General features: G+C 40.0%; 5 protein-coding genes across 6 annotated transcripts in view; 4 read left to right on the top strand and 1 right to left on the bottom strand.

The window, feature by feature from the left end:
* The window catches only part of LOC139455206 (uncharacterized), a 7,044-nt gene extending 2,182 nt beyond the window's left edge, over nt 1-4,862 (bottom strand). The window contains exons 1-3 of the mRNA XM_071236755.1: nt 4,826-4,862; nt 2,000-2,093; nt 575-699 (exon numbers count right to left, since the gene is read on the bottom strand). Of these exons, the coding sequence (XP_071092856.1) occupies nt 575-699; nt 2,000-2,093; nt 4,826-4,862 (256 nt within the window). The remainder of the gene's footprint in view (nt 1-574; nt 700-1,999; nt 2,094-4,825) is intronic.
* Nucleotides 4,863-15,403: 10,541 nt separating this feature from the next.
* On the top strand, nt 15,404-44,934 carry LOC139475747 (sphingomyelin phosphodiesterase-like). The gene is made up of 14 exons (XM_071258948.1): nt 15,404-15,469; nt 21,400-21,809; nt 22,516-22,680; nt 26,068-26,191; nt 29,790-29,896; nt 30,184-30,353; nt 30,840-30,950; nt 34,637-34,717; nt 35,745-35,832; nt 38,939-39,021; nt 39,827-40,019; nt 42,427-42,519; nt 42,961-43,055; nt 43,944-44,934. Exons 2-14 carry the CDS (start codon nt 21,447-21,449, stop codon nt 44,056-44,058), a joined length of 1,788 nt encoding a protein of 595 aa, XP_071115049.1. The 5' UTR covers nt 15,404-15,469; nt 21,400-21,446; the 3' UTR covers nt 44,059-44,934.
* Nucleotides 44,935-58,063: 13,129 nt separating this feature from the next.
* LOC139455196 (uncharacterized) lies at nt 58,064-69,362 on the top strand. The gene is made up of 8 exons (XM_071236747.1): nt 58,064-58,102; nt 63,828-63,888; nt 64,480-64,815; nt 66,514-66,852; nt 67,800-67,910; nt 68,260-68,287; nt 68,398-68,423; nt 69,221-69,362. The coding sequence occupies exons 1-8, from the start codon at nt 58,064-58,066 to the stop codon at nt 69,328-69,330; spliced, it is 1,050 nt and encodes a 349-aa protein (XP_071092848.1). The 3' UTR covers nt 69,331-69,362.
* Nucleotides 69,363-77,268: 7,906 nt separating this feature from the next.
* Nucleotides 77,269-99,243, top strand: LOC139475740 (cubilin-like). The gene is made up of 20 exons (XM_071258936.1): nt 77,269-77,403; nt 79,433-79,517; nt 80,302-80,432; nt 81,074-81,229; nt 81,385-81,466; nt 82,137-82,264; nt 83,485-83,625; nt 84,456-84,540; nt 86,511-86,638; nt 87,510-87,665; nt 88,192-88,273; nt 89,234-89,355; nt 90,179-90,325; nt 92,533-92,611; nt 93,651-93,760; nt 93,944-94,096; nt 94,936-95,020; nt 95,795-95,919; nt 97,132-97,278; nt 98,328-99,243. The coding sequence occupies exons 1-20, from the start codon at nt 77,340-77,342 to the stop codon at nt 98,567-98,569; spliced, it is 2,448 nt and encodes an 815-aa protein (XP_071115037.1). The 5' UTR covers nt 77,269-77,339; the 3' UTR covers nt 98,570-99,243.
* A 12,610-nt stretch (nt 99,244-111,853) lies between these two features.
* On the top strand, nt 111,854-118,708 carry LOC139463272 (IgGFc-binding protein-like). Of its 2 annotated transcripts, none has more exons than XM_071244571.1 (6): nt 111,854-111,940; nt 112,303-112,363; nt 113,476-114,708; nt 115,109-115,426; nt 116,747-116,884; nt 117,421-118,708. In XM_071244571.1, exons 2-6 carry the CDS (start codon nt 112,306-112,308, stop codon nt 117,525-117,527), a joined length of 1,854 nt encoding a protein of 617 aa, XP_071100672.1. In that variant the 5' UTR covers nt 111,854-111,940; nt 112,303-112,305; the 3' UTR covers nt 117,528-118,708. The 2 variants fall into 2 exon arrangements, with proteins under 2 accessions (XP_071100672.1, XP_071100673.1); XM_071244572.1 differs by having other exon boundaries at nt 116,747-116,949; nt 117,421-117,503.
* Nucleotides 118,709-119,993: the final 1,285 nt, after the last annotated feature.

Here is a 119,993-nt window from a genome sequence, read left to right as displayed (position 1 = left end):
CCTTTACGACAAGCATAGTCGCCTTTTACGGTAAGCATGGGTTGCTGAAGATCTATTTTACCGCAGTTCTTCACGGGTAACACAATTGAGAAGTGAACGTTGAATGTGACCTTACGACAGATATGTTACAGTTATATCACTAGACCCGTAAATAACCCTTTCCATAACAAGAAGAAATCTCTGCTAAAAGCAAATTCTATTGTATTATCTTGACTAGAACATAAGCATCTGAAGGCAAGACAAAATAGGATATTGCTGATGCGTCAAATTTGGAAATTTCTCAACTACAAAACTGGTTGAATGTTTTTTATGCGAGACAAATCAATAGTTGACAACGAGGTACTGTACACGACTTTGCGTCCGTGCGTGCGTACGTGCGTACGTACGTCGATACACAACCAGCAGGTCAAACATAAAACCATCCGATCCACATTGTAACCGACTCTTATGGCAGACCACCATCATATATTGCGTCGTCAAACAACATTCACTCACTAACGGCAGGCGTGGTACACTGGGGCCCCAGTCAGCCCAATGACCGCACATGGGTCATTACAGAGATGACGTCACCTACCGTCGAATACGATGACGTAGTCGTACGCACATGTACTGGAGTACTCTAAGTCGGCGTCCTCGACCTCAAGTGTGATGACGTCACTTGAATTGTTCGCCGTCAAATACCAGCTTTCGTCTTCATATCTAAATAAAAGCGACAAAATCCTTTGAACGACTATATTATCAGCATGTGTTTATAAACAACTATCTAATAGTGATGATACCAGGTGTTCGCGTTAAGGTAAGCGTATCCTGTCCCAGCAGTGTTGCCTGTCACAAACACACGCAGAGGCAAGTCAAGTGTTTAACTGAAGAAAATAATACACGTCAATTTACATGAATGTGGTCACCAATGGATCTCATTTTGAGCAGTGAAAACTGTAACCCAGCAGCTGCTGATCATCACCTTATGAGCAAGAGTCGTATGACGCTCTTTGCTATCTTCTCCCACATCAATCTGCCACACCGTGATTATAACAGAAATACTGTTCAAAACGACGTTAAACGTAACTCACTCACTCACTGACTGGAACGCCGTAAAACGAATTCGGGAAGTGTTTACCTTCATGGAAATATTTACAGTTTAACACCGCTTTAATGAGTATTTCACTCAAATCACGATGTGTCTGAATAACGTGATGGGAAAGCTCAAATGAAAGTATATTCCACGTTTATATTGAACGTGACGTTATTATCGGTTTCTGGAGAGAACTGGAACAATAATTGAACCAGTACCTTCAAGATTATGTTTCATGTTACAGCATTTTCAATTCTGTTTTTTTTTTTTCAAGAAAATATGAAATTACACAATCATGTACGTACGTATTACTTTAGCCAAGAAACATATTCATATATCAAGTATTAAAAGCGCACAACCATCTATTGAAAGCAATCTCATTAAAATCAGATCTAAGTTCGAGAACTTAGATTTCATTTTAATGAGATTGCTATTGAAAGCTTCAAGGGGTAAATATCATCTTTATGCAAAGTCGAAACATCTGTTGCCATTATAAGAAACATATATCTTTAGTACTTACAGAAATATAACATTTAATAATATATCATAAGTATTATAATGCATGTCTTTTTTCATATGGCCTAATCTAATAGCTATTGCCCCCTTTCAAACTTATTTGTAAAAAAAACGTACATTTATCATCTCTTGTGTCATCTCGTATATCAGTCTTGGGAAATTGAAAGAAATGTGAGGAGCAAGCCGATCGTGTGCAGATGCTGGACGTTTACCCTTTCACAGAACACAGATATAGTTACCAAGGATCATAATCAATAGGAATCTAGGATTCGAAACAACGGTCTTAGGATCCTGACACACATAAGGGACGCAACTCTGTGGTGCCCTAAGACAACTGCGTCACGCAGGCACACTGAGTAGTATGGGAACTATGCTTAGAGTTTTGTAAAAATCACTGTTGAATGTTTTTACCTTCCATAGTTGCTGGGGTACGCAGGTGAGGTGAAGTACTGAGGCGTTCTGCTCACTGTCAGAGACGTACTGCCCCCCTTGCATACCTGGAATACTGATGTGCAATTGACATTAATAACACGTCATGCTGTACATATGAAGGTATATGATATGTGCAGTTGACATTAATAACACGTCATGCTGTACATATGAAGGTATATGATATGTGCAGTTGACATTAATAACACGTCATGCTGTACATATGAAGGTATATGATATGTGCAGTTGACATTAATAACACGTCATGCTGTACATATGAAGGTATATGATATGTGCAGTTGACATCAATAACACGTCATGCTGTACATATGAAGGTATATGAAATGTGCAGTTGACATCAATAACACGTCATGCTGTACATATGAAGGTATATGATATGTGCAGCTGACATCAATAACACGTCATGCTGTACATATGAAGGTATATGATATGTGCAGTTGACATTAATAACACGTCATGCTGTACATATGAAGGTATATGATATGTGCAGTTGACATCAATAACACGTCATGCTGTACATATGAAGGTATGTGATATGTGTAGCTGACATCAATAACACGTCATGCTGTACATATGAAGGTATATGATATGTGCAGTTGACATTAATAACACGTCATGCTGTACATATGAAGGTATATGATATGTGCAGTTGACATCAATAACACGTCATGCTGTACATATGAAGGTATATGATATGTGCAGTTGACATCAATAACAGGTCATGCTGTACATATGAACATATATGATACATGCAATTCATTTAAGAATTGACCTTCACTTTGTGTGAGTTCATTGGAGTATGAACCTTCATAGAGTGAGGGCCAAACTGTATGAACGTGAAGGTCAATTCTTGTAATTTTTTATCACAATTTCTTACCTCAACGGATGTAGGCCAAGATCTAAACACAATTTTATTATTTAGTACGCGTGACTTCATGTTTACACTGACATCCAAACAACAACCAGCTCTGTAGCGGAATAAAATAGTTCCCCTAAAAGAGAGGTGGCATGAGCGTATGGATGCAGAACTTGCTCTTCAGAAACATCTTACGCAACACATGTGTTCATATAATATCCCCATTAGATGAGAAAGGTCTGTAATGAACTACCTCAGTAAGTCAGTCACAATGACAGCGCGTCGTAATACATTTACATCAAGTACAAGACGTCAAAATGGCCGACACGATAAACGCAACGGGGGGATTTCCGAAGTTGTTAATGAACCTGTGGCGGTTACATGTGTTAGTCATCATTGATCAACTGACCAATTATTGAAAGGTGATTAAAGATGCGTCAAACAGACACCAAGGTAAATTCGTAGATTGCTGGAGACAATCACTGTCAGCCTAGACACAGATCGAGTCGATACTGACGATAGTTTGGATGTGCATTTTTTCGTTTGTTCATTAGGATGGTCCGTAGCGATGAAAGTCGTGAACAATCATGCAGTCAAGCTCTCTTACGTTTCTCAATGTATACTAAGATTCTGAGACCAAGATTAAAGGTTCTAAATGATCAGAAATAATGTTTATGTATGTTTTCGTGCTTGGGAATTCCCAGGGGTTTCCCCAGGAATGTGGAAGTAGTCCGTCAGTGTTTACGTCATTTCAAGAACAGGGTCTCGTGAAAAACGTATGAACGTCAAATTGTGTCGTTCATACACTTATGAACGTCAGTTTCGCGGTCATGTGACCAATCTCTCGTCCAATGGAAAAGTCGCAATCGTGTAAACGTCAAATTAAAAAATTATATGAATAACATGTCATGCTGTATATATGAAGATATATGATACACATAATTGACATCAATAACATGTCATGCTATAAAGATGAGGGTATATGATATGTCATTCTGTATACATGATGATATATGATATATGCAATCAATATCAATAACATGTCATGCTGTATATATAAGGATACATTATGATTCGTTTGACGCAGAAACAATAAGAAAAGTACCAAACTACAAAATGACATTTTTGTAAGAAATGCGCTTATCATAACATTACATAAATATTATCTAGCATACTCATATAGACGACGTGTGACATGAACAATTAGAGGTGTTTAAGCTTGTGTGTGTGATTTGTTTAAGATACTAGTAGCTAGGTTAGAGTGATATAAACGAGTGAGTGAATGAGTTGGGTATAACGCCGCTTTGAACAGTATTCCAGTTACATCACGGCGTATGTCAGCTTAATGGGAGTGGAAAGCCCAAAGTGATGCAGGTCTCAGACGTCCACCACTTCGGTGAAACCCATGAGCACGGGTATGGTGCTGACAAACCTAGGAACATAATCGGGGCGAACCGGGATTCGAACCCATTACCATAGGTTTCTGGTGTCCCCAAGGAACGCAACTCTGCACAGCCAATTGCGGCGCCTTACACGACCGTGCTCCCTCATATAAACCAAAGTGAACACTAAATGTATAACATGTATGAACATGTATGAACAGAATGACTTCATTTTCATTTGATATATCATACGACATTACAAAAGAACATATAATATGTATTCATTGATGAAATACAACATTAAATATTAAATGATGATTTCACTCGAGTGAAATAGCACATTACGTTGGAACTACATTCAGTCTTCCTCAAAGACATAATGGTTTTCAGAATAGGAATACATAAAACGCTTATATGTTTGTCGTCTTGTCACATGGCAGAAATCGCCAACTTTTTGGGGGGCTCCAGGTGACATAAGCCTGTTTTTCACATAGAATTAGTCTTACAGTATGATTTAAGAACTTGTTCTGGCTATCTATGAAGTCTTACCTGTTGAAAGGAAAATAGTCACCCGCAGACAATCCATGTCAAGATCTACTCCTAGTACAATTGTCTAGGTTCCAGTTATCTATTCCTTCACATAACGGTTTTCATTAACACTGCTAGCTGTACAATTTTCCATTTCACGACAGGTTACCATCTAATGGAGTTCCTGAGCCTTTTTCTGAGCAATACCCTGCGTAGTGAGTTAATCACTAATACCCTGCCAATAATCCTGTGCGGATTATCTGGACTTTCATTTAGTCTCAAGTTGGTTGCGAAACTAAAGGCTAATACCCCAACATTCTGCCATATGCATGTATGGCATTCTTCTATGAGCTTGTGCGTATACTTTGAAGCATAAATGGCCAGATAATAGGATTTGACAACATCAGTTGGTTGTTATTAACGTGGATTTTGTTCTATCGATTTGCTTCACGTATCAACGTTCACCTTGCCTAATGACGTAAGTATGTATTACTATTTATTTTCTTACAGATCTTCAGTATTTCACTATTACAACCACAGTGATATTGACACAGACTGAAAGTAGTTCCAGAATAATGTTTTTTTCACTTGAGTAAAATATGGATTTCATATTTCATTAATATATATAGTATTTCATCACTTATTACTTAATAAATATATGTCTTTATAAGACGATATATATATATATATATATATATATATATATATATATATATATATATATATATATATATATATATATATATATATATATTCCCATCTATTTGGCTACATGTAAATACGCAAAACATAATATACTGTACATCCATATGTTTATACAGTAAACTACGTTTATAACGAACACGCGTATAACGAACTGACGGATATAACGAACTGTTTTTGGTCCCGTCTATGTGCTATATATATGCTGTAAATGTGCTTATAACGAACTACGGTTATAACGAACTAAATTTAGTGGTCCTTTTGAGTTCGTTATAACCATAGTTTGCTGTATATCTATCCGAATACTAGTATTCGATTACTCTTTTCGTTCATATATAAGGCCTTAGCTATAGCTAGGTAGCTAATGAATGTAAGGTACCCTTCAACTAGAATATTAATCTTCTCATGTTCACTCACATTGGTATATGTTTACATTTACAGTAAACTACGGTTATAACGAACACTCTTATAACGAACTGACGGATATAACGAACTTACTTTTTTGTCCCGACTATTTGCTGTAGTTATGCTGTATATATGTATATAACGAACCACGGCTACAACGAACTAAAATTAGTGGTCCCTTTGAGTTCGTTATAACACTGTCTGTAGTTTACTGTATCTGTATGTCCTTTGGTGCAAAGCTCACACGTCACAAATCAGGTCAAGTTATGATCGCGGAGAGTAGTTGAATGGGTGCCCCTTCAGCAGCTCCTGAGAGTTCCTAGGGTCCTGTCGCACACTGAAGCACATGCAACATATGCGGTGTCTCTTTGGGCAGGGGGAGGTGGGATAGCCTAGTGGTTAAGACGTTCGCTCGTCACATTCGATTCCCCACATAAGTACAATATGTGAAGCCCATTTCTGGTGTGACCCCGCCGTGATATTGCCGGTATATTGCTAAAAGCTCTGTAAAACAAAACTCACACACCAGTTTGGGCAGGTGACTTTGTTCGAGTGAGTGAGTGAGTGAGTTGGGTTTAACACCGCTTTTAACAGTGTTCCAGTTATATCAAGGCGTGTCAGCTTAATGTGGGAGGAAAGCCCGAAGTGATGCAGGTCTCAGACGTTTACCACTTCGGTGAAACCCACGAGCACGGGTATGGTGCTGACAAATCTCGAAACATAATCGGGGGACTTTGTTCGAAATGTGCCTCCTTTTGCCCATTAGTGAATGGGTACCCGGTAGGATGAGATGACAATGTGGTTGTTAACCTTTAGACGCATCAGAGGCAGCTTGGGTTGTATACTGCCCAGGGAGCTGAGAATGTTTATTGAGTGGACGTTGATACATTGACCGACGTAATAATGGTGTAGCGCTTTGAGCATGGACCTGTGTTTAGATATAATTATGTCTTTCAGTTTATAGTCAACACATCTAACAACATCTTTGGAACCATTACCAATCCATCTACCATTGCGTTTACCTATACTACTCACATTTTGATAGGGATAATCAGATATGTCATTTATAAGGTCAGAAATAACCTAGATCATAAAAATCGCATGTGCACTCCTGCAAATAACACTTCACGCGCACCAGTGTATTGTTTACGTCTTGTGGACGGCATTGTTGGCGTCCTTCGAATCTTATTGTGACGTAAGGTCGGAATGACGTCATAGCTGAAGATTGTTGATGTTTTTCGACAATTGTGTTTTTTCTAAGATGGCAGTCGTGATCGGGGCTAAAGGGGGCTAAAAGATAATGAAGAATTAATGGCAAATAAAGAAATTATTATACTCGCATGTGTGTTACACTGGTTTTGTGAAGGAATGCTTGTATTAACCGCGCTCTCGCTCGGGAAATACAAAAATTCTAACACTCGTTTCGTAAAATCAGTGTAACACATATGCTTGTATAATAATCTCTATATATTTTAATATACACTTGACATATGAGAATCAGTTTTGTGTAGCATGGAAAAAAACATATCCCTATCAAAAGTAGATTCCCAGCCACACATGCCAGTCGAAAGAGATGACCGAATCACAGGCCCCGTTTACAAAGCGATCGTAGCGCTACGGCTAACACCTAACTTTAACATAGACTCACGACAGTCGTATCGCGACGGTCGCTTTGTGAAACGGGGCCAAAGCTCCGCCGGGTAGTCAGGCTTCGACATGGATCCTAATATCACTTAGTGGTTTGTTTTGTCCAGACACCATTATTTACAGTTGCCGTCATATTACGTGCAATTGAATATTGCCGATTGCGGGGTTCAACAAAAAAAACCCAACAAAATACATACATTAATTTGCTCATTCATAGAGAACCTAGCTATGTACAAATTGATTCAGTTGTGTTTTCTGTGTACAGTAAACTACGGTTATAACGAACTCAAAGGGACCACTAATTTTAGTTCGTTATAACCGTAGTTCGTTATAAGCATATATACAGCATAACTACAGCAAATACTCGGGACAAAAAAGTAAGTTCGTTATATCCGTCAGTTCGTTATAAGCGTTTTCGTTATAAACGTAGTTTACTGTATGTATTCCTTCGTGTGTAAAATATATGTCTAGACGTCGCTTTAGAACATATATATCTAAATAACGTCACCAACACTAAACCCATTGGTAAAACGCTCGCTGGTCATGCAAAGGTAGGGGGTTCGACTCCCCACATTGGTGTGAAGCCAATATTCGGTGTACCCCGACGTATTACTTTTTGCTGCCGTACTATAACACGCATCGACAAAATTTATTATTCATGCTCTGATTAATGCTGATACCAAAGGACCACCTTGGAAACCACAAACATGTCTTTAACAGTCATAGTTGTAACAAACATGACTGTTTGGTCTATTCATCAAAGCCCCTTGGTCAGTTTCACCACGTGGGGTCACCGCAGGGTTTTTGCGCCGGGGGGTCAGCTTCCGTCAACACAGGTTTTTTTATAGTGGGCCTGACCATTGAACATACTTCCTGTAAAGTCACCACATACTCGCACAGAAAGGAAGACCTATAACACAGTCGGTGCGGAATTATCAAAGGGAGGTAACTGAACAGGGAAGGAATCGGCTGATCGTGAAAGACACCAATTTGGACCAAAGCGTTTGCGTTTATTTGTCACTTACAATTAGCATGTCACTACCAAATGTTAGCGCGACTGGATGTTGGGGTCTTGATACTGTCTATTCGGTGTCGCTTCCTCCGTGTTCTAATACTGACGCTATTCCTACCCCGAGGGTGCCTGCAGAATGTCAGCGTGTCGCCTCACCCCCGGGATCAGTGCTTCCAAGATAACGAGCTGTGTGATCTTCCCGCCCCTACAAAACTGGTCGTATCGTTCGGGGGTCGAAGACTACAATGTAATGACGTTGTTTCTCGTGATGACGCCATGGACGTCCCCGAAGTGTGCTATGTGGATGCAAAAGAGGTATTAAAGTATTATCGTGTTCGTGATAGATATATACTAGGCTTTACACTTTGCCCATTTTTCATTTTAATCTGTATTTAAAACTTGGACTCAATCCTAATGCACGTCGAAATTCACCAAGAATTCAATTTATTGAAGCTAAGAATTGTCATTTTAATGAAAAATATATACTGAGCAGAAGAAACTATACCCCTCAGTCCATTTTGTGTTTTAGTTTTATTGAAAATATTATAAATCACAAGTTATGAATACTATATCCAAAATTCCAGTGATTGACATCACGAGCACGATTAACACAATTAGGATACGATGACATGCATCAGTCAAGTAAGCGAGCCTCAAGCATAGTCACCTTTTTCGACAAGCATGAAGGCCTATTCTTACGCGGATCTTCACGAATTTCTTGCTAGCTTGTGGGGCGGTCGGGTAGCCTAGTGGTTAAAGCGTTCGCTCGTCACGCCGAAGATCCGGGTTCGATTCCCGACATGGGTACAATGTTTGAAGCCCATTTCTGGTGTCCCCCGCCGTGATATTGCTGGAATATTGCTAAAAGCGGCGTAAAACCATATTCACTCACTCACTTGCTAGCTTGTTGGCATCATACTTAATTACATGCATGTATCCAAATCTCATATATAATTTGTCCCTGCTTTCAGAAAAAAATGCTTTTGAAAACTATTCATTTTTTAAAGAAAAAACAACCAAACAACAATTAAGTTTATGGCCTATTGCTATCTGAAACAGAAAACAAGGTTTATAAGTTGCTGGTAAAAATGTTAAAACAGTGCCTAAAACAATGTTAGAATCAGCTGTAGATATAGAAGACGATCATTCATTTTTCTTTGTTGGTTTTCCCTTGTAGAACCAGCCTTACCTGTTGATCATGATTGACCCTGACGCACCTTTCCCCTGCGCACCGCCCGACGTAACCATGGAGCACATTCTACATTACGTTGCCATTGTGACTGGCGTAAGTTTCCTAAGACTTGTGCTAATGATGTGCAAATTGTAAACTGTAACCAGACCGCATTGCTTAGGATTAAGTTGACCAATTTTTTCCTCAGGTCATTGTGTCAGAAAATCACGATCCTCTAGTAATTATCTTTTTCTGATATTAATTTATCTGGAAATATATCAGCAACGAAACAAAGACCTGTGGTTTTTTCTGGAATGGAGCTTGACTACCCTGTACAAACCTAGGTTTCCACTAGGTGTGCAAATCATGCTATTCACATGGTTTCTACGCAACTGTCACACACTCACAAAATCTTGCTTTTAAACTATCATTATTTTTTTTATTTATTTATTTTTAAAAGTATTTCATCAATATCATTTAAATCTGATATTTAAGGAGATTTGGCCGAGAGAGGTATCGGGGCGAAGTTTAGCGATTGTTTATTCCATTAACAAAACTTACGTTCAGGTGGATAGTTTTTTAACTAATTACCACCTAGTTTATACACTATATCTTATATGTCTTACGCCTTCAGAAAACAACCGAATATTTGAATTTTCACACCCAAAAACCTGATGTCGGCTCATGAAGTGGGTATTTATCTCTCCCGCTCCGCGTGAAAATAGGATATTTTTATGGCGGCATTCATCATTAAAATCAGATCTCTGAAAAGACATGTTAAGGGCATTTAGGTCCGCTTCCTTTACTGGAAATTCAACTCGCGCTTTTTACATTTTTTGTTTGTGTGTTGTTTAACGCCGCACTCGGCAATATTCCAGCTTTATGTAAATAATAGAATCTGGACCAGACAATCCAGTGACTGACATCATGAGCATCGATCCACGCAATTGGTATACGATAACACACGCATCAACCAAGTCAGCGAGCCTGACCACCCGATCTCTTACGACAATCTGAATAGCCTTTTATGGCCAGCATGGGGTGTACATATGACGACTGTAATATCCGTCGATTCGTGTAGATATCTTCATAATTCATCACGTAAAACATCAATAATTTAAAATATTGTTTGCATATTTTGCAGATCAAAGGTGTATTGGTTCCGGAGAGAAATATGCTCAGTAAGTCGACTGCCTGGTTCGTGAAAAAACGGTTAATGTTTTCTTCTGGGGGTGATTTCATTCAAGTGAAACCTCGTACCAAACCTAAATGACTCGTCTGCCACATGAGTGAGTGAGTGAGTTGGGTTTAACGCCGCTTTTAACAATATTCCAGTTATATCGCGGCGTGTCAGCTTAATGTGGGATGAAAGCCCGAAGTGATGCTGCCACATGAAACCCAACTAAAAGTGTGACTTGTACACACTATTTTAATTTACTAACATGTGTTCATGTAAGTCCAGTTTTGCTTCCTTACTTACAGTGAAGACTTGTTAACTCGAACGCCATTGGGGGCGGTCGGGTAGCCTAGTGGTTGAAGCGTTCGTTCGTAACGCCGAAGACCCGGGTTCGATACCCGACATGGGTACAATGTGTGAAGCGGCGTAAAACCATACTCACTCGCTCACTCGAACGCCATTGTCTCGATATATCGTTTAAGACGATGCAACTGTATCGTCCCGGCAGATATCATATCGACACTATGGTCACGTATAGGCAATGTGCCTTTCTGAAACTTTAGGTTACTCGACATATGTACAAAACCGCTTCAGTCTATGAGTTGAGGTTTCCTTGTAATTATAAAGATATATGACACATACGCCTGTGATTATAATTCATAATACGACAATATATATATATATATAATGCTTACAATGTAATTTGTTCATGGGCATTTTTACCCCCCGCTTTTAGCAATATTCCAACAATAACAGTGGGGGAACGCCATAAATGGGCTTCACACATTGTACCCATGTGGGAAATCGAACCCGGATCTTCGGCATGAAAGCTTTAAGCACAAGGCTTGCCCACCGTCCCTCTCCTTAGATTAAGAAACGTTTGTCTGAAGTTTCCCATTATGTAAGGAAGGTGGTTCTAAATGTGTGTGAGTTTCTGTACACAACCATGGCTTCGAATCATGTACACTACATTGGATTTACAAAGTCTGAGTGACATTAAGGTTTGTTTGTTTGTTTGTTGTTTAACGCCGTACTCAGCAATATTCCAGCTGTATGACGGCGGTCTATAAATAATCGAGTCTGGACCAGACAATCCATGCAGTGATTGATATCATGAGCATCGATCTACGCAAATGGGATACGATGACATTCATCAACCAAGTCGGCGAGCCCAACCATCCGATCCCCTTAATCGCCTCTTACGACAAGCATAGTCGCCTTTTACGGCAAGCATGAAGACCTATTCTAGCCCGGATCTTCACGGGTTAGCTTCAACGTCGATTATTTAAGTCATAAAGAGATTACTACCCGTGTTTCCGCATCGTAAGTGTCGCATGTCATGAACAGAAAATATTGTTATACTTGCCAATTAAAATTTACATGATACCATATTTTCCTCATATAGGCCTTGTACGATACGGAAACACTCTCGGAGAATATAGGACTCTTGCTGAATGCCAGACGATGTTAGTGTACATACTCTAATTTATACACTGATCCGCTTCCAGATTATCATCCCCCAGCGCCACCTAGAGGCATACACCGGTACCAGTTCTACCTGTTCCCATGGGAAGGGTCACATATTCCGGATCTGGATTATAACTCCCCGTCTCAAAGATCTGGATTTAACCTGACGGTTTTTGAAAACGCAAACAAGTTACGACAACCGGTTGCAGTATTCCAGTTCCGGAGTCGACATCACGTCTCAATATACCTGTACAGTCTACTGTTACTCGTGTCCTTTCTTCTGTTTGAAGCCATTGTCGGACTCACGGGATACGTAGCTTCTTGCATTCAATAAAATCCTGATCTCGAAATGTCGAGTCTCGCATACTGAATGTATTGGGCAATGAGTGAGTGAGTTGGGTTTAACGCCGCTTTTAACGGTATTCCAGTTATATCGAGGCGCGTCAGCTTAAAGTGGGGGAAAAGCCCGAAGTGATGCAGGTCTTAGAAGTTTAAGATGCAGGTCTTAGACGTTTACCACTTCGGTGAAACCCACGGGTATGGTGCTGACAAACCTACAAACATAATTGGGGCGAACCGGGATTCGAACCCACAATCATAGGTTTCTGGCGGGTCCAAGGGACGCAACTCTGCACAGCGAATCGCGGCGCCTTAGACGACTGGGCCACACGCGCTCCTGGGCAAACAATGAGAAAAATGGTTACATAATGTTGATGAAAAGTACCGTTTGATTTACACGCTACTTTGTTGTATTTCTAACGGTGAACCATTGATACATGTGACATGGTGGCCGATTCTTAGTCATAGTTGTTAACGGTAAATGAGAGAAATGGATTTATTGGCTTAACCGTGGAACTGAAACGATATCGGGACATGACGAAGTTGTCTATAAAGGTCCTTCCAATTGATTCATTTAACTCAATGAGTGAGTGAGTGAGTTGGGTTTAACGCCGCCTCTACCAGTATTCAGGTTACATCACGCCGTGACCGTGAGCGTAATGTGGGAGGAAAGCCCGAAGTGATGCAGGTCTCAGACGTCCACCACTTCGGTGAAACCCACGAGCACGGGGATTGTGCTGACAAACCTAGAAACATAATCGGGGCGAACCGGGATTCAAACCCACAATCAGACTGAGGTTTCTGGCGTGTCCAAGGGACGCAACTCTGCACAGCGAATCGCGGCGCCTCAGACGACTGGGACCCGTGAAGATCCGGGGTAGAATAGGTTTTCAGCAACCCATGCTTGCCGTTAAAGACGACTAGGCTTTTCCTAAGGGGCGACTAACGGTTATTTACAGGCCGCCGTCATATAGCTTGAATATTGCTGAGTGCGGTGTTAAACAACACACCAACCAAACCAACCAGCAATGAGTAACGCATCCGAGAATTAATGGTGAAACCATATAAGGTATGGTGTTGAATACATTGTGAGGACGAATCTAGTATTCGAACCAGCGAGCATACGTTCCTGGCATGTTCTGTGATGATAAGTGTATATGTTTCCGTATCGTGGAGTTGGTTTTAACGCCCAATGGTTGATGGTTCGACCCCAAGACCCTGACGTTGATCCCGTAATTGAACCTTCCAACTTTAGCTATCGCCCCGTTAAAGAACACAAATGATGTTCAAAGCGGGGCATTGAACCCGAAACAATACAGGCCTACCAAAGAACACCAATAGAGAACTACCATACTATGGAATATGTACACACTTAAAATTGAAATAGCCACACTTCCAATGTCACCAAGCACAGCAAGTTAAGTTTAAAACAACTGTACATATCTCAGCTCTGGTGGTTTTCTTTGGTAGACCTGCAATCGCTCACTCAAAAAGAGATTAATGCGAAATGTTTTCAAACGTTGGTCGATCATTTATTTGTCAGATTGGACATACGAATTGAGAAGTCACGGAGGCAAAAAGTCCCTTAAGTAGACAGGAGATTTGATTTTGTTTGTTTGTTGTTTAACGCCGCACTCAGCAATATTCCAGCTTTATGACGGCGGTCTGTAAATAATTGAGTCTGGACCAGACAATCTAGTGACTGACACCTTGAGCATCGATCTATATAATAGGGGTACGATATGACATGCATCAACCAAGTCAACGAGTCTGGCCACCAGATCCCGTTAGTCGGCCCTTAGGAAAAGCATAGTCGTCTTTTACGGCAAGCATGGGTGCGGGAGATTTGAACGAAATGGTCGAGCAAATGTTGAGCCCTTTATTGCAACCGAGTACGGCATGTTTGGTATCAGAATTCAAGTGCAAGCAGGACATGCGTCGTAACAGATCGACTGTGACTCTGAAACGTAATTATGTTTTATTGATTTAGATATAGCGGTTCCTCGATTACCGATTGGCTAGATAACATAACTACCGGTAGTTTACAGAACGAGAAGCGTGTGGTCATTCTTTATATATTCCTTGTCTCTCTAATGCAAGGCGTCATCTTGGTTGATTATTAGTTTACTTTTATTTGTTTGTTGTTTAATGCGCATAGCAATATTCGCATATATATGGAGGTGGTTTATGAAAATTCGAGTCTGGACCAGACAATCCGTTGATTGAATACATAATGCCACTTAGAAAGGAAGTGTTATCCCAAACATAAAATTTGTTCCATTTGACCACTTTCTAAATGGCAGTTTGTATTCATAGCTTTCGGCCATGGGAGCCGTGTGAACACGTGCCAATTTACACCTCTCAGAGGGGTACACGAAGTACGTCATCTACATGTAATCTACAGTTGTCGAACGTTCATTTTTGTGGAAGCCTCGGCGGCTGAGTGGGTTAGATTGCTGACTGTGTGCTGGCGGATAAATAAATCCTCCCATATGAAATAGACAACAAGACACTGGAATGGTTTATTATTACGAAGTAAGAGGAAATAACTGACAAAGACAAAATAGATCATTAAATGATTGTCCCCAAGACAGCTGAGATTTGAACTCGTGCAACTGCGCTGAGCACGCTCAGTGTTCAAATCAACTGACATTTGATATCCTCGTGACAGTCATGTGACCAAAACAATATGGCGGCAGGCACGAAGTGTTAGCAGGGAGCGTTTACTTTGAGGAAAAGCTGTCTGTGAGTGGAAAGAAACTGCAATGTCGTTTGGATTAAGTTTATTAGGTTGTTTTTATATGACAATAATCATGTAGCGAAAGTCATTATGCTTGTTTTGCAACAAACAGCTACTCGCCTAGTAGTAGGGTCAGGTTTGTGTTGTGTGAGGTCAGGTTTAAAGATAGACGCACTATATCCTGTGACTGTCACTGTTGTGTCAAGAATTGATATTTGAACCGACGAATGTAGTAACAGCAGTTTGATAACTGTTATTTATTATCAGACCCGCGCCCATTCACCGTAAGTCGCAGTAATTCATCGGATGTTTCCGTTTTCGTTATATAATTTGTAAATGTGATTTCAGAGTTGTCTCTTCAAAATGCCCACAAATGACACCACAGTATGACTCACTAATCACAGTTTATATGTCGTCTAAATACGTCATGGCTTCATTGGACCTGTCAAGTTCTGGATTAGAAAAGGTCTTCAAGTTAGCAACCTATGCTTTGCGTAAACGGCAGCTATTCTTGTCGTAAGAGGTGAGGCTCTCTGACCTGTTTGATGCAATTGCCTATATCGATGTTCATGATATCAATCCCTGGATTTATTGTTGAGTGTGGCGTTAAACAACAAACAAACATGACTGCATATATATTTTCATGAATTTAGTTTTCATGAATTTAAATACACTTCATTTTACATTTTTATGTATTATTATTGATAACAATTTCTTTATTTTACATACTTGCATGGGCTGGGATGGGTAACTTTGGTACTCTGGATAGATAGCTCCTGGGCTGGCCAGACCTGGGTACCCACACGACTGGTTAGTCACATAGCCTATCTTTTTCATCATAATAACATTACTAAAATGAAACTCCATGGTTACAATATAAGTTACTAGTATTAACATTTCTTTCTGTTCACCCATTCCATCTGACTTTTACATGTTTGAGTAAAGATGATAAGCTTCGATCAACTTCATCTGTGCATCATCATTTTATTTTATCATGCGTTCATATACATGTAGCTGAATAGTTTTTGCCAGGGCTCTGGTAAAATAATTCCCGATCAGACATTTGGTATCCAACTCTTGAGACTTACAGCAGGTGCCAGGGTAGTAAATCTGAACTAGTCCCAGCCCTAGTATATATGCACATGTTCAATTCTGCTGTTAATGATTGTTTGGATTTAATTGCTGTTTCCATCAAGAAACTAAACATTTAATTTGTGATCCAGGTGATGTGTATGTGTAACAAGGAAACTGTTGTCCCATTTCTAAGTGGCTTTAGGACTCTAGTCAAGTTCCTATTTCCAGCTCCAATGGAAGGGTATGCCTCACTACCCAGTCTTAGCATAATGTGTACAGTCAAGTCCCGTAAATCCGACATTGTTGGTTGCATATGATTATGTCGGATTAACGAGTATGTCGGATTAACGAGTATGTCAGATAAACGAAATTAGGTATTATCAATGTTCGTGATCGAAAATTGGACAACCACACGATAGATAAAGATTCAAACATCTTGTAATAAAAAAAGGAAAAAGGAAATATTCATATTGTTGTGTTACATTGTTCGCGGAATATGTTTTCTAATCATGCAACCTCTAAAGTTTAACACAAAACACAAAGTTTATCTCTGCTGCCATTTAAATATGCAGCTACTCACCGACTGGTGTCGCATCAAAACTCAGGGCTATGTACCCGCGGGCAGATGACCATGGTGTACGCTGATCACCGTATCGGATTAACGAGACTGATTAATGAGTAATTTCAGCAAATCGTTGCAAATTAGGTGTTTCAGAGTGCGAGACTGTCTGATTAACGGGTCTAAACAGCACTGATTTAATCGCTTCACATCATTTGTGTCGGATAAAGCCAATTGTCGGATTAACGAGTGTCGGATAAACGAGACTTGACTGTATTATGCTTCTGTCTCAGAGTCCCTGAACCATACTATTTTCCCTTTCGCCCAGCCCTTCTTAAATGCAAAAGGCCGAAATGAAGCAAGTCAAGAATCTCCCATCTCACTGGGGCTCTATTTCAATTTCAATGGAGTTATTTGTTTCTATCAATATTATATTGTTTCAGAGACTAAGCGTTAGTCTAATTGGTTAGTTTTACTTGCAGTTTCCATCAAGAAACTTTTCACTGAATTTATGATCCCCAGATGGACATGGTAGTCACTCCCCTCCTGGCACAAGGCAGTCAACCTTTTCTTTGTTATGGATCCTTTGGGCTTGTACGGTAGAACTATCTATTTGTTGTTTATCGTCGCACTCAGCAATATAACAGCTATATGACGGCGGTCTGTAATCAATCAAGTCTATACCAGACAATCCAGTTATTGATATCACCATCTTTGATTTAATTTCTACACAATTTTGATACGATTTCATGCATCATCCAAGTCAAGAAGCTGGCCACCCGATCCCTTACGACGAGAATGGGTTGTTGAAGAATTCTTACCCTGATCTTCAAAGGTCCAATAATGGTAAAGGACCGTCCATTTATCAAAGAAACTTGACACTGACTTTCAAAATGTAATTCATATATTTTGTAACTCTACTATGAATAAGATTTTAGAAAATAGTACATGTTAGTTTCTGAAAAATATGTACATAGGAGAAAATCGATGTCAAAAACAGAACATTTTGCTCAATTTTTCCACATTTTTCTCTGAATTTGACCACTTATTATTTTTCTTATGACATTTTTTTCATGTCATACGAAAACTAGTATGATGATCAATTACTCTACGTAATTTTGTTTTATTATTTTCACAAATAACACTTGTAGAGACATTTGTGTGCAACATGCAGAAATCCATGGTCCACTGACAGACCGTCATGCATATGAGTGACCTCTTGCGTACACGTTACGTTCTCTACTGTTTATTATAAGGGCCATATATAAAAGAACAGAGGAGGGTCACCTAAATATATGACAGTCTGAACCACCCTGTGATAAATGACCGGTCCCTTACCTGTACCAAAAATACTGGACATAGCTGACTGTGGCTTTAAACACCAAACAAAGACATTACATGGCATAAAGTCCTGATATCCAATAGGTTATATATGGTACACGATGAAGATAATGTTTCCACAAATAGTGTGCATATAACTTCACCAGTTGCCAAGGTTACTGACATGTAACATGATGAGACACAAGTTATGTACATAAATTCTCTTTGTTATGCACTCATTATTTTGTTTATTGCCAGGTTTCATGACACACTTCCCTCTTGTATTGATATATACCATTGTAATTGAGGAATGTGTCACAGTGCTTAGTATCGAATGTTTTTGCACAAAATTCCCCTTGTTTATTATTGATAATGATAAAATTATTAATATCATTTATATGTCCATTTATTTTGTGCCAGATGCCATTTACCAAGTGAATGCTTATCATGCTTATGGTGTTGAAAACATTATTATCCAGGTCAATGGATAGGTGTGTACTTGATTTTCATTCTCAGCTCCCTGGGGAGTACACAACCCAAGCAGCTTTTAAGGTTGAAGCTTAAGAGTCACAGTACCATCTCTCCCCTGTGGGGTACCCAATCATTGAACAGAGGCATAGTTCTATAACTTCTAACAAAGTTTCTTGGATGAGGGGCAGGACCAAAGACCAAAAAACACTTGGGCACAAAGCTGCCGAACACGGTCACCCATCCACCATCTGCAACCAACGTTGCTATCTTTGCCGCGAGTTGTGACCTGTGCATTGTACTAGGGCTGAAACGATTCACTGATACCTACGATATCATCGATACTTAGGTTCAAACGATACTTGAATCATCAGTTTGTGAGATCATGATACGTTATAAATAGAACAGGAACTAATAGAGTTACCTCCCTCAATGGCATAGCGCCACCTGTAAGAATGGCAGAACATGAGGATGTGGTAACTCAGGACACACTGACAAACTGTTACATTTAATAACCATCCCTTCATTTAAAACTGTTTGTTCTTTTGTTTTTTTGGTAACAATAGCGAGTGAGTATGGTTTTACACCGCTTTTAGCAATATTCCATCAATATCACGGCGGGGAACACCAGTTTCTGAAAAATATGTACATAGGAGAAAATCGATGTCAAAAACAGAACATTTTGCTCAATCTTTGCACATTTTTCTCTGAATTTGTCCGTTTTTTATTTTTCTTATGACATTTTTTTCATGTCATACGAAAATTAGTATGATGATCAATTACTCTACGTAATTTTGGGCTTCACACATTGTACTCATGTCGGGAATCGAACCCTGGTCTTTGGCGTGACGAGCAAACGCTTTAACCAATAAGCTACCCGACCGCCCCTCAGATTACAATAAATAAAGTATGAAGAAAGAGGTTTTAGAGCTGTAGTTCAGTGATTTCATCATTTCTTACTATTTGATGTGGTGTATCGTGATACCAGTAGTATCGTCAGTCTGTATCGTGGTACGAAACATAGCGCAAGATACCAGGCGATACTCAGCTGTACACAGGACCGTGTACCACCACTTGCTCCATGTGGTCTGGCTGTCAATCATGGTCCATCAAACAGTTTCTGTTCAATGCGCATGACAGGTTTTTTCAGGTTTGTTCTAATGCTATTGGGCGATAGGCTAGCTTAGTGGATAAGCTAGTCAGACCGAAGACCCAGGCTCGATTTCCCACATGGGTTTAATGTGTGAAGCCTAATTCTGGTGTCCTGGAATTGCTGAAATATTGCTAAAAGCGACGTAAAACAGCACCATACCCATGCTCATGGATTTCACCGAAGTGGTAAACGTCTGAGACCTGCATCACTTCGGGCTTTCCACCCACATTAAGCTGACACGCCTCGATATAACTGGAATACTGTTAAAAGTGGTGTTAAACCCAACTCACTAAATCACTCATTCACTGTACAATAAGCATACGTGTGATTCGGTAGCTGTTCGGTTACTATAACTGTTTTCTTGATCTCTGCATAATGTATGGTAATAGGCCCATCGACAAGGGCATGTAATAATTAGCACATGATTAGCATTTATTCACTGATAAATTTGATCAAGTTGTTGCTTACATAATTCTTCAAAGAGCAAGGTGCATGTGCAATGTAATATTTTTACAAGTGTGTCTTTGTGTACAACTAATAGCTCATTAGGGACTGGCCATTTATCATAGGTAGAAAGGGTGGGTGAGATTGAGGGGGTCATGAAAAAACGCCACAGTAAAAGAAGGGTGTCACCAAAATTGTGATAAATTTTTATGTTGATGATGCTGATATTGATGATCACTTTGTGGAATGTTGTCTGATTCATTTCCCAGAATTACTGCCTTGTTGCTCCATGAAGATTCCGGAGTAGAATAGGTCTTCAGCAACCCATGCTTGCTGTAAAAGGTGACTATGCTTGTCGTAAAAGGCGACTAACGGGATCGGGTTGTCAGGCTCGCTGACTTGGTTGATGCATGTCATCGATCCCAATTGCGTGGATTGATGCTCATGATATCAATCACTGGATTGTCTGGTCCAGACACGATTATTTACAGACCCCGTCATACAGCTGGAATATTGCTTAATGCGGCGTTAAACAACAAACCAACCAACCAATCCTGCCTTATAATAATCTTATAACCCAGCAAGACAGTCGGGCAGGTGACGTGTAAGTGTTGCCTGCCCATCTTCAAAGTTTCCATGCCTGATTTAAGACATCCATTAGAAAATCACAAAACACAAGAGACAAATCATGTCTTGATTCAGTTGAAATAATGCAAACAATCACTAGCAAGGAGTTATAATTAATCATCATTGTAAGTAGTCTTAAAATTATCTGCCAGACAGTGGGGCAGGTGGAGACAAATTTCTTGCAGCCCGTCAGAAAAGTTACCAGCCACAGGCAGTTATTTCGAACACTGCTTGCTGCAGTAATTAGTAGATATGAAGCCTTGTAACATTGTATTCTTTATATTTTTCAGATCAGCTCCACATCTACACAACAAGGAACAGATTTTGATCTTCTAAAATGATAGTTTTAGGAAAATACATTCTGTTGCTATATAGTTCTGTGTTTCTGCTGTCCAGCTGTCAAGCCAGTCCGCTATGGTACCAAAGACATGATCCACATATACCACCAAAAAGACTCTTTAGAGAATTTCTTCCGAAGTTTAGCGAAACTTTCACACAAAAGTTGCCTATAGGTACTGAGCATAGCTCACTGCTACATTCGACTGAATGTGAAATATGCAAGTTGTCAGTCAGCTTGGTGCAAGTCTATTTTAACCAGGGACACACTAAGGCACAAATTGCAGATTTATTGACAAAAGTATGCATCGACCTTGGTCTGCAGGATGACAGAGTGTGTATTGCAATTGTACAGGAGTTTCAGGTGAGTCGGATAGTCTCATCCTTGATTATTCAGTGTATTATATCTTCATTCTGTCTTGATAAATATCCTTGACCCTTTTGATGAGAGTACCTCGGGGGGATGATGATGATGATGATGATGGTATCTATTTTGTAATTGTTTGCCTGAGTACTATTGTTGATAAGCGTTAGAAACTACTTTCAATTAACTTGCATACAGAAACACATGCATTGAATGAAAAACTCAAATGTGTTAAAAAAGCTTATGTAAATATCCAGTGAAGCTTTTTCAGTTTAAAGGAGTGAATTTCTGAAACACAATAACAAGCGAATTTACTTTTCGAGTCAATCCTATACATCTAAAACATTTTTTCATTGCTTTTTAATCTTAAAATGCTCACTAATTTGGGGAAAAATCCAATAGAGTGATGAATAGATCAGTGAAAAAATATTGGTTACCCAATGACAAATGTAATTACCCAATTGAAATAGAAACCCTAGCGTAAAAACTCAAAAACGTTGTCTGGAGCTCTGAACTAACATTTTTATTCCACTGGTCCTGATAATGATAACATACAGCAAAACCCTTAAGAATGGCATATATCCTCTAGTCCATATGATACTTTAACTATTGGTCAGTTTTGCAAGGACTATAGGACTTGTGCCAATTTCTATCACTGTTGGTGCATAAAATAGCATTAACATGCTCTCAAATGACTTGATTTCAGAATGAAGTCTTGACAGTCATAGATAAGTTGGTGTTAAAACCTGACGAAATTTGTGGAACACTCTTTGGTTCAACATGTGGAACCCCTTACAATCCCCTGGAGAACTGGAATGTGACACTACCAAGTACCCCAAAACCACCAGTAGTACCTCCCAAACCACCGTCTGTAAGTATGCAAGTATTTTGTGTTTCTCTGGTTTCTTTTCATGTATTTTGTCACTATGTAAGTGCAATTGTCTTAAACGCACTGTTATTAAGTGTTAAACCCCATTTCCCCTCACCATCTTGTCATGTATCATACTCCTAAAGAAAGCACACAATTAAATTTAAGCTTTGTATCGATGATGATGCAAGGTGAGTTTGTGTGAGAAAACCCAATTGCTAAGGAAACAGCATACTGCAGCTAAATCGAATTGGTCAAAAATGTGTATTTTGCATATAAACATAGCGATTCAGAAATCAATCACAAGTTTCTTTCCCAAACAAGACTGTGTGCTGGCGACTCCTAAACAGTCAAGTCATGAAATTGTTGCACAAAAATTGAACGAACTGCTTACTAGTGGCTCTTGTTAGTCACACAGGTGGTTCTAAACTACAAAGTTCAACTGAGTAAACTTTATTTATTGTTTATTGACCTGTTTACACAAGAGTAGCAATGCTGTGGTGCATATCCAAAATTAGTCCACTAAAATCCATGCAGTACTCTAAGGGTGCTCTTTAGTTTTGCCATGAAGATCCGGGTTAGAATAGGTCTTCAACAACCCATGCTTGCCGTGACAGGCGACTATGCTTGTCGTAAGAGGCAACTAACGGGATCTGGTGGTCAGACTCGCTGACTTGGTTTATGCATGTCATCATTCCCAATTGCGTGGATCGATGCTCATGATGTCAATCACTGGATTGTCTGGTCCAGACTCGATTATTTTAAAACCGCCATCATATAGCTGGAATATTACTGAGTGCAGTGTGAAACAACAAGCAAACAAACAAACGTTAGTTTTGCCAGTACTCCTATATTGAAATAAGGAGAATGTACTTGTGATGCTAAAATTATCTAAACCCTGATGTCTCTAAAATTTGCTCACAGAAATTGTCATGGCTACCAGTTTGACAGTCATTTTTTCTCTTTTCTCTGCCTTTTCAGAATGTTCTGCATGAATCGTACAAAATGATTAGAGGTTCGCAGGATTACCAGTGTACCAGTATACCACGATTTGAAATGCTAATCAATACGTATCACAATACGTTTGGAAAAATAAGGAACATGATGGTATCTTGTGATTTTCAAAATTATGCCTATTGTCATCTTGTTGGCAAAGTTTATACCAGTGACAAGTCGAAATGAAATTAGGATATTTAGAAAGTATTTAGAAAGTAGCAACTTTCCTGTGATTGAAGGGGCGGTGGGGTAGCCTAGTGGTTATAGTGTTCGCTCGTCATGCAGATGACCTGGGTTCGATTCCCGTCATGGGTACAATTTGTGAAGCCCATTTGTGGTGTCCCCCGCCATGATATTGATGGAATATTGCTAAAAGCGGCGTAAAACCATACTCACTCACTCACACACTCCTGTTTATAATGTGTCTATTGCTCCCACCCAACAATATGACATGTGAAGTTGTCAAAACTGTGCAGGGGAAGTCTGATATATGGGTCCATTTGTTTTATCAGGTTTACAACAAATTATAGATGAAAGAATGTAAGCATTATATGTTGGTCAGTGTCAGTCTGTACGAAGGCCAGCACTTTACCATGAGTACCCATCACAAAGATGGAATAAAGGAAGTGACATAGTGCAATCAGGAAACACTGACAGGATGTATTTAAGATTCCACTTCTGGGTAGACAAATACAATATGTGTGCTAATATGACTATGAATGTGCTTGCATAATGGAACTCTTGCAGGAAGGAGATTTTATTGGATTTTCCTTGTTGGCAATTCAGTTTATGGATAAGGAAAATATTTGAAGATGAAGCGGAAAATGTGCTATTTTTAAAGGACTTTGTCTTTCATGAAGTTGTAGGCAAGTGACAGTTTAAATAGCTAGGTTTATTTTTATTTATAATTGAATCTATTTGATTATGAGCTTGGTGTCTGGCTCATGGCTCAAACATTATGTAGTCTGCATTGGAATAGATCCCCAGCAATGTATGCTTTTTATCCCCCTCAACACGTTTTGCCGCGGCATATTAAAATGGACGCCATCTATCAGTGCAAAATGTTTGTTTTGGGAGCAGAACTTGAAAACCATATAGTGTTTCTTCACCAAATATTGCACATTGATCAGTCAAGTGGTGAACTGGTACTTTTTGATTGTTTGGGATTTTTTAAAAACATATTTTGTGAGTTAAAGTTATTTCCATATTTTTGACTAAGCCTGAACGTGCGGTAGCTATGGAATTAATATAACTACTGGTAGTTGATATATTTTACATATTTGCCTTTTTGGGGGATATCGATGGCTCTTTCCTTTTGTAAAATTAAATGTGACTAAATTTATTAGGTGGTCACTGATCAAACTTGGTGACTTGTTTGATTACATGTCATTACATCCCACATTGCATGGATCAGTGCTCATGATGTCAATCACTGGATTATCGGGTTCAGATTTGATTATTTACTCCCATGTATGCAGCTGGAATATAACGACTGTGGTGTTAAAGAGCAAACAGTCAAAACAAATAATCATGATAATAGGTCAAGCAAAAAAGTAAGAATTTTTTTTTTGAAAGAGACTTCAGATTTCATCCATTATAATGAAATGAAATAAATACTGCCTCAAGACGTACATACACCATGTACGTTTTCCCTAAAATCCACTAGACTTTCATGTTGACTTGATCCGTGAAGATCCGGGGTAGAATAAGTCTTCAGCAATCCATGCTTGCCAAGAAAGGCGACTATGCTTGTCATAAGAGGTGGTCAGGCTCGCTGACTTGGTTGATGCATGTCATCGTATCCCAATTGCGTGGATCGATGCCCATGAAGTCAATAACTGGATTGTCTGGTCCAGACTCGATTATTTGCAGGCCGCTGTCATATAGCTGGAATATTGCTGAGTGCGGCGTTAAACAACAAACAAACAAACAAATCATGTTGACTTATGTAGTTTTATCATTGAAGAGTACTTACATTATTGCAATTTATTGGGTTTTAAGGTCCCAGCTTCAATCAAATCATTTTTGATTGTTTGAATAAAACTATTGATAGTAAGTAGGAAAGTAGGAATAAATATAAAAGTTGCTGTCGGAAATACAAATTTGATATGTGTAGACATAGGCAAGACAAACTGAAAAAGTCTTTAACAACGTTCGCTGACGGTTGATGCATGTCATCGTATCCCAAATGCGTGGATTGATGCCCATGACCTCAATCACTGGATTGTCTGGTCCATACTTGATTATTTACAGACTGCCGTCATGTAGCTGGAATATTGCTGTGTGCTGCGTTAAACAACAAACAAACAAACAAATCATGTTGACTTATGTAGTTTTATCATTGAAAAGTACTTACATTATTAAAAATATTGTGTAAATATAAAATGTTGACAGCCGGGATCCCCCAAACTGCGAGTACTGCATATCTCCGACATCCACTTCGACTCCCTCTACCAGCCTGGAGCCAGGGCAGAGTGTAAGGAGCCACTCTGTTGCCGTGCCGACGATGGAAAACTGGGTTAGTGACATATAGTAAAACGATTGAATTAGTTTTAAAATATCCATAACATTTTTGTATTTCTATCAAACACATTATAAGTTGTACCAGGATCACGAGGGGTACATGTTTTTTTTTGCGAATTAAACTAACTGAGGGATGCATAAAACCCTATGTACCCCAAGTGATCCTGCTACAACGAATTTATTTTACTAACAATGTGACATTGTAGATGAATTAACACAAATTCAAAATTGATTGAGCTGAGGTTAACTTGTGCTATGTCACGTGACTTCCACTGACTCAGAAAAAGCGTGCAACTTTTTGCTTTGAAGCGGGGTAGAAGAGATTTGTTCTGTCTCTCAGAAATGCAAATGCAGCCTCTATTGCTCGTGGTGGGGTTTAAGAGATTTATTCCCCGCTGATAAATATATTACACTCCAAGGCGGGTTACACAGTATTTTGTCAAGATCACGTGGACCAATCAGATCTCATCATTCTGACATGGAGGTATGATAAATCACTATATTCCGAAGTTGGGGCTGTATGGTTTTCTGTAACAACATGAACAAGGAAGAAGGTCATTTCAAATAATAGTTTCCTGGTTTTACACTACAGTGGTCCCTCGCTACAACGCTACCTATGGGGTCCAAATAATTGGTGGGCATTATAGACGATGAGCCGTTTAACCGAGGCCGAGGCGGGGGAGCGCGCTCGGCCAATCTCACGAAGTTCGCCTTGTCTCGCACATTGCAATGATACAAGTTGTTTACCGTGTAAAAATATATATCCATTATTTTTTCGCCGTTTGTTATTATTCACAAGCCTTAACTGTCACATTCAATGTGAATGTAGTCTACTTACATGAAGAAATATCGATCTATATCTATATACACTAGAACAGTTCATAGGACAGTGAGATATTTGTTTTGTTTGTCTGTTGTGTAATGCCGCACTCAGCAATATTCCAGCTATGTGACAGCAGTCTGTAAATAATTGAGCCTGGACCAGACAATCCAGTGATTGACATCATGAGCATCGATCCATACAATTGGGATACAATGATATGCATCAAGTAAGTCTGCGAGCCTGACCACTCGATCCCGTTAGTCACCTCTTACGACAAACATGGGTTTCTGAAGACCTATTCTACCCTGTATCCTCAACGGGTTGACAATGAGATACTGTGATCAGTTGACCCATTTATACAAGACCCATTTATGACAATAATTGTTCAATACCCAGATCTATATTTCTTAAGCTATTAGACTTTACTGTTATATGTGTCTAGATCCAGGAGAGATGGGAGCAGGGCTGTGGGGAGACTGTAGTGTAATATCTGACTGCCTGTTATATGTGTCTAGATCCAGGAGACATGGGGCAAGGAAGTGGGGAGACAATACAATAATGCCTGACTGCCTGTTATATGTGTCTAGATCCAGGAGAGATGGGGGCGGGGCAGTGGGGAGACAATACAATAATGCCTGACTGCCTGTTATATGTGTCTAGATCCAGGAGAGATGGGGGCGGGGCAGTGGGGAGACAATACAATAATGCCTGACTGCCTGTTATATGTGTCTAGATCCAGGAGAGATGGGGGCGGGGCAGTGGGGAGACAATACAGTAATGCCTGACTGCCTGTTATATGTGTCTAGATCCAGGAGAGATGGGGGCGGGGCAGTGGGGAGACAATACAGTAATGCCTGACTGCCTGTTATATGTGTCTAGATCCAGGAGACATGGGGGCGAGGCCATGGGGAGACAATACAGTAATGCCTGACTGCCTGTTATATGTGTCTAGATCCAGGAGAGACGGGAGCGTGGCCGTGGGGAGACTGTAGTGTAATGCCTGACTGCCTGTTATATGTGTCTAGATCCAGGAGAGATGGGAGCAGGGCTGTGGGGAGACTGTAGTGTAATATCTGACTGCCTGTTATATGTGTCTAGATCCAGGAGACATGGGGCAAGGAAGTGGGGAGACAATACAATAATGCCTGACTGCCTGTTATATTTGTCTAGATCCAGGAGAGATGTGGCAAGGAAGTGGGGAGACAATACAGTAATGCCTGACTGCCTGTTATATGTGTCTAGATCCAGGAGAGATGGGGGCGGGGCAGTGGGGAGACAATACAGTAATGCCTGACTGCCTGTTATATGTGTCTAGATCCAGGAGAGATGGGAGCAGGGCTGTGGGGAGACTGTAGTGTAATATCTGACTGCCTGTTATATGTGTCTAGATCCAGGAGACATGGGGGCAAGGAAGTGGGGAGACAATACAGTAATGCCTGACTGCCTGTTATATGTGTCTAGATCCAGGAGAGATGGGGGCGTGGCCGTGGGGAGACTGTAGTGTAATGCCTGACTGCCTGTTATATGTGTCTAGATCCAGGAGAGATGGGAGCAGGGCTGTGGGGAGACTGTAGTGTAATATCTGACTGCCTGTTATATGTGTCTAGATCCAGGAGACATGGGGCAAGGAAGTGGGGAGACAATACAATAATGCCTGACTGCCTGTTATATGTGTCTAGATCCAGGAGAGACGGGAGCAGGGCTGTGGGGAGACTGTAGTGTAATATCTGACTGCCTGTTATATTTGTCTAGATCCAGGAGACATGGGGCAAGGAAGTGGGGAGACAATACAGTAATGCCTGACTGCCTGTTATATGTGTCTAGATCCAGGAGAGATGGGGGCGGGGCAGTGGGGAGACAATACAGTAATGCCTGACTGCCTGTTATATGTGTCTAGATCCAGGAGAGATGGGAGCAGGGCTGTGGGGAGACTGTAGTGTAATATCTGACTGCCTGTTATATGTGTCTAGATCCAGGAGACATGGGGCAAGGAAGTGGGGAGACAATACAATAATGCCTGACTGCCTGTTATATGTGTCTAGATCCAGGAGAGATGGGAGCAGGGCTGTGGGGAGACTGTAGTGTAATATCTGACTGCCTGTTATATGTGTCTAGATCCAGGAGAGATGGGGGCGGGGCAGTGGGGAGACAATACAGTAATGCCTGACTGCCTGTTATATGTGTCTAGATCCAGGAGACATGGGGGCGAGGCCATGGGGAGACAATACAGTATTGCCTGACTGCCTGTTATATTTGTCTAGATCCAGGAGAGATGGGGGCGGGGCCGTGGGAAGACAATACAGTAATGCCTGACTGCCTGTTATATTTGTCTAGATCCAGGAGAGATGGGGGCGGGGCCGTGGGGAGACAATACAATAATGCCTGACTGCCTGTTATATGTGTCTAGATCCATGAGAGACGGGAGCGGGGCAGTGGGGAGACTAGTGTAATATCTGACTGCCTGTTATATGTGTCTAGATCCAGGAGAGATGGAGGCGGGGCAGTGGGGAGACAATACAGTAATGCCTGACTGCCTGTTATATGTGTCTAGATCCAGGAGAGATGGGGGCGTGGCCGTGGGGAGACTGTAGTGTAATATCTGACTGCATGTTATATGTGTCTAGATCCAGGAGAGACGGGAGCGGGGCAGTGGGGAGACTGTAGTGTAATATCTGACTGCATGTTATATTTGTCTAGATCCAGAAGAGATGGGGACAGGGCCGTGGGGAGACTGTAGTGTAATATCTCTCTCCCTGTTATATATGTCTAGATCCAGGAGAGATGGGGGCGGGGCAGTGGGGAGACTACAGGAACTGTGACACACCCTTGTCGACCCTAGAGAACCTGTTTGAGCATCTGCAGAACAAGTCTACAGAGGTACAGTTATTTTTGTTATTTCTCCATGGTTGTGCAACGAAAGGTTTAGTGAAGAAAGGATGGCTACAATGTGTCACCTAGCTGTTAATGCGTCATCCGTTGGCATGGGTCTTTACTCATGCCGTAAAGTTGCCTCTTACAACAAGCATAATCGCCTTTTCAAGCAAACAGGAGTTGCTGAAGACCTGTTCTAACCCAGATCTTCATGGGCCTTGAGTTTATTGATTAAATATCAATTTAACATCTGTCTAATGTGATTGTAAATGACATGGTTGTCTGTGTTCTAGTACGACTATGTCATGTGGACAGGCGACCTCCCAGCTCATGACATCTGGAACCAATCTAGAGATGATCAGTTGTCTGCCATTGACAGACTCACCAAGCTCTTCAAGAAGTACTTCCCGAAGAAAACCATCTACTCAGCACTGGGGAACCATGAGAGTTCTCCAGTCAACAGGTAGGCCTGTATGCGGAATATACCTTCATTGCTGTTGTAGATAGAAAATATGTGCAATCTAAGCAACATGTATGCACAAAATAACAAGATCGATTTAACAGTGAATTTCAAAATAAATTTTCTTCTTTAACATGTGTCCTTGACAAATCAGACTTTGAGGCGCAGAGCTTCATGAGTGGACATTGTTAGTCTTGACTGAGTCTTGTTGAACGCCATATTTGATCAAAGGGACATTACCGGTACTCTAATTCATTTTCTAAACTAGGCTTTAATTTCAATGAGCATTACTATGTCCCATTACTCAACTATGACTGATTAAAAAAAATGGAAACCAAAATGTTCCTTTCTGAGCCTTATGATTATTTTAAACAACTTTAGACAAATATGATACTTTCGTGTCGGAAAAAGTCCTTCATATGAACTGATATTAAATACATAATCATGTGAACAAACACAATGAGGACATGCATGTTTTACATTCCACAGTTTTCCTCCTCCGTTCATTACCAACAACAACTCCATCTCCTGGTTGTACAACGCCATCGCCGACAGCTGGCTCAACTGGTTACCTCAGGATACCAAGGCAACCATCAAACTGTGAGAACATAGCTGATTATTTCATGTGTGCTAAGGACTCATTTTGTTGATTTTTCTCAGAAACTTGTTGCAGTTATGCCGTATTTGGCACAGTACAGTCATACGCATTGTTATGGTAGGTTGTTTTATATCATAACGTATGTTTTAGTCTGTTTTCAGTTGTACAAATGGGTATCTCATACCTCTAGTCGCACGTTAAAAGGAAGCCAGAAGCTGGAATGTAAAAACAATAAACTTGTTTCCGTCGAGTTGCGCACGCACCTCCCTATGACATGCCACAAAATCTCTCAGCGCGCCTCTGAGCTGGTCGCTCAAAAGGAGTTTCGCGATAGACTGCTAGTTTGTATTCTACTAGTACTTATCGTGTGTCTACAGTTGTTGTTCTAATACAGTAATAATAATATGTCTTACCTGTAGACTCCTGGAATGTAATCCTTGGTAATCCATTGTTTGTGTTCAACACGTGTTTCACTGTTTGACTTGATTATACACGTGGCAACATGTCGGGCTTTTCTGCCTCGTGTCAAAGTATCCTGTCTAAAGTAGATCCTCACAAGTATTGTCCTTCCTGCATAATTAAGGACGGATTTTCAACGTGCTCGTGGGATAAACGTTGTAAAGAATGTGATCACTTTAATAAACTTTAATTGGTATCTTTGTGCGTTGGCGAAGCGGGCTACTGACCAGCGCTACAAGCAGAGTAGGTCATCGGGTGGATCCCTGGACTCTGCAGCCTCTACATCTGGCCCTGGGGGTGGCGTGTCGGCCACACCCAAGGAATCAGTTGATAACGACCCGCCCCAGTCAACTTACGTTTTCGACAAGACACGTGACCGTTCGCCTGCTGATGATACTACCCGCCCGACTGATCTTCGTCAATTGGTTGATCGAGAGCGTCACTCAGCCACCCCCGTTACGACGGGACTGGCTCGTGACGAGGACCATGAGGGGACTACAGTCCCCAGTCGGTCCGTCTCTCGTCCTACCAATGACGATAGGTCGACAGTGAACACAGATCCCACTCTACAAGTCGTTCCCGCCCCGGGACGACAGGTCGAGTGCCTCATCGAGAGACAGTAAATGACACAAGGACGTTCGTCGCCTTCGAGGTCGTCGGGAGTTCGATTCGGACGATATCTACGATGGGGATCGTAGTACTTCTACAGTTAGAGATGTAGCCCTCGTTCCAACGGGGAGGTGCGACGCTCTCGAAGGGAGTTTTTGGGAGATCAGCGTCGTAGAGATAATGATCAATCGTCACCCTCGTCTCACTTTCATATCAACCCGGTTTTGATAGCCCAGATCACGACGGCGGTACTCGCCTCGACGGCGTCGACCAAGAAGGATTTGACTACGTCGGAGGTCCATGGACCATCGACCAGTACACCACTACACCAGTACCTTCATCTACATCTACACAAATGACGTCGACGATGGATTGTGACGACAGCCTGGCTATGGCTTGGCTATCTCACTTTTCTGCCTGAGTTATCAAAAGATGATGACAAACCGACGTGTGCTGGCTTTAAGGTTGCAGATACGCCGCAGTCTCTTCAGTCTTTTCCCCCTGATGTCTTCAGAGCCATGGCTCACGATATGGACCAGAACTTGCCTCTGCTCTGCCGGGGCAGAGTTTCAGCAAACCACCTGTTCGATCGCGTTACCCGATCTATGGCATGGGTTTTCGTCACCCATGAGTAGGGACTTGGATTGGGGGCTACTCTCCAAGAAACCAGCGTCCTCCAAGATTCTTGTAGTACACAGGCATTGGGGATCCATGGACACTGCTGTTCGTCACCAGCTATAACCGCTTGCTATGCTGTCGACAGCGAGCCAGCGAGGGAGGTAGTGAGGTCCCTTCACCCGCCGTCACCATCGTCAGAGTCTACTACCTTTAGACGAGCTACCGGTGGGGGGAAGACTTCATCACACGGATCATGAAGATTGTCGTAGAATGGCTCCATCGGCCATTAAACATACTATTTTAGTTACCTTGTATACGACGAGTCGTTCTGTAACTACATTATAAGCCGACCACGCTTCGATCGCAATTCAACTTATGTGTGCAGTTGTCCTGTCGCATCGATACTTACTTTGGGGTCGAAGAGCATTAAACATGCTATTTGAGTTACCTTTTATACTGCGAGTTGCTCTGTAACTAAACTATACGTCGACCACACTTCGATCACAATTCAACTGATGTGTGCAGTTGTCCTGTCGCATCGATACTTACTTGTGGGTCGAAGAGCATTAACATGCTATTTTAGTTACCCTGTATACTGCGAGTTGCACTGTAACTAAACTATACGTCGACCACTTCGATTGCAGTTCAACTGACGTGTGCAGTTGTCCTGTCGCATCGATCCTTACTTGTGGGAAGAAGAGCAATAAACATGCTGTTTTAGTTACCTTGTATACTGCGAGTTGCTCTGTAACTAAACTATACGTCGACCACTTCGATCGCAGTTCAACTGACGCGTGCAGTTGTCCTGTCGCATCGATAATTAATTGTGTGTCGATGAGCATTAACCATGCTGTGCGTTCATGATAAACAATTTGTCTCGTCCTGTGCATCTGGTCGAATGTTCTATTGTCACTACAGGGGTGAGGAACTTGGTACATTCGACGTGAAAGAGGTCACTTCCTGATTACTTTCCCGACCCTCCTTCCAGTGTTCCATCGAATTCTACCCATTTGTACGACTAAAAACAGACCAAAACATGGGTTTTTCACATTAAAAACGATGTTTTATTGGTCTGTTTTCAGTCGTACGTTCCCACCCAGTCCTGTTTGATGGCTTATTTTTCGAGATTTGTGGCATGTCATAGGGAGGTGCTTGCGCAACCGAATGGAAACAAGTTTATTGTTTACATTCCAGCTTCTGGCTTCCTTTTAACGTGCGACTAGAGGTATGAGATACCCATTTGTACGACTGAAAACAGACCAATAAAACATTGTTTTTAACCTGAAAAACCCATATTTGATTATTGTGATATTTATATATTATGATATTATTCATGATCTACTCTTCGGAAGGAAAAGAACATTCAATTTTGTTCATGACTAAGTAATCTGTCATGGCTTCTGGGTATTGCAACTCAGCCTTCCAATTGTCTGTTCCTAAACTTGTTTTGAGTAGTATGTATGATGTATATTATGTAAATGTTCATAGTTGCTGGGGTGGTCGGGTAGCCTAGTGGTTAAAGTGTTCGCTCCTCACACTGAAGATGTGGGTTCGATTCCCGACATGGGTACAATGTGTGAAGCCCATATCTGGTGGTCCCCCGCCATGGTATTGCTGGAATATTGCTAAAAGCGGCGTAAAACCATACTTACTTACTCACTCATATTTGCTTATCTTTAAACATCCTTTAAAAAAAGTTCTAACTTTCCCTATTTGATCTTAAATGTTGTAAATTTGAAATAGCCTTGTTCAGTGAGTGGTTAAAGCAATCGCCCTTCATGCCAAAGGCCTCGGGTTCATTTCAATAATATGAGTTGGGGCGGTCGGGTAGCCTTGCAGTTAGAGCATTCGCTCGTCATGCCGAAGACCCGGGTACATTGTGTGAAAGCCATTTCTGGTGTGATATTGCTGGAATATTGCTAAAAGTAATGTTAAACGTACTCACCTCATTACTATAAGCTGGCTGGTCTTCCTAAGATGGACATCTGTTTTGTTTTAACAGAGGCAGCTTCTATGAGGTGTCCCCCTATCCAGGCTTGCGCATCGTGTCCGTCAATACCAACTACTGCAACAACCAGAACTGGTAAGAATCACATGGCACACAAGGGAGCAATGTATACATTTTGGGATTCAGAATTCCTGGTGAATGCGTAATTAAACCTATGTCTTCTGTTTTCCTATCTTTGATTCTGGAACATTGTGATGAAAAATGTTGTGTAGCCAGCATGGCCAGCCAGTCGTACCCACAACATCTGCACATTAAAATAATGATTGTTGCAGAGCTACAGATAAGCTGCGTATTTGCGTAAAATACCCCCCAAAAATATTCAAAACATAATTACTTTCAATTAACTTGTGTACAGAAATGCATGCATTAAATGAAAAACTCAAATGTGTAAAAACAGCATGCCTAAATACCCAATGAAGCTTTTTTAGCATGCGTACAATGGAGCTAATTTACTTTCCGAGTCAAGCCTATAGATAGAACCCTCATATACATCTGAAAGATTATTATGGGTTTTTTTAAATCTCAAAATGTTTACTCTTTTTTGGAAAAAAACAATAGAATGATGAATAGATGAGAAAAACTATTGGTTACTCAATGAAAAATGTAATAACCCAATTAAAATAGAAACCTCCAAATAAAAACTCAATTGCTCAGAAAGTTATCTGGAGCTTTGTGTTGTCTTCTTGCATAGCATCATGGCAGAAATTCAGTGCAATAAATAATTCAATATTTACTATCATCAAGACCAACCTGAGTGACAGTTAATATGAATATGTTATTCTAGTCATTGAATATACGTTATTTGGTAGTTTATTATTAAAAGAAACACAGGGCTTTCTTTTCTCATATTAGGCCCTTCAACATCAGCAAGTTATGTGTAGCTGATTGATATATATGCGCTAGTTGGTCCTATTTGAATAGTATCCTTTCCCTGGTACGACCATTTATGTAGAGGTTAGAATACTCAGAATCCTTGTGTATAATCTTGGAGATGGTTCGTTAAACCATTCTGCACCTCTGTCTTTATCTAACGATTTCAGTGGTAAGACACTGGGTCCTCATGCTCTAATCTTTACACAAAGGCGTATCCCTAAATCTTCAGGTGGCTGCTACTAAACACGACTGACCCAGCCGGCCAGTTACAGTGGCTGGTAGATGTGCTGCAGGATGCTGAGAAGAAGAAGGAGAAGGTAAGTGCAGGGCATCACGCTCTTCAGAAAACAGACATTTCAGTGACTGGTCCTTGTGTTATGCCAGTTATTATTAGCTCACCTGGTCCGAAGGACCAAGGTGAGTTTATGCCATACCGTGGCGTCTGTCGTCAGTCCATCGTCCGGACGTCAACAATGTTTTCAAATGACTTCTTCTGAACAAATAATTGGAAATTAATGAAATTTGACTGGAAGCATCCCTAGGTGGTGGGGATTAAATTTGTACAAATGGTAGTGCTGACCCCCCAGGGGACTGAGGGCTGGGGCCAAATAGGGGTAATTTGGCCATATTGCTTTAAACAACTTCTTCTCTGGAACTAAGAGATAGAGATCAACCTTTTTTGGTTGGAAGCATTCTCTGGTGGTGAGGATTCAAAATTGTACAATTAGTGGGGCTGACCCCCCAAGGGGCTAAGGGACAGGGCCAAATAGGGGTTATTTGGCTATATTGCTTTAAACGACTTCTTCTCTGGAACTAAGGATAGATATAGACTATATATGGGTGGAAGCATTCTCCGGTGGTGAGGATTCAAAATTGTGCAAATGGAGGGGCTGACCCCCCAAGGGGCTTAGGGGCGGAGCCAGATAGGGCTATAAGCAACTATAAGCAACTTCTTCTCTGGAACTAAGAGATAGATATCAACCATATTTGGTTGGAAGCATTCTCCAATGGTGGGGATTCAAATTGTCAGTAAAACAATTTGTCATTTCAAAATGAAAGGCCTTACAATATACACTGATGGAATAAAATAAAGGATCGCATAGATGGTGCAGACATCAGATTTTAATACAACATTTGATCAAATGAAAGCTACATGGTAAATAATGACTTTATCTCAGTTCTTCAGTATGACGTGTGACCACAACAAGCTCTCACAACAGCCTGACAACATCTTGGCATACTCCGAATTAATGCCCCGATTGTAGCCCTTGGAAAATTATGCCACTCTTCTTGTCTTAAACAGTCAAACATCTCGTCCAGATTACGAGGTTGATTAATGCGATCTCGCACCCGACGACCAAGAACGTCCCATAAATGTTCCATCGTGTTAACGTCTGGACTTTTAGCCGGCCATGGAAGCACAGCAACCTGGTTCTGCCTTAAAAAATCTGCTGAAACACGAATCTACATTGTCCATATTGAAACGAGACTCATCGCTGAACATGGTGTATCACCAGCGACGCAGCTTAACCGTAGATGTGTGACAGCTCTGAACTCGGCATTCACTTTTGGGGCAGGTTTAAAGTGATCCCTCAAGGCCGAATCTGATGATCTTGACGAGCTGTAGTTTTCTATGGTCGCCCACGCCCACATCTCATGAAAACATTGCCGTCTGGCTGTAGAGGTTCCACAGTCCTGAGAGGACACTGATGGACTTCTGAAAGTGCCTTGCAACTTCTCGCAGTGACTGGCCTGATCTCACCATCCTGTTTGGCTGCCATTTCTCCTTCAAACACATGTACTGTCGTGGCATGTTTCACGCAGTTGATGTCAATGAGATCGGTCTTACAGTAGAAGACTTCATACCCCATTGCTCCACGAAAAACTACTGAAACACGTGCACTGCATGTCTTTCTATAGGTGATAGCCTGCGTTTTGGAGATGTTGACCATGTACATCCAAAAAACGGCAACCAAAAAATAACAACATTCCGACCAGGGGTCCGGAAAATTTAAAATCCCAATCGGACATTTGCATTTAGGCCACGCCCCCTTCAAATAGCGTATTTTAGTACGACTTTTGACACACATTACAAGTTTACGTATTCATAATATGATGAATTATGAATTGTTTCAATTTAAATTGTTTAATTCACCGGACAATTAATAACAAATAATATCAATTTAGATATACTTGGAAAACATACGTTTGTTTCTGTTATAATAACGATCTGTGAACGTAGTAAACGGTCTAATTAATATTCATGAGTTATATTCATGAGTCTGCTCAAGTGTACGCGTTGTAACATTTGGATCGAGACTATTATCCCATATTTGGTTATCACGTGACCGCACGGGAAAAGGTTTTTTTTAAACTAAAGATTTTTTTAAAACAAGACAGATAATTTAATCACAAATACTAAAATATCGTTGAGAGCAATAGTTATTTGAATAATTTTTTCATCTGTACTTAATTATTGACCTTAAAAAAATTGATATCGATCGTCCGAGAAAGCAAAATGGCGGTCAATCAAGATTCAATATACGACTAGCTACTGAAAACAATAAAATCTGCAAATCTTCATTGTATGTCAACCAAGTGAAAGTCGTTAGCCACGACTTACAAAATGATCGTCTTGACTTTGAGGGTTTGGCAGATCCGCTCGACTGATCTGCATCAGTCGACTGGCTGTCGTCACGCTTTCGCTTCTTGTCTGAGGTTACGTATCGTAACATTGTGAGGATAATGATGTACATCGATGATGCAAGGTATTTATGTACAGTTGTAAACACCTTTCACGCAAATTAACAAGATGTTCTCAGTAATTAATCCTTGATTAATTAGTGTCAACTCAGTTTATTGCCTATTACAGTGATTGACCGATTGGACTATCATGTAGGTACGATGTATTTACAGCAATCAAAACAAACAAAGCTTGTCAGTGTAGAAAATCTTAATTGTGTTGCAACTGCAGACAGAAACTGCTCAGTCCTAACTGTTGATCATGTCCGGTCAAAATTTAAGAATGTCCGGACAATACTTTTTAAAATGTCCGGTAAGCAATATTTTAAACCGGTCATTTGAGATTCCCAATCGGACATTTCCGGCGCATATGACGGTTTCCGGACCCCTGATTCCGACACATTGACCAAACACATTATGCGATTTTATTTATTTCCATCAGTGTAGTATCCTGATTAAAGAAGTCTGGATGTGGTAATGCCTTGTCATTGTGAGAAAGATGTGTTAACATGCATGTACCAGTAAATATTTCATGCTTGACTTGTGCTGAAATGTCTCAGGCAGTAATGGTATATTTACATTGAAGAGGAACGTGGTTTGTGGTGGTACTTAATAACTACATGATATATAAATAATGCAAATGCATTAGTATGGTTTGATTGTATGATTGTATGACTGTAGGTACATATTCTGGGTCACATGCCTCCTGGCATCAAGGAATGTTTGAAGGCTTGGAGCTGGAACTACTACAACATTGTAAACAGGTGATGATGAAGTATATTTACAGTGTTGTTAGATTTACTGCTATGACCTCTCAGTGGAGATTAAGAAGTACTTGTAGCATCATATCAAGAAGTACTTGTAGCATCAGATTAAGAAGTACTTGTAGCATCATATCAAGAAGTACTTGTAGCATCATATCAAGAAGTACTTGTAGCATCAAATTAAGAAGTACTTGTAGCATCACATTAAGGAGTACTTGTAGCATCATATCAAGAAGTACTTGTAGCATCTGATTAAGAAGTACTTGTAGCATCATATCAAGAAGTACTTGTAGCATCAGATTAAGAAGTACTTGTAGCATCAGATTAAGAAGTACTTGTAGCATCATATTAAGAAGTACTTGTAGCATCAGATTAAGAAGTACTTGTAGCATCATATTAAGAAGTACTTGTAGCATCAGATTAAGAAGTACTTGTAGCATCAGATTAAGAAATACTTGTAGCATCAAATTAAGAAGTACTTGTAGCATCACATTAAGAAGTACTTGTAGCATCAGATTAAGAAGTACTTTTACCATCAGGTTAAGCACATCATTTTAAGAAGCACATGTAGCATCAAAGTAAGAATCTCATGTAGCATGTATTATTTATAAGCAGATAAATGTCACTCAATGTAAAATACTTGAAACATGTTTTTAGGAAATAACCGTGATTAATTTTCACTTTGACACAACTTACAGAGAAGAGGTGTTCATTGTTTTAACTTTGATCAAGGCTATATATAAATTTTATTTGTTGATAAGAAATAAGTTTAGAGTTAATTTCATTGCCATTTTTCTTATTTCAGATTTGAAAGTACCATTGCTGCCCAGTTTTTTGGGCACACTCACCGAGATGAATTTGAAGTGTTTTATGACAATGTGAACTTCACTCGCCCAGTCAGCATGGCATACATCGTGCCAAGCATCACACCATACCCCGACTTGAACCTGGGCTACAGGATCTATGAGCTGGATGCAAACTACTCCGGATGTTCCTGGGTAGGAGTTACCTTTCCTTGATTCTAGTCTATGGTGATGTTCCTTGCATTCTTCTAAGTATATCACTCTTTGAATACTATGGGTCTTTACGCTGATAAAACAGTGTAAATAATCAGAAGTTCCCAGCAAGCATGACTGTTATCAATTGTGTTAAATTCTGACAAATTCTGGAACAGCGTCAAAGTTGATACATATTATTTTTGCACAAAATTGACATTATAAAAGCAAATTTGACCTCTTTCAAGACTTTTAGGATACATGTTTGAATTCATTTGCATATTAATGTAGAGGAATGTTGGTATTTTCTACAGTAGCTTTTCATTCGTCATTATTGGATACGTAAATGGCTTCATAGGAAATTGGTTTGGGTTCATACACCCCATACACATGCATTTAGAAATACAAGGTTTGAAATTACTAGTGCCGCTTGAATTTTCATTAAAACTACTTACGTGAATTTCTATTTCATGTCTTGACAAAATTATATTGTGAAATGAAGGATTTTTGCCCCATTAGTTGCATGTTTCACTCGTGCTTAATGACTTCCTGTTTAAAGATCAGTCGGCATTAGTCGGTGGTTTCCGTCGACTGTACCTGTAGCTTACAGATGTGTGACCAGAAGTTCAAGACTGCATGAAAATACACTTGAATGGTATCACATCTTTCCGTATTTTGACGGAACATCATGAACATTATGTATGTCTTGCGTATCAAATGGAAGTGGTTATTTGTGTTGATTGTTGTGAAAGACCCAGCAGATGATTGCTATTGGTTGTAATTATTGGGTAATAATGAAATGGCGCACCTCAAAAGAAGGTCCAGTGCCCATGAGCACACCTGATTTTTTTCTATATTTTAGCCCTGAATAGCTGATATTTGGGTCTGGCAAAGTAACCTTCTTCATGTTATAACCCATAACCTCAAAGTAAATCTATAATCTTGATAATACGTAAAAGTTTAAATACAGCAAGCAAAATTTCAGGTACCCAATTTCAACACATCAGCAAAGTGTATGAGCAGCAAATTGTCAAAAAAATGCGTAAGATACTAAATGACAGCAGTCATATACTTTATTCGGAATATCAGTTTCTACCTTATGTCCGAAGACTGCATGCCGATGCTGACAACAATCCGGGCATGGAAATCATTCATACCAGCCAGTATAAGTCTTTTAAATGTTTATCTGTTTGATGCTTTTTAACAGTTCACTGTACGCAAATCTTAGCCTGTTAGTATCTCTTTTTATTAAAGTGTACTCATACTGTGATATAAGTACATATATTTTAAAATACCATTTCTTGTCGTCCCTGTGATAGTGTTCAATTTTCTAGTGTTATTTTTCTACGTTTTTACTCATGGTCTATATTATAAGTGTCCTATTTTCTTATGTACATATTTAACTATCATATATTTTCTTTTCCATATTTTAGTGCTAATCAACTGTGCAGTATGAATTTCACTTGGGATAATAAAGTCTTATCTTTTCTTATCTTAACCTATGACAACACTCATATTTCTTTTGATAATCAAGCCTTTTATGTTGGCGTTGACATTACATGTCGTACAAAACATTTGATGCAGTTTATTTCTTATATTTAATTGTGTCACTTTATCAAATTGCAAATCATAATTTTTTTTGCTTATTTTCCAAAAGTATTCTTTAATAAGTTATTGTTTCATTAGATTTTGCAATATATGGAACGTGTAATTGTTATAATATTTTATCATAACTTGCTTTAAGATTTTGATAGATGTATGTATTCAAGCTTCATATACAACCTGAGAAATACCCAATTTCTTCCCCATGTGACTAATGATATTGGTTCATCGAACTGTAAACAGACACAAGGACATTTAGTGTAACTTACTTTTCTGACCCGTGAAGATACTGGGTAGAATAGGTCTTCAGCAACCCATGCTTGCTGTAAAAGGTGACTATGCTTGTCGTTAAGGCGACTAAAGGGATTGGATGGTCAGGCTCACTGACTTTGTTGATGCATGTCATTGTTTCCCAATTCTGTGGATCGTCTGGATTGTCTGGTCCAGATTCGATTATTTATAGACCATTGTCATATAGTTGGAATATTGCTGAGTGCGGCGTTAAACAACAAACAAACAAACAAAGAAACCTTCTTTTCTACTCATACCTTGTTTGGACACTGTTTGGATTCGGGCCCAGAAAGGTACATGTACCTCATGATTTTCGTAAGATATCATCAATGGTATGATAATTCATGCTGATGTTCTCGGTCACTAACTTACATGGTTCAAACTCGATTATTTACAGGCTACCAGGACATATCAGGAATTCTGAGTAAAACAACATTCAATCACTCTTTTGTTGGACACTGAAACTTGATGCTTTCTCTTTGATATTTTATCAATGCTTCTGTTGTGTTTATTCCAGAGTGTGTTGGATCATGAGACGTATATCCTGAACTTGACCCAGGCTAACACAGCAAGCGGTCCGCCCCAGTGGCAGCTGGAATACACAGCCCAGGTATCGTAATGCATCCCGCCACCTCAAGATAGATGTGTGTTCATTTGATTAGTCCAGGCTATCTCTTTCGGTCATTGTAAGACTTTTTCGCACATGCCAACCCAGCCTTTGGAATTGTGAAGTAAAGGTATGAGTTTAACCATGGTACTTGCAATAATGTTAGGCCCCTATGAACAGGGTTTACCAGTGTGTAATAGTATTTATGACCTACAAGGGCAAACATATTGGGGTTCATAAAAATCATATGTGCCCTTGGGTCATATCATGTCATGAGACAACAGTGTATTGGATCATCATCATTGGATCAGTTTTCATCATCTGTATATCACAGTGGTCAGGCTGGGACCAACAGTATTGCTGAGAGCTGCCAGGTCTCAACAATAGATAGGCCCAGCTGTGTGAGATGAGTTTTGTAGTTTATCCTGTTACATTATATTGCAGAGCACATACAACATGGAGTCACTGTATCCCAAAGATTGGAATAAGCTCATCTATCAAATGAGAGACAACGCCACACTGTTCCAGACTTACTACAGGTAGGTGAGCTTACTCAGTCAGTCAGATGGTTGCTTGGTCAGCTTACACATATTATTCGAGGGGCAGTCGGGTAGCCTAGTGGTTAAAGTGTTTGCTCGTCACGCCGAAGACCCAGGTTCGATTCCCAACATGGGTACAATGTGTGAAGCCCATTTCTGGTGTCCCCCGCTGCCATATTGCTGGAATATTGCTAAAAGCGGCATAAAACCTCCCTCACTCACTCACTCACTCATATTATTTGATTTGATAATGGCTCATGGCTCAGATGTTGTCAGGGAATAACGGATCAGCATCCGATATGTCTGTGGACACATTCTCATGTCTCACCAAAATGTGTATTTAAGGTTAAAACAAATCAGAAATTTAATAAATAAAAGTATTTTGACAAATTTAATTTTTCTTTTGTCAATGATGTTTTGTCATCATACCATTGGCATTTGCATTTTTTTGTTCGATCAATCAAAGATTTTGCATATTTATTCATAGATATCATTTGTTATTTTCAAGTATATTAGATTAATTTATTCCATTTACATCATCTAGCTGTTTTGGTGTGTGTGAAAGTATTTCAATCCTAAAAGCAATGGAGTTATAACAAGAGATTGTTTGGTAATTCACCAAGTTCTGGGTAAAACAATACCATTATTTAATATCCATCATGTCATTTTTTAAAACTATGTGGAATTCAGGATGAGCATTGATAGGAGAAATCTGATTGGCATAAGCCTGGGGAATGCCACTTTCAAGGATTCAGGGATTTGCTAAGTAGTAATTCAATCATTTATATCAGACTAGAGCTGTTAATGTACATTTCTGTAGACTGGCATATGGGCCTACACAAAACAAAATGGAGAACATTCACCAGAATGATTTTTTCCCCATTTCAGCCTGTACTACAAATCTCATCCCACTGATGCCTGTGATGACAAATGTCGCAGAGACTTGCTGTGTGCCCTCAAGTCTGGACGGTCATCTGACCAACAGTTGTGTTCTGACCTCTAGATGCTGACCACTCAATGTCCCAGGAAGGTCAAGGACACCAGTGGTTCAAGCAGTCACATACCCATACATACAAAAAAAAGTATAAAAATTTAAAAATCTTATCAGCATTTTTCTAATAATCAGATCAGCACTGATTACACGTAACACAATCAGAGGACATATCTATTGCTGTTTGAGTTTTTCAGAAGGATTACCAACCTGAAAAGCTAGTTAATTTAGCCTGGGGAGAGGGTTGAAAGCCTGTTTTTGTTTTCATTCGTGAAAAGTTAGCTTCCAGAAAGCATGTCATGAAAGAAAGTGATCATGCATTCCTGTTATTTGGAGCACATTAATAGTGCCACTGATACCACAATAGAAACTAAATTACCTGTTACCTACTCTCTTGAGCAGGGCGGTCGGCTAGCCTAGTGTTTAAAGCGTTCGCTCGTCACGCTGAAGAGTCGGGTTCGATTCCCGACATGGGTACAATGTGTGAAGCCAATTTCTGGTGTGCCCTGCCGTGATATTGCTGGAATATTGCAAAAAGCGGCATAAAACCACACTCACTCACTCACTACGCTCTTGAGCTCCATTTAATGTTAATGCCCTCATGGCAGTCAAGGATTAGGATACGCCACCATGTTATATCAATAGCAAATACAAGGGCTTGTAGGTTTGATCCAGAGAACAATTGTTTTCAAATAATTCAAGTAAATTATTTATTCAAATTAAATTATTTAAGTGAACAAGGATACTCTTCTGTTGAAAGTCATTTTCAAGGAACCAGTTTCTGTTTATGACAGACTCTTTGTAGTCAGAACTATGTGCCTGAATGTGATAGCAAAGGTGTACCGGTATATGTGATAATGTACATAAAGCTATACACATTTGCTCAAAGAACCTGTATGAACGTGCATGAAAGCTATTTCTTCAGAGCTCCAGATAAGCGTTTGGTGTTGTGGGTATTTTACCCATGCATTTTGAAATCATTGGGTATCAGTAATTCTATCTGGGTATTAAAATTTCTGTTACCCACTAGTTTTTACACATGTGGGTATTTAAGTTAAATATTTGAAAAACACTATTCATCTAGTCCCTGCAAACTGGTGTCATGTGGGTTCGAGAGCTTTATAGGACTCAAAAATACCACGATATTTCCACAAGAAAGTGTGATGGCAAATGATCATGATGTAAATGTCATCGTGGAGTTTGGCAAGGTTGACGGAATGTCCGTTTATAATTTCAAAATAAGTTCCTGATTTGCTAATCGAATACGCAGGGTTACTTCACAATATTTTGATGATACGCACAAGTTTTATTTTTGTAGCGAATCTGTAATGTTCGTTGCGTATTTGATACGCTTGGATTATATTTTACTGTGTATTTCTGCATTTTTGATGCGTATTTTACGCAGATACGCAGCTTATTTGGAGCTCTGTTCTTATTAATCTTCATGTTTAGAATGTGGTAGCTTCACAATCCTATAGAACATACATGCAATGTTAGGAATCAAAGCAACACTGGTTTTGCATGGTGCCTTTTTATACCACTATGTGTTGCAATTTTACCTGTTTCTTGTCTGGTTTTATTGTTAAATGACTGGTTTAGTAACAGTGGACTATTGATTTAGGATATTGCCTGACCCTTCTTTCTACCCCTCTTGGCGTGTTAATATACTCAGTATATGTGTTTGTTCAAATATTCATGTTTTGAAGTTGCAAAATATCCTATTAAGACTTTGTGTGAACAAAATGCCACATATTCATCTTGCCTTGTTAATGAAGACATGAATATTCTGAGATATCTATTCAGTAATCCTTGGGCCCTGGAATAGGACGCAATCATCAAATTCTAACCATTGTAATTATGGATAATTGCGATTTGTACTCTAGTCATGCTTTTGAGGGGCACGGGTAGCCATGTCGTCACAAGGCGCCACAAGGCGCCACAATTCACTTTGCAGAGTTGTGTCTCTCAGGTCCGACAGAAACCTATGGTCGTGACATCAGATGCTTGTTCACCCCGATTATATCTTTAGGCCTGTCACAGCTTGTGGGTTTCACAAAAGTGGTAAACGTCTGAGACCTGCATCACTTCAGGCTTTCCTCCACATTAGGCTAACACGCTGTGATATAACTGTAATACTGTTAAAAGCTGCATTAAACCCAACTCCCTCACTCACCTTTATGATTTCTGTTAACTTAACAATATAACAATATTAAATAACAATATAGTAAAAAGTATTCAATGTGTGTATAAAAATCTGAGAATATTGTGATACCCATGAATCAGTTTTGTTTGAACTCATGAATTATATGTATCTTTTGCATGTATTCTTCCGTTCCTTTCATTATGCTATTGTCACAGTTCAAAATGTTTGCTGCAAGTAATACTCATTAACTGAACTCCAGAAGTGTACTTTCCTAACAATGTATAGATAGTTGTTTGGACCCTGCTGTGTACCAGCCATGATGCCTTGTATAGTGTATGGACACTAAGTACCGTATTCAGCGTAATAAGCACCCAGGGCACTCTCAAAATTAGAAATAGGGGGCTCTTATTAGAATATCAGTTGTGTAAAAAACAGTTGAAAGATAAATTTCGTGGTTTATGCTGACGGCCTGAACTGTTTATATACGACAGATATATTTTTCCAGAATTTAATTGCCCTTAATTAAGGGGGCATATAACAATGTGGTGCGTATTATACACGAATAAATAATTCTTGTGTACATTGATCAATCGGAAGGGGTGCTAATTGGGATTGTTCACTTGCCAATATATTAACAAATATCGCCATGTGTGCTTATTAGAGCGGGGCACTTATTACGTCAAATATGGTATATCATATAAATTCTCCATGCATAAACTTATGGTGATGAGGATGGAGATTTGGATTTTACCCAGTTTCCTGTTTACCATCAGTTTCAGGAAACAGCTGTCATTGTGCGGATGAGGTTTGAGACTGTAATTTGCTTTGTTTCCTGTTTACCATCAGTTTGATTAATATCAGCCAGTGTTCTGTGCAGGACATATAATGCAATGCCTACCAGTTTTTGATGCTGTGCAAATATGCTCAACTATTTTTATAAAAATTAAGTAAAGTAAGTTTCAGCAATTGTCAGTATCATATGCTTTTTACATAAGGAAACTAATCCCATGCCTCAAACATGCTCAATAATTTGTCCATGGCCTTAGTCACTCTCATACTGGAACATGGACTTCTGACAATCATAACTCCAATATTGCTTTGTAGAAGTTATTTAGCTTGTGCCAGTCATCTAAGGCGCCGCGATTCGCTGTGCAGAGTTGCGTCCCTTGGGCACGCCAGAAACCTATGATTGTGGGTTCAAAAATCCCGGTTCGCCCCGATTATGTTTCTAGGTTTGTCAGCAGCATACCCGTGCTACTGGGTTTCACCGAAGTGGTAAACGTCTGAGACCTGCATCACTTCGGGCTTTCCTCCCACATTAAGCTGACACGCCGTGATATAACTGTAATACAGTTAAAAGCGGCGTTAAACCCAACTCACTCACTCACTCACTATTTAGCTTGTGTAAGTTGAGTCCAAATCAAAAAGCTATGGTAGTGAATGGGTCAAGTCTATTTATCACTGAAGATGATGAACTATCTAATGCTGTATCTTCATGATCTATATTTTTTCTCTTACTACAAAGTATGTTTGATTAAATGCAGAACACATCCACCTTGATGTACTGGTATGTCACAAACTCATTATTAATATCCAGTGTAATACATCTCCATTCTATTATGATCAATACTCTGGACCCATTTTCCATCAAAAGCTTCGTTTCAGAAATGATGTCACTATCTCTGTCTCATTTTTTACAAACTCAGAAGTTCTCTTGCTCATGAGCGAAAGCTCAACCAATCAAAATCAACGATAATCAAAATGTCTCTTCTGCATGAGAGTTGGCAAAGTTCATTCAGATTGCAGTTCAAATTGCAGTATGTGAGTCCCAGATGTTTTCAGTTGACTGTCATCAAGAAGCGAAGCTCTGGTGGTGAATTTGTCCAGGGTATTTATGATAATAGTTTGGAAATGTGATGCACTAGCAACTTCCTGAGGCAAGAGAGTCAACTGACTATAAAAGTCCAGCTTCCACCCTTGCTGAACTAGGCTGGAATTATGGAGTTACATTTTGGCTGACAGCAAAATCGACATCCGGTTTGCAAACTGCCTTGCAGATTTCGCTCGATTACAAGATTTATAATTTTGGTTCGGCCACATTTTCCAAAACTTTTCATGGTTTTTATCAAGGCGCTCAGGGTGATTTGATGCACTTTGTGCAGTAAGATCCATTTTTATTACAGTGTAGATTTTGATTATGGATCAGATCATCTTGACCGGGCGTGCCATTTTGTTTGAAGCAAATGCAAGTGAAATGAGAGATGGAATCTGATTGGTCAGTAGGAGTCACATAGAAGGGACATAACTTGTAATTGCCACTGATGGCACTATAATCGAGCCCAGATATTCCAGCCTATTTGGGCAAGGGTGGAAACTGGACTTTTACAGTCAGTTAACTACCCTCCCTCAGAAAGATTGATACACTAGATAATCAAGGATAGTTGATAACCTCTGCCATCACAGTTTGAGTGCACATATATCCCATGTTATATCATGTGTCCTATGTACAGAGAGCATAATCAAGTGTCTTGTGCTGCAACTGGGTCTTTTGAGCATGTTCAAGGCTGCAGTTGTTCTTGTGAAGCCCTATTAGACTGACTGTATCAATGAATCCATTTTTACTTGGTATTTATGCTGATAATGCCCTTTATTTAGATCCAGTATTTTCCCTAAATGCAGAATACTGTCACAGGTTGTTATACCAAGTACATGTTTAATGTGTCGCAGCTCTGACCTTGCCTAGAATGCAGAAATAACTATAATGTACCAATAGCTGTAGTCATTAGTGAAGTTATTCCGCTACACATACTGTCTTTCTCTAACAGTTTGTTCATGACAATCATGACGATGTATTGTAAATGTACATATTAATGAAGCCATTTTGAGATTTTCTTAGGGCATTTTTTAGGTGACGAGTTTGTCTAATCCTGAGTCAGTCTATCAGTCAATGGCATTATACTGTTAACACTGGTCGTTGGTATTGAGCTAACTATCTAGAACATAGGCCAAATATCTTATTTCAATATTAGACATGTGTTTGTGTTAGTGTTGTAAATACAATAGAAGCTGTGGGACCAGTGTTTAATATCACATAATAGATGTGAAAAAAAGGGAGGTATCGATTTAAAGGCAAGGGAAGTTAAGGTTTGGTGGGGGGGGGGGGGGAGGGCAGCTGCATCAGTTACAGGCGATATTATAGAATGACTCAAACTGTTGGTCATATGTTTCATGAATGTAACTAAAATCTTAAGAAAATAATTTTGTTTGAGAGTTTATGATATTCAAAGCACATCATGGATATTATTTGGACCAATTCACAGATTGAATGGTGGTAGGGAGGGTCCGTGTTCATGGGTTATGGCCTTGTGTTTCTGTGCTGTTGATATGAATGTCGCTCATACATTCCGGCACATGTAGCCATTTGGTGGTAGGAATTTTGTGATTTGTTTCATTGTATTGAGAGCCAGTCCAGGGTTTAAAATAGTTTCATGACATCACCATTTCAATATTTCCTATCACTAACGTTCTCTCGCTCATAAGCATGAAATAAGCAGCCAATGAATATGCCTTTATGCAAACAACATTGAACTTGTGAATGCAAGTACAGTATTTATCAACATTCAAATTTGGGACAACATAGGAGTGAGGCCTCGATACATTTAATGGAATGTGGAGACTATTATCAGTGAATTCTCAGCTGAAAAAGTTGTTTTAATGAGAATGAAGACATGCTAGAGAAGTATGTATGCCATGTGCTGTTTCCAGTTGTGTTAGAGATGTTATGCAATGAGGTGAGTACCGGTGATGTTGGTGTTCGTTTCAGTCATGAAAGACCAATGGAAGTGATATAGTCTCATGTTATTCGCATAATGTTTACTGGACTCACAATGGTGCTGTGGTGTCAAATGTGTCACAGGTATGATACACTGCATTATAATCACAGCAAAAGGCTGTGAAAAGGTTCAATAGAAGATGAGCCAGTTACACATTTTCGTATATATATATCTGTTTGGTAGTGGGAGTTTTGTAAGGTTCAATGTATTGAGAGAGCATCCAGGGTTTAAGATAGCTGAATGCATTAGGCAGATTCTTATTCTGAGATGCAGTTGAGCAAGTGATATTGTGTTATTTCACAATTTTTTAGTGCCTTGCGGAATGAATTCTTGTTGGCAAGTCCTCTGTGGGTCAGCACTGTTGTTCTGTCTTGGTCAGTTACATTCAGAGGATGACCTGTGAGCTTTGACAAGTTATGGATTATCTGATAATCCGTAATTACGTGTGAGCAGGATGCTCTATCTATTACACACTCACAGTCTTTTTTTGTATAAAAATGTGGAGTTCCTGGTCTCAAGGTGAGACATCGGCTCAGTGATGTCATGAACAACACATGATGTCATCTTCCATTTTCTCCAATAAATGCCATCAGATTGCTTACAACCTGTTATCAAATAATGAAAACAATGTAACAATTGGAAAGATGTAGCCAATCAGCATGAATACAAAGTTATAACGGTCAGTGAGAATTACAGAACATATTTTAATCTGTAGCATTGCCCCTGTGGTAAAATGTGTGATCCAACTGATACAGGTATATGGTGTTTATTGCAGCAATCTCCGATTTTAGCTCCTTGCTCGTAATCTCAAGTTTCATTATTTTTACTTTCATTATTATAAGATGCCAGATGTGGAAGAAATGGAAGTATCTGTCGTGAAATATCAACAGTGCTCGCATGACATATCAATGATGATGGTGCTGAAGTTACTCAATTATAATTTAGCGAAATAATCACAAAAGTCCATACAATGTTTTGTTGATATCACCTTATGGATTTCTGAAAGAGCTATGACAGATATTATGTGAATCATCTCAAAAGAAAGTCTTTTACGTACATATGTCAAAAGAAAATGAATGCATAGCTGATGCAACACCATGAATGAATGTTACAAAGTCTGTGAATGTAGTAACACTGTGTATATGTATCTGCATATCATAGATATATCATCTACATTGAGTGTGAGAACACTTTGGTATTCAGTTTATTTTGCTATGTATCTGTGACAACAGTGGTATGTTATGGTGTGGTTACTCTCATCTAGGTTTCTAGGTATCTTTGCAATTTGTTTTGTCAGAGACCATCTACCAGCTTCTGAAATGTTGACACCAGCAGTGTATGGCCAGAGTCTTTCAACAATAAAGTCACTTGTCATAGAGTTGGTCTTGTTTTTTATCCATGTTCCCCTTGTGGATATTCAGGTCCATGAAATCGACCGGTGATTCGGGTAGAATAGGTCTTCAGCAACCCATGCTTGCCGTAAAAGGCAACTATGCCTGTCGTTAGAGGCGACTAATGGGATCTGGTGGTCAGGCTCTCTAACTCGGTTGATGCATGTCATCGGTCCCAATTGCGTGGATCGATGCTCATGATGTCAATCACTGGATTGTCTGATCCAGACTCGATTATTTTACAGACTGCCCTCATATAGCTGGAATATTGCTGAGTGCAACGTTAAACAACAAACAAACATACATACAAGTGGTTGTTTGATAGATATAAATCTATCTGCGAAGATATGATGCAAACGTAAATAATAACATGCAAACTATTTTTGCTAAATTGAAATATCAGAGAAAGAAAAAATATTGGCTTTGGAATCTCTAAGTTTAAACATTTTTTCAAGATAAAAAGCTAGCTGAAATAAAATGCTGTCAGCATTTGTTGTGAGTAACAATACAAACTTGTGACAACATATAAATCTCAGACCCTGTGTGTCAACGTTTCACAAAGGACGAGGCTTCCGAATCAGGTGACTGGGACTATTTTGAATGTTTAGGGGGAGACTATGCTTGACGGTATATTGCTGATTTCTAGCCCAGACCTAGATGTGTTGATGTCATGTGTGAAAGTGAGACACAGTGTCTGTGTAAAAAGGATATATTAACCATAAACTGTTATTCTATAGATATAAGCTATGAAAACAGAGCCCGAGAAAGACAAAAAACACGCATCAAAATTGCAAGCCTAAAATTTAGTCTCCCATTTAGCAAATGGAAATTATCATTATAGAAAACTCATCCCGTAGGTACAAATTTATTAATTCCCTCGTCAAGAAAGGAACTACAGTCAAGATTTGCCATATCTATCAGATTAAATGTTAAATGGAAATGTCCCACAATACGATGATGCCCGTTTGCAGTAAACAATGTATATGTACATCAGTTATGTTCCTTACATGCCAAAGTGATTCTATGCCCGAGATGGGGTTGGTGAACTCATTTTGTTCACACTTCATGTGATACTTGTATTTGGTATGTAACATTCTCTCTATGCTTGTTGATACTTATGAAAGGAAGGGTCATGGTGCCTTAATAGCAATTCTATGTTAATAACAATTAATTGAGGTGCCTTGTTCGGTGCTGGTGTTGGTGTTCGGGTGACATGATGCTTAGTTCCCCTTCTCGTAGCAGTGGCTGCTTCCGTCGTATACTTGAGAAGACGACAAACACTGGAGGGTGGGTTGCATAACATCACCAATGGTCAAATAAGCAGACTAAACTTGGACGACATACAATTACCAGCATAACTAATAATTTCAAAGATTCGCCGTTAATCAGGCGGATTTTACGTAACACAAAGATAGGGGTTGGGTACTTATATCAGCCACTACACAAGATTTTATTTCTGCTGTGCCTTAACATTTAGTGTATTTTAAATTGTTTGCTTGACTTAGTACCAACTCACAGTCTACACATAGTGAAGGGTTTCGTAAAGAAATTACGCACTGGATGATGTAACACAAGCACTGCCCAAGATATATGCGTTACAGATTTTGAATCCATGTTGTTATCACATTGTTATGAACCTTTAAAAAAGTGTATTTCCAGATAAGACACAGACACCTGAAACGACAGTGTGAGAATTACCATCCTTATGTCTTATATTGGTTTGTGGTAATCAAAGCACACACTACAGGCCACTAATCACACACACACACGCACACACGCACACAACCATATATATTTGAATGAAAGTGTTTTCTGTTGTAGCAGTAGAGCAGCACGGCCTCAGCTTGGTAAGTCGTTATTCTTCTATCCTTAAACATTCCAACTTGTCAACTTAATTTCATGGGCCGGTGGTCCCACACGCTACATAACCCTACATCGTACAAGGTACATCCTTAAACGCCAGTGGAGGACTTAATGAACCAACGTAAACGTCATTCTAATGTGTCCCCGAAAATATCTGATCAGAATTTTTCATCAGAGTGAAATACCACGAAGTCGTCTCAGAAAGGCAAATATGTAAGTCTCATGTCACTTTAATATTCCCAACCCCTATTTATGGATTGACTTTTGTTATTCAGAAGGCCTGGGTCATAGTGTTTGTTATTGTAGAACACGGACACGTCACAAACGTCCATTAGGGCATGGACGGGAACACTAAGCTAAGTGATACCACAACCTATGTGGAGATACATTTTCAGCTCTACGAAAACAATGTATCAAGCGACAAGTTTGTTTGTCTGTTTGTTGTTGCACATGCAGCCTGTATTGCTCGCTGCAGGGTATAAGAGATTTATTCCCCCTCTGGGACATTTATTACCCTCCAAGGTGGGTTACACAGTAGTTTATCAAGATCACGTGGACCAATCAGATCTCCCCATTCTGACATGGAGGTATGATAAATCACTCTATTTGTTGGGGCTGTATTGTTTTCTGTGCAATGCATTCCGTTAGAACATGAACAAGGAAGAAGGTCATTACAAATAATATTCTCCTGGTTTTACGCTATAACAGTTCTTATAGAGGACTGTAGGACAATGATATATATGTTTCGTTTGTTTGTTTGATGTTTAACGCCGCACTCAGCAATATTCTAGCTATATGACTGCGGTCTGTAAATAATCGAGTCTGGACCAGACAATCTAGTGATTGGCATCATGAGCATTGATCAACGCAATTGGGATACGATGACATGCGTCAACCAAGTCAGCGAGCCTGACCACCCGATCCCGTTAGTCGCCCCTTACGACAAGCAGAGTCACCTTTTACGGCAAGCATGGGTTGCCGAAGACCTATTCTACCCGGATCTTCACGGGCTCATGGACTAGCTCTACTGCCTCTATATCCATTCCAAGATGTGGGACCGCCTCCGTGGTCTAGTGGTAGAGCGTTCGCCCGGAGAGCGGAAGTTCCGGGGTTCGATCCCAGGCCGCGTCATACCAAAAGACGTTTTAATATGGTACTTGTTGTTACGCTGTCTGCGCTCGGTGTTAAGGACCTGAAACAAGGACTGGTCGACTCGGAGTCAGTATACTGTGTCTGAGTGGGGTATTCATGTTAAACTGCGGCATGGTACCTCAGTGAGCTAGCACTACAAATCGGCATCAGTCCGGACTAGTACAAGCAGCTGCATACACACACACACACCTCTATATGAGGTTCGACCTCTTGGTTGGACTGACTGTTTTTTATGTCTAAACACACTGCCAAAATGATTTGGGCCTTCGCAAATGTGACATACATATATTTTGCCAAATTTGGACATTGGTTTCTTTGGTGTGATTTGCCATAGTTTGACCGCAAACCTCCTCGTGCTTTAACTATGATAGTTTTTTCACACTACACATGGGTGTAGAGCAAACTTTAATTCTTAAGCAAAGTGTTGATTAAGTTGGATTATTTTTACTTATTTTTCTATCGCTTGTGTCAACATAGTTTGAAAACAGCACTGTACTAAAGTTTCTGGGCCGGAAGAGCGAAATCTAGCCATAATCAACTCTAAAATCTCTTCGCTTTCGTGAAGCTACAGTAAGACTGGTCACGCTACAGTAAACACGGGACTCTCAAATTACAAGAAAAACACAGAAATGCGTATACCGTAATCACAGTAGTAATTTATTAGATGCTGAAGTATAGTATAGTTGCACAAAAGTACTTTACATTTAACAAATTTAATAACTCTAATACTTTAATATTTCATAGATGTACATTATAACGCACATGTTTTTATACCCATTCTTGGGTAGTGAAATGCACGGGGCTTGCATGCATGGAATGCATGCTTTTCTGTAGCAGTTACGTTTTTGTGACTTGATTCCATACATGTACTACAATATTGAAAACCAAACTTTGCTTGTTTGAAAAATACACTAAAATATTGGTGTCATTGTTGTTGAGTATATTTCCAATTCAATAACCTTAAGTTCGAAGGTCTTAAATTATCATCACCAGCAACTCAATGCAAAATTGCAAGAGAATAATTGGATGAAGCGCCCCTCAAATCATCATGAGAAAGACACTATCACATTTTTGCAGTGCACTCTCAAATAACTTATTTCTTCGGCCGGCATTGCCGCTTCTATTTTTTTCTAAAACACAATTCAGTTTGGATGTCTATTGTTTCGGAGGCTCAGTTGCCCACATCTGCACTTTTGCCTAGTGATACGATAGGAAAAACTGGATCAATAATAAAAGAAACGTCGGCATGGATAGATATATGAGAAACCTTATTTGTCCAAACACTGTAAACATACTTTGAGACATATTAAAAAGATGAAACTTGGCAAAACTGATCATCAAGGTTGAAATTAAAGTGTCAAATGTTCTTAAAGTGAAACACAACACTAGTCTCTGAGAAAATGGCATCACAAGTCAGTATCTCGTGTGTCCGCCATGTGCATTGATGACTGCCGTGCAACGTCGATACATGGAATGGATGAGGCGGTTGATGAAGGCCATAGGCACTTGAGCCCACACTCTGAGGAACTCCTGACGCAGTTCAGCTGCAGTTGTTGGCCTTGGTCGATTGTTTGTTCAATTAAGAAACTGATCATCTCTTCTCCTGTGTTTAAACATTCAACTGTATTATTTTTTACGAAACGACTCTCTAGTAAATCTCCTTTCCTCTCCTCTGTTGGAACAGCACGGGCGCTAATCTAAACTACGGTAATCCGGTGTTTTTATAGCAATTATTCATTTCTCGCTTTCGTAGGACAAAATCCCCAACTTTACTGATACTAGGGAAAATTAGATTTTCGCTTACCAGGCACGACATCTATCAATGGCCCAAGCCGAGCTTTACACAGTACACGCTGAGTTTGATCAGTTTGTGTAAACATAACAATAGATCGATCACTGTAACACATTGCTATTCCACCCGCATACATGTAGCAGGAGAGATACATGTCGATGTAAGTATATCATACGATACCTTCCAGTCAGTCTAAACCATTTAAACCAATTTTCATTGCAGCTATAATTACTCGTCATTGCTACTGAAGGACTAAATATAAGAGTATGGTTTAACGTCTATGTAGTGACCATATAACCATATCACGACCATTCCGATATGGGAAATCGAACATGGTCTTCGATTTCACGAGCGATCACTTTTCGCAACTAGATACCAATCACCCTTCTCATATTTGAGAGAATATACGATGCCGTATACTGAATATACAATCATATACCCCAGCGTGAGCGTGTATATTCTATAATACTGTAGGGTGTAGCGACATGTTATGTTTTGGCAATGCAAACTTGACTTTGATCGCCTGTTACTTAGCTTGGTACGTGAAGGTACGTCCGTAAGTGAATAGGCTTGTTTCACATGTACAGTTACATGCCACGTTAGGGGTTGGGAGTTTTGATCTTTTCATACACCGTGGTAGGGGTTGGGAGTTTTGATCTTTTCATATACCGCGGTAGGGGTTGGGAGTTTTGATCCTTTCATATACCGCGGTAGGAGTTGGGAGTTGTGATCATTTCATATACCGTGGTAGGTGTTGGGAGTTTTGTTTGGGACAGAATTATTTTTCAGAATATCCAGCATGTCAGGTGAACAATTTCTTTCTTTTGTTGTGAAACCTGAGGACAAATTATGTTTGTCAAGCACATTCCGGAACAGTATTTTTTGTCAATCAATATTCAGGTCCCTCCTAGAATATCAAATATTAGACCACAAACACTTATATAAGACGATAACAATGGTAAATATGTTTTATGTATATTTGGCCGTGTTTTCCTGAAGCTTAATGAAGACGGTCGGGTAGCCTATTGGTCAAAGCATTTGCTCGTTACGCCGAAGATCCGGGTTCTATTCCCGACATGGGTACAATGTGTGAAGCCCATTTCTGGTGTCCCCCGCCAATATGAAACTGCATATCATAGAGATATCATCCACATTGAGTGTGAGAAAGGATTGTTGTTCAGTATATTTTGCTATGTATGTAGAACAGCAGAGTTGTATGTTATGGCGTGGTTACTCCCATCTAGGTTTGTGTTTTGTATTTTGTTATGTCAAGAGACTGTACATCTTCCTTTGGTAATGTTGACAAAAATACCAATGTTGTTGCCAGAGACTTTCAGAAATAAAGTCACTTGTCAACTATTTGATGTCTTGTTTTATATCAGTGTTCAACCTTGTAGATATTCGGGTCCATGGCATCCTTTCCTTTACTGGAAACTAGTATGGGATCGTGTCAGCTATACTTTAACAGAACACTATGTGCTTATCATGATTTATTCATGTGTTAACAGAGGTTATCACGCGAGCGTGTTTGAGATTGTATATCATATACTGCGAATAAACATTGTATTAAGTGAGCCTTGGTGAGTTTTTCACGAAAATCGTCACACTGCATAAATTTGGTGTCTTCTAAAGAAGGGCGTGGGAACTAATTGCATCAAGTCTGAAAGAGCTAAAGGACTGCAGCCTCTTCACTCGTCTGTGAAGTGGAGGCAGAGCTACAATGCATTCTCATATTGACTCATATTGATTTATCGTAAACTAGATTGTTGAAAATAATGCTATACCAGTGTTTATGCTTGAGCAAACCAGTCACTTCCTGGTTATGTTGACATATCAGGCTGGAATGAGGCTCAGTGGGATGTTAAGGCCTACCAGTAAATCGGTATGTTGACTGAATTTTACTTTTCATTGTACATTCTGATGACTTCTATTTCGTATTCCAAATTGTTATACACAATTCAATCATTGTTATCAGTTACTATAATCATGTATATCAAGCAAGGGTACTGACTGACTGTTACTCGAGCGCAGCCTATCGTTAAGCTTGTGAAGTACATGTGAGTATATCATATGTTCCTTACATCGTAGGAAATCATTTTAGTTTATGTTTCAAATACATTTACATGTTCTCCTCGTGATTGCTTTAAGGACGTACTCTACTGTGGAATATTTTTAATATTTTGATTTGTTTGATGACATTAGGGTTTAGTTTGTCGCATTTGTTAGCCATACTCTTGTATAACTGGACTGTACAAAGTGATCTAGAAAAGACGGGCACATTTCACTTACTGTTGAGATCGGATATCGCGAAACAAGGGAGGTCCCAGAACTTATACAAGCTGTGAAAAGTATCGTCATGCGATCAGTCAATAGCAATGACATTACATTTCACTTGTTGTTTCAATCATATCTACTTGAATTCACAAAATGCTATACATACTCAACAACAAAAGTTTCCGTGACACCAATATTTTTGTGTATTTTTCAAACAAGTAAAGTTTAGTTTTCAATATTGTAGTACATGTTTGGAATCAAGTCACAAAAACGCAACTGCTACAGAAAAGCATGCATTCCATGAAAAAGTTGACTTTTATGCAAGCCCCATGCATTTCACTACCCAAGAATGGGTATAAAAACATGTGCGTTAACGGGATTCCATATGCATTGTTTAGCATCGGGCTGACTACAACCACTCAGAAAAACAACAAAATTACGCAATTATTCAACATTACGAAATGCCACGCCTGTCCGAAAACGAGCATATGCGAGCAATTGGTATCATGCTTGAAGCAGGATCGAGTCAACGTGATGTTGCAAGACAATTTAACGTCCACAGAAACACCATTTGGTGTTAATAGCAACGTTGGCAACAGACGAATGCAGTCAGAGACCATTCTCGGAGTGGCAGGCCACGTTTAACCAATAATCGACAAGACAACTGGATTCGAACAACACGCCTACGAAATCGATTCCGCCCAACAACAGTGACTGCAAGAAGCATCCCTAGCCTTCGACGAATATCTTCACAAACCGTATGTCGTCGCATCAGATGTGCAGGAATTGTCGCCAGAAGACCCGTCAGACGTCCCATTTTGACAGGAAACCACCGTCAAGCACGTCTACAGTTGTGCAGACGGCCATGTAGTGGGGACAAGTTCTATTCACTGACGAGTCTCGTTTTCACCTCAGCCAACGCGATGGACGGATTCGAGTGTACCCACGTCGAGGTGAACGTTACGTCAATCTTTGTGTGATGGAAGAAGATCAGTTCGGGGGTGGCAGCGTGATGGTATGGGGTGGGATTACAGCAAGACAGAGGGCCCGTTTGATAGTGGTAGAGGGAAATCTCAATGGACAGCGCTACCGCGACGAGATCATCGGCCCTGTTGTGCTACCATTTTTGCGGCGTCATGGCCCAGGCATTACCTTTCAACGCCCGACCTCATATTGCTCGACTTGTTCAGGATTTTCCCTTTAACAAAACAACGTGAATGTCATCCCCTGGCCGGCTCGCTCCCCTGATCTCTCACCAATCGAACACATGTGGGATGAGATGGATCAGCGCCTTCGACGTCAACCACGTGTTCCACAGACACTCCAGGAACTTCGAAACACGCTCCAGCAGATATGGACAGATATCCCACAGGACGCCTGGTCCATTCCATGAGACGAAGATCTCTCATCGCAACCAGAGGTGGACACACGCGCTATTCATTTGTAAATTGACATTTTTGACATGTTCTTGGTTTTTTTTATGAAATCACGCATTTTCTGAAGTCAGTATGGCAAATTAAACTATTTGAACACTTACGGGAGTCTTGTATGTGTTTCAAACCGAAATTGTTTCAGATTTGGTAAAAAACATAACTTTGCATAAATTCTTATTCAATGTCACAGGAACTTTTGTTGTTCAGTATATGTTCAAATTTCTCACCAATGAACATTTACTCCTCAATAATCCGAAGTCATTATTCAGTACACACAGAAGTTTTGCGAGTTAGTGTAAATATAAATACCAAGTAAGGGTTTCCAAGAAGCAGGTACATGTAGGTATATCAGCTCGGAAAGTATGCGTGCCTGTCAGTATATCATCAGTGGATGTAGGTGTGTTTATGTAAGTATATCAGCTGGGGAAGAACATGATTGTATACTTATATCAGCTTGGATTTAAATGTCCATGTACGTATATCAGCCGGTAAAGTACATGTTTATGTAAGCATGTCAGCTTATCAGGAAGTACATGTTGATGTAATTATATCATCTGGGAAAGTACTTGTCTACGCGAGGGTATCAGATGGAGGAGTATATCCATTGAGTATATTATGTTCATGCATGTGAGTATATTAGCTGGAGACTTATATGTTTGTGTGGATGTACATGTATCAATCTGTGAAGTATATAATTATGTAAGTACTAGTATATCAGCTGGCGAGTACATGTTTGTGTGAGTATATCAGCTGGGGAAGGACGTGTTCGTGTGAGTATGGCACCTGGGGTAGGACGTGTTCGTGTGAGTATATCAGCTGGGGAGTACATGTTTGTGTTAGTATAGCAGCTGGGGAAGGACGTGTTCGTGTGAGTATGGCACCTGGGGTAGGACGTGTTCGTGTGAGTATGGCACCTGGGGTAGGACGTGTTCGTGTGAGTATATCAGCTGGGGAAGGACGTGATCGTGTGAGTATATCAGCTGGGGAAGGACGTGTTCGTGTGAGTATATCAGCTGGGGAAGGACGTGTTCGTGTGAGTATATCAGCTTGGGAGTACATGTTTGTGTGAGTATAGCACCTGGGGAAGGACGTGTTCGTGTGAGTATATCAGCTGGGGAGTACATGTGTGAGTATAGCGCCTGGGGAAGGACTTGGTCGTGTGAGTATATCAGCTGGGGAGTACGTGTTTGTGTGAGTATATCACCTGGGGAAGGACGTGTTCGTGTGAGTATATCAGCTGGGGAAGGACGTGTTCGTGTGAGTATATCAGCTGAGGAGTACGTGGTTGTGTGAGTATAGCACCTGGGGAAGGACGTGTTCGTGTGAGTATCAGCGATGGACATGCATTTATATGTAAGTATATCCGGTTAATAAATCAGCTGTGGACATATGTTTTATATATAAGTGTATAAGCTTGGAATGTACATGTTCGTGTGTGTATATCAGCTGTACCTGTTTTATGTGAGTATATCATCTGTGTAAGTACATGTTCATGTTAGTGTATAAGCGTTTACAAGTTTGCGTGAGTATGCTAGCTGGAGAAGTGCCTGTTCGTGACAGATAACCAGATGGGGAAGTACATGTTTATGTGAGTATACAAACTGTATCAGTATCACTATATCAGCTGAGGAAGTATATGTTCGTGTAAGCATATCAGCTGGAGAAGTGTATGTTTGTGTCAAAAATCAGCCGGTGAAGAATTTGTGTGTCAGTGTAATTTATTGTTAAACAATGATCGTAACTGTATTTCTGTTCAGATTCGGTAGAAGCTCATTGCATTGTATTTGGACAATGATTAGTTGTCAGGAGTGTAGTACTATTTTATGAAAGCAGTGGTGAGGAAGTCACTATATTAAGATGCTAGTGTGATGTGTAAACTTCCGGAATATCATGGATGGATGGCAAAGCGTTATAAAAACATTTGGAATGTTTTTTGATGCTCTTGTGACACTAGACTGATCTGGCACTGTGTGGAAAGTTCTTGAAGCTAGTTGTACTATGTACGTGGAGCGGGTGCGTGTCTGCATCTTCTCACATTTCATGACATCAATACTAGCTATTGTGTGAAGATCAACCCGGATTCCGGAAGCTTGACCACTGTCGTTGCTGGTTAGAAACTTTTATTATATATATTAGTATGATTTTATTATAACATTGACTTTTGTTTGTGAATATCATGTTTAATAAAGTGTAGAGTATAACCACTGTTAAGAGGTCACAATTGTATATTTCTAAAATCTATTTAAGATTTTGGACGTTAGAATTTAATCATAAATAAATGCGACATCATTCTTTCCATAATGATAAGACATTTCCGCTAAAAGCAGAGTCGATAGTACGATGCCGACCACATCATGAACATGTGTTTACGAATCATTACCAAATAATGATAAAACCAGGTGAACACACAGGTAATACACGGGAACATATGGTACGCGTCCAAATAGGGAATTGCATTGCTCATTCATACGACACATTTGGAAGTACCATATTCATGTGTACCATAAAACAGTTCGAAGGTTTTACAAAGGCCTTGATTGTGGTAACCCTGATAAAACTTTTGAGCAAGAGTCGTATAACGTTCTTTGAAATCGTCGTAGTAAGAGTATGCTCGATTGCACTGCTAGAGTTGTGGAATGTAGACACCAAAGGTTGTATACGTAGTTTTTTAAAATATTGATCGACATAAAGGGAAAGTTCAAGTCACCCCTCTTGTCAAAAAGTCTTGTTGAGAATTTAATTATAGGCCAAAGAATAGCGACAGAAACCTTTCCATATTCATTCGAAATCTCTGCCCCAAACAGGATCGATTGTACGATTCCGACTATATCTTGGGCATGTGTTTATGAATCACTATCAAATAGTAATGGCATTTGTCAACATACTGCAATCAAACAAATCGTCCGCTGTTGTTCTTCCTCCACCATGTTCGTCTCAAGGTACGCCATATCCCGCCGCAAGCAGTCGGTTCAGTTCGGTTACGGTACCAGGACGCGCAAGCCGCTTGGTGAGCACTTCATTTCATAGCTTGCAGTTGCTGCAGTCTGCTGACAATGGTGGCTGAAACAACTGTTACGACAGGAAACACCTTAACTCGCACCAGAACCAGGCACACAGAACTTCGGCTAGGTTTACATGAGTTAGATCGGCCCCACAACACTTGCGGATTTCCGAATTAACCAAATTAATAATTATATTTAAAACTTAAATTCAAATCCTACTTATTGCTGCATGGAATTTTGGATAATCACATACTGAACAAATAATATAATATGACCAGTTTTACCCTAAAGTATCCATTTTAGTTGGGATTATTAAGTTTAAAACGTCTCTTAACGTAATGGTGCAGGCAATTGGGTGGATCCACCCGTCAGTTAGTCCACAATCATAGTCCGCTAGCATACATATAGCTGGGGAAGTATTTGTCCATGTAGGTATATTATGCGATACGTTCCAATCAGTATAAATCATGTTAATTTTCGTTACAGGTATAATGACGCGTCCCTACTACTTGGAGGACTGAGTGCAAGAGTATACTCCAACCATATATCGAGATGGTGGAGACTTAAGATAGGCTTCACACATTATGCCTTTGTCTTCGATGTGACGTTTATACAACAAGATACCGATCTCCCTTCTCACATCAAAGAAAATATACAATGCCGTGTTATGAATATGCATTTGCACCAGCGAGCGTTCGTGTACATGCTATAATAGTGTAGGGTTTAGCGACATGTTATGTTTTTAAATGAAGATGTACTTTTATATCTTGATCGTCTGTTACTTTACTTATGTGAAGTGCGTCCGTATGTCAATAGGCTTAATTCATACGTACAGCTACATTTCACGTTGACACAAATCTCTTATCTCTATATTTGATGCAATCATTTTTCCTCACAGAACATGACCGGGGCAGTCATCTTGCTACTTGTCGTCCTTCCTGGTATGCATATCTGTGAAGGTATTGACACGTTTAATTCACGTTCCGTTTCTTTGAATTCTGTTACACAGTACTACTCGCCATTTAAGTCACATGTATCCAAGCAGGGTGTATTTAAGAGCTATTTATAAATGGGCGTGTACACCGCTAGACCGAATGTCTGGGGTTGTACACGCATGTTCAGTTCATAATACTCTGTACATCCCGCTTGGGACTCATGTAATAAATTGTTTATTACCCGTTCACAATTGCAAGTTATAATTACTAATATTCTGCGAAATAATTGTATGAGACATTTAGATATATCTTGTGGCAGCCATCGGACTTTCAGTATGATAATGTGCTAACAGCGTGACAAAACATTATGACACAATGTACTGATCGTCCGACCGACTTGTATAGTGCTTTTTACACGAAGGCGACTGGCCAGTAAGATACTAGAACCTTGATTCTTTGACGAGTAAAGATAATGTCGTACATGTTTTGTAAATCAACACAACTACAGTCTGAAGTGTTCAAGTAAAAATGTAAAGTCACCGACGATCCATATATGTACATGTACTTGTGCATCAGGTCACTGATGTTAGTAATACTTTGTCCTTTCCCCCACAGGACAAAACGTTCACTTGACAGGGTCTGCTGGCACTGCAGTCGCCGGCCAACCGTTTACCTTCACCTGCAGAAACCGACATGGATTTGATTTTGTTGTTGATTTGATCGTGGAATTACAAAACGGAACTTCACAGTATCAATTCTTCCCAGGCTTAGGTGTGAATTGCCGCATCGACTTCGGCTACGACCCAGATATCTATAACTTCACATGTTCGCGAGACATGATCACTCTAACAATTCTTGACGTTGATTACAACACATATCAGAGCTCGAACTGGACATGTCTTGACTTGGACTACTATGAGATCAGCAACATCGTAACACTTGACGTCAATGGTGAGAATTGTACTTTAAATACTCATCCAGACAAATATTCATCCAGTTATGATGAATGTTGATCAAAGGCGAATTATCCCGCGGAAAGACAAGGGTGTCCGAAGGCAGTATAACGAGTAATTAAGTATACAAATAAGCATGTAATCACATAGCTGGTTACATGTCAAGAACTTAAAATATCAACCGAGGCATCCACTGGGCTAGTTTTAATGGTACAAATTTTAAAGTTCCAGAATTAAGCTGAAGGTATAGGTAATAAGTATCCAGGAGTATGGTTTTGGGGTTGGAAATTTGGTTTCAATTAATTTTTAGTACATACATAAAACATACAATTTTGTTTTGTCTGAAAGGAGGAACAAACACATTATTTTTCAGAACACCAAGCATGTCCAGTGAACGATTTCTTTCCTTTATTGTAAAACATGAGCACATCTTATTATTATCAAGCACATTACGGAACAGATTATGGGTTCTATCAAGTCCGAGACCCCTGCTAGACTATCAAATGTTAGGCCACTAAGACACGTAACGCGATATCAAATCGACCATTTGTTCCTCGGTTCGCAGGATACGGTTAATGGTTATTTGGTGGTGTTATGGCTCAAGGACACATTTAACACCATGATTAGCTCCCTCATTTACAAAAGGATACCTGACACGTAAGGCTCTTTTCACGCTGTGAACCCTGAACGTATTGTTGTGCAAAGTGTAAATCATTGTCGATTGTACTGTAATACGTGTAAGACGCATCATCAACCGGGAAAATCAGTTCGCATTGTATTAAAATATTTTTTATAATAAAACACTTATGTAAGTGCTTGGTATTGATAGTTTATGAATATAAAAATCTTTTATCACTGTTGCTTTGAAACTATGTAAAACGATTATCACGAGTACTGTAAATATCTTCCCTGTTAGGTTCAGTGACACTGCCATATTCTATCATAACACTAACTTCCTGATATATTGTGAAAATTTCTATTTATAGTTCCTTCATTGCAAATCGTTTGAATATTGTGAAATACGTTTCTTCTGAATATGTCTACCGGAACATATCCTATTTATCAACTGTGTTCGTTTATGTTGTAGTCAGTGCCCTGATTACATTATGATGAATACAACAGATGCTGGTTTAGATTATCTGATCAAGCAAGTGTATGATGACGTGAAGGACAGGATATAATTATAGATACCATTATGTGTCTTTCCTTCAATGCACGTCGCACGGTTTGAATGTTATCTTTCTGCAGTAACGACATTTGACTTTGTGCACGATTGTCATTTTACAGCATGCACATGCAAAAACGTGATTCATTCTGTGCATACATGTATACATGATGTTTGACGTTACAACAATGAACAACGTTATTAATAAAATGGACACTTTATTAATAAATCGTCTGCTGGACATTTCTAACACAGATTTTCACAGATTCTAAGAAACCTGTCCGTACATATGTAATAGAAGTAAAAGATGCTTTCCATAATCATAAGAAATATCTGCTACAAGCAGAACCCATGTACCATTTCCATTTTATCATGAACATGTTTTATGAATCAGCATCAAGACGTGACGGTAGTTTTGTTCGTCTTTTGTGACTTTTGCATTGTGTCTCAATCTTGCCAAATATCTAAACATATCGTAAAATACAAAATATTTACATGAAAGTTTAGTTTCTTCAAACGCATTGTTTTCAGTTCCTCTCGTGGCAATAGGTATCATGAACTCAACAAACTTCCCCATGGCTGTGACAGAGAATGATGACGTCACGCTTGTGTGTGAGACCAATCCAACCATACCTTCATCTACCATCGTCTGGATGAAAGAAAACAATACGCTGTCAGAGGATGTGACGTCACTATCACGTCCTGTCGACGGTGGGGTAGTGGCAGTCAGTATGGCGAAATTCACCGTCTCTTGTGACGATCATCTGACCCGTATCCAGTGTTCTGGCCTCTACAAAAGTACACAGATAACATCTAAATCTCAGACCCTGTTTGTACACTGTATCACGAAGGAAGATGCTTCTAAATCAGGTGACTATGACCATTTTGAATGTTAAAAGGGATATTATGCTTCAACGTCTCGTGCCTATTTCCTTCCCAGAACAAGACATTGAAATTTGTCTCATATGTGAAGAGTGTCCCTGTGTAATAAAGATAACCATAAATTGTTTAGAAGTATACGTCGAACAACTTGAGAAAGTAGGCAAACAAAGAGCGTTTCAACAATACGAATCAAAATTTGTAGGACAGACATTTATCCCGAGCCTATTCTCCCTTTTAGCTTTTGGGGACACGTTATGTTGAACACTGTCCCTGTAGGCACCTCGCGGGAATTCCGGAAGAGAAAGGACCCCCAGCACTTCATGACAGTTATAAGACAAAAACACGTCTCATTTTAATTCTGGAAACCCATTTGTCCAGAAACTCTCCATGTTGTGGCCAGTCTCTGTCAAAGGTATTAGCAAAATTGAACATGCTGTTCTAATGGGCACATAAAAGGGAAGAAAAAAATGTGAAAGAATTTTTTCGAAAACTCAAAATTGAAACTATTGGCCTGCCCATGGGCGAAGAGTAATGCATGGGCAGGCCCATGTGTGGTGATGCTTGTAGACACACCTTTATGTATTTGCAAAAGAAAAACATGAGTTTTGAGCTAAAGAAACTAAAGGAAAGTTTCTTGACAAATGGGTTTCCAGAATTAAAATGGGACGTGTTCCAAACTAAAACAGCGAAAGGGACTGGTGTTAATAATGTGTGATATGTGTGTCTGAGTGTTATTGCAACATCACTGCACATGGTGCTGCCCCTGCATACCACCACTGTTTATATTTTCAAACCAGAATCAATAATTGAAATTCTCGTGATATTGCTGACAGAAGTGTAATTTTCTGACAATGACTTAATCTCATTTATTAATGATTACGAATGGAAAGGGTCATGGCGCGTTAATATAACATTGTCCATTTCCGCACGTTTAGGAGCCACTTTCGGTGCTGGTGTTGGCGTTGGGATGACACTATGCCTGCTTCCCCTTCTGGTAGCAGTGGCTGTTTACATCGTGTGGTGGAGAAGACACCAAACACAGGAGGGTGGGTTGCTTGAAGTCACTAATGGTTACATAAGCAGACTAAAATTGGGAGACTTGCAAATATAAGTATAAATATAATTTTGAAAGTCACAGAGTTAAATCGCAATGATGAAAGTAAGAGCACACAAATACATGTATCAACGTACTTTTTTGCCGTCCCATTTCGAAATAGGCATTGTAGAGCAGAATGTTTTAAATTGTTAAAGTACCATCTCACAGGCTACAGGTTATTGTACTGAATGATATCTCAATTACTACCGTATATCTAAATGGCCTGTGATTTTGTTGAAAATAAGCCCATGTAATGTGCTTTCCAGATTTTGAACCGACATGAAACTTTGTGTTTACAGATAAAACACAGCCAACTGAATCAACGCCGTGAGTATGGTCATTCTTATGTCATAGTTTGTTATAATGAAAGAACACACAACCTTATTCATATAGATATATGCAAATATGTCTATATATAGATGTGTCTTCTGTTGTAGGAGTAGAGCAGCACGGCCCCAGCTTGGTAAGTTGTTACGTACGCTTCCTTCTAAAATTATCTGTTGGTGTTCAAACGTGCCAACTTCATTTCAATTTCCTTGGTGAGGTGAGGTGAAATTGGGTTTAACGTCGCGTCCAAGTTTATTGCACTTATAAAGCGGCGTCGTGCATGTACCTACGTGTGTGTGTGTGTGTGTGTGTGTGTGTGTGTGTGTGTGTGTGTGTGTGTGTGTGTGTGTGTGTGTGTGTGTGTGTGTGTGTGTGTGTGTGTGTGTGTGTGTGTGTGTGTGTGTGTGTGTGTGTGTGTTACTAGTCCGGGCTGATGGCGATTTATAGTCTTAGCTCCATTAGATACCATGCCGCAGTTTAACATGAATACCCCACTCAGATACAGTATACTGACTCCGAGCCGACCAGTTCTTGTTTAGCCCCTTAATGCCGAGCGCCAGACAGGGTAACAACAAGTACCATCTTTTAACATTTTTTTGTATGACGCGGCCGGGGATCAAACCCCGGACCTTCCGCCAATTTCTTTGGATTTCCTAGATGGTGAGGGGTTTAGCATCTTGGATTATATATACACTTCAATGTGAGTGGAGTAATGAATGAATCACTGTTAGTTTTGTTTTCTAAGAGGACATTCTAGTAGGTAAAGTGTCGCGATGAAATATGTTCGCCAAAGTGAAATACTTGTTTGCCTCATTGTCTCATATACGCTGGTATATAATTCTTATATCGCTATGATATTTCCAAGCCATCATTGTTTGATTGAACTTTGTAATTACTTTACGCCTGGATTACACGTTTTGTTTGTGTTTAAAGATAGCCGACAGACAACGAATATCTATGAGGGCATGGACGAGAGCACAAAGCAAAGAAACAACACAACCTATGAGGATATACATGTGCAGGTCTATGAAAACACTGCTTAAACCAACAAATTCGTTAATTTTCACAGGACCAGTACCGGCACTGGTACTGTTATATATGTGTGTATATTTGTAACTGCACGTGGACGCACATACCGCTTTAAACACATGTTGCATTAAACTGTCCTTAGTGTTGTTTGTGCTTGGTTTCTGTAATGCAAGTCATTTTCTGATATTACATATCAGTTGTTGGCTCAATGCCTGAAAGCCAGGTGACCTTATACATGTGTCGTGTTGTTCTTCGACCCGTCGTGAAATTTCTATTCTAAACCTGCAAGGTCTGTGATGCTGAAACAATTCAAGCTTCGGTTTCCATGAAAATTCTCCTTGATTTCCCATACATGTACATTAATAATGGTCTAGATGTCTTTTGTGCCCTTAATGTGTATGTTATTATGACATTGATAATTGATCATTGATCATTGAACATACAGTAGATACACGGTGTGCGGAATTGCATTGAAATTCATTTTTGGCACACTGCCCTGGCAATAATGACGAAAATGCCCTCTCCGTAGCCAGTCATGCATGTATGTAATAAAATAATATTTTAAGGAACATACTGTGAGGATGTGTGTTGCAAAGTGTTTTCTTTTGTGTATATTTATCTGTCATACATACACACACACAAAGAGTCACTCATACACACACACTCAAAGAGTCACACATACATACACACAGAGTCACACATACATACACACATAAAGTCACACATACATACACACTCAAAGAGTCACACATACAGACAATACACAAAGTCACACATACATACACACAGAGGCACACATACATATACACTCAAAGAGTCATACATACACACACACATAAAGTCACACATACATACACACACAGTCACACATACTGACAACACACACAAAGAGTCACACATACACACACAGAGAGTCACACAAATATACACACACAAAGAGTCACACATTCATACACACATACAAAGGGACATACATATACAGACACACACAAAGGGTCGCACACACACAAAAAGTCACACATACATACACACTCAAAGTCGCACATACACACACACAAAAAAGAGTCACACATCAACACACTCACACAGAGTCACACACGGACACAGAGTCACACGCATATATACACACACACAAAGAGTCACACATTCATACACACATACAAAGGGACATGCATACACAGACGCACACAAAGAGTCGGACACACAAAAAGTCACACATACATACACACTCATAGTCACATACACACACACTCAAAGAGTCACACATACATACACACACAAAGTCATACATACATACACACACACAAAGTCGCACATACACACACAAAAGAGTCATACATCCACACACACACACACACACACACAAAGAGTCACACATACATACACACACATAGAGTCACACACACGCACACAAAGAGTCACACATACATACACACACAAAGAGTCACACACACATACACACACAAAGAGTCACACATACATACACACACATAGAGTCACACACACGCACACAAAGAGTCACACATACATACACACACAAAGAGTCACACACACATACACACACAAGGAGTCTCCCATACATACACACACAAAGAGTCACACATACGTACAAGTACGTGCGTCGCTATGTAAGTGCAATGATCTTGAACACAACGTTAAACCACTCCTATTGTTTTATTCATGGTATTGTATCATCTATATGCATATATTGCTTTCTGGATGTATGTATACATCTATATGTTTACCACTCAATGGAAATCTAAAAGCAAAGTTAGGTGCTGAATTCGATCCCGCAGTCCATTTTTTCCTGATCTGATCTTCTGGTTTTTATTAGCTAGGTCTATATGAGTTTTTGCTTCATGAATAATTACGTACTCACTGGAAAACAATCATTAGCATTGTTTATATATGTACAGTTACTGGCTTTCACATCAAACATAGTTTGCTGTACCGTATAGTTGTAAACATTTGGATATAACCTCGCTGTCATGATGATGATTGCATTGTTTCAGGAGAGATATCTACTGTGGTTTGATCTTTTGTCATTAATGTATGTTCAATCTAGATTCAAAACTATTTATATGATCTGAACACACCCACTAATAACATTAATGTATATCACCAGGGATAATCACCACAGAATAAAACTATGTAAGTTTATTTATTAAAAATGATTGCTATTTTTCCAAAGCGTTTTTACGATCATTGCATTACCTACGTGACCTTAAGAACAAGTATCTGCCTATATCTTGTACAACTATCCAAGTGTGTGTACTGTACACTATATCTTGTACAACTATCCACGTGTGTGTACTGTACACTATATCTTGTACAACTATCCATGTGTGTGTACTGTACACTATATCTTGTACAACTATCCACGTGTGTGTACTGTACACTGTATCTTGTACAACTATCCACGTGTGTGTACTGAACACTATATCTTGTACAACTATCCATGTGTGTGTACTGTACACTATATCTTGTACAACTATCCACGTGTGTGTACTGTACACTATATCTTGTACAACTATCCACGTGTATGTACTGTACACTATATCTAGTACAACTATCAATGTGTGTGTACTGTACACTATATCTTGTACAACTATCCATGTGTGTGTACTGTACACTATATCTTGTACAACTATCCACGTGTGTGTACTGTACACTGTATCTTGTACCACTATCCACGTGTGTGTACTGAACACTATATCTTGTACAACTATCCACGTGTGTGTACTGTACACTGTATCTTGTACAACTATCCACGTGTGTGTACTGTACACTATATCTTGTACAACTATCCACGTGTGTGTACTGTACACTGTATCTTGTACAACTATCCATGTGTGTGTACTGAACACTATATCTTGTACAACTATCCACGTGTGTGTACTGTACACTGTATCTTGTACAACTATCCACGTGTGTGTACTGAACACTATATCTTGTACAACTATCCACGTGTGTGTACTGTACACTGTATCTTGTACAACTATCCACGTGTGTGTACTGTACACTGTATCTTGTACAACTATCCACGTGTGTGTACTGTACACTGTATCTTGTACAACTATCCATGTGTGTGTACTGTACACTATATCTTGTACAACTATCCACGTGTGTGTACTGTACACTATATCTTGTACAACTATCCATGTGTGTGTACTGTACACTGTATCTTGTACAACTATCCATGTGTGTGTACTGAACACTATATCTTGTACAACTATCCACGTGTGTGTACTGTACACTGTATCTTGTACAACTATCCACGTGTGTGTACTGAACACTATATCTTGTACAACTATCCACGTGTGTGTACTGTACACTGTATCTTGTACAACTATCCACGTGTGTGTACTGTACACTGTATCTTGTACAACTATCCACGTGTGTGTACTGTACACTATATCTTGTACAACTATCCATGTGTGTGTACTGTACACTGTATCTTGTACAACTATCCATGTGTGTGTACTGTACACTGTATCTTGTACAACTATCCATGTGTGTGTACTGTACACTGTATCTTGTACAACTATCCATGTGTGTGTACTGTACATTATATCGTGTACAACTATCCATGTGTGTGTACTGTACACTGTATCTTGTACAACTATCCATGTGTGTGTACTGTACACTATATCTTGTACAACTATCCATGTGTGTGTACTGTACACTATATCTTGTACAACTATCTATGTGTGTGGACTGTACACTATATCTTGTACAACTATCCATGTGTGTGTACTGTACACTATATCTTGTACAACTATCTACGTGTGTGTACTGTACACTGTATCTTGTATAACTATCTACGTGTGTGTACTGTACACTGTATCTTGTACAACTATCCATGTGTGTGTACTGTACACTGTATGTTGTACAACTATCCATGTGTGTGGACTGTACACTGTATCTTGTACAACTATCCATGTGTGTGTACTGTACACTATATCTTGTACAACTATCCATGTGTGTGTACTGTACACTGTATCTTGTACAACTGTCCATGTGTGTGTACTGTACATTATATCTTGTACAACTATCCATGTGTGTGTACTGTACACTGTATCTTGTACAACTGTCCATGTGTGTGTACTGTACACTATATCTTGTACAACTGTCCATGTGTGTGTACTGTATATTATATCTTGTACAACTATCCATGTGTGTGTACTGTACACTGTATCTTGTACAACTATCCATGTGTGTGTACTGTACACTATATCTTGTACAACTATCCATGTGTGTGTACTGTACACTATATCTTGTACAACTGTCCATGTGTGTGTACTGTACACTATATCTTGTACAACTGTCCATGTGTGTGTACTGTACACTATATCTTGTACAACTGTCCATGTGTGTGTACTGTACACTATGTCTTGTACAACTATCCACGTGTGTGTACTGTACACTATATCTTGTACAACTATCCACGTGTGTGTACTGTACACTATATCTTGTACAACTATCCATGTGTGTGTACTGTACACTGTATCTTGTACAACTATCCATGTGTGTGTACTGTACACTATATCTTGTACAACTATCCATGTGTGTGTACTGTACACTATATCTTGTACAACTGTCCATGTGTGTGTACTGTACACTATATCTTGTACAACTGTCCATGTGTGTGTACTGTACACTATATCTTGTACAACTGTCCATGTGTGTGTACTGTACACTATGTCTTGTACAACTATCCACGTGTGTGTACTGTACACTATATCTTGTACAACTATCCACGTGTGTGTACTGTACACTATATCTTGTACAACTGTCCACGTGTGTGTACTGTACATTATATCGTGTACAACTATCCATGTGTGTGTACTGTACACTATATCTTGTACAACTGTCCATGTGTGTGTACTGTACACTATATCTTGTACAACTATCCATGTGTGTGTACTGTACACTATATCTTGTACAACTATCCATGTGTGTGTACTGTACACTATATCTTGTACAACTATCCATGTGTGTGTACTGTACACTGTATCTTGTACAACTATCCACGTGTGTGTACTGTACACTGTATCTTGTACAACTATCCACGTGTGTGTACTGTACACTATATCTTGTACAACTGTCCATGTGTGTGTACTGTACACTATATCTTGTACAACTATCCATGTGTGTGTACTGTACACTATATCTTGTACAACTATCCATGTGTGTGTACTGTACATTATATCTTGTACAACTATCCACTTGTGTGTACTGTACACTATATTTTGTACAACTGTACATGTGTGTATACTGTACACTATATCTTGTACAACTGTCCACGTGTGTGTACTGTACATTATGTCTTGTACAACTATCCTTGTGTGTGTACTGTACATTATATCTTGTACAACTATCCACGTGTGTGTACTGTACATTATATCTTGTACAACTGTCCACGTGTGTGTACTGTACACTATATCGTGTACAACTGTCCATGTGTGTGTACTTTACACTTTATCTTGTACAACTATCCATGTGTGTGTACTGTACACTATATCTTGTACAACTATCCATGTGTGTGTACTGTACACTGTATCTTGTACAACTATCCATGTGTGTGTACTGTACACTATATCTTGTACAACTATCCATGTGTGTGTACTGTACACTATATCTTGTACAACTATCCATGTGTGTGTACTGTACACTGTATCTTGTACAACTATCCATGTGTGTGTACTGTACACTATATCTTGTACAACTATCCATGTGTGTGTACTGTACACTATATCTTGTACAACTATCCATGTGTGTGTACTGTACACTATATCTTGTACAACTATCCATGTGTGTGTACTGTACACTGTATCTTGTACAACTATCCATGTGTGTGTACTGTACACTATATCATGTACAACTATCCATGTGTGTGTACTGTACACTATATCTTGTACAACTATCCATGTGTGTGTACTGTACACTGTATCTTGTACAGCTATCCATGTGTGTGTACTGTACACTATATCTTGTACAACTATCCATGTGTGTGTACTGTACATTATATCTTGTACAACTATCCATGTGTGTGTACTGTACACTGTATCTTGTACAACTGTCCATGTGTGTGTACTGTACACTATATCTTGTACAACTATCCATGTGTGTGTACTGTACATTATATCTTGTACAACTATCCATGTGTGTGTACTGTACACTGTATCTTGTACAACTGTCCATGTGTGTGTACTGTACACTATATCTTGTACAACTATCCATGTGTGTGTACTGTACATTATATCTTGTACAACTATCCATGTGTGTGTACTGTACACTATATCTTGTACAACTATCCATGTGTGTGTACTGTACATTATATCTTGTACAACTATCCATGTGTGTGTACTGTACACTAAGTTGAGATGTATTTGGATGTTTTCAGTTGCCATATTTACATTGTTTCACGTGTTGCTTAATTTTAATCATCTGTTCATTTTATTCCTGAGAATAAAGACACTTTATCGCTACCATGTGTATAATTTCTTTGTCTGAAATCCAAAGAACTTATGTTATATGGTGGGATAAAGATTCCGCACCACTACAGTGTTCGAAGATGTATCCAAAGGTAAGACATATCCCCTCGTTCAATCTATTCCTGGTTCGCGGATGTTATAAATGCCATTGTTATCAAAGATTTATTTTGATGTCAAATAGGAATTATAGTTTGCCTCAGCCTCACGACATGCAACTGATGTTTCAAAGTCCATGTCTCTCTAACGATCAAGTAATACATTTCGCATTACCACACGCTATGGATGGTTGAAAAGTCATTAACAATTTAAAGTGGAATGATTATTATTGCTTTTAAGTTTAAATGTGAAGACTGCATTAATGTTTGAAAGATTTTTGCAAATTTTGCAAATTATCATATGACAACATTCCTCAAAAGAAGAAATAAGTTAATACCTAGTTATGTCATGCATTGTGTAATAAAAATGTAGCGTGCTTTCGAGAATAACTAAAATCAAAATTGAAATAAAAGAGTAGCAGTTCCGTGTTCGTAAAAATTCAGTAAACTGTGGGTAAAATATACTGTGTTTTTAAAGTTGTATTTAAAGTCTAATGTTTCCTAAAGGCGTAAAATGATTTAGATATAGTTTAAGAAATAAAATAGACACACATCTTACCTCCTGTCCAGTAGGCTTTATTTTGCAATCAGATGTGTTTTCTCTCAAAATCCCAAGAATATTTTGTTTTATTCTATACTCAATACCTAACACTTGGATACGCTGTTTAAAGCAGAGGACATAAAAGAATATAGCACGACTGGTATATCGTAGTAATTAAATTGATATTTATAATAATGTTCAAATTCAACCTGTGGGCATTCTTACGTTCCAGGACATCTGTCTGTAGGCATCCAACACGATATTTAGAAAGACATGATTACCCCCAAACAATATAATGACGTTTTTACATTCATTGTGTGGCCCGTGGATATCCGGGTCAGAATAGGTCTTCAGTAACCAATACTTGCCATAAAAGGCGACTATGCTTGTCGTAAGAGGCGACTAACGGGATCGGGTGGTCAGGCTCGCTGACTTGGTATTGGATGTTATCGGTCCCAATTGCGTGGATCGATGCCCATGATGTCAATCACTGGATTGTCTTGTCCAGACTCGATTATTTACAGACCGCCGTCATATAGCTGGAATATTGCTGAGCAAACAAAACATACATTATTTCAATCGTTGACTGCCTTCAGTCGCCATAGGACGTATCCAAAGAGGGGAATCGTAGGTGGGGGGCTATATATCCACCTTCCCCAGTTTCCATAGCCACAGCCCGGATATTGTTAAACCACACTGAAAGTTGACTGCACAATATTCACAGGGACCGTCAGTCAATACAGGAGCGTTGTTTACCTGCCGCACTGAAAGGGAGGTAAGACGAATAACGTATTTACTCGCAACGGTCGTTATATAGGTCACATGCTATTTTAAGCGCGAGGGTGTTATGGCATACCAAGGCGAGTTTGTAATAATAAGACATTGACGACATGGGCCAGTATAACAGTTTATGGTTGTCTCTTATCTTAGCAGGGCAAGTAATCTATACAGCAGGTAAGATAAAATGCATTTGTCGTTAATTACAAAGACCAACTCAGTGGTCATGTGGCGAAGCGCGGAAGGTCGTGGGCTCACTGCCCGGCCGACCGAACGACGATCAATGATGGTACTTATTCATACCCTGCCTGACGCTCGACATCACGGAGATGGAACAGGTAGGTTCACTGTCAGTACAATGTGTCTGATTGGGACGTCAATGTTAAACTGCCGCATGGTATCTCATGAATGGGCCAGCATTACCAGCATAAGTCCGGGCAAGTACAGGTGAACGCATAGCGCTATATAAGTGCAATAATCTTGAACGCGACGTTCAACACCATTTCACCTCACTTAGTCCTCGACTCAAATGTATTGATAAGTATAATGTGGCACGATTAAAAATAATGCCTGTGTCAATAGGTTGACCAGAACAACGACGTAAACCATCATTATCAACAGGCAGTTTCGTCATGAAACCACATGGATGTAAATTTTACATGTACTTTGGGGGGTTTGGGGGTGGGGGTTGGGGGGGATGTGGTCAACAAAATGGTAAACCTCTAATACCAGCACCCTCAACCTTTCTTCACATATGAAGCTGCCAGGCCGTATTACTTACATTTACAGCAACCCATGCTTGCCGTAAAAGGCGACCATGCTTGTCGTAAAAGGCGACTAACCGGATCGGGTGGTCAGACTCGCTGACTTGGTTGATGCATGTCATCGATCCAAATTGCGTGGATCGATGCTCATGAGATTAATCACTGGATTGTCTGGTCCCGACTCGATTATTTACAGACCGCCGTCATATCGCTGGAATATTGCCGAGTGCGGCGTTAAACAATAAACAAACAAAACAAAACTTACATTTATTTTAATCTTTGTAAGTCTTGTCTCCGTTCAACCCTAGCCGAAGACGGGTCTTGCCGTACGGAGCTATATAAAAACAAAAATAGTGATGTCTTGCTATAGACACACATCACATTCATAGCGCGGATAACAGTTGGAACACTGTGTGACCTATTTGTTCAACCAACCTTACCTTATGCAGTGATACGACAAAAATGTGTTTACAAAAGTTTCAGTTACGCTTCGTCTGTGCTGCGCCTGTGCTGTCTTGCGGAACGAGCAGCTGACCATGTCACGAGCAAACATGTCATAAATGGGCGCTCCACGTAGCGTGGAGGTGTTCAGCATTTCAACAATTGCGATGTTAATCTGACATATGCACTGCATATATGTATGATGTCAAACTTGAGGAGTGGTGAATGCGAGCTGCGCAGAGACGAACGGCTTGACATTGTCCACCCAACCTGTTTGGTTTCTATGTACTGCATTATGCTTTCAGTTGCAATGTCGTATTTCGGGATCCGCTTTGTTGCTGCTGTAATCGTGGCGAAGTATGTGACCGACGCAAGTTCTGCCAAGGGCGTTCAGTTTGATTCACGATCAGTCGGTTGATTCATCACAGAGAGTAATATCGACCTAGTGTAAAACTGTCATCAATAAAAACTAATGTTTCTGCGTGACATCAATTGTCAGCTATTGATGCAGGGTGTCTAGATATAACTTTTCACACAGAACACTATCGTATCAGAACGCAAAACCCGCCTGGTTGTTGATTGTATGCAGGTCATATACAAAAGGTATAACATTTGCAAGCAAATGTGTAAAAAACAATTTAAAGCTCTCGAAAGCATTGTTGAGGTAGCATAAAAGAGAGCTTAATGACGTTACAATAATAATAGAGTCACGACGTATCATTATTAATGACGTCATGTAGACGTTTTACACATGTACACAGTGTAACTTGAGGATACATGGAACAATATTTCTTCGCTATAAGGTATGGATAATAAAGTTATCATTACATGCGTGTGTTTCCTTCTGATTACACGAACTCGTGTCAAATTTAATTTACGAAAGTTTCGCTCGGGAAATGAAAAAGTGCTCACACTCGTTTCATGAAATCAATAGAACGCCGAATCAAGTAATATTTGTCTAGATTTGACAAATGTGTTAAATGTCACATTTCTATTCCCAGTGTATGGTTTGAATATTACACTCGAGGCTAACGGGACTACACAGACATTTCATTTCAACCAGTCCTCGTATTCTGAAGGAGAAAGGTTAGTAGTGCATACAGTACATAATTCACAGTATGCATTTCAACACACAGACTACTACTACTACTACTACTACTACTACTACTACTACTACTTCAGGTACTAGTACTTCAGGTACTACTACTACTGTGGCCGTCGGGTAGCCTAGTGGTTAAAGCGTTCGCTCGTCACGCCGAAGACCTGGGTTCGATTCCCGACATTGGTACAATGTGTGAAGCCCATTTCTGGTGTCCCCCGCCGTGATATTGATGGAATTTTGCTAAAAGCGGCGTATAACCATGCTCACTCACTCAGTCCTACTACTACTTCTACTACTACTTATTTTACTACTACTACTACTACTACTACTACTACTACTACTACTACTACTACTACTACTACCACTACCAATACTACTACTACTACTAGTACTACCACCTCTACTACTACTACTACTACTACTACTACTTCTACTTCTACGACTACGAAAAGTACTTGTACAGTACTGCTACTTTGTCATCATCTAAAAACAGCCTGTTGACATGGAAAGATACTTCACTCTACAGAGCGCATGTTCAAAGTTCATAACATATTATAATCACAATATAATATCAGCTAAATGGGAAATATACAAAGCAAACTGTTTGCTATAGCTCGGTGCTAGCTGACCAGTCGTTGATGAAAACGAGAACGCCCTGTCAGCTATTTGTATTCCGTACAATACGTCGTAGCATTGTTTATTCCTTTCAAAATGTGAAAGTGTACTCTGCATGTACCATTTCAATGTGTGACCATTTCTACCTTGTAGTGGAGGAAGGAGTTATATTCAGATACGAGCTGTCGATCCAGTTGGTTACTTTGTTTTGATCGGAGTTAACACTACAGCCAACCTAACCCAGCAGGTCTGCAAGGATGGCAATATTCGACTCTATTCCGGGGGTAAGAGTTGATAGTAACAGAATATGTCATAGGGCACAGCGGTAAGTGTTATGACGAGAGTACGACAACTGTTCAGGTCACAACATATTAATGTTTCTATATAAATCCATCACAATAAACGAATATACATATTGGTTTGTTCAACATTTCCTAAATTCCTTTGCACACTTTTGATCCACTGAAGGAATTGGTGTATCAATAATGTCTTTTGTGTATTATCTTGCATCGCTATGTTACGTTTTATAGTGTAAGTGATGTATTATTATATAAGTAAGACGGCTACCTGCAAATAATCGAGTCTGGACCAGCCAATCCAGAGACTGATATTATGAGCAACAACGTCAGGATACCATGCCACGCAGTCAACTAAGTCACAGATCCTGACCACCTTTAAGACCACTTTGTGAACCCGGGAGAATGGCATTGCTCATGACCTGATTTTGAATAATTTTCGAGGCAAGATGATCGCGCCCCCTCCCCCCTCCTCTTTAGAGATGTTCAAGATCTTCAACAAAGAAATTCTTTATACTTTAAAGCATGTCAATCAAACGAAAGGAAACCTTGAACTGTGTCACTCTTTTAGATTCATCTCAGCTTTGGATTTAGCAAATATACACTGTTTAATAGATAGCCCGTTTCAGATAACCCCACAACTGAACTGTATTTGGGGCCTTTTTGTGGATCGCCGACGGTCTTCACATCATCACAGAACGCCTTGACAGTTGTCATCAGCGACGCCACCTCCATCCTCGCAGATAACATCCTGACACTGAAATACAGCCAGGTCCACAATATAGGTACTTTAGAAACCACACTTGGACGTGTGTTCCCGTCTTGTTAACGTCCTCCTTATAATGTCGGGTCTGAATCTAAAGTAACGATACCGTAATGAGTCAGCTGAAAAGTAGATAAATAATGTTCATGAAATGTAAATGTTTTTGCCATTTTACAGCTTGTGACTCATTGACGACTTACTCAGCAACGTTTACACCAAGGTATATTCGAACTCCTGGCTATCCACTTGGAACACACAAGTGAGTATGTTTTTATATGTAATACCGTTTCTGACCTGACAAAGTAAACGTTGCGAAAACGCGTTATATATACACGACCTTCACTGTTCTAACCCCTCTGGTTGGAAATCTTTTCTAATCTAGAGCTATGTGTTCTAAGAAATGTCATGTGAAACGCGAGGTCATTCTTTCAGTATTTGGCACAATCTAGAAATGTGATGTATATTGAGACTGGCCGTGAAAATCCAGGTTAGAATTGGTCTTCAGCAGCCCATGCTTCTCGGGGATCGGGTGGTCAGACTCCCTGACTTGTTTGATGCAAGTCATCGTATCCCAATTGCGTGGATCGATGCTCATGCAATCAATCACTGGTTCAGAGTCGATTATTTACAGACCGCCGTCATGTAGCTGGAATATTGCTGAGTGCGACGTTAAACAAAAAAACAGCAAACAAACATATTGAGACGAACAGTGTCGCCCTTTGAAGATTGTCATTTGAACTTGAACAATTGTGTTTTGGCCGTGTAAAATCTGCAGCATAAATATAGCAGATCTTCAAAGAGTCTCGAAAGACTCTTTCGACGACTTGATGTCAAAACCTAGTTGGTTGTTTTTAAGAAATATGTAATAATCAACAACAAAGTACTTCAATATTGATATGTATTGTTGAAATGGGTGTTTGTGTCCTCAGTGTTACCGGATGCTCATGGCGAATTGTTGGACCTTCATCCAACCGTCTTTTCCTGACGTTCAAGTATGCTGACGCATCCGTTACCCCCAACTGCTCAGTTACAAACATCACAGTTCACACAATTATAGGTTTGTTTAATCGAAACAGTGGTGGTGTTCAATGAGTATGTGCGTCATTATAATGCGCCTACTCCTATTACCTAGGAACCTGCCTAGAATAGGGGGATGATGTCAACAAACGGAAAGATGTTATCACAAATATGTTATTTGCACGATGGATGCATGTAAATGTTTAACGATATATATTTATCATCCTCCCCAATAATAATAATAATAGTTGTTGTTGTTGTTATAATTATTATTATTATTAAGGGCCCTGAGCTGATGATGAGCCTAACCAGCCTAATAATAATAATAATAATAATAATCATTATGATAATAATGATAATTTTGCATCAAAATGTAAATATGAAATGTAGATTATGTAATGAATTTAATGAGACTGTCCAACACATTGTCAGTGTATGCCCAGCTTTGGCACAAACACCGTATCTTAAACGACGTGATGGTGTAGCACGATCATTTTATTACCGTCTTCGCCATGCTTGTGGTTTTGGCACAGAGGTCCACCCATGGTACGACACGGAATATGTAGAGGGCGTCCTGGAAAATGATAGACACAAAGTTCTTTGGAATTGGCCCATTTGCAGCCTCGGACGTGTCCGGGCCGACAGGTCTGGTCTTGTCCTTTTTGATAAGTCAAATGAGATCGTTTATATCATTGAATTGTCTGTCCCCTTTGATTGTGATTGACAAGATTGGGGAAAAGCATGGCAAGTATGCGGACCTCGCTTTCGAAATGTCACGCTTGCATCCAAGTTGTCCGACTCCCCATTGTTCTCTGTGCCTGAAGTTTGGTACCTCCCAATCTGTTGACCGACATTGGGAGAGTACCCGGGTTTGCTACCAGGAATACAACCCTTCTGACAATGTGGGTAATGCAGAAGGCTTCAGTTTTGGGGAGTCTTCACATTCTCCGAAATGTTCTCTGTGGGTTTGACTAGGCAGCGCTTCCTGGGAGAAGTCCCATTCACTGTCTGGGCTGCGTGTAGAGGGGGCAAGGGCCCTGAGCTGATGATGAGCCTAACCAACCTGATCACCTAAACCCTCTTTGCTGCATTTTTTATTTTAATCTGTATGTAATGATAATAATATTAATAATAATAATGATAATAATAATAATAATAATAATAATAATAATAATAATAATAATAATCACTCACTTTCAAAGATACGGCTTTAGCGGTTTATTTCTACACCCCAGTAACACGATGAAATGTGTTCTTCAGGGACTGAAAGTAAGATACAGACGTGGTGCGGGGAAGGAGAAAGAACATTCGCCATCTATAAACAAAGTTTCAGCTTCGTCGTCTCAAGTGGACTAGAACATGTCAATACCGGAATGCAGATGGAATATGTTGCAGAAGAAGGTAGGACCAACATCTCTTGTCTGTCAAGGATAACTTCCCTTACCGTGTCTCCTCCCATTGACATGATATTCATGTCACACAATCTTCCAAAAATACTAATTGGTGTTGGTAGCCAATTGTAAGTAGCATAAGACGCTGCAAATCGATGTGTACCTTAGCTTTACTAAGATCCATTGATCATGGGTTCGAATTCCAGATTCGTTTGGTTATTATCCTAGGTTTATATATCCCTTCCCGTGAGGGTCAATAGTGAAACACTCGTTGCCTGCATCACTTTTAACCATTGTAGGTTCTTACAAAGTAATGTCACTGTAGGCCATTAACATTATGACACACTTTCATCAACTGAAACTCAAGGCTTCGTCTTGCGCCCACTAGCTTTGGACACGAAACCCTTTCCTCTGTAAAGACGTACAGCTATTATCAGATAGTGAGCATGGTTTTACGCCGCTTTTAACAATATTCTGGCAATATCACGGCGGGGGACACCAGAAATGGGCTTCACACATTGTACCCATGTCGAGAATCGTGCCTGGGTCTTCGGCGTGACGAGCGAACGCTTTAACCACGAGGCTACCCGACCGCCCCTATTATCATAGGTAGCCATGGGGCATGTGCCGGTAGATATTACCATAAATGATCATATACTAATTTATAGCTACTTGGTTAATATATATTTCGAATGTTACCAGCTGACTTTGTGACGTATGAATGGAGTGGGAGTTTCGAACCATAGTCTATGTTATACACTCTTGATAACGCCGTACAAAAACGGAAGAGACGCCTCGGTACGTGACTTATGGTAAAACCTTTTCCTGTCTTCATTTCAGAAAACCGATGCGAGCACAGAATTCGGATCTCAAACGAATCTATCGGGGAGATTATGTCTCCAGGATTTCCAACTGGGTACAAAGAGTAAGTGGTTCAATACTACAGTTGATAGCAATGTGAACAAAATGTGGTATTAGCTAAACCCTAAATGGGCCCCATCCTTAAATGGGCCTCAGACAGGATAAGGGACATAACTCTTACGAGCATCCTGCTAGCTGCAAGCACATTGCATCAGGCGCACTCGCCACACAAACCAGTTCAGAGGTAGCAAGCCTCGTACATGGGATTCTGATTACAGAACGTCTCAAACCCCAAACCGGAATCGAGTACCCGCATCCAACTGTAAAGTGCCGCGCACTCGACAATTATGCGTTTTAAGTCAAAATACGTCAGGACACTGTATCGTTTCTCTTCCGTATATGCAACCACACGCTCTTTTGAAGTGAAAATGTGAGCTTTGTCCCTTGGTCGATCAGAACAGCATACACGTACCAGTGAGAGTCCTCTATACTTTAGACCGTGAAGATCCGGGGAAGGGTCTTCGGCAACCCATGCTTGCTCGATTTTGTTCAGGCAGCCGTCATATAGCTAGGATATATTGCTGAGTGCGACGTTAAACAACAAACCAACCAACCAACCAATCACCCTGTATACTTTACGGATGTGTTTGGACGTGGTGTGGGTGTGGCAGTGGAGATACAGTCTGGACTGCTGGTAATGTTTGTTTGTTGTTTAACGCCGCACCCAGCAATATTCCACCGATATGACGGCGGTCTGTAAATAATCGAGTCTGTCCCAGACAATCCAGTGATTGACATCATGAGCATCGATCTACGCAATTTGGATCAATGACATGCATCAACCAAGTCAGCGAGCCTGTCCACCCGATCCTGTTAGTCCCCTCTAAAAACTAAATCGCCTTTTATGGCAAGCATGAAGATATATTCTACCCCGAATCTTCACGGGTCTCTACTGGTAATGGTGCGGTGCGGTGTTGCAGTTAGGGTGATGGAGGTAAACATTGACACGATAAATGTTTTGTTGTGTGTTTGTTTGTTGTTTAACGCCGCACTCAGCAACATTCCATCTATGTGACGATGGTCTGTAAATAATCGAGTCTGTCCCAGACAATCCAGTGATTGGCATCATGAGCAACTATCTACACAATTGGGATACGATGACATGCATCAACCAAGTCAGCGAGCCTCACCACCCGATCCCATTAATCGCCTCATATTAAAAGCATAGTCGCCTTTTACGACAAGCATGGGTTGCTGAAGAACTATTCTAACCAGGATGTTTAACGGAACAAGTTAAATGTAATATGATGGGATGGTCAAACTTGTAACGTTACACTGGCAACTTCAGCTATGGTAGTGGGGAGAATTGGGTTTATTTTGTATGCGTTTGTCGATTTGGTTTGTTACAGATTATAGCTATTGATGATGATGAGGGGGGTCGGTAATGGCGCAATGGTTACATTTGGTGGGCTGTAAGACTTGGGCAAGATTGTTGGCATGGAGCACGACAGTAAGAAGGGATCTTGTACACTGTCGTGTGTGACTCCGCGATTTTGAACTATGTATGCATAATGGTATTTGTCAAAGGAATTGGTGGACTGAATGTGATGTATTGGGGTGAGTGCCTGAGAATAGTTTTACGCCGCTTTTATCAAAATTCCAGCAATATCACGGCGGAGGACACCAAAAATGGGCTTCAGACATTGTGCCCATGTCGGGAATGGAACCCGGATCCTCGGCGTGACGAGCGAAAGCTTTAACCACTAGGCTACCCGACCGCCCCGATAATTTATTGGTTTAGAGGAAATGGGCGAGGCTGTATGTAGTATGTACAATCTACAACAACAGAAGAAGGATTGAGTGAATTTGATGTGACTACAAGTATATGCGTAACTTAGGCTGACAGCATGGAGGTGGATTGGATGGCATAAAGTGCCTGTTCCACGTAGGCGATTATGGCGTGGTAACGATTCTGCAGATCTAAACTCCCTAGGCTCTATGTGACATATCTTAAACACACGATTTCCACATCAGTTTACAGGAATGCAAGTGGTTCATTTCATCAAAAGCCTCTGACAAGTTGTACATACAGCTCAAAGTGCTGGAGTCAAACTTAGACGACACCGAGGGATGTTCCAAAGACATTGTCCAGATGTATAACCGTACGTATATGTATCTAATATACACTTTATATTTTATGTCATATGTATGTGTGATTGAACACAAATGTGGGTCTCCACCAGAATGATATGATTAAATTGCATTTGAATGTATACTTAAAATGTTTTTCGTACAAGTGTTTCTTTTCTTGTTGGGGGAAAAAGGAAAACTGGGATAATGGTTGTCATGGATCTCCTTCGTGTGCCTTTTCCATTTTTTAAAACGAGTTTGAGGAAGGTAGGGTGGTCAAGTGTTTGCTCTTGACACCGAAGACCCGGGCTCGAAGTTCTTGTGTTCCTCCTCTCTGAGTGAGTGAGTGAGTTTGGTTTTACGCCGCTTTTAGCAATAGCCCAGCAATATTACGGCGGGGGACACCAGAAATGGGCTTCACACATTATACCCATGTGGAGAATCGAACCCGGGTCTTCGGTGTGACGAGCAAACGCTTTAACCACTAGGCTACCCAATCGCCCCTTCCTCCTCTGTGACATTGAAAACTCCCACCCCAGGGAATAATACAGCTTGATTTCCCGCCGAAACAGACTCCATGTCTGGAACATTGCTAAAAGATGTGTATATTCACTCACTGAGTGATTGTTGCATGTAAGAGTATTGTAGTCAGAACAGTAAAACGCCGTTGTGTTTAAGGCGAAGGGACCTACAAAAACACTTATGTTATCAGAGTACGACACAAACAAAATGTAATACATCTACCGGTTGACATAAAGAATGATTAAATCAAAAGGACGAGAAAATGAAATATATGCTCAAGATTACCTTTTATTATTCATTATTATGAGCAATAATGGCGTCGTAATTGAATCAATATTAAACGTTCAAATTATCAAAGTGCAGACATTATTTAATTTGAAGCTGCTGATTCCAAGCGCCAGATAATTGGATCCTGGTGCGGGGGAGACAAATCGACGTTCCAGTTCTTCCTCGCAGCATTGACGGTAGTGTACAGGACAGGCACTGATCATTCCCGCAACTTCACAGGATTCAAACTCAGATATGAAATCGTGGAAGGTTTGTTTGGACAAATCTATTAAGTAAACGTCATCTAGTTGTAAATATAGTTTCGTAAATATTTGGATTATGAAAGGCTTAATTTAGTTGATGTTTTACTTAAATATTCAATGCCTCGGTGAACAAAACTCTTGTTAGTATTGCTATATATCGAAATACTTGTTTGATTGTCGAACCATAAAGGCTTCTGTGAGCTGTGTGAATAGAAACAATATCATCTGGGAATTACAATGTTTACAATGTAATTGTATTCACATATTTTTCACACAAAAAAGTCAAAAGAAAACGGAAAAAGTGTCTGCTAAGTCACTAAGATACCAGGTGTTCGAGAAAGGGGTGCAGACATCGTATTATCAAATTATATGTATTAGTTATTGTGTTTGATGATGTACGTATATGAGTATTTCATAGTAAAGCTGTTGTAACCAACAGATATTTGAGATCAATCCGAATGAGGGTTTGACTAAGATATGAAAAATGTAAAGGACAAGATACTGTATAAATCTGAAGAATACTCTTTTGACAGATGGCATGTGCAACCAACAGCTGACTGCCTCCAGTATGCCACAGACCCTGAAATCTGATAATTACCCGAACCCGTTCCCAAGGTCGGTAGTATTCTTTGTGTTTTATACTTCAGTTCTTTTAATTACATTTTGCCAATGCAGGGCATGAGACACACAAACGAGAGGCTGATGGTGTGATCATGATTGTGAATATCGGTGTGACAATGTTTCGCCATGGTGATTTGTAGTGTGATAATGTTTCTCTATAGTGATTGATCGTGTGAGACTATTTCTCTATGGTGATTGATAGTGTGATAATTTGTCTCCATGGTGATTGATGGTGTGATAATGATTTACCATGGTGATTGATGGTGTGATAATGATTTACCATGGTGATTGATGGTGTGATAATGATTTACCATGGTGATTGATAGTGTGATAATGTTTCTCCATGCTGATTGATGGCGTGATAATGCGTCTCCATGGTGATTGTTAGTGTGATAATGTTTCTCCATGGTGATTTGATGGTGTGATAATGTGTCTCCATGGTTATTCATAGTGTTATAATGTTTATCCATGGTGATTGGTGGTGTGATGATGTGTCTCCATGGTTATTCATAGTGTAATAACGTTTCTCCATGGTGATTGGTGATGTGATAATGTGTCTCCATGGTTATTCATAGTGTAATAGTGTCCCCCGCCGTGATAATGCTGGAATATTGCTAAAAGCGGCGTAAAACCATACTCACTCACTCTCAGATCCAGACCATCTGGTTGTCCTTTTAGTCAGCCGTTACGACAGGAAGGGAGTGCTGGGGGCCTATGTTTGTATCCCCCCATGGACAAGACGTTGTTGAGCACGATCCTTGTTGGTGCGAAGCTGCATGTACTTAGTGCATGTGCATGGTGATAGAATGGATTATGGATTCCACATAATGGTGTGGGCCTTGGTCATTTAGAAAATGGATGATTTGAATATGATCAACATAATGATGATTGATAGATCAACACAATGATCGATGCAGCATATACTTGAGTGACATGTGTAACTTCTGTTGGTAGCTATAAGAAGTGTAAATACGTCATCAAAGCCTCCGCCAGAAACGCCATCTCCATTTTCGTGAATGCCAGCGACGTTGGCGGCAGCAACCACTGTATAGACAAAGTGGTCGCGGTTTATGATGGTAATATTTGATGATATAAAACTCTCTGTTCCATATTGCAAATTAAATTCATTTTGAATGACATCATGATCAGAATCTACTATTGCTAGAAGGTATACTAGACACCAGGTAAACTGAGTGTGTGAGTGAATCTTGTATAAAGCTGTAGTCAGGGATTCGCAGCTTTTCCTTGGCGCCTACAAAGTATCGAGTCCTGACCAGACAAGCCAGATATTAGCAAAGCCGTTGTTGAACGATGACACGCAAACAACCAAGTCACCAAGCCTGGTCATCCAATCCAATTTAGGCGTCTCTGACGACAAGTAAAGTTTACTGAGGGCCAATACTATCACGGACCAATAATATCCCCTGGTATTAGGATGAACATACAGTATACATGTGCATTGCATGCAATCACGATTCGTTTTAATATAATTTTAATATGATTTAATATAACCATTTGAATATGAATCTCGAGGAATAAAGTCAGCATTTCCACTTCAATGGAGTTATCTCAGACACATTCACATAAGATTATTTCCATACTTATCCTTTATATCCGTTGGTTAAACTGACATGTCGATAGTAATAAAGTAATATACAGTAAACTACGGTTATAACGAACACGCTTATAACGAACTAACGGATTTAACGAACTAACTTTTTAATCCCGACTATATGCTGTAGTTATGCTGTATATATGCTTATAACGAATTACGGTTATAACGAACTAAAATTAGTAGTCCCTTTGAGTTCGTAACAACCGTAGATGACTGTATAGTAATTTCGTTGACCATCAAACCATTAACAGATTTAACAGCTTACAATTAATCTGTCCATTCAGGCCAAGAGGAGAAGTCTCAAAATCGTATTGGAGGTTGGTGCAAGACTACGACACCATCATACCAAAGTCTATCACGCCAGATGCTGATTGTCTTTAAAGCCGACGACAGTGCTAACAAGACAGGTTTTCTTTTGCAGTACTGGGAAGGTAAATACAAGTTGCTGAGTGTGACGTGGCTTTACTGCATACATTGTATACAGGACAACAACCTACTTGGCAAGACATTGTAAAGGACAACAACCTACTCGGCAACACATTGTACAGAACAACAACCTACTCAACAGGACATAGTAAAGGACAACAACCTGCTCGACATGACATTGTACAGGACAACAACCTACTCGACATGACATTGTACATGACAACGACCTACTCGACATGACATTGTACAGAACAACAACCTACTCAACATGACATAGTAAAGGACAACAACCTACTCGACATGACATTGTACAGAACAACAACCTACTCAACAGGACATAGTAAAGGACAACAACCTACTCGACATGACATTGTACAGGACAACAACCTACTCAACATGACATTGTACATGACAACGACCTACTGGACATGACATTGTACAGAACAACAACCTACTCAACAGGACATAGTAAAGGACAACAACCTACTCGACATGACATTGTACAGGACAACAACCTACTCGACATGACATTGTACATGACAACAACCTACTCGACATGACATTGTACATGACAACAACCTACTCGACATGACATTGTACAGGACAACAACCTACTCAACAGGACATAGTAAAGGACAACAACCTACTCGACATGAAATTGTACAGGACAACAACCTACTCGACATGACATTGTACATGACAACAACCTACTCGACATGACATTGTACATGACAACAACCTACTCGACATGACATTGTACAGGACAACAACCTACTCGACATGACATTGTACATGACAACGACCTACTCGACATGACATTGTACAGTACAACAACCTACTTGACATGACATTGTACAGGATAACAACCTACTCGACATGACATTGTACAGGACAACAACCTACTCGACATGACATTGTACAGGACAACAACCTACTCGACATGACATTGTACATGACAACGACCTACTCGATATGACATTGTACAGTACAACAACCTACTTGACATGACATTGTACAGGATAACAACCTACTCGACATGACATTGTACATGACAACGACCTACTCGACATGACATTGTACAGTACAACAACCTACTTGACATGACATTGTACAGGACAACAACCTACTCAACAGGACATAGTAAAGGACAACAACCTGCTCGACATGACATTGTACAGGACAACAACCTACTCAACAGGACATAGTAAAGGACAACAACCTACTCGAAATGACATTGTACAGGACAACAACCTACTCGACATGACATTGTACATGACAACAACCTACTCGACATGACATTGTACATGACAACGACCTACTCGACATGACATTGTACAGTACAACAACCTACTTGACATGACATTGTACAGGATAACAACCTACTGAACATGACATAGTACAGGACAACAACCTACTCAACATGACATTGTACAGGACAACAACCTACTCGACATGACATAGTACAGGACAACAACCTACTCAACAGGACATAGTAAAGGACAACAACCTACTCGACATGACATTGTACAGTACAACAACCTACTCCACATGACATTGTACAGCACAACAACCTACTTGACATGACATTAAACAGGACAACGACCTACTCGACATGACATTGTACAGGACAACAACCTACTTGACATGACATTATACAGGACAACGACCTACTCGACATGACATTGTACAGCACAACAACCTACTCGACATGACATTGTACAGGACAACAACCTACTCGACATAAAATTGAACAGGACAACAACCTACTCGACATGACATTGTACAGGACAACAACCTACTTGACATGACATTGTACAGGACAACAACCTACTCGACATGACATTGTACAGCACAACAACCTACTCGACATAAAATTGTACAGGACAACAACCTACTCGACATGAAATTGAACAGGACAACAACCTACTCGACATGAAATTGTACAGGACAACAACCTACTCGACATAAAATTGTACAGGACAACAACCTACTCGACATGTACAGTACAACACACTGTGCTCTAACTACAAAGCTTTGTACAGGATAACTAAACAGTACCCCACTTCACATTTTACATAACAACAAAGCTGTTGTGTAATGCTTGATATTCTTGTCAATTGTTTCTGTCAAAATCATCAACTGAATCAGAATTTGTGTAACGACACAAGAGATTAAATACTGACATGACAGTGTTTGTATTATTGTATTCCAGGTCAGGTTAACATGGCAATAGAGGCATACGGATATGAAAAATCTATCGTCTTTCCTCACGAGGAAGGTGATTACTTAAGGTAAGGTATTACTTCATCTCACTTGCCAATTTTACACTTCTTGTAGTTTGCCAATATAAATATGTGACAGTGGGATTTATAATGGCCTCAAAACAAATCTGCAACAACAATCAGCAGCTATTTAGTTTGTTCACCGATCCACGATTATGGGTTATAGGATACAGAGTACACACAATCTGTCACAGCAGATGGTGGATTTCCCAAACTCAAACATATAGGTGTGCCTGTTGTTTACCGCCACAGTCAGCACTACTCCAGCTTTGTGACGACGGCATGGAAATAAGCGATTCTACACCTTTGTTTAAGATCATGAGTAACGATCCGTGCCGCGGGGGTAAGATGGCAGGCAGTCAACCAAATCCATTAATTCAACTTTTGCCATAATCTGGGAACCAGTTCCAAACAGGGTCAGTTATCATACCTCCGTGTCAGAATGATGAGATCTGATTGGTCTTCACGTGATCGTGATAAAACCATTTGTATCCCTCCTTGGAGGGAAATACATTTCTCGGCGGGAGAATAAATCCCTTATACCCCGCCATGAACAAGACAGGCTAGACGTAGTATTCTGAGAGGGAGGATAAATCATTTGTACCCTGCTTCGAAGTAAAAAGCCGCATGCTTTTTCCGAGTCAATGAAAATCACGTGACAAAGCACAAGATAACCTCAGCTCAATCGAACATCTGTTTTCTATGATTTTTTAATTTGTTTTAAATATTTTGCGGTGTCATTAAAACATGTCGGTAGGATAAATTCATTGTTGCAGTATGGTTTCAGTGCATGTGGTTTCATGCGTCCCTAGTTATGTTTTATACCAATCGCCACCTCGTGATACTGCTTCAACTTAAAATGTCTTAGTCACGGTGCTGGTTCGATCAATGACAAACTATTCTTCCTCTGATTATTGCTGGCAGTCGACGGAAATGTTCCTAAATACATGGACAATAACCTATTATGATTAACTAAATGGTTATGTGCTACACCTTTCCTCCTTGTAAATTAGAAGTCCAATGAGTCCAAGCTGCAGTATATTTTCAGTGGCTACGACACCTGGTGGAATATCACATCTTCTCGATCTGGACACATGGTCGTGTGGTTTACCCAGGTAGATGTTAGGTGCCCAGAGGATAACATTACTTTACATGATGGTAAGAGTATTAACGATATATTGAAATACCATGACAAATGTTTCATTTCCAGATAATTATCCTAGATGTATGTGCAAGTGTGTAAACATATATTGAACTGAAAAGTGTGTCTGAATCTTGAACCTGAATCTGCATACGCTAATGTATGATTGGTTCACGGTTGATGATGTCTTTATGTTACAGGAGGGGTAGGTCCGGGATATCGTACTTGGAGCTTCTGTGGGAAGGATGATCGCTCATTCATGACCACCACCGAACAACTGTTCATCAATTTTCAAACACGAACAAACCTTGGAAAAGGTTTCAAATTCAGTTATCAGTGGCAGTTCTACAGAGGTAAGTATTCCCTGCCTGATGGTAATTTAGAATCATCCCTGGGTGTATTTAAGCGGTATAATGTGAAAATGAAAATTGTTTCTTCTTCCGTGACAAATACATGTCCCTTCCGTGACAAATACATGTCCCGAGTGAATGAATTGTGAAAGTGGTAAGTCTGTGGCAAGTTCAATGGCTTATCTTAAGGGAAAACAGTTTCATTTGGGACGAATGAAAAATAAATGAAATTGGCGTTTAGCTAATTGAAACGAAGCAGATGTTCTAAATACTATCATGGACTTGTGGCCCAGCCGCCTAAGACTCCATAATTCGGCGTCCCTCGGACATGCCAGAACACTTTTATTATGAGTTCGAATCTCACACTCGTGGTTTTCAACAAACTTTAATTTAATGATAGCCTTGAGGTTGGCATCCAGGGTAATTTGCTGAAAATGAAACAACGCTTGTCAACAATGATGCTTGCTCGACTTTTCACGCCCTCTTTCTCAGTGATACTTGTTTTTAAATTGTGTGAGTGGTGGATGCTACCGGTAGAGAAAGATATGTTTATCCTTGATTACCCTTGCTTAATACCTGGTGTTATCATTTTTCAGTTATCCTTTCATATGATTTCCAGCACTATTTTGCAATATACGCCAAATGGAATCTGTTTCGGCAGATATTCGAGATTGATTCGTTTTCAGATTTCAAAGTGTTCTCAATTAAGAAGTGTCAAATTTAATGGTCAGACTTCTTTGAGAGTAAGTAAAATGCACTTGTCAATGAGTTATAAACTGGATCTTCAGATTAATATATGCAACATAATATATATATAATAATATATATGCAATTTGTCTCAGATTGTGGCGTCAGTGTGTCCCAGCTAACAGCCCATGATAGCACTGCTTCTATCTACTCGCCTGGCTATTCAAACCAGTACTATGAGTAAGTTTCTATTTTGCCAATCAAAGTGTTCTCTTTATATGTTCCAATGTACATAAGGGGCACACCTGTCTCAGGATATATTTGCACTTTAATATCGTTCCTGTATATTTCTGGTTTTGACATTGTACCTAGAATGTTTCCGATCCATATTGCATTGAGTGAGTGAGTGGGATTTTACGCCGCTTGTAGCAATATTCAAGCAATATTACGGTGGGGGACACAAGAAATGGACTTCACACATTGTACCCACATCGGGAATCGAACCCGGGTCTTCGGCGTGACGAGCGAACGCTTTAACCACTAGGCTACCGACCGCCCCCCATATTGCATTGAAATAATAACATATTGACACACAGACCTACATTTCGTTGGAGGGTCGTTTGAAAAGTCTTTATTAATTGAAACCAAATATCAAATTAATTTGGAATATATTTTCGCCGCAGAGAAAAACGCCCATCTATCATATACTCAACAAATAATGTTTGAGATCCAGGGTAGAATAGGTTTTCAGCAACCTATGCTTACCGTAAAAGGCGACTATGCTTGTCGTAAAAGGCGACTAACGGGATCGGGTGGTCAGACTTAGTTGATGCATGTCATCGTATCCCAATTACATGGATCGATGATCATGATGTCAATCACTGGATTTTCTGTTCCAGACTCGATTATTTACAGACCGCAGCTGGAATATTGTTGAGTGCGGCGTTAAACAACAAACTAACAAAAAAACATAACTTATGGTTATCATTATCTGTTCTTCAAATTATAATTTAGTCAACTGAACTGCAAGTGGCTTCTCGTTGGCCTGTTGCCCGAGCACCGTATCAAGCTGATCGTCAACGTTGTAAACATCAGCAAATCGGAGAACTGTGTTCAGGACTATCTGGCGGTGTACGACGGTGAGTCCTGTACTGGAATCAGGGAGTGACTGAGAGAGTTTCGATCGGTTTGATGCATCTTTGGACAATAGGTCATGTATATCACTGTGTCGGCTTAATTAAGGTGTAAAGACCGAATTGTTGAAGCCATTCAGAGCTCCAGATAAGCTTTTGGTGTTGTGGGTATTTTACCCATGCATTTTAAAATCGTTGGGTATCAGTAATTCTATCTGCGTATTCAAATTTCTGTTACCCACTAGTTTTTACACATGTGGGTATTTAAGTTAAATATTTAAAAACACTATTCATCTAGTCCCTGCAAACTGGTGTCGTTTGGGTTAGAGAGCTTTGTAGGACTCAAAAATACCACGATACTTCCACAAGAAAGTGTGATGGCAAGTGATCATGATGTAACTGTCATCTAGGAGTTTGGCAAGGTTGACGGAATGCCCGTTTATAATTTCAAAATAAGTTGCTGATTTGCTAATCGAATACGCAGGGTTATTTCACAACATTTTGATGATACGCACAAGTTATATTTTTGTAGAGTTTCTGTAATGTTTGTAGCGTATTTGATACGCCTGGATTTTATTTTACTGCGTATTTCTGCATTTCTGATGCGTATTTTACGCAGATACGCAGCTTATCTGGAGCTCTGGGCATTAGACGTTTACCGTTATCGGTATGGTGCTGACAGAAGTAGCCACTTATTTTTGGACGTTTCTGACACACCTACGGGACGCAATTCCAAACGGCAAAATTTGGTGCCCAAATACTGACTCTACCATAATGAAGCTGTTATATTGCTGTATACTACATAAAACCCTACAGTACACGCTTATTGTCGTTGCATTTAGAAGTTCTATACGCTGAGGGGGCACGGGTGGCCCAGTCGTCTAAGGCGCCACGATTCGCTGTGCAGAGTTGCGTCCCTTGGGCACGCCAGAAACCTATGATTGTGGGTTCGAATCCCGGTTCGCCCCGATTATGTTTCTAGGTTTGTCAGCACCATACCCGTGCTCGTGGGTTTCACCGAAGTGGTAAACGTCTGAGACCTGCATCACTTCGGGCTTTCCTCCCACATTAAGCTGACACGCCGCGATATAACTGGAATACTGTTAAAAGCGGCGTTAAACCCAACTCACTCACTCACTCACTCTATATGCTGACTTAGAGGTGTTGTGACTGTTTTTGACTGAATGATTTGTTATGTTGATCATATCTTACTTTCAGGGTCTTCTGCTAAATCTAATCAAGTATCAAATATTTGTGGGGCAAACATCAACCGAACAATCAGAAGCACGGGGAATAAGCTGTATATAGAGTTTGTCACTGATGATCGCTCATCAGGGTATGGCTTCAACTTGGTCTACTCGGCTGGTAAGTACAATGTAGACATGGAGATGTTGTTGTAGTTGAGTCTACATAACGAAATTGTAGTTGGTTGGTTTGTTGTTTAACGCCGCACTCAGCAATATTCCAGCTATATGGCGGCGGTCTGTAAATAATCGAGTCGGGACCAGACTATCCAGTGATTGATATCATGAGCATCCATCCACGCAATTGGGATCGCTGACATGCATCAACCAAGTCAGCGAGCCTGACCACCCGATCCCGTTAGTCGCCTCTTACGACAACCATAGTCACCTTTTACCGTAAGCATGGGTTGCTGAAGACCTATTCTATCCCGGATCACGGGTCAACTTAACTGTAGTTATACAGTAAGTGCGGTTAAAGTAATTAGTTACACATGTATTGACAGGCACAAACATTAAAGCCTAAATGATTCTAAGTATATTCAACATAATAGAAAATTTAAGTTTTTATCAACAGATCGGCTAGGGTCAGTTTACAGTCCTGGCACGTGTGGTTCAGGTTCTTGAAATACATTGTGTTTAACACCTAGTTTTATTATGTATATCAGTCAAGTAATAACCCTGATTACCATATCTCAGTTTGGCACAATGCATCAATTACAACGTCAATCCATTGTCTGGAAATGGGCCTGGGTTCTCTTGAACGATTGAGGACGTCTGAATGTCATTCCATTCGTTCGTTCACTGATACATGTACATGTGTAAGAATGCAATAAGGGAGATAACTCGTGCGTTCACAATTACAGAACCTCTGTGCTTAAATATTGTCACCTAACACTCTATAAGACACGGTGCAAGTTCAGATTACATTTTTTATATTGTTATAAGTAAAACTGAATTTTGTATGATATGAAGAGTATCCCGAAATAGGACATTTTTGTGTGACCTATTGAGGATGTCGGGTCGTAAGATGGACACCCTTGCAAAACTATGGGCTTAGCAAAACATTACCTAATCGCCCAAAATACATGTACGGATAAGTTTTTGAACGAACATTTTCTATTGAGTGTATTCAGTTTCTGCAACGAAATGTTTTGATGATTTCGTCTTCAGAAAAACACCAAGAAGAAGAATCATCGCCAAATCCCGTCATCATCGGTGTTATCGTCGTTCTCGTCATCCTCGCCATTGCCATCATTATCGGTTTATGTTACTGGATGAGGAAAAAAAGTCGCGACACCAACCTCCAAAGTCAAGCCGAAATGAACTCCTTGAATGGTCCTCCACCTTATGATGCAGCATCTGATCCAAAGACTTTGTATGCAAATGATTCAGCTCGAGATCTTCCATCCTAGACTGAGGCTACTGGTAACGGGCTGGACCAAACTGAGCACATAGCATCTGAGGTCGTGGCGAGTACTCAGGACGTAACAGGGCTATAACAGTGAATACGGTTACATACAAGTATGAAGGAACATGAGATAACATCATCAGTTCATTTCCTGACACATCGTACGCCTTGCCACGTGTACTGCGGTACCACACAAAAGGAATAACGTTCACCCAGAAATCCTGTAATATAGTATACAAGAATGTTAATTACATTTTAAAATTTATTTCGACGTTTTCCTGTTCAATGTATATTATTGGTCGCTTGTCATCTTTCTACGATGGCACGGATGGCATTGGACAACTTACCAACAGTTTCACTGTTTCCTTGCCTATAATTCGAGCCCTCCATGTGTCCATTGTGAATGGATTACTAGAACTACAGGTCACAAACACATATTCTTGAAACATATTATATAGTTTCGAATCAAATTAATAGTTAAGTTTTGAATGGTATTATACACTCAGTTGTAGGTCATGTTTCTTAGTTGTTCATGTTTATATATGTTGAAGTTGTTCTTTTAACCTTAATCGCTATATGTCTGAAATATTGCCGATGCGATGTAAAATTTAACTCACTCACTCACTCACTTTTAAAGTTAATAGGTGCTATGCAACGATGGTGTCATTGTCAAATTGAATAAAGATCTGTTAGTTTCAATTACTTAGTTACTTACATAAATCACCCGACAGTGATAATTCCACTTCAGTATCCATTGTGAAATTGTCACAAGAGCTGTCGCTTTGATACGTATTTTTCGTACATTGTACAGCAGCTGTTAATCACATCTCTGAGAGGGACCTTACGATGAAACCCATAGAGGAGAATGTTAGATGAATTACTCATTTCAAAGTCGAATCGATCACCAATCCACCAAAAGCAAAACTACACACAATTGAAAGCTTCATGCATGTCTAATGTCATTCAACTGATGTGGATCTAAATACATCTCAGATGTCATCTCTGAATCTATCAACACTGAATAGTAGTAAGAAAATTAAAAACATCAACGCCAGAGAATAATTAATCAGTTTCGAATATCAGCTGAAACATATTCCATTGTGCGAAAAAAAAACCAAGTGATGGAATTTATATGAATCGATTACTGAAAATTAATCTTCACGAGATATATGTTTGGAAAATATGTACTTATCTCTCACTGATTTAGTATATGTATTCATATTAATAAAACGCACTATTGACGAATAACATTACTAATGAGACATTGTGCTAGATACAAACAAGTCCCGTGAAGATCCGGGGTAGAATAGGTCTTCAGCAACCCATGCTTGCCGTAAAAAGCGACTATGCTTGTCGTAATTTGTTAAATGGTTTATGAAATTAGGCTGTTCATGGTAAATGAACGTACTGGCATATCACAGAGGATACACTTCAGTTCAAAGATGAACTGTTCCAGGTCTTGTTATTAAACTGACAGCGTCCGCCCGGAGAACGGAAGGTCCGGTGTTCGATCCCCGGCCGCGTCATACCAAAAGACGTTAAAAGGTGGTACTTGTTGTTACCCTGTCTGGCGCTCGTCATTAAGGGGCTAAAACAAGGACTGGTCGGCTCGGAGTCAGTATACTGTGTCACACACACACACACACACACGCACACACGTGCATGCTCGTCGCTATATAAGTGCAATAATCTTGGACGCAACGTTAAACCCCATTTCACCTCACCTGATACACTGACACATTGTATGAAAGACAACAGTGCCACCCACGCTCAGCATCAGAAAGCAAAATGTTGTCTGCATAAACTAACACTAACGGAGCCATATGTACACGCCTTTAGCTACAAAAAAGGACCTCATATCATAGATCAAAGGTGACACCATCAATTGCAGTATCAGTAAAGTTGGATGAACTGAGAAAAGTATTTTACAAAAAAACAAATATGATATAAAACTGGATATGCCTTAAACAGACAAGAAACTGGTATCAGGTATACGACGGTGGAAGTCGTTTTCCCATTATGATGCCATGGTAACAAAGGACGACCTTGTACCAAACGGTACATTGAAGGCAACTACCTTTACTTTCATTGATAGATGTTACATTCCAGTTACATGTCCATCAATGGTCACAATCTACACTAACCTGTACAACATGGGGTTATATATATATTAAATATATTGTATGCATGATCATATTTGGTAACACATAAATGAATGAGCCCCGTGGAGATTCCGGGTTAGATTTGGTCTTCAGCCAACCCATGCTTGTCGTAAGAGGCGACTAACGGGATCGGGTGGTCAGGCTCGCTGACTTGGTTGATGCATATCATCATATCCCAACTGCGTAGATTGATATGCCGTCATACAGCCGGATCAATGACGAAAGTTATGTCTGATGCTATTCCCTATTTGAATAGTACAATATGTTCCGTGGTTTTTATCTCGATTTTGGCAGAGATTTCTTATGAAATATGGAAAGGGTTTTGTCGCTTTTATTATCTCACCCGGAGGGTGGAAAGTCGGTTCGGTCCCCTTGTCGTGTTATATCAACAGACGTTAAACGAGGGTATACAACAAGGACCGGGCAGCTCGGAGCCAGTAAAATGTGTCGGAGTAGGGTATGCATTTTAGACTGAGGCAAGGTAACTCAGTGGGTTAACACTTCACTCATGTATAAAGCCGACATATTTTCGGACGAGTGTAAGCAGCCACACACACGTATATATGCACGTCGCTAAATGAATTACATAATTTTCAACGTGACGTTAAACCCCCAATACCCCTCACTTCTTATGAAATATTTTTAATGTGTTGATAGTTACTTGGTCAATCGATAAAACAGTTCGCTAGTGTCCACATTAACAATCAAAATAGATACAATTTCTGAAAAGAATTTGTGTACTGAACTTTAGTAATCCATTTTATTAATCATATAGAAACCGTATTGTTGACGAATCTACGAACATGATTTCCGATTTTAACACGCAGACCAGGTCAAACCGACCCAGTTGTAATGAGTGAGTTTGGTTTAACGCCGCTTTTAACAGTATTCCAGTTATATCACGGCGTGTCAGCTTAATGTTGGAGGAAAGCCCGAAGTGATGCAGGTCGCAGACGTTTACCACTTCGGTGAAACCCACGAGCACGGGTATGGTGCTGATAACCCTAGAAACATAATCGGGGCGAACCGGGATTCGAACCCACAATCATAGGTTTCTGGCGTGCCCAAGGGACGTAACTCTGCACAGCGAATCGTGGCGCCTCAGACGACTGGGCCACCCGTGCCCCCCCCCGACCCAGTTGTAAGTAGGTCAATACAATTTTCGCAATAATAAACACAGTTTAAACGCGAGTGCAGGATAGAACTCTGACGACTAAAATTAATTAGCGGTCTTTAAATGTACGTTAACATGTCTTACGCGGCATAATTTATATCTAAACTTCTTTCAAACGTATTATGTGTTAAATTTTCACGACTTATTTATCATGTTATGCTATATCTATATATAACTATACGAGCCAACGTAATTGTCTTGTGCAGTTCGTCCTTATATTTATTACATATATACATGCAACCCAGGTGCCACTGATACCGTATTGATGCAATGAACGAGTGAGTGAGTTGGATATTACACCGCTGTTAGCAAAATTATATTCTATCAATATCACGCGGAGGGGCACCACAAATGGACTTAACACATTGCCCCCATGTGGGAAATCGAACCTGGGCCTTGGACAAGACATTTTCAAACTATTTCACCTCTGGGCTACCTATCCGTCTATTGATTAAATGGTTCCTAAAATGATATCAGATGGAAAAGACTGTCTGATCACCGCTCCCTTCTCATACGAGTGTGCCACACAGTGCATTAAATTCAGTTATTCAATCTGTCCCTCATTTTCTATTGCAGGATAAGTGAGTGAGTATGGTTTTACGCCGCTTATATTCCACCAATATCACGGCGGGGGACACCAGAAATGGAAAACATTCTACCCATGTCGGGAATCAAACCCGGGTCTTCGGTGTGACGAGCGAACGCTTTAACCACTAGACTACAGGTACATGTAGGAACGCCTTCAAGAAGCTAATTTTCAAACATATTGGGTTTAAATATATTTTCCAGGTACATGTATGTGTATTATTGAAGCAACTGTTAACAAAAATAATGTCACAGTACACTGAAAGTTCATATATGTATTCTTATTATGGTCGCCAGCTGACAATTTCATTAACTTCAACATACCATGTTAGTTGAAAGTACATATGAGTATATACTTAGGAACATGTTTTACATATTATTATAAGATCAGTGGAAGTACAGAGCTCTTCATACTGAAGATACAATACCCTTCGTGCATACAATAAGGTTCGGATATGTCTTCGTAGAAACATAATGGATTCGTTTTCGTCCGTGAGTGAATGGGTGACGTTGAACAGCTACCCCAACATGTGAAAACAGAAAACATGTACACATAATTAAAAGAAAAAAGAATAAATTTATTTCTTCATATATGTTTCATAAAATCAAGTAGAGCTTGCAAAACTAACTGAGTATTGAGAATCGAAGTGTTTCCAGATCTATCATTTATTATATATTAATTTACTATAAATAGAAGTAAATGCCTGCGTAACAGCAGACGGTTCATTTACAGGTAGTTGTGTATGAGAACATCTTGTTGTACCTATACATTTTCGTAATATCAAGAAAGACATCCACTTAATGTTATTGCTGTCAGAAGTAATATGCAAAATGACTAATGGACAAACATAATTATCAAGCTCTGTAATGACATTGCCTCGCAATCTATCACTGGTTTACATACAGCTTGCCGTATATTCATGTACAGTGAATGTAGAATGTTGCTGATTGTAGTGGGGAAAAAACGCTTCCGCAATGATGGCCATAAACAACAATATTGTCTCTAACGGCCACAAGATTCTGAGAAGACTAACAAATAGGTATTGATAAGTTTTCGAAAAAATTCCCGGAAGGTATTAACTATATATTACTTTATAATTCTAGGTATTACTAGATATATTTATATAAAGTATAAATATTGATACTAAATAATACATCAAGGATCGCAATCATACACGTGCAGTTTCAATATCTTGGGATGAAATGTACTGCGAAATATTTTTAAAAAACCATTTGCACCATACCAATAATGAAGCAGTTGTTAAGTTTAAATCTACACATCTGTGAGGCACCCAAATGTTACATTCCAAGTACATATGCGACAATATTCAATACTAGTCATTCACCATGACTGTGGAATAAAGGTATTTTATGAAAACCAATCCAGATTTACATGAAAGCAAGTCAAGCCAGCTCTAGCCAGTTCTGTTTCAATAAAATCAGCATCAGGTAAATTAAAAGTTTTAATTTTAAGGAGAGAAATGCATTGTGTCAAACTATATGTCTCAAGTTTCATGGACTATATGTCTCATTCAAGAATTACAACATGGGGTGTGATAAATAATGCTTCGATTCGCTCTCATGATTGATGGTCACCTCCTACCCCAGCAAGTACAGACTTACGCTAGGCGCTTACTCTCTTTTTCTTTCTTTATAAGGCCCCTATATCTAACTGCAGCTTAACTGCAAACATTTTATTCCCGATAATGCTATACATTTTACAACACTTAGTTAATAATCCCACTAGGATAGGTTAGACTTCTCTTTTTCCCATGTTAAGGCCATTCTAATTATTAACCAAAATTCTCCTCTGTAAACATAAACTAACAAACTTATCTATTTCAATATTTTTCACATACTTAAATAAAGTTGATATTAAATAGGTCATAGATAGGATAGAATCATATACAGTAAAGTACGGTTATAACGAACTCAAAGGGACCACTAATTTTAGTTCGTTATAACCGTAGTTCGTTATAAGCATATATACAGCATAACTACTGCAAGTAGTCGGGACCTAAAAAGTAAGTTCGTTATATCCGTCAGTTCGTTATAAGCGTGTTCGTTATAACCGTAGTTTACTGTATGTCCAAAGGAAATAGTAAAATAGTTGCAGCGACACACCCTTTTCAATTTACCTTGGGACACCCTGAACAAAACGTATGACATGTACACGATTTTCCAGCATAAAAAACCAATAACCCGCAACAAATACCCAGAGGGATGTCACTGTCAGTTTGTGTACAAAGTATCGTATTGCAAACTAAATTTACAGGGTAAACTAATTTCCATTTGTACATTGGTGAACTGTTGTTATGTTAACGTTGCACACAGATCAGGTCTAAGTATGGTAAACAGTTCTATTTCGCGACGCCGGGGATTGTCCTTATTTCATGTCTGAACACATCCACAAACTCCGGTTCCTAAAAAACATATTACTCATGCTCCAGACTGACTAACTGATATAGAAGATTTAACGTGCGCTTTCCGACTGTAGCGTATTTCGCACACGGGCCTGGCCAGACCATTTAGTGTATTCCGAAAAGGGTGAAGTGGTGTGTGCAACCCAAGAGGGGGCTTTTAGGGGTTGCTTTTATTGAATTTTTGGAATTTTTAAATTTGGAATAGCATGCTCCAGATTTAGACAACGTCTAAGAAGTCCGTTCGTTAACATTGAGATGTGGTGTCATGGGTGAATATAGATTCATAAAGCTTACTGTATTGCTAGTGCCAAGGCAATAATGAATTAAATTTTACTTATATTTAAAAAAATATGTGATCAGTTGCGTTAATCGCCGACAGACCCTCCATATGCATGAGTAATTGGCGATGTTGTTGCAACTTTCCGATGCCTTGGACGGAGTATCTGAGGGACTGACCATTTGCTATTCTCTGTGTGTTAGCACCAGAGGAGTTTTTACCAGTCTGAAGCATGGTTATAGTTCAACCCCCCCCCCCCCCCCCCCCCTCCCCCCGAAAACACACACACCGAATATTAAATGGCCGCTTCCTTATGAACGCTATACTTAGTGTGATGAGGACCCTTCTCTTACAGAATTCAGGTTATACACAGAAAATATTATTATTCTATAATATTTGACCTGAATGACATGCTTTGAACAGCACATCTTGTAAGTTTAATGAGGGCGAAACCAATGTGACAGAAATCGTATGCATTAATTACTCGCTTTGTTAACCTACATGTTAGATAAGATAGTTGGATCGTTTATATAATTAATTTTCCTGGTGTCTGTGTTACCCCATGTCTAAGTTTCGTACATTTGAATACATCTGCATTAACTACATTGTACGTCTTAGTGATAATAGAATGTTCACATGTATTGATCGTATAGATAGCGTGTCACTTGCGATGCATGGGCGGTACGGAACGGCCTCAATGCCACATTCTAAATGCTTTTTGACGAACAGATTCGTGGGGTTAAAGACAATATCGAAATGTAAGAAACGTTTTAAATATTTTCGTAGAAGTAGTAGGTCGGTGGAATGGAATTAATTCCTTCACATTATATTTTACAAGAACGCACATGTATGAATATATTTTGACATAATGAGGGGGCACGGGTGTCCCAATCGTCTAAGGCACCGCGATTCGCTGTGGAGAGTTGCGTCTTTGAGGCATGCCAGAAGCCTATGATTGTGGGTTCGAATCCCGGTTCATCCCGATTATGTTTCTAGGTTTGTCAGCCCCATACCCGTGCTCCTTTGTTTCACCGAAGAAGTAAGCGTCCGAGACCTGCATCACTCCGGGCTTTATTCTCACATTAAGCTGACACGCCGTGATATAACTGGAATACTGTTAAAAGTGGTGTTAATCCAAACTCACTTTAGGGAGAAGGCCGGAATAAGTGTTGCACTTGTGCCCAATCCCTTTGTCGTTTTGGACAATAAAAGTAATAATAATAACTCACTCACTCACTCACTCACATATTGAATATTCAATAATATTATAAAATTATTCATGTCTATGCCCAGCCTACGTCAGTCAGTAAAAACTGATAAACCAGTGTCCTGATCCTGGGTGGTTATGGACAAACAAACGATAGGCCGTGAGGAAATGGGAAAACGTTTTTGTTTGTGGCACAGGTATGCTTACATGGAAAAAGGATCTTATCAGTTGTTCTCATGATGTTCATAGCAGGGTCACACATAGCCCAGGCCGGGCCCGATGAACTGTTGAGATACTCCTCTTTCATCAAGTCTTGTGGATAGTGTCTGATCAGTCTGAATGTTTTTGGATAGATCTAAATATGAAACAGATGTTCTTATTTTTAACCCAGTGTGACATGGTGAGAGAATTGGCTATTTGACCATTATTGAACGGTAAACTTCTTAGCCAAATTCCCCTTTTTCAATAGTGCCAATCTTAGGAAAACATCCGACTCGTGTGCACAATGAAACGGATCAGCAAGAAAGGGAGCACTATTGTGCCTACGGTGCCTAAATGTCATATAGCTTAATTTCACAAAGATGTTATCAATGAAGAGGTATAGCATTTCACATAGTATTTTCTCAGTCAACGTCCGATGGAATTTGCTTTCGTTTTTGATAAATGTCCTGAACCTCCGAAGAGTGACATGTAATTATATCCATGTTCACCACGTTTAGTAACAAATGCCCTATGGATCAAGGAATGATGTGTTTCCTTACGTTTGTCATGTAAAATATCAGACAGAATTGAACTTGGTTCTTTTCTGAGATTGCAAAAGGTCAAGCTAATCCTTTCAGGTTTTGAGAATTCACTTTGTATTAACTCCACTTGTCTCACATACTTTCTGTGAACGTAAAGTTCTTTGATTGTATTAAGGATTATGGTTAATCCTTGAGACGGGTATTTGGTGGTTCAAAAGAGGAATGGACATGGCTACAGGTTTCAGAGTCAAGACAAAAGTTGATAGTACTGCTGATGCACGGTTCGGACAGATAACGACCCCTGTTAACATACTGGCCTTTTATCTAACATTGTTTAATATTGCACCAGGTTCTTTAAACAACAAAAAGACCCGTGAAGATTCCTGGGTAGAATAGGTATTCAGCAACCCATGCTTGCCGTAAAAGGCCACAGGCTCGCTGACTTGGTTTGATGCATGTCATCGATCCAAATTGCGTGGATCGATGCTCATGATATCAATCACTGGATTGTCTGGTCCCGACTCGATTATTTACAGACCGCCGTCATATAGCTGGAATATTGCAGAGTGTGGCGTTAAACAACAGACAAACAAACTTGAACAAACAATTAATGTAGTGATGCTTACATACAATGATTATCTTATTAGGTTTAAGGTAGTAATGCATCGAAGAAAAGGCAAACATGTAGAATGCATTATTGTCTGATATGAGAAAGCGTCATGTCGTGTGTAAACAGAAACAAATGCTCGTTTATATTGTATTATATACTGGGGTGATGGTGATAATAAAATTTTATAAGTTTTTTTTATAATAAATGGTATTAGGAAGACTAAAACTACATAAATCTATATTTTTCTAATCATTAGAAACCGTTTGTCCACTGTGTGACGTAACTGTTTGTCAGTTCATGTAAATCGTTATTATATTTTACATGCGCTTTAGAAAGTATTTCAAATTTTTCTATGAACCCAAACCGGGCTGTATATTCCAATTTAATAACCGTTTTAAAAGAATCAGCATGAATCAATCATTATTAAGGAGGTATTTCCCTTGTGTATATTAATGATGTATGTACGTCTTTGTGTATATGAACCTCCTTCGTCCTTCCAGCGGGCATTCCGGATTAACAAAACCCAAACAAACGGGCTTTCGCTGCTGTCATGAGGATGTCACTTAAACTTGTCACAACCTAAGCAGATGATGGGATACTATAGTGTTTAAAGCGTCAGCTTGTCTCGCTGAATGCCGGTATTGATTCTGTCACATTGGTACAATGTGTGAACGCCATTTCAACTATCTCTTGTACAATGGAATCTGGTTTTATAAGATATTTCCTACGATTATGGAAGTGTTTGACGCTTTTATTTACATCGGGTTTGCCAAAGACATTTCACGTGAACAATGAATACGTGTTATATAGGAAATAAACGACTGAGATATCATGAGATATCAACTTTATATACAGGCTCCCTGAGGATATTAATAAGATGTACAAGCTTTAAATATATTTACCCGTCTTAAAATAATGATGACTCCATGAGTACAATCCGATCTCGGCAAAGTCCATTTTATGAACAGGTGGGTTAAGTTTGATATTTCCCAGATATTCTCACAGTTTTCACATTTTTCCCCAATACCAATTGTCATATATCTCCCACATTTGGGTACGATCGGTCGGCCATTGCGTTTATCAACGTTGCCCATCTACACCTATGGGGAAAAACTCACTACACACTTTCCCCTCAACATTAATGTCGTCCAATTTATGACAGTTGACAGCGCATGTTCGATTCCCCAGAAATGACATCATGGTAGTGTTTTATCGTGCTTTCACCGCGCTTCTTTCTTCATTTTTCTGTGCGATTTATGCTTGTATACGTGCATAATAATTTATTTTTTAAAATTTTCTAACAAAGTCATATTTTCTGTCCACGTGCTGGCTTGCACAAAGTAGATGTGTTGGATGTCAGACTGAACGGTCTTTCACGTACCTTAGTGGAGATTCAGGGTTAGAATATGTCCTTACCAAATTATGCTTGTGGATCGGGTGGTCAGGATGGTCAGACTGTCTTGGCTGATACTCGACCGTGTATTTCGTTGCTCATAATATTAATCATTGGTTTGTCTGGCCCAGGCTCAGTTACCTTCAGGCAATTGTCACATACATCTAGCTGAGCATGGCTTTATCCAACAAACAAACCATCACATACAGTGGCCTTTGCGACATATTATAGTAGCCTAATAGTATCGGCCAAAGTATATTTTTATGGATTCATATAATTTGTGTGTGTTTGTTTGTTTGTTTGTTTATTTTGTTTAGGATTTTGAATGTTATATAGTAGAGTTAAATCTTGATTAGATGTTGGCTGTGTCGTGTCGAAAACACATATCAAGCATATAAACTAGGTCATGTGAAATTGTTCATTTATATCTTTTTGTTAATTTTTTAAATAATCAGAACATGTATTTTGAAAGCATTTTGTTGTCCAAATTGTGTCAAGTAGATGTTGATACGTTGGTTCTGTTTTTGTGACGGGTGCGATCGGTGGGACAGGATACCACACTATCAGAGACCTCTGTATCTGGTCTGGACTGGGTTATTTACAGACCGCCGTCAATATAGCTGGAATATTGCTGAGTGTGGCGTTAAACTACAAACAACAACGTGACATGACGGAAATACTATGAACACACAATGCCATTTAGAAATTGGTCAAATGTAATAAACGGTATATTTGGGATAACGCTCTCTTCGTAGGGGCGGTCGCGTAGCCTAGTGATTAAAGCGTTCGATCGTCACGCCGAACACCCGGGTTCGATTCCCTTCATGGGTACTATGTGTGAAGCCCATTTCTGGTGTCCCCCGCCGTAATATTGCTGGAATATTGCTACAAGCGACGTAAAACCATACTCACTCACTCACTCTTCGTACAGTAGAGGTTCTCGTACCTTTTAGGGTCGGACACCTAATCGTCAGCACACAAAGTCAGCGATCTAACCCATTCAGCCACCGAGGCTTCCACTTACATAAAGGTCCGACAACTGGTAGTCTAGATCACGTACTTTGTGTACCCCTCTGACATGTGTAAATTGGCACGGCACCCGTGGCCGAAAGCTATGAACACAGAATGCTAAATTAGAAAGTGGTCACATGTAACAAATGTTATATTTGGGATAACACTTTCTTCGTACTGTAGCGGGATTCGAACCTACAATCTCAAAGTGAGCTACCTACTCGCCAGCACACTTCTTTACTCTGGCAGTGTGAGGTTCAAATCCCGGACGGGACTCGACCCATAACAGTAAGAGAATCTGAACTTTACGAAGAAAATGTTATAACAAATATAAAATTTGAAATACTTTAAACTACAGTTCATAGCCGCCTTTACAACCAAACTCAATCACTCGTCGCTTGAGGACCGCGTCCGTGGTCTAGTGGACTGAGCGTCCGCCCGGAGACACACGCACGTGGATGCATGGCGCTATATAAGTGCAATAACCTTGACGTTAAGCCCCACCCCACCTCACTACCTGCTGGATAACTGTCCAATCGCTTTCCCTTACCGAAAGGGCCTGTCACACCTAGCCGATTTGGGTCGCCGGAGCAATACCGGTGCACACATTTGGCGATTTTCGGAGATCGGTACTAGTACGGCAGCGCAACGGTATCACATCGCAAAGAAAGGTAATACATCGTCAGGACATCGTAAGAAGATTGGCCAAATATGTGGGCAACGGCAGGCGAGGGTAGAATACTTTCATCATGCTCAGAAATTTCCGCCTTTACGCTTGGTCACCGGAGCTATACCGGTGCGCAAATTTGTCAGTTTTCGGGGATCGGTACTAGTACGGCAGCGCAACGGTATCACATCGCAAAGAAAGGTAACACATCGTCAGGACATCGTCAGAACATCGGCGAAAAAGTTAGCAACGGCAGGCGAGGGTAGAATTCTTTTAACAAGCTCAAAAATTTCCGCCCGAAAGCTGCCGGAGCGAGCAACGGGACTATAACGGCATTACAACGGCATTACAACGGCAGTACAACGGCACTACTCTGGTATGGCTTCGTTAATGTCGGTAGGGCACCGGTAGCGCCCCGTAATGGATCGGCGGCTCCCCGGTAGCCTCATTGTGTATCGTACTGGCACCGATCTGATACCATAGTACTACCGAATACCACCGAAGCAGTACCGATGCGCCGCCGATGTGATACCGGAGCTCCAACGTCACACCAGTAGCGCAACGATATCACTCCGTTATAGCTCCGGTCAACGGTCGTACATCGGTATAACATCGGCGGCGCATCGGTAACACTAAGGTGACAGAAAAGTGGTATTCTGTAGCACATCGGCTCTTACATCGGTAGCACAACGGTATCACAACGGGAACGCCGGTACTACATCGGTATTGCTACAGTCAATTCTGATTTTTCAAGTGCTTTCTCGCCGGAGCTCCGCCGAATTTCTCGCCGTTGTTAATTTTCTTTCTCCGGTTTAGTCCCGGCGAGGTACATCAGTAGTGTGCGAGGCCCAGAACAGTTCATGCACTGCACTTGTTACAGTCCTAGCGACCTTTGCCTCCCATGACACACACACATAACGTGCATTGTCTCAAATGTCTATTAACCCATCAGTGCGTATATATCTCACATGACTTATATATAGTTGAACAATGCTGACAGAATCTACAGAGCTTTAAATGAAACACACCCACATATGTATAGCTACTTACAGTTACATAGATAAGTCATCGTTGAAGGAACTCGGTAAAACGGGCCGCGATAATCAACAGTGGATATACAGTGGTAAGTAAACACACTACCTGTTTCTTTGATGAAAATGACATTTTCTATGGAGACAATGTTTACATGCTGATAGAAGTATGTAGCTACTTAATGTATAGGGGCATGGGTGGCCCAGTCGTCTGAGGCACCGAAAGAGTTGTGTCCCTTGGCACACCAGAACCCTATGATCGGTGGTTTGTCAGCACCATACCCGTGGGTTTCACCAAAGTGGTAAACGTCATCACTTGCCTCCCACATTAAGCTGACATACGCCGTGATATAACTGGATTGCTGTTCAAAGCGGCGTTAAACCCAACTCACTCACTCACCCCGTATATCATGCACACAACCTTGCCTTATCTTATTGTTTGTCTTTCGTTTAGGATATGGCGAGCATTAATTTCATGCTGATAACAGTTGCTGTTTTGGGCAACATTTTTGAAGGTAACATTTAGTCTACCTCGCTCCATTTATTGATTTACCTATGAATATGAGACATATTGCAGATTATAATTCTATGTTTCAATTAAATGTGACCTGTATTGGAACTCATCCAAGTTAGAACATGTCTACAGTACACACACCGTCTGGCTTCTGATTCGCTTACAAATGTACCTAACTGTGTAGACCGCATCCATGGTCTAGAGGATCGCGGAAGGCCAGGGGTTCGATCCCCGGCCGCCTCACACTTTAGAAGAAAGACGCTAAAGGATGGTACTTCTTGTTACCCTGCTGGCGCTCGGCATGAGGGGTGGAAATAAGGACTGGTCGGTTCTTGCACGCACGCACGCAGGCAGGCACGCACGAACGAACGAACGAACGAACGTACGCATGCTGGTACATAAAGCATCATACCACTCCACTGGCTACGTTCCGAGGTATCAGGGATCTTTGTGGTGCTGTCCAATACCGACAATTCGGGGTTTGGGCACGACACATACTGTAATGTTCACACACGCACGCACTCACGCACGCACGCACGCACGCACGCACGCACGCATGCACGCACGCACGCGAACGCCTGCACGTCGCCACATAGATGAAATGAACTTGAACGGGACTTGAACTGCGTTTCACTTCACCTCACCTAATTGTTTCCGACAGCTTTGTCCTAACGCTTCTGTATAAGTTCTCTTTTTCTACCAGCAATACAACCATTGTTACCATCAAGAAAGGCTGTTCTGAAGTTGAAAGTATATTATGTTACTGCACTGTATTTTCTCCTTGAAAAAGATATCTATATAACTTAACCAATTTGGTATTAGTCATCAGTAAACATTGAAGTGCATGAGTACCGAAGATAGTTTGGTTGAAACGAACAAACGATTACCTTTTCGCACGCACCCGATAACTTTACTATCTGGTAGTGATTCATTAACACATGCTTCTAACATAGCGGGAATCGCACAATGGACGCTGCTTTTAACAGAGATTTCTAAAGATTATTGAAAGAGTTTTGTCACTTATATTTAAATAATTTATCATGATGTATACTATAAATGAAACGTTGTTTGCTATGAGTTCGTGGAGTAATAATACCATAAATTGTCTTCTAGGTAGGAGTCTAAATATTTACAGTGGGAAACAGTTTATTGTTGCATTGCTTCCTGCGTTCAATAACCAAAAGACCACCGGATACCTCCTCATCGGACATACACAAGAAGGGCTGTGCACTGTGACAGACAGTGATGGGACGGAGCATGATGTCAGGCTTCAAGGAGATAACCGCGTAACGCAGTTTAATATCCCTTTAGCAAGAGTACTGAACTTCGGAAGTTACATCGAGAAACGAGCAATATACCTAGACTGCAAAGTAGAAGTTATTTTGAGAGTTTTCTTTCGAAGACAAATGGAAGGAACTGCTGATGCTTATACCGCGCTCCCTCTTCAGTCTCTTTCCACCAAATACATCATACCATCAGTACCACAGAATGCCATACTGGGGGTTGTTGCTGCCACGGACAATATCACCATACATATTGACATGATGTCCAATTGCTCGTACTCTTTTAAGGGCAATACGTATAGCCGAGGAAGACGGCTGACTACAGTCCTGCAGAAGAGGCATGTCCTTCAGATTGCATCTTCATCATCGACTGAATATCACAACTGCGACATGGGAGGGACGACAGTCGTGGGTAGTAGTCCTGTAGCAGTGTTTTCTGGATCTCCTGCATTGGATTATCCTCTGAATCACGGAGATGCCGTTCAAAATCAGATTCCTGGGGTTAGTGGTTGGGGAACTAATTTCATTGTATCCCCTGTGCCAATAATGGATAAATATAAAATTCGGATTGTGGCAAAGAACAATGCCACCCACATCACTACCGAAACGCCCACTGCTAAAACATCAATTATTCTGAATGAAGCAGAGTTCAAGGATGAAGACTTCAATAATTCTGAGATAACTTATGTCAAGAGTTCTCAGCCTATTCTGGTACAACTGACGTCAGGAAACCATGTTGGGTTCCAAGCCTTCTCCGCCATAGTTCCATCTGTTGATGATTATGGCACTGTGTATCTCGTACCAGACATTGAAATCAGTCAGGTAAATTACACGCGTCATATCACCCTCATCACAAACCCCAACTGTACATCAGACATAGATGTCAACACAACATGGACAACGTCATCAACAGCTTCCCACACCGCCTCCATCTCCAGCTTCCGGGCACCGTCTGCAATGACAGTCATTAGAAGCAAATCGTCCGTGTGTCAATTTGCGGTGTTGGTAACTGGTCTTGGAAACATTGAAATGTATGGATATTTCGACCGGCCAATGATACATGGTAATTTGCATGTCATATCAAATTTCCTACATCTGAATACCAAGCACATTTACTGCTCATATTACAAAGCATCTGTTTAATATTATAACAAGGTGAACAAGTCTTTTGTTTTAATTATACTGAATAATAATTTGTGTTTTGGGTGGACCTTTCGTTTAAGGCGCCGCGATTTCCCTGTTCTGACACCTATGACCATGGTTCGAATCAAAATTTCGCCCTGATGAAGGTTTCTTAGCACTGTATCCGGGTCGTTGGTTTCAACAAAGTGTAAACGCCTGAGACATGCATCTCTTCGGGCTTTCCTCCCACATGACACAGACACGCCGTGATATCTAACACAAATACTGTTCAAATCGCCTTAAAACAAAATCACTCACTCTTGCGATTATAATATTTTCAGATTCCCTTACTTCCGTGGCCTTTCTAAATGCCACAAGGAACCGACTACCCGCAACAGATGGCGATGTCCTTACGCTGCTCTGTGCAACCAACCCCATGAGAGGACATCCGGAGATCATCTGGACGAAAGACAACCAAACTGTTACAGATGACGTTGCGGCTGAGTCAAAGGATGTTCGTGGAGAAACGGTGCTCACGAGCGTCTTCACATTGACTGTCTCCTGCAGCGACCATCTGTCAGAAATCTCATGCAAAGCTATTTACAAAGACGTCCAAATATCATCAACAGGACTAACGATGTTTGTCCATTGTGCAAAGGGTATGTAAAAAGCGTAAAAATATAATTAGCAACAGTGCCTTATGCCTTACGTGTTGTCGTTCTCACGGCTGTTAAATCTCTTGGACTGTCCTATTTTCACCCAAGTCATGATACTTGGTTTGTCAGCGCCATACGCAAGCATTTTGGCTTCATCGCTGTGATACGTGTTTAAGACCAGCATCACATTGTGTCTTCCTCCAACATTACGATTGCACGTGGTGATATAACAGACATACTGTTCAAAGCAACGTTACACCTAACCTACTTACGTAATCTTTTACATGTCAGTTTTATTGGCCCAAAGTATACGCATTCTACATGTGTCATCTCACAGAGTACTAATTGTTTAAGCTAGACTAAGTTTAATTCATTGGTTAATGGCGTTAGGACATCAGGCTACCGGCGTACTATGTCGGTCGAGTAGTACGAGTAAAGCATGACGCTACTATACTGTTTGACCCAGTATACGACCAAACTGTTTGACGAGGTATGCAATTCCGTTTGATCGAATATGCTGTAACAGTTCTGTTTGACTCAGTATTTAACCCAGACCCGTGACGATCTGGGGTAGAATAGGTCTTCAGCAACCCATACTTGCCATAAAAGACGACCATGTTTGTCGTAAGAGGCGTCTAACGGGATCGGGTTGTCAGGCTCGCTAACTTGGTTGGCATGTCATCGTATCCGAATTGCGTGGATCGATGCTCATGATGTCAATCACTAGATTGTCTGGTCCAGACTCGATTATTTACAGACCGCCATCATATAGCTGGAATATTGCTGATTGGGGCGTAAAAAACAAACAAACACGTACTGTTTGACCCTCTTTACTTCCCTATATATATATATATATATTTATGAGTATCACAACGAGGCATTATCTACGTTATTAAACGTGACTAGATAATAATTAAAAGAAAAACATTGTTTCAACGGTAAACTTGAACTATCCACAGTATCACTGTAACGGGCTCTGTTGTCTACATACAACAAACCAAAAAGTAGATTTCAAGATTTTGTAATAAGTAAAAAATTGTGCAACAAAACATTATTTGTTTCAGAAATCTCAGGTCCGTCTTTGAAATATATAAATAATCGCTTCCTTGTGTCCTTTTATACAACGCTAGTTTCGTCTTAAGATTAAGACAAAAGTGATAAATTCGGATTGTTTGGAAGAGACATGTTGTTTCACTGAGCGATCTTTAAATTATTACATATGGTTCTTAATTTAGTATTTAGTTACAACTATGTATCATGTACATTTGGATTCAGTATCTGTTGTATTATCATAAAACTATATTATTCCCTTATATCCTATAGGCGTTGTAGGTGATGGGTTTGAAGAAGGGCTTGGAGTCGGAATCGGAGTCGGCGTTGGATCTATTGCTGTAGTGTTGCTGTTGGCAGTTGCTGTTGCTGTATTCTTTTTCTGGAGGAGAGGATTCCGTGAGAAAGAGGGTATGCAAGGGACATTCTGACATCAAGCTCCTGACTTAAAATATACCTGCACCAGCGGTGATTGTGTATGACAAATTTACATCATATCATTGTTATTTTGTTAATTCGGGTATATAATTATCAGTTATAATTAGACATGGACATTAAAGCTTAAGAATTGGAGGTGTTTTCATAAAAAAAGAGTGAGTTAGATTCCACGCCGATCCATCCATATTTTGTCGATGGACTAAAAATAGGTTTCACAAATTGAGTGAGTGAGTGAGCGAGTGAAATGAGAGTTGTGTATGAAGCGGCATTGTGTAGCGAAAGTCGCTATGGTACGGGTGTTAATACGTTTACCACTTTGGTAAAATCCACGAACTCTGGCAATGTGCTGACAAACCTAAAAACATTTTCACGATCATAGATTTTTGGCAAGCCTAAGGGACGCAACTCTGCACAACGAATTTCAACGACCCCGTGCCCCTTTAGAAAGATTACCAATGAAAGAGTGACGCTGTTGATGTGTTTCTCATTTTGCTTTTCTTGGTTTGTAGATGACCAGTCGCTTCCCCCGGCACATAGCAACCGTGGATACGACAGCATGGACCCGAACATCAGCGTGGTGTTCAACCCTCACATATACGACAGACTTCCACTGTAGCGATTGGTCCAGCAGTCTCCATAGTGATCATAATGCAACGTGCAATTAGGTTACACCTTCGTTGAGCATACCAATGGAACTGTCACAGAATGGAATTGTCACATTATAGGGTGAGCGCCATGGACGTTTTTACTGGTCGTGTAAACCTCCATACCCTTCACCGTGTTGTCCTGTGAGGAGTTCGTGGCTTTCAGTTCAACTACCTGTTTGTTTGTAAAAAGAGAGGAATGGCACCTCAAAGTGTGATTTGTTTGTTTGTTTGTTAGTTTGTTGTTTAACGCCGCACTCAGCAATATTCCAGCTTGTAATACAGGCGGTCTGTAAATAATCAAGTCTGGACCAGACAATCCAGTGATTGACATCAAGAGCATCGATCCACGCAATTGGTATACGATGACATGCATCAACCAAGTCAGCGAGCCTGACCACCCGATCCCGTTAGTCGCCTCTTACCACATCCGGAATACAGTGAGTGACTGAGTGAATTTTGTGTATAGTTTCCGTCATTTGAAGTCACCGAGTACTAGTTTTTGTATCAGCAAAATGAAATGTTCACGAGCATGCTCTTTTTACCAAGGTTTCTAAGAATCTCATACGACTCTTGTTCAAAAGATGTTTGATCAAGGCCTCAGTAAAGCTTTCAAAAACTTTTATGGTAGACATGTGTAGGACATTTCCTAATTCGACGCATCAGTGACAATAATGATGTCCCATGCAATTCCCTTTTGTTCACGTTCATGTAATAGTTGACTTGCCTTTGTATGAGTTTGTGACGGGTGCCAACGGTGGGATAGGATACGCTCACCTTTTCGCGAACACCTGGTATCACCACTATTTGATAGTGAGTCATAAACACCTGCTCATGATATCGAAGGAATCGAAAAATCGGCTCTGATTTTAGCAGTGATTTCTTATGAATGTTTTGGTCGATTTCTTAAAAAAATAAACACAACAATCTAAAGACGATATCTTGAATTGCATAGGTATAAAATATCTGGTTCTCTTTAGTGTACAATATAATGTGCATATAACATTACCATGTGAGACAGCAATTATAGTTTACAACATTGTAACCTCACGAACGACACCCTATAACATATTATACTGTAACATATAACACGTCATACACCCTGTAGCGTACGTTCATATGTATATGTCAATATGTACGACCTTAGGCTTGTAAATACATGTACATAGTAGCTTATATTTATAATTTAATCGTACTGACTATTGAATATGTCCATTTGTACCTGGAATAAAAGAACTCTGTTTTCAAATAAGTTGATGGAATTGATTATTTATTACACTAGAGAGTTTTACACTGTCACGAAAAGCGCACACACTGATCTGTCTTTGTGGAACATATACCTTTAATGACTTCCATGTCAAACCATGTTATTCATGGTCTTCCGTTATCCATTGTGACCTTCATATACTCCCATGTCTCCATACATCCGACAACCTCCGTGGTCTGGTGGTAGAACGACCGCTCAGAGAGCAGAAGGTCCGGGGTACGATACCCGGCCGCGTCATACCAAAAAACGTTAAAAGAAACTTGTTGTTACTGTGTCTGACGCACGGCTCTAAGGGGCAAAAACAAAGACTGATCGGCTCCAGTGATTGACATCATGAGCATCGATCAACGTAATTGGGATATGATGACATGACCATTCGATCCCGTTAATCACCTCTTGCGACAAGCATAGTTCCCTTTTACGGCAAGCATGGGTTGCTGAGGACCTATTCTACCCCGGATCTTTACGAGTCAACAATAAAGTAATAACGTGGCTGTTCAGAAAGTTCGCTTTGCGTCAAGTTAACTTAACTGACAATTACAAATGAGAGAAGAAAGGGTGATATCATTTAAAAATTATTCTGGTAATTAGTAGCAGGCTTATAAGTAGTGTGGACATCCGCCCAGCGGATACATCTGGTCTGAGTCTATGCACGGGGAAGCAGGCCGCACTGTGCGTATCATATACAAGATGTCATTAGGTACAGTACACTGCCATATGTTGTGTGTACTGCATACTCTATAACGAAGGTGGCTCCAACTGACGCCTCAATGTCTCTTCCAATCCAAGTTTACTTCCATGGTTTTGTTTAATGTATTCAGTTTACTGAGGAGGCCTTGGTGTTACCACCATCAAGGCCCATCCTACTATAATGACTGTCTACTCCAACTTCCTGGCAGGCCGAGTGTCCTAATTGTGTCTGTGTGGTGAGTCATCTTAACTGCCGGCAAAGGAAAGTTTTCATCCAGTGTCAGTGAGTGAGTTGAAACCCACGAGCACGGCAATGGTGCTGACAAACCTAGAAACATAATCGGGGCGAACCGAGATTCGAACCCACAATCATAGGTTTCTGGCATGCCCAAAGGACGCAACTCTGCACAGCGAATCGCGGCGCTTTAGACGACTGGGCCACCCAAGGCCCCACATGACCCCCCCCCCCCTAACTTTTCAT

Source organism: Haliotis cracherodii, unplaced genomic scaffold, assembly GCF_022045235.1.
Source record: "Haliotis cracherodii isolate W230 unplaced genomic scaffold, xgHalCrac1.p SCAF_1, whole genome shotgun sequence".
In the NCBI taxonomy this organism is placed as follows: Eukaryota; Metazoa; Mollusca; class Gastropoda; order Lepetellida; family Haliotidae; genus Haliotis; species Haliotis cracherodii.
The sequence above is the reverse complement of the archived record's forward strand: the minus strand, read 5'-3'. Positions and strand labels throughout refer to the sequence as shown.

Bases quoted from the DNA above. Each gene is read 5' to 3' on its own strand.
- LOC139475747 (XM_071258948.1), top strand. From the start codon at position 21,447: ATGATAGTTTTAGGAAAATACATTCTGTTGCTATATAGTTCTGTGTTT. The intron at 35,833-38,938 runs GTAAGTGCAGGG...GTATGACTGTAG, and splicing joins CTGAGAAGAAGAAGGAGAAG to GTACATATTCTGGGTCACAT. The intron at 43,056-43,943 runs GTAGGTGAGCTT...TCCCCATTTCAG, and splicing joins CTGTTCCAGACTTACTACAG to CCTGTACTACAAATCTCATC.
- LOC139475740 (XM_071258936.1), top strand. From the start codon at position 77,340: ATGGGCCAGTATAACAGTTTATGGTTGTCTCTTATCTTAGCAGGGCAA. The intron at 80,433-81,073 runs GTAAGAGTTGAT...AGCCCGTTTCAG, and splicing joins TATTCGACTCTATTCCGGGG to ATAACCCCACAACTGAACTG. The intron at 95,920-97,131 runs GTGAGTCCTGTA...TCTTACTTTCAG, and splicing joins CTATCTGGCGGTGTACGACG to GGTCTTCTGCTAAATCTAAT.
- LOC139463272 (XM_071244571.1), top strand. From the start codon at position 112,306: ATGGCGAGCATTAATTTCATGCTGATAACAGTTGCTGTTTTGGGCAAC. The intron at 112,364-113,475 runs GTAACATTTAGT...ATTGTCTTCTAG, and splicing joins TTTGGGCAACATTTTTGAAG to GTAGGAGTCTAAATATTTAC. The intron at 114,709-115,108 runs GTAATTTGCATG...TAATATTTTCAG, and splicing joins CGACCGGCCAATGATACATG to ATTCCCTTACTTCCGTGGCC.
- LOC139455196 (XM_071236747.1), top strand. From the start codon at position 58,064: ATGAGGCTCAGTGGGATGTTAAGGCCTACCAGTAAATCG. The intron at 58,103-63,827 runs GTATGTTGACTG...TTTTCCTCACAG, and splicing joins TAAGGCCTACCAGTAAATCG to AACATGACCGGGGCAGTCAT. The intron at 68,424-69,220 runs GTAAGTTGTTAC...TTGTGTTTAAAG, and splicing joins AGCAGCACGGCCCCAGCTTG to ATAGCCGACAGACAACGAAT.